The sequence below is a fragment of the Phalacrocorax carbo genome, chromosome 22 (genome assembly GCF_963921805.1).
Source record: "Phalacrocorax carbo chromosome 22, bPhaCar2.1, whole genome shotgun sequence".
Taxonomy (NCBI): Eukaryota; Metazoa; Chordata; class Aves; order Suliformes; family Phalacrocoracidae; genus Phalacrocorax; species Phalacrocorax carbo.
Genome location: NC_087534.1, coordinates 7004300 through 7148478, shown reverse-complemented (window position 1 = coordinate 7148478; position 144179 = coordinate 7004300). Strand labels below are relative to the sequence as shown.

Sequence of the window (144179 nt, the reverse complement as noted above, 5' to 3'; positions counted from 1 at the left end):
ATTTCATGCAAAAAGAAGAAAAGGAGCAGGCAGAAGGGCTGTAACAGCAGGTCCGTTTCTCACTGAGTGTGTGACTGGAGAGATGAAGATGTACGAGGTGGCCAGCACCCACCCTCCTGCCCACCGTCTTCGAACAGGAGATGAAGACAACTACCATTGCATCCTTATATTCTCGGTGGGGAGATGGACCCTTCTGGACTCACCCAGGCAATATGCCGTCCACAGAGAAATACCAAAATTAGGCTTCTAGGCTCATTTTCTGCAGAGTCTCTAAGACAATGGCCTCTCCACTGACTGACACAGTTACTTTAGACCATCTGTGTCTTCTGACCATCCCTGGGGCAAGGCATGCAAAATTTCTGGAGGGTAGCACTTGAATAAGACACCTAAATTAGGCAAACATTGTACAGCTCCAAGTAACTTTGCAGTTCAGGTCCTGTGTGACTTGTTCAAAATCACCGGGGTGTGAGATCAGCACTGACCACAGCTCCGACATTAGTTGCCTTCCTCTTATGCACAGGACCAGGAGATATCTCGCATTTACCTCCTTAATGCCTTGCAAAGCAGTGGCTACAGCAGTGCTGCCAGGATGGACCTGTTGTTCTTTATATCACCAGTTTTAATCCCAGCCGTGTTCTTAAGGATCAAAAACCGTTCACATCTGCCTGCTGCTCTGGAATCAGGGCATCTCAGCCTGGTCTGCCTGCCACCATTGCAGCGCACGTTGGGGCCGTCACAGGCTGGTCGTACATCTTCAGCTGAGCTTTCCTGCCCCAGTCAAAGCCACGACAAAGAGCTTGGTAAAACACATGGGCAGAAAGATGCCAGACCTTTGTCGTACCTGACACAATACCCAGCCTGAGCCTTGCACTGGCAACTCCAGAGGTCCCACGGAGGACAGTGTGTGGGTCAGACTCAGGTGGGGCTGTTCATTCTTACATCTCAAACATTCATTTATTACCAACCAACTGCAGAAAGCTATTATACAATATTTATTATTTATACAGCAATTAAAATGCTGCCTTGCACAAAATATGCAGATACTTAAAATGTGTCTCCTTTTTTTTGACATTGGAGAAACTTTTCAGCGTTTAGTTAATGCGCAGCTCGTTGTTGGGGTTAGCTCACTGCTGGCCACCTGTGCCAAGGGGCTTGCGAAGTCTGACCAGCAAAGGGAGCTCCAAAATCAGAGGGAAATGATCTTCTCCCATGCCAGCTTCTGGCTGAGCCAGAGGATTTGGGGGTCTTGATAACAGGTGGAGGGACAGAGAGGCCAGATGCTGATTTTAGCAACACTAGCATGGCCTTGGTTCAGCAGTTCGCCTGGAGGTAACCGAGCTGTGAATCCGGCCCTCGACGTGCATGACACCGGGCAGCGGAGGCTGCACTGGAGGCTGTGGCTGAGAGTGACTGACTCAGATGGCAACAGGTTGGCAGTCCTTCAAAGAGGCTTTCTTTGTCTTCTTTGTGGGAGGTGTAAATGAATTGAATGGAGACGCTGAAGGCTTTCCCTTGCCAGTTATTAGCAATCTCACTTCTATATATAGTTTCTGCCTAACTTACTCTGGGTGAGCAAGCAGAGTGGCATGTGAGTTATCGCTCATGTCACGTTCGCCTCTCTTGATTACATGCATTTTGTTTGCTTGCTCTATCGTGGTGATGTAAGGCAGGCTAAAAGAGGCTGCAACACCACATGGCTGCAACGTGTCGGAGCTACGGGCTCCAGTCTCCAGCTGGGAGCTACCTGAAGCGCTGGCACTCCAGGGTATCACAGCCTCAGGACAGGGAGCAGAGCTCCAGGCAATCCTCCACGGAAAGCTGGGCAGTTTCTGAGCTGTTTCACCATCTGCCTGACTCAGCAGGGCTTCACATGCAAGAAGAGAAGCGGTGGGAGACTAGGAATATTGCGCTAGAGGAAGCAGTGATACTTCTTCCTGTGCAAAAGCCAATCAATCAGAGGTTTTTCAGAAGTTTAGTTAATTTTCCTGTTCTTTTTAATTTCTCTGCATTCTGGACTGGCTCCAGAATCAACATGACAAAGGCTGTTCAAATAACATCATCGAGCTCACCAGATCCCAGCTCTCTCAGGGGAGGCTGGAATGAAATATCCTGTGCACAGAGCCTGCTTACACTAACCCAGTATAAACATGCCTACTTTGTACAGATTAGCAATATCTATTTTCCCTCAAAGCAGCTTCATTCCCTCAATGAAGCAGCCCTCGGATGAAGGTACTTTCTTCCTGTGCTTTTTGAGGGCTAGCAAGTGCAGCAGCATCTGGAGCTTCACACCAGTGAGCAGGGATGAGTCAAAGAAGTTTAATTAGAGATAGTGAATCTGGGCCCAGTGCCCCATTCCTTCTTCCCTGCCTCAATTAGGAGACACTACCAGGCAGCCTGGGGGCTGATCCTTCTCTGGGTCATCTGTGCCAAGGCAAAATGACTGCAAAGCACTCCCATGCTGAGTTGAGACTACCAGGTCCCCGTTACACACCCCATTTACAACACTCGTTTGCACTCACAAAGTCGCAGGGATGCTGGTGTAAAAGGGCTGTGGATGTTAATTAGCAGCCTCTGGTGGCGTCATTCTCTGTAGGTCTGGGAGCCGCTTTCCCCAACCAGTTGTCCCATGGGTGAGCGAAGGTGTGCCACCATTTGCACAGAGGCAAAGCCAGCCGTGTCCCTGCTGTGATCGCTCTCTGCAGATCCTGTGTGGACGCTCTGCTGTGTACGTGGTCTCCCCATGGGACCAGACATAGGCAGCTGGTGCCAAGCGGGGCCCCTCCACCATGGTCCCAGCTAAGCCCCGGTGCCAGATGCTGAGCATGCCAACAGTTCACAACATTAGCAGGACCCCCGGGCAAGATTATGTGCATGCGGGCCAACACCGAGCCCCTTCGAGTGCTGGGGGTGGGGGGGTGTTGGCAGAATCAATTAAAATTCTTGGATCGCCACCAACGTCTTCGACTCTGTTTGGGCCAAATTCCCAAAGGGGCCCCTTCACTGCTTCCATGCTGGCTGTGGCCAACGTCTCTTGAGAACAGACTGGTCCAAGTTGGAATATGTTTTAGATAAACAGTGTGTCAGGTTATGGCATGTGCCCAACAGCCGGAGCCAGCCTCAAATGCAAACCCGACCCGCGAGCCCAGCTCTCCTGGAGAGACGAGAGACGACAGTGGACTATGGCGATGGCTGTGGGCCCACCATGGATGGAGTCCATAATCCCAAAAGAAACCTCACCAGCCAGGATATTTTTCCTTAGCTTGTGGCAAGCAAAGGAAAATTGGTCCTACTGACCAGCTGCTCCTGGGTGCAATTTGAAGAACATGTGGGATAATTTCAGGTGATGACCTTTTAAGACACTGCTGGGCTGTCCCAAAGCAGTGGTGGTGATAGGTTGATGGTGTCTCAACACCTGCAGTACGTGGCAGTGCTCCCCTGTCTGCACCAGTCCATGGTGTTACCATTAGCCTCATCAAGAAGGGGAACTCACTTGGAATAAATTAAACAACTGCTCTTTTCTTCCCCTACAAGAGAAACATGAGCAGGAATTGGTGGAGTGGAGTCACAGGCTGATCCAATGAATAAATGCGGAGCGTTTTCGCAGTGAAGCTCCTCCAGGCTTCACTGAATTTGCTGAATTACAGCAAATCAGAGAGACTGCTAGCAGCCAAAAGTACAGAGACAAAAGCCAGAGCCAACCTAAATGTTTCCAAGCCCAACTTGGGAATCCAAACCTCCAACTGGGTTTGAGATTCAAAGAAGCCTTTTTCTCTCTCTCCCTTGCATGGGGCCATCCAGGGTAGGAGGCAGAACAGTGAAATGCCACAGAGGAGACAACTCATGTTGACCTGGAACAACCCTCCAAAGCATTATCAAGCTACCTCGTGGGCAACCCCTGTTGCGACACGGCCGTACCTTGGGTCTGACGCTGCAGGCGGGCATTCCTGGGTGAGGTAATGATGCCGACGTAGTCTTTTTCGGATATCCTGATGATGAGTGTGCAAATAACATTAGGGAGATAGCTGGGTATCTACCACACTGTCAGCTTCTCAGGGCTTTACTCAGCTCTTTCTCAGACAAGTCATTTGTGAGTGGTGATTTGAGTAAGGAATGAGTAAATGTGATTAATGCTCTCTAGGACTGACACTGGGACAGAGAGACTCACTGGACCCGCAAAAGGTAGCAGAGCTAACACGAGTCTGACAGCCCCACCTTTATAATTTTATTTTAAAAGAAAATATAAATTTAGGGTCAATTTTCAACAATAGTTTTTGAAAAACTGACCATTATTTCTAGTTTTTAAGGCTTCAGTCAATCAGACTATAAGCACAAAGAAGGGGTGGAAGGGGAAGCACCTTTTTTGCCAACTCTTACCTCTCAGCAGCCAGAATGTATCAGCCATCTACCACACTTCTAGAGTGGGAAGAATAATTCATGCGAGCACTTATTCTTCTATATATTTTTAAAATATCAGAAATTATACTTTATATATACGTGTGTGTATATATACATGTGTATATATATGTGTGTGCCTCTGAGTGTGGGATATATATGCTATACATACATGTATATATGCCATGTCTGTGTGTATGTACATATATTTAAAAATATGTACATACAGTCCTACATTGTACTGTAACATACAGGACATTGACTACAATGTCCTACATTCTCTTCAGTATACAAGCATACTGTAGCACAAACATAAATGGTTTTCAAGCCTCAGGATTTTCCAGCAAATGAAGCCTTTCCCCACTGCTCTATAAGATTTTGTTTCAAGAAAATATTTCATTACATTCCTAGTGCAGGTGACCTGATTAGGTGGTCACTGAGATGCAGAGAGCATCACCAATCGTTGGTCTGCGGACTGATGCCTGGAAGCTGCATCCCCTGCATCACTCCTCCAGCATTTCTTTGAAGGAGCATCCTCCAGCTTCTCTGTACGAGCCAGCAGAGAACTCCACAGCCGCCAGACTCAGGCATTGGTGTCAGACCAGCTGCTGGGTGAGGCGTGAGAAGGGCTGGAAGGATGCACACGGTAAAGGGAGAAGAGAGGAGTCCAGAGAAATCCTGACCATAGTTTATGTGGCCTCCGAAGGTCTACATTCCCTGCAGCTTTAAACCTGTCCCTCAGCAGAGCACTGGCCCCTTCCAATGCCAGGCCCTTTATTGTTGGTCTCCCCATGTCTCTGCTATCGGTCTCTATCGCTCATGTCCCCCTTCCAGACTCATGATTTCCAAACAGGTATTCTCAGTGCAGCCCAGCATCTCCCAGGACTCATGGGGACCTCCAAGGACACCATTTGGCCATAAAGGCACTTGAGAGGTTTTCACAGTAACTCCCCCCCACCCACTGCCTCCATGGTGGAATAACCATGAGCTCAAGGATCAGGCTTGCTCTGTGCAAGGCTCTTGGGCTTGAAGGAGAGGCAGGCAGAGCGGGGCATAGACATGCTGCAAGGAGCCAACTTCTCCCCTGCGTTTCATGTGGAGTGCCACCAACGCGGAACGTCCCTTGGAGAAACCCATGTACATGCCTTGGGGAGGCACCCACATGTGCCTGTGCTTGCAGTGACACACTTTGTGTTTTCAAAGGAATGCAAATGTGCAATTAAACAAGTGCATGCACACACACACTCATGCACGCCTTCCCTCTGTCACACGTATCAGATACACAGAGATGCACATACATGTGCAGAACAGGTTTAGAGATGATGTAGTCATTTCTGTAGGGTCTCTCACAAGGAGATCTAGATCTTACAATACTTATTCACCCTGCAGTACCACTGACTTACAGGGCCCTTTAAATACAAGTGAAAACATGCGTTATTTGCCTTGTGGAGCTTCCACTCTAAATCAAGATTGATAGTTTGCCAGAAACAATGCAGACATTATGCAAGGAAGGGAGATGCAAAAGCACAACTGGAAAGAAGCTCTTGCGAGAGTGTGCGATAGGGAAAATTTGCATTAATTAGTCTGTTCTCTCCTCTTGGACATGCAGCAAACCTGTGCACAACGCTGTGGTTTTTTTTTTTTTTTTAAGGAAACACAGTTTTTTGAAGGAACTATGGATGATAAACCAAAATCCCACTAGATGGCACTGGGTGGACATGCATAATTCACCTCCCAAATCAGACGGAGCCCTCTGCCAGACGTGAGCCGGCTGCGGGCTTGCCGCAGAGCTCGGGGGCCTGGCGCGGCTGATGCAGCGCAAGGAGCTGGTGCCCCGCACGCCCCGCCAGCATGGCCCGCACACCCGCGCTCCCTGCCCAAGCCGTGTTCCCGTCTCCGACCCGACATCATGGCACGTTTGCCTCTGTGTCAATCGTCTGGGGGATCTGCTTCTCCTTACGTAGCTAAGGGCGCTACGATTTGTGCTTTGTGGGTGGGAAACTGAGCCCAGAGGCGAGGAAGTGATTTGCTGAAATGAAGGGGGGAAGCGTGCTGGGGAGAGAAGCCCTGAAACCGCAGCTCCTGCCTCCCTGCTCTAGTAAGGGGGCTTCAGCCAGCCAGGAAGGATGGCATCTCAGCCGTCTCCCCTGTAGCATAATCCACATCAAACAGCCTGGCGTTAGGGCAACAGCAATCTTGCTTTTACCCTTCAATCGATAGCTCACACCAGGGGAGCTGCCCTATGATGCGGCTGTAGGACAGAGAGAGTGGAAAGGGGGACCTTCCTCCTCCTCTCCCCCTTGCCCATGGAGTCGCAACCTGCCTCCCTAGCTGAGGTGACCCACGTGGGGCACTTGGCCAGAGGAAGACCAGGCTGGGTGCAGTTGCTGCCCAGCCCGGTTGCTGCTGGTCTAAAGGGACCTGGGCAGGGTCCTGGTATGCTTGGGGAATATAATTATTGATGACGAAAGGGTCTGGGGGCTTTCTGGCTCCATAGCATAGTGCCATGGCTGTGAACGGGGCAGACGGGAGAGCCAGACCCACCAGGGAAACCTGCTGCACACTGTGAAGTTGTGGTTTGGACTAGAGTAAAATCTAGCCCAAAATAAAACCCAAAACCCAGTTCTTTCTTCCATCTGGCCTCAAACCCTTTATTTCCGTGTGTGTGCCAGGCTCAGGGATGCCTGCAGAAGAAGCTGAGCCCAGGAAGGTCTTTTCTTCTCCAGGGTGATGCTCTTCATCATGGGCCCTGCTCCCAGCCCCACTCCTGAGGCATGGGGACACCTCCAGGCAGCCCTGCTCTGTGTGCCACCCCCGGGGGGGGGGGATAACAGTGATTCTGGCTCCTTCATGAGCAGCACAAACACAAAATGCTCATTTGAGCGAATGGCTGCTTGGCAGCAGGACTGTAAGTTGCAAGGCTTGACTGACAGCTTCCCGAGGCAATTTAATTAAAGAGACGAGAGTGCTCGAGAAAAATCATTAATTTCTCTTAAAGAGAAATCTTTGCCGAACACACCTGCCCGATGCGGGGCTGCGAGGAGCGGGGCTGCGCTCCAGCAGTAATTGGCATGAGCACCCACACCTGTGCTAATCCAATCTTTTCATGTTCCATTCCTGCAAGCTCATTTTAACACCATCTGTCAGCAATCCGATCCCCTCTTATCACCACCGTAAGACCATCCAGCCATTAGACAGGCAGCGATGACGGGGCCGGAGGGTGCATGCAGCCACCTCTGCACAGGCTGCAAACCCTGCCGAGCCTTCGAGGAATCGTTGTGCCTGGGAAAGCAGCAACTGGCCCCCCTTGGAGACGACAAGGGCTCCAGTGCCATCACCACTGCTCTGCAGAAACAAGGGAAAGTATCTCCAGTACTGCAAGGGGTGGACGGGACACTGGTGGCACGGGGGATGGCCATGACTGCTTTGATTTTAGCTGTTCTGCATGCAGGGCTGGTGGGAAAATAGGATTTATTGCTAAGGTGATGCTGCTCAAGGGTTGGCTGAAGGTGAGAGCAGGGACGCTGGTGGGCCAGGTACCTTGCAGGGTTTGGGACTGAGGGGCCAAGAGCTATAGAGGGTGATTGGGTAGGACTGTGACCGTCTTTAGTCAAGCAAGGAGGAGAATGAAGAGAATGAAGGAAGCCTGTGGCAGGGCTCCAGACCTGGGTGGTTCCCAGCCTGAGAAACCCAAGCACAGATTACTTTCGCCCGAGTGCCACGGCAGCCTGGAGACACGACACATTGTCACAGGAAACCACCCACTGCGTCTAGAATGACTGAAACCTGGACAGCATGGTCAGGCTGCTGCTGGGGGGTGGTGTGTGGGGAACCAGCTGAGACGTTCGCCTGGCTTCTCTCAGTGGCTGTGCCGCTGAAACCACCACCACGGCTGCCACGGCCTGGCAGGACTGATCCAGGCACAGCTACAGCCGAGAGCCCAACGAAAGCAAAGGGACCGGCTAGGGGAGCAGCAGCCCAAACTGCAGAGGTCCCAGCAGTGAGCCGTGGGTCCCCAGGCAGACTCCCAAACAGCACAGGTGATCTCCCCCAGAAAGGCTGCCCAGGCTTAGTTAAATAGCCACTAATACCTCGATCATCTGCGGTATTCTTGTTGCAATCATCTTAAATGGTACCCTTGCTGCTCCTGCGGCTCGAACCTCTTGCGCTGCCTTGCCCTGTCATCGCAGAGCTGTGTGTCCCACTGCCCAGGTGGCTGCTGAACCTGCAGCCCCCCCTTGCTCACCTCCCAGCCCATCGCTCTCAGAGAGCAATGCAGATGGATGTCTCCAGTGTGGATAGATGGTGACAACATCCTTCATGGGCCAGGAGAGCTGGCAGGTGGTGCTGGTCCCTGGAGCAAGGCAGGGTGCTGCCACCGCAGGGTTCGCAGTGATGTAGCTGACAAACCTGTGTGCACCCTGACCCAGAGCTAAACCAGATGCATATTGATCTGTTTTCGCATGCAGAGCTGTCACACGTAGCTCCTTACAGCCACACATCAGCCTTGGTCTCTGCAGTCAAATGCACACCCCAACAGCTCCGGCTGGGTGCACACCCCGACCTGGGTACACTTGCAGGTACCCTGCAATTAACACTCCTCTGCACCCCCCGAAAAGGTGGGGATCTGTGCCAGCAAGTAAAGGATGTCCATTAGCCCCTTCCCTTCCCCTTCAGCCCCAGCTTGGCCCCTGGGCCATGCCTGCTGCCAGCCCTCCCCGGAGGCACACACAGAGCTGGAGGGGTTCGGCTGTGGCATTTGACACTTTGCTCCATAGTTTTGCTGCCCATTGGTGAAAAGCAGAGGGTCGAGAAAAGAATCAGCTCTGTGCCCATTCCCACTGCAGGCCAGGGCTTGGGGAGCTCTTTCTTAGGATGTTCTGGACTTACAAAGCACTGCTTATGAACCTTGGTGTCATCATGGTGCCTACAGACCCCGGTGGGGTGCACGGCCCCTAACCAGCGCAGTTCATCACCCTGCCATCGTGGCCTCCAGACCGCAGGTGTTAGTCCCAGGCGCCTCTGGCTCAAGCACAGCTCAGGGCTGGCGTGGCAAGACCAGAACCAGCCTCGCAGTGTGTGCCACGTGCCCAAGTGAGGGCTGAGCCTGGCCCTCTCCAGACTGTCACCTTTATCCCCGTGCAGACATAACGCCAGCAGCTGAGCCCTGCGCACCCCTCCAGGCCGATGCAGCTCATCGGTGCCTCTCCCCTTCAGCTCTGTGCAGAGGGGGCTGTGACTGAAGCTTCTGTTTGCTTCTGGAGCCCCAGGCACGGGCCCCTTGATGCGCCCTAGGAGCAGCGAGGGCTTGCACTGCTACCTAGCTTTGCCCAGCCCTGTGGCCTGGAGCCCAGACAGGTCCCTGCCTGCCCACCTCTAAAATCAAGGTCTGGATGTAATTTTTGCTGGTTTCGGTTATCAGCAGCCCAAAATGGGAAATGCAGCCCCTTTTCATTGTGCACTGCAGTCAAGAAGATGGAGCAGCGTTTTTGCCTTGGATGTTCTCAGAGCTGTCTTTTGGGAATAGCTCATGGGCCAGGAATGTGGCTTTTCGGAGCACAAGCTAGGATCACTGCTATTTTCTCACTTAAAAACAGAGGAGAATAGATCAAATGTTCATTAGCAGCAGGGGAACCTGCTGCAGGTTTATTAGGATTTTCCCCTTCTGCAGAACTGCCTGATTAATGGACAGGTGACGAAACACTAATACTTTAGGCACTGGCAAAGAGCACAGCCAGTGCCCACAGGATGAATAAGTCATGGGGGGGGTGGGGGGGTGGGGGAAGGATGGTGTAAGTACAGAAAAGAAGGATGTGAGTTTGCCAAAAGAGATGATGAATCCCAGGCAGCATCCCTTGTTCTGCCAGTGGCTAACAGTAAGATACTAGCACAGTCACATTGCTGGCTCGGTTCTTTATCTGTAAAGTGACCTAACCTCTGAGCTAGTTTAGGCTGTAATAAAAAGGCTAGCGGCTGGTGCGAGCTCTCACTGGTATCACAGCAACAGCAAGAACATTTCAGAGCAAGCTCGGTTTAGCCGCAGCCTCTGGGGTTCTGGGGAACAGCTCTTTAATGTCTGCAAATGTGCTTTGAAACGCAGGGATGAGAAATGTGGAAGGGGAAGAACGGCAGTTATTACGAACACGGCGGATTGTGCTTCAAGCGTATCTGAATGCAACAGCTCAGAGGAATCGTGCCTGAAGGGTACCTCAGTGAGACAGCTCGGCTCGGATTTCTCCTGACTGATAGAGCTGAGAAACAGCCAGGCAGACCCGGTGAGCTGCACAACCTAAAGGATGCTTCAGGTGGGATGAAGCCAGCAAAAAAGCAAACAGGCAATTCCTGATGATCCAGCAGTGCAGAAGCTGTCAGGGCAATGCAAGGGCAGAAAGACCTCTTATTTATGCTGCTTGCTGGGCAGGTGGAGGTTAAGAACCATCATGTGCTCTGGGCTCCCTCCCTCACACCCAGAGCTGCCTGCATGTCCCTGGAACGATTCCAGAAGCTTCCATCCCTGATCATCCCCCAGCAAAATGTCCTCTAGACCTCTAAAAGTCACCCTCTGGGATTAATGCCTCAGCCTTGCTGGAAGGCAGAGGGGGTTTTGTAGCCATAATTTTAACCCACAGGAAGAGACTGGGCTAGGAGAAGGTCATTGCTCCCTCGTGCACACCCCTGGAAGGGAAGGCAGACCCCAGAAATGAGCCACGCTGCCTGGAGGGGAAGCGTTTTGCCATCCTCAGGTGCCCTTTAGCTCGATCTGGGGGAGCAGCGCATCCTCCCTGCGTGGTCAGCCGTGTTTAACGCCTCGCCAGGCCGCGTGATACAAATCCACAGGAGAAGATCCAGTGCTCCCATTCTTCCAGTTCAGCAGCTGCTGGCACGTTTTGGAAACGGAGGCTGTCTGACGACGCTCAGCGCTCCAGATCTCTTGTTTGCCAATGCCATAAAGAGCTTAAAATGTTATAATGGGACCTCTGGTGTCCACCAAAGCGGTTCATAGGAGAGACTGTAGGGTTTCACAGTTTCTTCTCCTTCCTGAAGCAGTACCCCTGGGTTATTGCACTTATTAAATTAGGAGCTGTAAAGCAACTGAGTAAATAATAAATTGCTAGAAGGAACTAAAAAAAATGCCACCCATTTCAGTTATTAGTCCGGATGAGTGAATTAGGTGTTGAAACAGCAGCTTTGAAGTTTGACTCATTAAATCACACACCAATTCAGCACTTATTAGGTCTCCAGTCAGATATATAAAAGCACCGGGAAGATAGGTTTGCTGTTAGCAATGGCCATTACTTTTTCTGCTGTGAGCAGCCTGCCAGTCTCATGCTGTTTGCTGGGTTGTGAGAGAAGAATTTAAAGCACCAGCTCCTGGTGCTGCGTGAGAGTTCGGGAATTGTGGGGCTTGTTTCTGAAGAAGTTCAGAAAGTGGGTGATAACAGCACAGGCATTCACAAAGAGTCAGGAGGGCAGAAAATGAGCTGGGAGGAGACTTTCTGGTCTGTCTGTGTGTCCCAGAGGATCAACCTGTAGACATTGCAGTCTTTACCTCAAGAAGTCAGGCTCTTCCTGACATGGAGCCACACTTCGGAGGCTTCCCCCATACTTCATTCCATGCCTCCCTCCTGGATGTCCTCTCCCCTGTGCATCTCTTATGTACCTTCCCCGTAACCCCTCGCTTGCCTCCTGCCAGCTGGCACCGAGTGATGGGCCAGCAGCCTGGATGCTCACGTGCCACCACTGCTCAGCCACCAGCTGGGCGATACATGCCCCAGGCCAAGAGGCGCTGGTGTAGGGCTTGTCAAAAAATATGGGAAGACTTTCCTTGAGCACAATGCTTCCTTAAAACACTGCCTGATTTTTACATATCCTGACTTTTTTAACAAATTTGCATGCTAATGTGTTACAGAGATCTTAAAATTGGAGATCTCCTCTCCTGGAGCTTACTGTTCGGACATGGTGCTGTTGGCACTCCCTGCTGAAAAGTCCTAAGTGAACTCTTCAAAGTTATGAGGTTAAAAGAACAATACATTTTGTACTCTCCATATTTGCCTTATGTTAGGAAATATAAGGTCATGATTTCCAGCTTCTTTTCACAGACACAATATTTCAAAACCTACTTTTAAAGTGAAAACTTGAATTCTCGGTTAATAACCTGATTCCAGGAGCAAAAAGCTGTAAGTGAAATATGTTGCAGGACTGAACAATTCAGAGCTAGCAATGGCACACGTGTGCCTGGGAATTCCCAGTGATCACACATTTATAGGACCAAAGTTTTAACCAAATGTTCAGGCTATAAACCCAACCCTCTCTCTGGGAGTTTAGTATATCATCTCCTAACCCAAATATTTCATCTGGAACGTAGGTCTTTTTGTAGCATTGAAGCGACTGGGCATATCTGTGGGCTAAGCTGCCTTTCAGCTGGCAGCTAAAATGGGGAAAGACCTTCTGAGATAAATAACATGCAGAATACGCTCTCACCCACAGCTGCCTCTTGCTGAAACCACGTCCTTACTTCTGTAGCCGATCTGTAATTTGAGGAAGAATAAAGCTGACTCATCTCACAGGCTTTTTGTGAGGTTTAAAGTGTTTGCTGGTTACCTCTTCAAGGGTGTGACATACGGGCAAGTTACTTGTGTCCTTTCAAGCCTGCGGCACGGAGAGGGCAGCAGCAGTAGGATGTGGTTGACCCACAGACCCCCAGGCTCCTGAGCAGAGGGGTGCAGGAGCAATGTCTGGCTGCTCTTGCCTTCACCGTAGCTTCTGGGCACCTGAAAGGCCTTAAACCATTCCTCACACATTAATGTACACACTTAGGTTTGTAGGATAATTTGGGTTGGAAGGGAGTTGAGAGCAGGGTCAGCTAGGTGGTCAAGCCATGTTACACTGGGATTTAGCTAGTCTGGCCTTGAAAACTTTCCTTATGCTCCCTTTAGAAAAGTCAGGGCCACATTCCTAAGGGATGTGACCAGCTCTCACAGGAGGGCAGTGACAGAGTCATGAATTTCACGTGGGTGTTAATTCCTCTTGGCAAGCACACTGGAGCCACAGTTCCAAGTTTCCCTCTATAACCTAGAGGATACGGTTGTTTGCATCTTTCTATTGATGAAAGCCAAGGTTTTCACTTAATCACCTGGGTCCAGGAGCTGTGGTTTTACAAAGAAGTGTACTTTATGAGATACTTGATTAAAATGATGAACACCCTGACAGCTTCCTGCATTTCTTGATTTTATGCCAACCCCCTTTTGGGCAGCAGAGGGTGTGAGGGGGCACTGGTGACTCCAGCAGGACACAAAGTTTGTTTTTAGATGATTTTTTTATTTGTCTTGCTAACAGTCCAGGAAACGCCTGTAAGAAGAATGAAGTCATGCCTCTCCTGCCAGTGTTACCCACCAGTGATCTGCTGCAATAATTAGCAGAATCTCTTATACTGGGCATGATTTTCCCAGTTTTTGCCCACTGCACAGGTCCCACCAGCCACATGCACGATGCTGGCAGGGTTTACGCCACCAGCACGCAGCATTGCAGGCAAGCCCCGACCCTCCTCGTGCACAGCGGTGTCACGAGCTGTGGGAGAAGGCACAAAGCCCAACCCCTCCTGATGCCCCGTGGTGGCTGCACCTCTGGGGGGGGGTCCTCCATCCCTGCACAGTGCATGCTAACCCCATGCCTCTGCCTGACCCCTTGCTGGCTAAGACCTTCTCCACTGCCATCCCTTTTCCTTCCCTTCCTCCCCGTTCCGCTCTGCGCACAGCAGCCTCCTCCCGTTGTCATAACAACAAGCATCAGCCCGTGGCAGCCATGCCAGCCCTTCCAGCAAAAACACCTCCTCATGGGAGAAAGCACTGGCTCCTGGCTCCAAACCATCTGGCTTCGGTGGGGACATGGCTGAGCTCCCCCCAAGCAGAGGGATGGGGGGCTGCCTCACCCCACCCACACATTTTACCTCGGGTCATGCTCCCCAGCGTGGTGTTGGACACACAGGCACACGTAACGAGCTGCCTCTGGGCCGGTGTCTGCAGCACAGCCTCATCTCACGGGTCGGCTTGCTGCCACTGCCTCTGTGCCTGCCTGCATCCTTCCCTCTGTCTGTCCAGGACGTAGCAAAGGGATGTGGGGCAGAGCAGGAAGGGCCGTGTCCTTGCCCAGCACCCCATGGCGAGGCAGCGTGTACACCTGCAGTGCACATCTGTAACCTGCCCCAGCAATCCCTGCTGCACATCAGCTCGCCGGAGCCCTGACATCCCTGGAGCAGGGTCCCCTGACCCTCTCAGCCCTGGGGTCTCCTCTCCTCCCTGTATGACACAGCCCCAGTATGTAGCACCCTGAGGCACGGGCAGGATCAAACAAGACCAGCTCAGTGCAGATTAAGGAGTCCCATAGGCTCCCTGTGGCTTAGGACGTGCTTCTCCAAGGGGGACCAGGACCACAGGCACAGCCAGAGCCGCACCTGAGTGCCTCAGGGGCACTGGGTATCCCTCCTAACTTATGGAAAATCAATCAAATCCAAGGCCTCGAAGGCATTTCTCCTTCCAGAAGCCTGTGGTCATCAACAGATTAAAGCCACTCAAGACTGGCCTGTTCAGAGCAAGGGGATGCTGCTACACTCAGAGGTATGTAGGAAACAGAGCACCAAGATAAAGCAATGAAGATCTGAGGTTTACCTACTCCTTATTGATTCCTCACAAGCTTTGGATGAGCTCCATTCAACCCGGACCCTCTGTGCCAGGACTGAAGACCAACACCCCCCTTATGGCTCTCAGCCTCTCTCTCCCAGCTCTTTTCCGGCACGCTCTGCCAGCTCCACCCCTCAGGAGTGTGCACAGCCCTTCACTGATGCTGGCGTGGAAAAGCAAAACCAGAAACCAACCGAAAGCTTGCTGGCAAGGCTGGAGCTCGGTGCGGGTAGCTGCTCATCCCCACCTCCACCCCGTCTCGGTTTCAGTCCTGCTGCATCTCCCTGGAGGCGTTACTTCATCCCATCCCCAGTCCTCTCTCTGCTATTCCTCCCATGCCAACAGCTCCCTTTGGTGCAGCTCTGTGCAAGGCTGTGGAGTGACTGAAAGCAAGTAAACTGATTTTTTTTTTTGTTAAAGCCATCCAGCTGATGCTCTACATGAGCTCACCAGCTCTTCCCAGTAGCGATGCTGGGCCACAGCTTCCAACAAGGTATAGCTAAAACCCACCCCTTGGCTGCATAATCTGGCTCCTTCTTCACACAGAAGCCCTATGAGAGGTCAGGAGCCAAGATTTCTGAAGGTGTTTTTATGCTTGTGATGCACATAAAGGCCTGGTTATGACAGGAATTCATCTTCCCAGGTTCTCAAGTCAAGCTCCCGAGCTGCTGGGAGGCTGAGGCTGAACCTGGGGAGAAGGAAAGACCATTTCACCAGGGGGCTCAGGCGTTTCAAAAGAACACCAGAAATTTCAGCCTCCCAAAGAGAGGCACTGGTTTGAACTTCCTACAGTGTTGTCACAACCTTCCCTCCTTCACACGGCAATCGGCAACTGCATTCCCCTGGGGGTAACCAGTCTGTAACATCATCCAAAGGCTTCTTAATATTTTGATACTACGTTTGGCTTCCCAGGGGAGGAAATGTCTGGTCTCTGTGTCTAGAAAACAAAGACTCTTTAGGGGGAAGGAATTTCTTGGGACACCTGATTAATTGGAGCCACTCTGGAGATTCATGTAAACCAAATTGGTTCCAGGTTTGGGAGATTAGCGGGGTTTAGCTGCAGCATTCTCCAGACAGCTCTGGCTGCCTTTAAAGCGTCTCTGTTTTTAGAGCATTGGAGAAACTATTTTTTTTAAAGGAAAAATGATTCCTCCATTCAGTGGCTTAAGCACACACCGGAGAGGCTGGCAGCCTATCTGGAACAAACGTCACCATCCCGCAGCCTCCAGCCAATACTCCTCACCTTCAGCCACCATAAAGGAAAATACAAGGTGTTACTCGGGTAGTAAAGTACTGGATTGTCCCCAAGCCCTGACTCTCACACATCTCCCTAGGCCCACGGAGGCTCTTTGGATGCACAGACTGAAATGCTGGATCCGATGCTACTGCACCTAACAGAGTCTTGGAGCAAGGACACCAGCAAGAGTGGGAACCCCTGGAGCAGAGGGGTGCAGGGCACAGCACCCACCACCCAAAGCTTTCTAAGCCGTTACAGCATGGGAGAACCCTGGAGGAGATATCACCCAAGGCTGTGCATCTTTAGGCCCTGATATTGCAGATGCTTTAACCACCAGACTTTTCTCATAGCCTTACGAGAAAGCCACAATTGCTGCCTGCAGTTGGGGAAACTGAGGCACAGAGCAGGGACCTGCTTCCCGAGCTGAGTGCTGGGAACTGCTACCCTCCATCCTCCCCAGTGAGTGGTGAATAAACGAAGGAGCAGTAATCACTGCAAAGCCAGCCAGTTCTGGGAGAGGAGGAAGGTAGAGGTTCACAGCCCTGCCACCAACACCTCTCCCTCCTCCTCATCCAGAAATGTGGCTTTTGAGAAACTAACAAGACACCAGATGAGCTTCCCCACCCCTTCCCTCACCTCTCCCCCCCAGCACAGCCGCCGTGCTCAGAAACCAGGGCCGGAGGTGCCAAGTCTTCAGGCTTTGGGCTCTGATGGGACCTCAGGGAGCAGCTGGTTCTGCTGGCTGATGCAGCCCCAGCTTCACGGTCATGGATAGAAATCACACAGAGATTTCCTTCCTTGACCTATTTTGCAAAGCCTCCCTCCACCAGCCCCCCTGCTTCAGTCTCTGAACCCATCTGCAAGTGTCCATCAAAGGCTGTTCCGGCTGCTGGAGGCGATGGGGTGAAGACGAGCAGGTGGGAAGTTGCCCAGGAGGGTTTACTGAGGCATAAAGGGAACGGAAGGGCTGAAGGCAGCCCGCTTCATTGTAAGGACAATTAGCGAGGGAATTACAGGCTTTCCTCTTTTTTTTTCTTTTCTTTTTTTTTTTTTTTCTTTTCTAACGGTCACGTTCATTTCAGGAGCAGAGCTGGCAGCGGACCAGCCTCAGCAGGCCTGCCTCCTGAGATGCGGTGCTTGCTGTACTGAGGCTTGCGTTAGCGGGAGGGCATGGTCGGGAAGGTCGGGGTTCGCCGGGGTGCAGCAAAGCCCCGAGCTGCTCCCAGCAGGCAGGGTGAACAGGCAAAAGAGGATGAGGAGGGGAGCAGACTCACTCCCTGCTCCAAAATACCCTCTTTTGGGTTGCTTTTCCCCCTGCAGCAGGGATGCCCCAGGCAGCAGAGCAGGCAGCACCCTGGCAGCGGAGTGGAGGGAGCGCGGCTGGGGCTTGCAAAGCCTCTCCTAATCTCGCTGGCTATGAGCTGGGCTTGGAGCGCAGCCTCGCTGCATCAGGCCCTCCGTGTGTTTAACTTGGCAAGGACACGCTGGGGAGAAATGCCCAGACGTGCCCTGGAGGGGGAAGGACGCTCTGAGGGATATGACAGCAAGGAAAGCAGCCGTCTCGGCTCGCTGGCAGGGCGTGCAGCTTCCCCCGGCTGCGGAGAGCCCGGCAAGACCCCCCCAGCGCGTGGGGCCACTGCGGGATGCTGTGCAGCGTCCCAGGTTTTGAGGAAGAAAGGACATCTCTTAAAAAAAAAATCAAGCCCAGTGATGCTTCCTGCAGGCGGACTCTGATCAGTGCACTGAGTTCCGCCCGGCCTCTGCAGAGCCCCATGGGAGCATCCCCCACCTCGCTCTATTTCACTGCCCCTGCACTGCAAGGAGAAAACACTGAAAAAACCCTGTTCGTGGCGTTTCTGTAACGGCAGCACTTTATGTGCGACCGGGGTGTTTCGGCGGCGGTGGCCTGGGGGGGGTGGCGGCAGCTCGACACCGGTTTATCCGAATTTGCCTCCGTCGCTTTACAACCCCAGTCCCTGCGGGGGCTAAAGAAAATGAAAATTAAAGACTGCCAGTCATGCAAGTAGTAATATGTTGGGACTTTAAAATTTATTCCAACATGCTATTTTTTTAAAAATACGCTCAGACTGAGCAGACAATCTGAGCTGTAGTAAAGGCAATATTATACTTGTAAAAACTTCTCATTCACAGTACAGATGTCATTTACAATAAGGGTCACAAACATCAAATACTGAGTATTTTTTTCTCCTTTTTTTTGTTTTGTTTTTTCAAGGTTTTTGGGTTTTTTTTTTTGTTTTTTTTTTTTACATCAGACTGTGCTTTTACCTGCATTTTTTTTTTTTTTTGCACTGATTTAACCATACAGACATTGCAAGATGCAAGTGTAGAAACTGGAGTTAAAATAAAATTACAGGCAAAACTACCAAATTACATTGTACGCTGTACATATTTACAGTACCTTTTTTGGAATGTATTGCCATTTTAAGAACATATAGAAACTTTCTACAGACTATTCCACTTACAGAATACATACACCTTTTAGAAAAAAAGGCAAATATTTATCTTACATGAGACCATGTATATTAAATTTGCGTACACATTATTATTATTTTTTTTACATTACATTTACTAAAGTGATCGTAAGTGCCATCATATCTCAGTAATGAAAACAGATTGGTTTATGCCATCAGGACTGATTTTTTTACTTTTTTTTAAAATTTTTTGTAAATCATTTACAATATGGTTTTATCTGTAAATACTGTGCAATAGATGGAAATATTACAAAAAATCAAAGAAAAAGAAAAGCACATGATGAAACCGAGTCAGCAAGAGAAAAACAATTGCAAGAACAGCAGAAAAGGGCTAGATCAAATTGTCCAGGATGTTGCATGAAAATTGGAATAATTTTAATGGCTTCTGTGTGACCAATTCTATTGCTTGTTCAGGTGCTGTTTCTGTGGATTTAAAGCAAAAACCAGGTAAAAGAGAAAGCCGGCTTAAGGGAAAACCAACCCTCTTGCAGATTTGATTTTGGGTTTTTTGGTGGAAGAGAGAGAAGACCAAGGGGTAAGAGGCGAGCTGCGCCCGGCTTCGCGCCGGCTGCCTGCGGGTGGGGATGGCCCGGCCCTGCCTGCGGGCACGTCCCGCGGCGCCCAGCCCCGGGGCTCCGCGCGCCCGCACCGACCCCAGCAAACCCCGGCGCCCTTGACGGGGCTTTCGGGGCCGGCGGGCGGCTTCGGCGGCGAGCCTGAGCCCTGGCCGAGGAGTGTAACTTTTATAGAGACCAGGGTTGAAAATGTCACCCCTTAGGAGCAGGTGATGAAAAACATTTCCCAGTCATAAGCTGTAAAGTCACAGCTACTTCATCATTACTTTTAAGAGTTTCCTGCTGCAGTTCCTGGGTATCCAGCCAACAACCTGTGAATAATTAGAGCTGACAGAGATCTGCTTCAAGGCACGGGGCTGTTTTGGGGAGCCAACCGCCCCCTCTCCTCCTCCCATGGTCTGCTCAGTCCTGCAAAGCACCGAGCTCTGTAGCCTTGATAAAAGAAGCTAAATTCATGCTTAAGCACAAAGAAGTTACTGAAACTCCAGAAATGCTTAAGCTTAAGCCAACGTACAAGTGCTTTATTAGCTCTGGATATAAAGCTTGGTACTTAACACGACTGCTTCAAGGAGCTATTTAAGAGCACGGGCCAAGTCCTCCGCGCAGAATTTCTCGGATGCCAGAGCATCCATCTGCCATTGACTACCTGCGTTCATGGGAGCTACGCAAACAGCTCATCGGAGAAGGAAATATCAGAGCAGGGCTTTGGCTGATTAACTAGCGACATAACAAAGAGGAGCAGCCAGTCTCTGGAGGCCATGTGCCTTCACGGACTATAAATTTAAGAGCCTCTGCCTTAAGAAAAGCAGGAGATTTTATTTCTACCTGCTGATGGAAAGGAAGGGCTGGGCTTTGGTTTTTAATTTGCCTGTTTGCATTATTAGTACATTCTCTTGCAAATAATGCTGCTAATGGCTCTGCAAAGCATCCGTACAGATACAAACTGAGCCAGCCCTGGCGGAAGGTAAATTAGGATTTATCACCCCTGTTTTGCAGAGAGAACAGACACCCAGAGAGATATTAAGAGCTGTGACCTGCAGACAGCTCTCCCCACGCGCGACACCGGGAAGCCAGCGGGTACCCCAGAGAGGAGAGGCAGCCGCCGGTGACGGCTGGGGCCTCAGCCCCGCTGCGAATAACGCGCAACTCTGAAAACGTGGGGAGCTGCGCCGCGGTGCTCCTTGGCTGAGCACGAGGCAGAGGGGAGACACGTTTGCACAAGGTCGCACTACGATTTCACAGCAGGGCTGGGGCAGCCCCTTGGGGACGCCCACCCTGCCCGCAGACAGAGATGCTGGTGCCGGCGCGGAGGAGGACACCCTTCCCGCGGAGCTCTGAGCTGTCAGTGTGATAATTAGCCCTTTTTTTTTTTTTTTTTGATCCTTTTTGCCTATCCAATAGGCCATATTGTGCCCATTAGGTATAGCATGAAGCACCATTTCACCCCAGCCAGAGCCCCCCATGCTGTGCCCGCAGCCGCTTGCCGAGAAGCCGAACCGGGTCGAGACTCGGCACAGCCTTGGGGTTTTTTTGCCCATCTCCTGAGTTTTCAGCGGTCCCCGCATGCACCGGCTCGGTGGCTGCCGGGAGGTGGGTACGGGATCTGAGCAGGGCATGACCCGGCAGGCACCCCACTCCTCTCCCCGCGTGTTTTTGGCCGCAGGCAAAGGCATCCGGACGGTGGCGCGTCCCGCCGCCCCACGCAGCGCTGGCTGCCAGCCCGGGTGCTCTGCACTGAGATGCAGAAAGCTTCAGCTCATCTTGAGCTGCTGGAAAAGGTTTACAAAATAATAATAATAATAATAATGATAATGATAATAAAATAAACCACAACAACAAAAGCAAGAAACCAATGTAATGACTTCTGGGTTTTGTTGGGATTTCCTTTTTTTCCTCTGTCCAGAAACGACAGAGGGAGAAAAAAAAAAAAACCCCAATGCAACGTACCAACAGGTCAAGGATTAAAATACAGTTACAGAAAGAAGCCAAGCAAATTTGATCTAGCCCAAAGCTCATGTCAAATGCACCTAATGAAACCGGGACGCTGAGTGCACAACTGCTGCATTCTTTATCTTTATGTACAATTTCATTATATATATATTGAAAAAAATTAAATACAAAAAGCTACCTTGGAATAATGTTAAGAGCGTGACAAGGGCAAGGGGGGGAAAGGGGGCTGAAGCCAGGAAAGTCGGAACCGTCGCTAGGTTTGGCGGATGGTTTCAGGGTTGCTCACACCAACCCTGGCCGAGCAGCCCTCTCCGAGTCACCTTGATATTAAGCATACGCCTAAAGCCTGAGTAGGATTTAGGCTGGAGCTTAAGAGTTTCACGGAAGGGAGCTGCTATGCTGAACTGAACTCCCGGCGCCGGCTCCTGCCATGGGAGCTGGCTGGGTTTGAAAGCAGGACCAGCTTCCAGGCTTGGGGCCAAAGAGGGGGAGATGAGAAAAAGGGAAACTTGATAAAAGTGCTAATTAGGGTATAAATGGGTTCTGGAGGCTGTTTTGGTCAGTGTCACAGCCTTAATGTTATTTCCATGATATCTTCCTTTGTACTTAATTCCCTTTACAAGCAAAGCAAAAAAAAAACAAAAAAAAAAGCACAGAAGATTATTAAAAAATTTATATTATTTGCCCGTGAAAGGGGAACAGTTCATAGCTCATCAAGTCTGGCAAGGAAATATGTTCTCATTCAGGGTTTTATTTGATTTCTTTTAATTTTTTTAAATATTTTTTTTTCGTTTTTTAAAAAGTGTATTACGTACCCGATAAACTGGAACAGCTCTGAAAGAAGAAAGAACTGGTCCACTGGTTAAATATTTATATCTTTTTTTTGTTGTTGTTAAAATAAAAAAAAAAAGGAGGTTTGTACAGATTCCATAGACCAGAAAACCTTCTGAAGTAGTAAAGAGCCTGCTGTCTGCTAGGGCAAACACGTATCGAACATTTGTATTTTAAAAAGTGTGTTAATGTGACAGAGAGGAATGGCTCCTCGGGTCTCTCTGTATTTGGTATCGTATCTGTTGGCAGTAGAGGCCATCGCTCCGCTACGGATGGTCACAGTTAAAAATTTGCTCTGGAAAAAGTTACCGTGTCTGGATAACAAGCTGATTGCGAACATTAACCGCTCCGCATCGTGACTTTTTTCTTCCAAAACACCAAAAAAGGGCCCGTCTGCACAATAAGGACTACGTTTACGACGTTCCGCTTAAATAAATAAATAAAATTAAAATAAGACACAGAGTCACTCGCGAGTTAGAGCTGCAGGCGTGCAAACGAGCGGAGCACAAACTACTCCTGCATCCCCAGAGCTCAACGAAGCCAAACCAGCCGGGACCGAGCAGGGACGGGATGGAGGGAGCTCGTCCGCAACTAAAAGATCACGGAGGAAAAATGGTTGCAGGGCTGAGTTTGCTTCCACCTTTAAGCGAAGGGAGGGCGTTTACAGAGGGCTTCCGAACCCCAGAAAAGAGGGGCTGTCAGGCACAGGCACGACTTTGCCGGGGCGGCGCGGGGGGCGGCGCGGAGCGGCCGTGCACGCGGGGCGCGGGCGCGGGATGGAAGGATTAAAGCAAGCAGGAGGCCGGCTCGTCCAGCGAGAGACGCCATTCCTGGCACTGGGTCTACTTTCGATACATTCCTATGTTCTTGCAGTTAAATCTCTGAAGAAAAACCTTTTTTTTTTTTTTTTTTTTTTGTCCCTTTTTATAAAAGTGCTTTGATGGGTTCTGCAGGAGGGAGGGATGCTCAAGATTCGTTTTCTCTTTTGAGTGACAATTTCTCTCACCGCGAAGGAACCTCCCCCTACGCAAGGAAGTGCTAGTTTCATTTACAAGTTCAGGGTAAACACGTTTTTTAAATGTAAAGCAGTCTCAACTGTTTAAAGCACAACCGTAGGCAATCAGAGGGATGCAAGAAAAAAAAACCAAGCACTTTGCGAGAATTAAATAAAGCATGTAATAAATACGAATCATAAACTTCTGTACACAGGAGCAAGGGTTTGGTTTTTGTTTTTAATCATTTAATCAATATAAAAAAGTTTTTCTGTTTTGTTTTTGTTTTCAGTGCATCTTCTTCCTCTTAAAATGCTTAACCCTTTCCTTTCTGCATCTCTCAGGCCCATAATAACGCACACCTAAATGGCAAAAAAGACAAGGTCTAACAAACCCCTTTCCAAAAAACTCTAAAAAAATATTCACAGCCTCAAACATTTTTGTACATTTCAAGCAACAAAAGGTATAGAAAAAGGCACAAGTAACTGCATACATGTGGAGATAATACCAGACTGGGACAAAGAAAACCAGGAATCTTCCATGGGTTTGGTCATTCACTAGAGTGCTTCTTATAGCGACAATTATACTAAAGGAAATAGTGTTGAAAATGTCTGTTGATTTTACATAGGAAGCCTAAAGGTGGAACAGATGGTGGAGGCCTAAGTACTTCCTGTGTTTTCATCCACCTTGTTTTGAGTTTGACCTAAATCTGCGTGCTCTAGGTGTGGACTGCTCTTCCTGGAGCTTCCCCCTTGGCGGCTGGGCTCTCCGGAGAGGTTTCTCCTCCGGACGGAGAACGGCTGGGCGTGCGAATGGCTCGATGAGGGCTCTGAGAGGCAGCCGGTGCTGCTGCTTCGGTCCAACGGCTGGGAGGGGAGATCTGAGATGAAAGTGCAGGATGATTCAAAAGAAGTGCTCGAGCTGCCAGATTGCTTCTTGCCCGTTTTTTTCAAGGGTGCTTCCCCGCTTGTCGAAGGCTTTGGAGAGTGCTCGTCTGTTGTGCTGGGGCTGGCTGGGGATGCCGAGCAGCCTGCCTGCTCCGCGTGGCTGGACTCAGCGAACATTTTTACCCTGTATTCCTCCTGGTCTGTCTTTTGCTGAAGCTCACTAGTCCTCATTTTCTCTTCTAAGTAACCACTGCTCATAAGCTCTGGGGACAGCGTGTATTTAGAAACCTTTGCAACCGGGGAGACGGATGCTGAAGACGGCTCCCGCGGGACCTGCGGTTCCTCGTCCCTCTCGGGAGCCCGGCTGAACTCCGCGAAGCCGCTGCTGCCAGAGGCAAAGTATCCCGCTTGCAGGGACATGACTGAACTGGGCACCAAGCTGGGATGGGTGCTTGGCCTTGCCTGGACCATCTGGATGCCCCCAATGGGAATCATAGGATATGGGGTCCTTGTGAGCTGCTGCGAATGCAACGGGAGATGGCTGAAGACATTCTCCTCCCCTCGGCTGGGAGTGTGGACATGTATTTCATGAGGTGCCTGCAAGGGCCTGGGGCAGACGGGCTGCGTGACGCCAGGTGAGCGTGTTGGGCTTCGTGGTTCTATCTTCTGCACCGGAGAGGGAAAAGAAACAGCTGAATCAGTGCAACGTACAAGTTACAGCATTCGCATCATTAATGCTCACTATAAGGATTGATTTTGTTAACATTTTATTCTAATTTGAGGGAGATCAATCAGCCGAGGAAGATTTGGACCCCCAAAACTTTAAGGTGAGGAACAACACAACCCACAGCATTTGCCTTCTGGGTACAGATATGCCCACGGCCTGTTGGGGCACAGATCCAGGGCTCTGTTTCAGGCTTTGAACATTATAAAATCATAGCATGGTTTGGGCTGGAAGGGACCTTTAGAAGCCACCCAGCCCAACCCCCTGCAGTGAGCAGGGACAGCTTCACCTAGACCAGGTCACTCAGAGCCCCGTCCAACCTGACCTTGGATGTTTCCAGGGATGGGGCATCGACCACCTCTCTGGGCAACCTGGGCCAGGGTTTCACCACCCTCATCATAAAAAATTTCTTCCTTATATCTAGTCTGAATCTCCCCTCCTTTAGTTTAAAGCCATTACCCATTGCCCTGTTATCAGAGTTGCCTCTGAAACCCTGGCGGAGGGTTCCAATGGTTCCTGCCATCTGAGCCGCTTTGGATCCCCTCCAGTTCATGGGGTTTCTGAGAACTCAGAATGATGATATTTTTATTGTACTTTCTTAAAGCAGGGTTACATCCTTACAGCTGCTAATTGCAAGGATGTTTCGGACCAAGTGAGAGATAGCATTAACTGTCATTTGACGCAAAGCACACCCATCTGTGTGGTCCCCACCACCACCCTCACGGTGTGGTCTGTAGAAATCAAGGGTTAAGACCCTACCATTTTACCTTTTCCTCTTTCTCTCTCGGTGCTTCACATAGTTTCCTAATGTACATCATGGAGAGATATGTGGCTAAACAGAAATGGATTAATTAGTGATGCGGTTATAACTAAAGCCCTAAACAGGACTCCCAAGAAGAGGAAGCAACAGAAACTGAAATCAACTTTCCATTAAGATGGGGTTAGCTATAACATTTGAGGATTCACTGGAGGGCATACTCCTCTGCAGGATTATGGAGAATTGCCTGACCCTGCGAGCTGGATCTGTATGAGGAGGCGACAGAGGAAAGCAGCAAAAGAGACCAGAAGAGAGAGAAAGCAAGAGCCACTGAAGATAGCGTGTATGTGATCAGCAGTTACAAGCCCAAACACTTGCTAAGTCTCACTCATCCACATGAATCCTTGGAAGAATCACTATAGGGATGCTGGAAACCCCCAAAGAAATCATCCCAATGGTTCAACAGCCACCAGAAGAAGAGACTACCCGCTGCAAGAGCCGGTGGGAAGAGAGACGGTCACGACCAGGCCTGATGCAAAGACTTGGCAGAAAGCCTTTCACTGAAGCTAAGCTAAGATCATCTCCAAGTTCCTAAGCAATGCATAGGGCACCAGTTTTGAGCACAGAGCTCTGTTTGGGGTCTGATAAATCTACCTCTGATCTTTCTGTCTCTTGTAGCCTTACCAGGAAGGTAATTTTGCAGTGAAAGACCAGCTGTCCATCTCTCTCATAAATGGAAAGTTTCCTGTTCAGGTCTTTGTTGTTGCATTGGAGGCACAGGAGAAAAACAGCACTTTGGGTGTGAGCTTGGGTGCATAAAAGGAGCAGGAAAATGGAGCAAAAAGGTATGTATGTGAGAGCGTAAGTTAAAAGGTGCGAATGGGCAGATAAGCAGGGGTGTACAATATTGTCTCCTACTGTGGACTAGGGAGCTTAGGGGATTAGCTACAAGTAGTGGCAGTGGGCAGTTTTCCTGACAGAGATGCTTTAACATTGAAGGACCGGGGGTTCCACAGCCTTGAGATTCACCACAAGAAGTTAATTGACAGGAAAGGGAAATAGCATTAGAGTAAGCAGAAGTCTGGACCTAAAGCAAAGGGTAGTCTCTGAGAAGGCAAGACAAACACTCATAGTGGCACGGCAGAAGGAAGGCAGCACCAAAAGACAGTACGTTGTCACAGACGTGGAAGAAACGCACACTGGGCAGCGTGGCTTTTCTGGAGAAGACCTGGGTCAGCATCTGCCGTGACAGGTTCTCCAGGGTTGTATAAAGGCCTCTCTCTTCCCAGTGCAGTCCCTAAGGGCTCGAGTCTCTCCTCACACCAGTTTCACAGCAGAGCAACTCCAGCAACTGAACGTCATGTTCATCAGCATAAATTACAGGAGAGCCAGGCACTTCAGTAGAAATGGGAAACGTTCCACCAAACCCGACGTCTAATTTGCCTGTAACAGTGGGAGGAACATGCAATTTTCCTTTACCCATAGGATTTGATATGTCCAGCAGAGAGATTAAATAATTTTCTGGACCCAGTGGGAAACACTTCTCTGTGCTGAAGAGAGAAGCGAGATGAAATCAGAGGTGTCCAAACAAACATTTCTCAGCAGTTAATCTAACAGAGTTGGCTGCATATGCACATAGCCCAGGAGTCAGCAATAGGGTGTTATAGCTAGTTCAGACCTGGTTCAGGCCACTGACCAGTAGAATGGTCACAGCTTCACCCCAGCTGGTGAAATCTCATAAGTGAGTATGAAATTCTTGGGGGAAAAAAGGTCTCTTAGTGACAACTAGTCATTATTAAACGATCATCTTTACTGCTTGTCTCAGCAGGAGACTGGTTGGGTCAGGAGTGCAAATAATACCCTGGAGAAGGGACACCTTTATTTCTCTTCAACTGAGATGGGCAGGACCAAACCAGGTGCAAAACCCATTGCTGTCCACTGTCACTTTCCTCTGGGTTGCCGGTGACATCAGTCACAGTTAGAGTCACTAACTGCATTGCAACCCTCACTAAAAAACATATCAGAGAATGTACTGCAGGGACTAGAAGGCAAGAGGGTCTTGAACTTACCAGCTTGGACTCGTAGAGCTGTACGTTTTTGCCAAAGAACCTGTGAGGTAGAGGCATCGAAGATAATATCCCATGCTGGGCTTGATATGAGCTTTGAACTTTGTCATCTACTGCTGATTTGCTAGTACCAGGCAAGTCCTCCTTCCCGGGGGATGGATACCTAGGCGACTCTGAACAGCCTGGAGGCAAGACTTTTTTCAGCGATAAATATCTGACTGATGACATCTCTCTGCTTGGCGATGAGTGCCTCACAGGGGAGACTTCTCCTTCTGGTGGAAGGTACGTTCTTGGGGACATCTCTCTTCTGGGGGAAAGATGCCTGCTGGGCGACAGCTCAAGTCTTGGTGACACACATCTCAGTGGAGATGCCTCCCTCCTGGGAGAGACGCGCTGGCAAGGAGACAACCCTCTCCCTGGAGACAGGCACCTTAGAGAAGACAGTTCTCCAGTTGGTGAAAACCGTTTCGGTGAAGTTTCATTTTTGGTTAATAGGTGCTTCCTCGCTAGCATTGGTCTGCTGCTGCCACCACCTCTGCCGGAGTCCTGGTTCGGAGACCACCTTTTTCTTGGGGAGGTGTCTTTTGGGGTTGACAGGTCCATAGCTAAGGACATCTGTGGCCTTGTGACAGACTCTCTTTCAGCAGAAGCCAATTGTTCAGTAGAGGTCAAAGCTGGTCTGTGGAGACTCAAAAAGCTGTGGCACACAGCAATGTCACTGCTGTCTGCTGACCACTTTGTTTCCAGCCCTGAGGAGGAGGCCTGCTGGCCTTCACCTACTTTTTGGCTGCTGGAAACAGTTTCTTGGGCTAAGGACAATGCTATTTCGGTGCCTTCCTCTTGAGAACACGGTGAGCCACCTGAAGAGTGCATCGGGAGGGTGGTATGTTTGCCTTCCGGCAATTTTAAAGGTGGCTCATCTTGGCTCTCCTCTTCCTCCTCATCTTCTTCATCTTCATTGTCATCATCATCGTCAGATTCCTCTAGGTCTGAAAACTGGTGTTCCTCAATTGGCTCAGATCCCTCCCGTCCCTCAGAGTCCTGGAATAGGTCTTCACTGGTTCCTGAAGGGAACAAACACACAACAAAGAGTGTAAAACACATATACAGGGACTATTTTGTGCTAAATCTGCTCAGAAGTTCTAAGGGCACAAGAGGAGAGAGGCCTCTGCTATTTCCTAGATCTGATCATCTCATGCTTTGAAGCCTGCGGTCCTATCCTCTGTGCCAGCTCCACTCCTGATGATGCCAGTAGATCCCAGTGGATCCCACCACTGGGATCTCCCACTCTACCCTAATTTGGGTTCCAGCCATTGCTCCGTCAACACACGCAGCCATCGGTCCCTGCTTCTGCTTCACACCTTCACGCACCCTGCCCGCCTTCCTCTAGAAAAGCAAAAAAAGGCACTTAATAGATGAGAACAGCAGCACCATCACCCTTCGGTGGGCTTTTTATGACTATTTGTTGCAACAGTGCCTACAAAATATCTACAGCTGCCAAAGTATGGGGAAGTTACTGGGATGACTGCTCCCATCCTCCACATGCTGGGGCTTTTCCTGCGTAGATTATGTGACGGTTAAAAATCAGCAAGACTGGACATTTTTAAAAAAGTAAACAACAGGGTTGAAACCACCTCTGTGGATTTTCCCTTATTGTGATAAATTCCAGCTATGATGCAGAAGCTTCTTTGTGGCAAAGCCTTTTTTTTGTCTATCTGCGGAAGGCATTGCACAGGGATGCTTTGTTAATAAAAGCTTGTAAACCATGAGGAATATACAGAAAGCAAATTCTAAAGGATTTGAAGTATATCTGCAGGTAAAAATACAGCATCTCTCTTCTACTTTTCGAGCCAGCAGAAGCTTTCCGAGATCAGTACCAAGCCCCCAAGCAGATTCCTGCCAGCTCACCCGCCGCTCTGCTCTGCACTGAGAAAAACCTGCATTTCCCCACGTCAGACGTGCAGGGATCCTGGCTGAAAGGCGCGCTCAGCCCCAGGAGGTCCATCGGGAGCAGCCACTGGATGTCACTGCAGCTCAACAAAATTGCACTGTCAGAAGGCTTTCCTGCAAGTCCCCACTGCTCTGGAGGGGCTAATAAAATACCAGTTTCTCGAACGCCCTTTGTGCCAAGCACCAAGACGATGGGTGCAGAGCTGCCGGGACACGCTTGGTGGTCCCCAGCATTGAAGGAGAGTGCCTGGATGCCGCTTTGACACCTGCATGAGGCCGGGTAACTAATTGCAGCACTGCTGGCGCCTTTTCCTCGTCAGTTCAGCCTAGGACACCGTTCCTCCTCTGATGAACACTGAAACGGTTTTCCATTTAGAGCTGCCATCTGTCAGCAGGCTGAGCTGGAGGGGAAATCAAACGGCGCTAACGCTGAGGCTGGACCACACCTGCCTGCAGCAGGCAAGGTGGTTTTCAGAAGGGGATGCGGCCACACAGTGAGAAGTCACTGTGATCTATGCATTAAAAAGTCTAATTTGGTTTACTTTGAATAGCAGGGCCTTGCTAGTAAATGCTGATGAAGTATTTGGCATTACCAGTGAAATAAGACATGTATTTTACCACGGCTGATTATCCATCCAAGAGTCAGCCTGAAATGCATCGCATTTGCTCCCCACCCATTTCAAAGGTATCAGCAAGACCTGCTGCGGAGCCCATGCAGCATCGAGTCGAAGTCAGCAGTGCTCTACCAAGAGGCTGACTTGTGTTGTGAAACGCGTGTATAATGATGGCGTTTGCTGGACCCAGGATCCAGTGGTGGCTTGTCTGCAAATTCCCAAAGGAACTGAGTTCAGAACAAGTATTAGTCCAAATGACCGGTTCTCCAAGTTGCAGGGTGAACTGTGCATATTTCTTGCTTGGAAAAGGAATGCATTTCACTACCAGAGCTATGAGCTAGTCCCTGTCTCTCGTTTGGGGGTTTAACGTCTATGGTCTCCAAGATGGACAGGCAGCTACAGCCTCAGCCTCCACGCCTGGCTCTGAGGCCTTGTCCTGCGTGGTCTCCTTTTTTGGCCCCAGTCCCACAACAGGCAGGCGCGGGCCAGGAGAGAGAGCAAGGTCAGAAGTATGGACTGAGGGAAAAGTGAAGCCAGCTCCGCACTGGGGAGCTGTTTGCTTTTGCCACTGAGGGAAACATTTCAGTGAGCCCTGGGAGAGCCGAAAGGGAATTTGCTTTGGCCGCCTAACACGCTCCTTGCAGGCAGAAAGGGAGCGCAGACCTGAGCCCTGGCTTCTCGCAGCTGAAATGCGTTTTGCTGAGCTAATGGGCAGAGAAAGGGCAAGTCAGGAAAAGACCGAGAGGGAGGGAGAGACGGAGGAAGGAAGGAGAGAAGGAGCCAGTTAAAATGTGCCCTGTCGACAGCTTTGTCTGAGGGTTGCGTTTCATTACACGTGTGTTATTCTAAGGTTATGCTCCCAAACTGGTGCAATCACACCGAGCAAAATCAATGCAGGAGTCAAGAATTATACTCCAGTCTCCTTTTATAGTAACACCACTTACTTTCTCCTGCCTTTTAAATAGAAATAAAACCAATCAAATGAAATATAACTCTAGTTTAAAATAATCCAGGGAGTTTTAGGAACTGCTGCTCCCTCCCCACCTGCCCCCAGAGGAAAGCACAGCCATCTTCCTGCACTGGTTTGTGTCACATGGAAATAGCCTTTTTTTAATTATTATTAAAATAGTCCTTGCTAGGCTCTGTTCTGAGCCTCATTGCAAAGAAGGGAGCAGACACTCTGTGGTTACACATGGGAAGGCTCTTTGCAATCCACTGCTGGGAGAACAGGGGATGAGTGATACCGCTGCGATCTCTGATTTCTCATGCACCTTCCTGCCATTTTTACATTATCTCCTCATTCAGCCAAATAAACCCAACCATTACAGTACAAAATATGATTTTCTTCTTGGCCGCCTTATTTAGTATTTACTCGTCATTTGTGAGCAATGGGCCTCCTTCCTCAAGAGGCAGAACATCTGAAATTTCAGCAGAGGTCCAATGTTAGCTTTCACCAGGTGAAAAAGAAGCTGGGAGGAAAGAAAGGAAATGTCCTCTGATACCACACCTTCCCATTTTCACCTTTCTGCATTCCTTCCTGGCAGACCATCCCCTTTACACAAACACAAATGGTCTTCATTAATAGAAGGAAATGAGGACTGTATATTTTTTGTAATTCTAAAATTACACGGCTTGCTTGCATAACGCAATAAAGTCCAGACAGCGCAACACATTCCAGGGAGCAGCCGAACAGCCAACAGCAACAACGGGTGAGGAGTCCCTTCCGAAAGCTAATGGGCTCCTGTCCTCTGCAGCCCAGGTAGGGCCCTTCCTTGCTGGGCTTAGCAGGTGTCCAACCACCGTGTGCTCGGCCACAAGTAGTCAGGGACTGACGATTTAATGGTGGCCAAAACCAAAGTCCCCCAGCTGATGGTCCCATCCCTTCTGCTGAGTGCTCTCCTGGCTGACCTGGGGGTGCAAGGCAGACCTTTCCTGGGCTTTTGTTTAGCCCTACTCTTTCCATGAGGCCAAATGCTGGGACCAGCTCAGCCTCATCGCCTGCCAGACAGCTGTTTTTGCAAGCAGAGTGCTCCCGTCAGTTTACAGCCTGGACGGGCTTCCACACTGCTCGCAGAACACGCTGCTGGGTGTGCTATGATTAACCCTGTATGAGCTCGGGGATGAATGACTGAAGGAAATTATGAACGAAAGCATTCTCCTGGACTGGTGAAGCGAGCCCTTGCAGTTCTGTCCCCAGAAGCCTGCAATTACAAGTAACATAAATAGGGCTTCTGATTTGCAGGTTTTCAAAAGTGACACTCAATTAATATGATTCATTAGTTCTAATTGACTATAATGGAAAGGTTTAAAATAACAGTTGTTCTTTTCAGAGTCATGCAACCAACATTTCAGGAGCCACATTCCTCTTTCCCTATCTAGCTTTGATCTGCAGAGGCATCACCGACGGGTGGTACAACAGCAGGGAGAGATTTCTGGAGACCCTCCGCTAATCGACTCTTTTCAGTGCGTTCCCAGGCTGAGGGAGTTCTCAGCAATCCCCGCAGGAGCAGCCTCCTGCTGCTCACACCACACCAACACTGTTCCCTTGAGGTGGCTACTGCAAAATCCCCGACTAGGATTTCTTTTGGCCATGCCTTCCTTTGGAAAGGCCACAGCCAAGTACAGCACGTCTCTGCCTGATCGCAAGGTTGCTCTGAAGAGCTGGAGAAAAGCCAAGAGTTCAAGCAGATTTAAAAGGAAGAAAGCCATCCCTTGGGGCAGACGGCACGCTGTCGGCCACGTCAGATATCCTTAGCCTTTGTTAGATGCTTATTCTGCGTGGCCTGGGAGAGCCCTTTGACCAGCCCTGTACCTGTCAGCAATGGCACTGTGAAAAGGAGCACGGGTAATGCCATAGGGGTCTGTCTTTCTCCCACATCCTCGTCCCCTGACCACGCTGGGGCAGCCCCCATCCCGTGACTATACCTGGCCCGAACCAGACCCCAAGCCTGAAGGGGCATGATACCACTGCACTGGGGGATCACTGGGCTTCGGGACTGGTTAACCAGTGGGACTTCTCAGAAATCTCCTACAGGTTCTCTGCTAGCAAGCTGAGCTGTGGGTCTGTTCAGGTCAAGGACAGTCACATGAGCCCTCCAAGCCACATTTGTCCCAGGACAGTGACACAAGCCCTCCAGCCCCATCAGGTCATTCTGCATTTGCACCTCTGTGCCTCCAAAAGAGGGTGGCCACATCCAGCCTCCCCTGCAGGAATGGTCCAAGGGCCATGCTAATTCCCAGACTATGCTCAGCATTTTTTTGGAAGTGTGGTGGATGGACTGAACCGCAGATGTCTTGTTGATTGCTCCTGCAGCTTAGGCTGAGATGATGGCATGCCAGTACCTGCAAGTGTCCCCTGCACAGTTTAATTAACCAGTGTGGAGATACCCCAAGGATACAGCACACTGCGGGGGACAGCATTTCTGAGTTTTTTGAGTTAAGTCTCAAAAACTGAGACTTAAAGCACCTCGGAGGGTCCCAGCAGCCAGGGCTGCCCGGCGGGCGCAGCCTCCCCAGCCCTGTGAACCACCTGCGCTGCAAGACCCCTCTGCGGCACGAAAGGCTGCAGCCTGCAGCAGCGCAGACCCCGTTCCCACCACAGGCTACACAGCGAAACACGCTTAGTGATTTTTAATTACCTATGAAGCAGGAAGCGCACGACACTGCCCGTGTCCCGGGAACCAGCCCCTTTCCTAATAAAGCCTCTGATGGACTTGACCTCGGCAGGGGAGCGGGGTGATAAGCGCTGTTTGTTGTTCCTGCCGAGTTAACATTCCCTGGCTCACAGCGCGGTCTCCAGAACTTGCTCAGCTGATCTTCGCTTTACAAAAATAACCGTGGCGCCATGTGTTTTATGAAGTTCTTTTTAACCCATTGTCAACAAACCCTTGCGGGCTGTGGCAGAATGAATCCCAGGGACGGGGGAATCAAAATTGTTTGGGGTGAGACGGGGGGGTGAAACAGGAAACAGAAAAGAAATGCTAAAGACAGCCACAAGAGCTGCTTTCATACTGGGATTTCTGGGGTGGCAGCCAGGAAGGGTCAATGGTGTCACAACCAGCCTGCAACACAACGCAAACAGAAAACACCACCCTGCTCTGTGGCACTAAGAGTTTTAGGCAGGAATAAACACACTGAGACACGGACAGACCTGTGCCCCCAGAACCTTCCCTCCGTCACTGGTGTGTGCAGTGTTTCCTATAAACGCAAACAACCTGCTGAACTCAAATGCAGATGATGCAAAATTTCACCAGGACTTGAGATCTGCTACCCCTAAGGCGTCTTCCCTATCGTTCCTGCGCCGCGGCTCCAGCCCTGAATACTCAGGGTCTTGCTAAAGGAAACAGAATAACAGTCATAAAAACATCTAACTGTTCCCTGGAGACACATAACCTAACCCTTCACAGCTGTCAGAGCACAGCCTCCAATAATTTGGGTAAAAAATCATTTTCTAGCTCAAACAGATAAGTACACAGGAGAATTCCCCATGTTCCTTCATCTCCCAGCTTGGAGATCTTTCTCACCTTTCCCTCAACATTTCTGATGGAGACGGGAGTGCTTATGGTCACCACACTCCCGCCTGATGCTGCCCAGCCTCCCGGGAGGAGATCTGCTTCTCGGGATGACTTCAGGGAAATTCAGCTGCAGATACTATAAACCAGGGCGGAAATTACTAACTAAGAGAGTCATGCATCCTTCTCGAAGAACAGACAGACTCCTGAATTTACAGAGCCTTGGACAGACTTTGTGTGTGTGTGTTTGTGCATAAGCAGATGAAAGAAATTAGCAGGGGAGTCAGGGTAAATGTGTCTTCTTGTAAAGCACTCAGAATAATGCCATTAAATGTCATAGCACCATGTTATTTTAGTTTTGCTGGTTCTTTCCCTACTGAGGAATATCCTAGATTGTTTTCTGACCTGGGTGATTGACCTTCACCCTACACATGGAAAAGACCCATGAGGGATGAGGGAGGCAGCTGCCCCCGTGCTGCTCACACCCCATCCCGGTGCGCTGAGCTCCCCCGCAGTGGTGCAGGGTCCCGGCTGGGCCTGCCTGCAGAGGTGGGAGCAGCTCATGTGTGCACCAGTCCCTCCAGACGCAGCCCAGGTTTGCACTGGTGCCTCGGAGTCTCCTGGGGTCAGCCAAATACAGTAAGATGGGCAGCTCCCTAGAATACGATCCTGATGGAAAAGTCATCCTCCGGAGGCCTTTCAGGAGGAAGGTATCCCCTGAATCATCAGTTCTCCTGTACAGCTGGAGCGCATCCCCTCTGCACCACAGCCTGCACGGGCCATGCACCAAGGGTCACCCCTGCGCTCACGATCAGCACTTCAGCGCCAGTAAAATACGCTGTCAGATCATAACCAAGGATGCCAGGACCGATTTTTCTCCTTCACCCACCAGCCTGTGCATGCAGTGGAGGTTCACAGCCTCATGCAATGCATCCTCGGGGGTGCATCTCTTCCAGAGCACAGCAGTCGGGTTCCTGAACTCCCTGCTAGATTCCCCGGAAAAAATAAGAAGCACCTTCTCACGCCACGGATCCACCGCTTATTATTATGGATATAGCCCACATGCAGAGTGCTGGGCTGAACGCAGGATGCTCCCTACCCATCTGTTTCTTCTCTCCTCTGTCTTCAGCCAGCCAAAATACTTCAGACAAAGATGAACAACCCCAGCAGGGAGACACGGGCTCACAGACTGTCCCACGGATGCAGCCTCCCAGGATGGCCCCGTAACCCACCCCATGCAAGCAGAAATCCCCCCTTGGGTGCTGGAAGGAGCCTGGGGTGAACAAAACTGTTCCACATCTTTGAAAGGATGATTGGTGGAGCACATCTGCCTGAATGGACACTGTTCTTTCTTAGCAGCAATAGCAGGTTTATAATGTGAAAGATTTTACCTTCTTCGGCTTCCAGATCCACCAGTGAAGATACCAACACGCCCATCTCCTGACATTTTTTGCTGTGGGCCTTTGACTTCATATGTTTAGTCAGATTCCCTGAAAAGAAGCAGAAAACATATTTTGGTCAATATGGCTCTTTTTTTTCTTTTTGCTTTTTTTCTTTTTTTCTTTTGTGAGCTCAGCAGTAACAAGTTAATGGTTTGGCTCTGAACCGGACGAAGGCAGCCTCTGACTCTCCCCAAACCAACATCCATTGCAAATACTCCATGACTCAAGCGTAGTTCTCCCTTTTGTTCCTTTTGCTGCTGTACTGGGGTGGAAGACGAGGTGCTGGCAGGGTTGTGTGACTTTTCGGGTGTTGTGCAACCTGAAAAAACTGTTGGGGTACGCATTTGGGTCTGGGGGGAAGAAAAGCCCTGCATTGCTTTCAGCTGTAATGGTGCAGGAAAGAACAATGGTGGGAAAGTAGGGAAGAGAAACACATCATCCCAGCACCCAGGGTCACCTGTGAGGGGCTCCTCAGCACCACGGGTCAGCCTGGTACTACCAAAATGAGGGCTCGAGGTGCCAGCAACAGGGAAAACCCTACAGTCGCCCTCTCCCACAGCAGGATGGCTCAGACGCTCTGGCATGCACCAAAATGCCAAGCAAAAGTTCTCATCTCCCTGGAGCAGGAGGAGTCACGGGCACCCTCTGAAGCCTTGTGCACCAGGGTCTGGCAGCACCGGGAAAACCTGCTGAGCACTAACGGGGCTTCCCTGGGGCTGGGGAGGAAAGAGCAGCCCCTGCAAGGGGGGGTCTGGGATGTGGGGGCGTGGGATACTGCTCTGGGACCGTGTGATGGGATAAGTCGTGGCCCTGCTGGCCACACAGGGCACCTCTCGAATTCTAACTCCCAAATTACAGGCAGGTTAATTAGACAGTTATTAACCCTTCTTATACCAAGGGAAACACTGAACAAAGGGGAACCTTTGCTGAGGGGGAAAAGGTAAGAAAAAGAAAGGGTAGGAGAAATAGAAAATGTCACATTTTTCCCTTTCCTCTCCCACACCTCCTTATGGGCTGAGCTGATGATGAGAAGAAACCTGGGCCCTTGCTGAAGCTCTACCACGGGCTGTTCAACCTCCTAGCACAGCCCAGGAGCCGGCTGAGCACTCCAAATTCACTGCAGCAATATGACGTGCCATCGGTCTTCCTGCTAGCTAACACTTGAGAGTAATGCTGAACAGGAGGCTTGTTTCTCTCACAAAAAAAAAAAAAAAAAAAAAAAAAGAAAAGAAGAAAAGAAGAAACGAATTCTCACACTTTATTATACCCTTCAGCTGAGGACTGAGGTCCCTCCGCTTACATCCTGTAATCCACGGAGTCCCCCGGCCCCTGAGCTGGGTGGGAGCATAGAGGGCCTCTATCAACCTCTCCTCCTGCTGCTCCAGATAGTATAAATAAATAAGCAACTATTCATTGGAGCAAAGAATTACCCGTGATGCCCTCACATCTCAGAAGAGTGCCATAACCATCCAGCTACCAAGACAGTTTCTCTTTAGCCCATGAATTATTTATTTACCCCATTTTATATGAAATGGAATAGCTCCAACAGGAAAGACCAAGAGAGACAAAGGCTGACTATATATCCTTGTGTACCTGGCACCCATCTAGCATGTGGATTCAAAGGATATTGAATAATTTAAATGCAACAAAACAGCTCCAATAAGAGAGATTTATTATTTTAAAACTTCATGCCTAAATAGCCTTAGCCCCATGGTTAGGACACTCAGGTATGAGGATGAGGCCAGCCTGGCTCAGGTCCTTGCTCCAAATGACACCTCTCTCTCCCCACTTGGACCAGGAGTTTTGTTGTGGACCCAAAGACACCCAGTCAGACAAGGGCACGCTCTCCCGGACACCTCTGGCTCCAGTGAATCACCATTGTTTTAAAGTGAAAAACTCTTTCACCAAAAAGCATCCAACGAGTCCAAATCGTGGCCTCATGAAACTGGAATTTAATTTTGGCCCTAACTAGCAAAAAGACAAACTGACTCAGTCTGTCGAAATCAAACCCTGCTGCTGCTGCCTGTCCATCATGGCACATCACATCTTGGCTGGCAAAAATGACCCGTCTTTGCTCAGTTACCACAGCACATTCCCTAACTAGCTTCCCTCCAATGATGATAAACACAGAAAACAAGCCCAAGTAAATGCCTGGTGTGAGCAGGGGGTTGTTGGTCTGTGGCACCTCAGCTGTGATCCCCATGGGGGGAAGGGTGAGGGGGGACACCAGGCGTTTTGGTGCTACCACATCCCTGAAACAAGCCCAGAAATTCGCTGTGCTGCATGCGTCTGGCTTTGCCTCAACCGGGAGGGCTTAACATTAATTACTCAGGGGCGGGGGCTGTTGCATGCAGTGTTTTGGGCAAGGCCACAGCCACCCTGTACTCTGGTCCTCAGAGGCACAGAGCGGCCACCTTGGCCACTTCAGACGTCGAAAGGGTGGTTCCACGCCCAGGCCCTCCCCGCTGCCGTAGCTCCGGCGCTGCTGGCAGCAAGCTCGCTCTCCCTTTTGCCGCTGCAGGAGCTGGGCAGGCACGGGGACCCCCCTGCAGCTCTCCGCCCATCACTTCGTCGCACCTCTGCTTTGACTCAGCTCCACCCTGAGCAACACTTCGGGGTGACAAGCTCCGCCAGAAGCCATCAGTGTCACTTCCTTTTTGCATTTTCTTTCACTGGAGGCGACTGTCCTTGTGCAAGGCAATGCCATGGCTGCTTCTCCTCCTTCCCCGCCCAGGCTGCCTGCACAGCCGTGAGCAGGAAGGCGCTGCACAGGCAAAGGCAAGAGCTCCTGTGTGAATGAGGTGGTGCAAAACACCAAAGGACAAATTTGTAGCAAGCGTTGCTTTCTTTCCCCTTCTACTTCATTCTGCTCCACTTCCCATCTTCCTCTGTTCTCATCCGGTTAGATAAGGTAATACCCGCACGCGCTGATGGACAAGATAAGCCTGCAAAGCTCTCGGTGCAAATTCCCCTGGTGCACGGTCTCTCCATGCACAGCGCCCTGCACGCACACCAAGAAGAAATTCCAACAAAATAGGGATGCTGCTATCCTTTTAGGGAAGGGCAACTCAGGGGCTGGATTCTCATCTGACCCGAGTTCACATCATTTTAAGGAAGTTAAAAGCTCGAGGCTTATTTACACCAGCTGAGAAGCTGAGTTATCATCTTGGGAACAATTTGGAGGACAATGATATTTATCTTATCAGGGTTCTTCTTACAGTTTGTGTTTTTAGACCCCTTAATTAATGCTGGCAAGATTAAATGCTAAAGTCCTTCGGCAAACTTCCAGTAAAATCAACACCACTTTGGCTAAGTAAAAGCTGGATATGAATTGTAAAACGAAGGACTCACAGCTACTTGTTGCCTTACAGAGTTCTGGCTTCCAATAAAAAAAACAACCCCAAACCCACATAACATTGCTTCCTTGGAAACAGTGGAAAAAACATATCTGAAGGAGCAAGAGAGAAGCTAGCAGGCAGGGAAGCTGGATTTAAATAGCAGAACAGTTGTATTGAATCCTAAGCAGGTAAGTGGCCCTCGCTAAGGATTGTTTACCAAAAAGCGCCCAGAAATAAACTGGCTATATTTAAATAAATTCAGGAATCAGTGGAAATTGTGGCCCCACCCCAGCTGTTGCTGCATTGGAGGAGTAGATGCAGTATCAGCACAGCTCTCATTACGCCTGCTCATAACTATGTATTACCGGCTGCTTAAGCTCTTCTGATGTTGTGGGCTCTTATTCTAGACTTAAAGCAGCTTAAATACTTGTGTTGTTTTGAGGAAGCCAAACCTCTAGTGTTCCAAAAGCTCTTAAAGCAGCTTAATAGGGACTAGAAGTGATTTCCCAGTTAAATTTAAAAAGGGAAAATAGTTCTTCAGAATATCCATTACCATATTTTAAAGGTGGTGGAGTTCAAGCAAAATGTAGGGAACAGAAACATTAAGATTCCTGGAAAAATTATCCTGTATGTATTGGGCTCACACCGTGCTATTTCTCCTATTAAATGCAAACAATTCAACAAAAACAACAACAAAAGAAACCCCAGTGAATGACCAACTGCATGATCTCAGCATCCAAGGCGACATTGTGATACAAACATTGAAAGCTTTCCAGGGCTTAAGTACTTTCATATTCCTCTTTTAAAATAACATTCAAGCAGAGAAACAGCTACTCTATGACTAGCCGGCTTCCATTTTGCTGTGAGACGCACTCGCACGCGGAGAAGCAGCCACAGACCAGTACTTTTCATCCCAGATAACCCTTGAAATAGGTTTTATGTGTGACTTAAGTAATGCACAGGCCTTGATTTAGGTCTTGGCATGGAGACAATGTCCCCAAGTTAGACTCTATGAGAAGAAAAGCTTTAATTTATATAATTTATTGGGCAAAAGATTTCAATTTTTAAAATTTTTATTATCTTTTATACTTATTGACTTAAAGATTAAAGGAGGGAATTTGAACATCTAGCCTGCCTGCCCATATTGATACAAACCATAAAATATTAGCCATCACCTGGATCTAGCCTATCAGCTTGCATTAACCAAAAACTAATCTTCCAGAAAGGTAACCAGGCTGGATTTGCAGATTTCAAAATACAGAGAATTAGCATATTTCCCATTGAGGCTTGTGCTGAGACTTAATAGCTGCACTGTTTAAAAAAATAACAACTAATATTTCACTTGAATTTGCCAGTCTTTTACTTCCAGCCCTCATTCCTTTTTTTATTTTTTACCTTTCCCTGCTAAGTTAAAGAGCCCTTTTGCTCACAGTGTTTCATCTCCTGTCTGGACCACTGCACCATTTTCTGTTCCCAGCAACAAGTCTCACGCCACAATGCATAAGGGAGCAGGCGGCAAATTCCTGAGTACCACCGTCCTCACCCCACCAGAGGTTTGTGGCATCCTGAGGAGCCGGGGGACCAAAGCCTCCTCCCAGCAGTGGCTCCTCAGGGACGCTCGGACCCTTCCCCTCTTCCCAGCCGCGAAGGAAGGGTCCCAGCACACACAGCGTGCAGGGACATTTTGCAAATCTATGTATCAATCTGCCCTGCTATAACAGCAGTTAATTCTTTTGGAGCTTTCCGCCAGTTGGACCTGCTCTGTAGTTTCCAGAGGAGGCTTAGCAGAGCGCTGAGTCTGCTAGAGCAGTAATAATAATAAACTGTGCAGCCATAACCTTGCCTTTAAGGGCTGAGGGGGTAATGCATTTAATATATTAACCTGTTCAATAACCTCAGTGCCTGTCATGTGCTGATTTAAAGGAACTGCAAACTAATTTATTAAAGGAAGACTATGGCTGAGGACACGAAGAAGTCTGGTGTCTGGAAACTGTGAGTGGACTAGACTATCAAATGGGCATCTTCAGCCAACAGGCACTGATGTCCTTTACACAAGCATCTTTTAAATTAATACGAAGCTCCTTGTCCCTTCTGACCTCCCAGCAAAGGCAGCAGGATCGACACAGCGAGCTGCTCCATACACTTCGTCCAGAAATTTTAAGAAATCTTAAGTAATCAGGACGTGAGAGTCTGATGTGCTTCTGAACGAGACCAGAGAATAGGTGTGGAAAGGGATAATGTCTGCACAGGAGGGGAACTGATGTGCCAACACTGACCCGCATCCCCAGTCACCCAAGAGAAGGAGTGAAGAAAGGGGCTGCGACTCCCCCAGGGGCCCGGGGATGGGTGACAAGGGAAGGCTGGTGGTCCCCGCGTCCCCTCTGGGAAGGTGGTCAAGGGAAAAGCCTCCCCGACCTTCCTGAAAGGGAAAATTGTTAGACTGAAACTTTTTCTTCATTTCCTTCCTGGTAAGAAAACAATGAAGAAGCTGCTTAACTTCTTTTAAACAACCTCTTGGAGGCCACAGTAACAAACCTCTTAGGAGAGCGCTACTTCGGAGGAGGTAGCGACACCTCATTAGAGAGACACGTTTATATCTGGTCCAGAAACGTAAAATCAAATAAATCTTTACAAACCAACTTTCCAAGACTGCTGTTTCCATCAGCTAAGTGAGCACACAAAAATTGCATGGATTTGCTTTAAAATAATAATAAAAATATTTCCCTGCAGTTCTGTAACCCAAAGGAACAGCTTCGCCTACAGCAACAGAAATGCACAAAAAGCAGACGAGCAGCATAATCAGTGAAAAGAGGAAAATACTTAAAGCTCTTTCACTTGCAAAACTTTTCCCAGTTCTTGGAACACAGATATGGATTTTCTGGGGTCGGGATTGGAGGGGAGAAGGTACATTTTAACCAGATAAAGATCCTCATTAAAAATAATAATAAAAAAAAGGTTTAACTGCTTCCAGCCTACTTGAGAGTTTAGAGCATTAGATCATGCTGGAGAGATCTACCACAGCCAACATGAAGACAGCTCCACAGATATCCCCCTTGAGTTTACGCTGAAGGCTAAAATTAACTTTGGAAAGCTGATTTCTAAAAGAGCTTCAACTCAGCTTATATTTTTGCAAGTGCAGTCCGGCAGCGAGAGCTCCAGCTTCTCCATTCTGCAATTAACCGTGGTTGCAAAACTGCCCACCAGGAAGGAGGATTCTAATGAATCAGGGCACAAACAAACTTATTCTAGACGTCTGCAAAATAAGCTGTGAAACGTCCAGTTCTGCAAACCTCCTGGACCTCTGGTTCACGCTCCCTCACCAACAGCAACAATTCTCTAACTGGACTTTAACTGATGATTTTATCAGCACACAAGGCTGATCTTTTTCTCACTCTCCAATAACTCTTCCAAAGATCCTTGTGTCTCCATCAGCAAAGCAAACAGCATTTACCCAAGTGCTGTAAAGTTACATGGAGTATAAGCGTGCCCGCGGGACACAGCCAAGGCTCTGACTGTCAGCCCCTGCCACCAAGAGCCATTTTCATGCAATTCCAAGTTACCATCATGCAACTAATTGTCCTGAAATTACTGATCCGGGGAAGTTCTGCCCCCTCATGCATCCATCGGCAAATGGATAGTTTTGCATTCAAATCCCAGCTTGGGTTTTTTTTCTGAAGGAAGCATTTCCATGCTGCCTTCCTCATGCAAGTCTCCCGCAAAGCTAAAGAAGGGAAGTCCCTTGGAGGCAAGTGTCTCTTTGTAACGTGCAATCGGCACAGCCAGTGCTGACAGCTTGTGTGCTTCAAGGGAGCAGAGATGAAGAGCAGAGCAGCTAGAGAGATGGCGAAAAGGACGGTTTGATTGCAGCATCCTGGATAAAAGCCTAAGAGAAGCATGGTGGAAAGCAAGGTGAAGTGACGGAAGAGTCTGAATGGATTCACCTCTCAAAGGAAAACCTCAGAACAAAGTAACAAAAGCAAGAGGGCAAAAGAAAGAAAATGAATCAGAAATAGGTCCAGGCTGGGAGGGAGAGAAAGAACCGTCGCTTGGATGTGCTGCGTGTGTCTGATGAGAATTTGGCCTCACATTCGGTATCACTTCCCCATGCTCCCATATGCCTAGTGATTACCAACATGTTGTTACCCAGAAATCATCCACCAGCTTTACCAGCAAAGCCATCAGGTCCAGGCACTGCCCACCCTGAATCATCCGGTGTCTGGGTCACTTGTCTAGCATGGACATGCCCTCCATCGGCACTTCTGGGTAAGCACGCATGCCGCGGCCCACACAGCACCCAAGTGCCTCCTCCCCACCCACGCTGTGCCGCTTCCTTGGGTTGCCCTGTTTTGGGGGGTTGATGCTCTTCTTAAGTAAATACCTCTCCCAGCTGTGTCAGCTTCTGAGATTTGCAATGATGGAGCTACAGGCAGTGGACATTTCATAGCTGTGGTCAAACTATGATCAAGAAACTGAACTCGACATCTTTATTGCAAGACTTGCTGCAACCAAAGATGGAGGGGAGATTTGTCAAACCCATGGTGCCAGACTCTTATGAGAAGTTAAAGGGACCTGGGCACCTCTCGCACTTTTAAGACCTTCACCCACAGTCTCTTGGAAGAGACTTTTTTTTTTGCATGTGGTTCTGGATGTTCCTGATCGAGTTCTTTCACACACCCACTGGGGCAATGATGAAGGTCACTTGCAAAGAACATCTGGTGGTAGTGAGACTGTGGATCGTTAATGACTGGATGTCCTGGAATGGAGGTCTTTAGAGAAAAAGTCTATTCATATGATATAGGAAATGTTGAAGCTACATGCAACTGCGAAGGATGAAAATGTGCAGAGCAAACAGATCTTGAGAGCACCAGCATAAAAAGCCACCTGAAGACTGTCTCCATGTGCTCGGTCAGGGATGCTTGCCAGTACCCAGGAGCTCCTGCTCTCATTCTAGGGTGGTTTTGATTATAAATCTCTGCCAGTGAGGCTGTATTTCAGGATCATTCCCTTTAAGAAGCACAAATAGGATGGCGCAGATGCTCTTCTGCAGGCTGGCTCGTGCAGCCAGCGCTCTCCACCGCAACACGCATCAGCCTAACGCAGGACTGGTCCTCTTCTGAAAAGTTCAGCCAATTAAGGACTCCCTCATCCCCCTCCCTCCAACTCCTGGGTGTTTCAGACCCTGGGAAGGCTTTCCATTCCCCTTCGCCAGCGCCCCCAAGAAGGCTTGTAAGTCAATATACTAAGCAGAGGAGCTAGGAGCTGACTGTCTCTTACCTTTGGTTTTAAAAGCAAAGTTACAGTACTTGCAGACATATGGCCTGACGTCTGTGTGCGTGCGAATGTGTTTCTTCAGCATGCTGGGTTTCTTGCAGCGAATTCCACACTCCTCACATACATACTTCCCTCTTCCACGGCCTCGCACATACACATACTCTTCGTTTGATTTGTACCTATGAGCAACAGGTGTCATGATAAAAAAAAAAAAAAAAGAAGATTCCCACCTCAAAAGTAGTCACAACTTTCCTGGATTAATTCAGCATGTTATTGACACCACCAGTCTCATTTACCATTTGCTAGCTCTGGGTAATTAGGGTAAATTCAAAATATCTTCGAAAGCTTTCTCCCAGATGCCTACTTCCTCTTCTGGAATATGCTTTTATGTCCTGCATCTGCTTCTCTGTACAAACAAATAGCCCAAAGCCTGAGATTAGCCACAGGGCCACCCAAATGTCCTGATTTTCCCCATCCTCAAACACAAACTGAAGCACTCATAATGGTCTGGATAAAACATGTCACAGTCCAGCCTGGCTGCCTGAATTGTCTCTCTGTCAGTCTATGGTGTGTTTTAAAACACGCACAGTCTGTCGCTGTACTATGCAAAGTACCGAGAAAATACTTCTTAGCTAAACCTCTTGTGATAAAACCTTTCCCACCCATTGGGACAACAGCAAAAGCCATCCGAGAAGACTGTGATGCCACACTGCAAGTTGTGGTCCCTGCAGAGACTCCTGCTAGAATGAGACACCCAGAATGGACACACAAAGAAAACATCCATTTTTTAAATATATTGTGCTAACACTAAATGTAAACACAGCAGACTCCAGGCTGGTTTGTCTTTGGCACAATACATGACTTAGGTTTACCCAAGAGAATGAGATTGGTCATCCTTCCCTCACGTTGTATATTCATTTATTTTCTGTCCATGCATTAGTGCATAGGAAAGGCTACATGATGTGGGTTTGAAAAATATTTGTAAGACTAAGACAAATCATTTAGCTTCCTGCCGTTTAGCAAACGGAGTCTGTAATTTCCTGTACTTGCAGCACAAGGAGAATAAGGTAATACGAAATTGGTCCCCTCAGATTTTTAAGAGGCCAAAGTTTTGAAGCGTGGTATTTCTTGCAACTCATTTTTCTATCCAGTACAAATTATGTCTGGTCTTCAGAAATCTCCAAACATCCACCTTTGAAAATCAGGCCTTCTAAAGCATCTTAACAGGGCATCCAATGATACACAACATCAGTCACCTTTTAGTACCTCCCCAATAAAGCCTATTCCAAACCAGAATGGCGAAGAGAAACAGCAGCCAGAGTGAAAAGACACTGAATAGAAACAGCAGCACTAGGATTAGCCTGAGCACTTAATAAGTGAAGGTACAGTAAATCCTAAAAAACCTATGTATTTGTAATGAAAAAAAAAAATTTAAAAAAAATTAAAACTGAGTAAAAAATACACAATGATCATGAATCCAGCCATGAAGTGATAGGATGATAATGGCATGGTCTGCACAGGATGCATCCAAGAAAATACATCCCAGTTACCCACAAGTGTGGATTTAAAAGCTAGTGAGTCACACTGCGCGAACCCCCGATCCAGGGGGACCCAGGCAGAGGGCACGGGGCCTTGGCTCCGCTTTGGTTCATTCACTTTAGGAAGTGTACAGGTACTTTCAGTTCCATGTGGGTGTTTGGGGGACACACCACACACAAAATTCAGAACAATCTTTGTGGGTGCCACCTGGTAGATGTGAGTTTTAGACTAAACCCTTCCTTTCCTCCCATGCCCCAGTCTCTGCCGCAAGGTCTGATCTGTAAGGGGCAGGCTGAGCCACTGCTTTGCCTCATAGGAGAGATGTGAGCAGATGCTTAAATGATGAGCTGCTCATGCATTAAGGTGATGGGGTCACAGATCTTCTATGCAGGTTCAGACACAGACTAAAGAGAGAGAAAAATGGGTGCCTAGATAGTCCCAGTCTAGCCTGAAATACCAGTAGCAGCATCAGCATAACCATGTCTTGGTGTCCAACAGCTACATGTGAGGGAACAGCTTGTACTTCTGTCCTTCAGCATCAGCAGAAGTTCTCCAGACCATAACCAGAGCCATTTGGTAGCCCAGATACTCTAATCTGTCTCCTGTAACTGAACCCACAGCAATGCCATCTACTCCATGCCTTCCCCCCCGCAAAAAAAAACCCCAACTCAACACCAACACCCTTCATCACAAGGTTCTTATTACTTGGCCAGAGGGGACTGAGCTGGTGTCTGAAGAGCACACGCTGACTGCCGGCCTCCACCCCAGTATGGCCAGCTATCCCCATTTACCCGTACAGACACCATGGTACAGATAATTAATTGTTAGTGATGGCCAACGTCCCATCTTCATTCAGGCAGGGACTTAATGCTAAAGCAGCAAAAAGAGCAAAAGGAACCCAGGAATCTCCATGTCCCTTCTTTTCAAATCTGTATTTGAGGCTTCCTTCTCGCCCTCCTTTCTTTCTGTCACTATGCTGGTAATCACCTTGCCATTTAAAAAATGAAATCGCTCCTTTATCAGCCTTGTACTTGCACTACCCTTAATTACACTCTCACATGGAAATCTCTAAGCAAGTCCTTTGTGTCCAACAGTCTCTTCGCCAGCTTCATTAAAGCTATCAGGGATGGCTTTTCCTGGATGAAAAGGGACACGTGATTTAATCTGAAATTAGACATTGCAGTTTATCTGACGCTCTGTGAGACTGAGCCATCCTTCAACATGGATATTGTTCTACAGCTCCCTGAGACGATGTGTGAAACATACAGGGAGAGGAAAGAAACAGAAAAAGAAAGGTAACCTAAGCAAATACCAAACCAAACGCAGAAGAAAGCAAGGGAGGGGATACTGCCATAACATAGAGAAGGCTGCTGCAAATGCCATCTGTCTACACTGAAGGCTCTAATACGTTTATGGAGATAATTACTTCAATATGACATTGGTTTCTCTGTGGGTCTAATACGCTCATATGATTTGCATCAGAAAGAGAAATCAATGACAGCTCACTTCACGTGAAGGTTTACCCCGGACAAAGGACTTTCCTGCTCGGTAATGTTTGCTGTAACCAGAGCTCTCTAATATCCACAGTTGGAGCTTGTGTCAGCAAATCTGGGCTTCTCTTCCAGAGCACTGAGGAATTCCTAATCCTGTAGTTAGCAACATACACCTCCTACAGTGTCACAGATCCCACCGAATACCAAGATGATTTGAAGCCCACAGGTCTAATCGGCCATTATGAACGGGGAGACGAATTTCAGGAATAGTTCTTTCAGACACATAGAAAGGTAAAAAAACAGTTATTTGATGCATTTTTGAACAGTTATTTGCTGTATTCTGCTAGCAAATGCACACCTATTGAATTTTGTGCAACCACTTCTAACATTTCTCAGAGCAAGGGGAGCTGGCCCAGCCCTGGCAGCATCAGTTCTACCGTAGGCAGCACCAGATTCCGAGACCTGATGGCCCCAAAACAGGCCATCGCTGTCAGGAGTCACAAGAAACCCAACAATGGGACAACATGAACCTGGAGAAAGCTTTGTCTCAGCTCTTTCCCTTTAACTTAGTCGAAACCTAAAACCATGAAGCATTTATTCCTTTGCAGGCTTTAGGAGGCTTAGTTCTTAATGTAACAAAGGTAACAAATATCTGACTACCCGCTTTAGCCACAGACGCTTCTTTTATTTTTTTCTCTCAGTGCTGTGAGCCACTTCCAAGATCTCCATGTGGCTGAAAACCACACAATAAAACCTTGGAGAGCAGAGGGGGAAGGAAGTTTGGTGGTTCACAGGCAGGAAGGGAGAGCAGGTTTCTGGGGGACTCATTGCTTCACTATGAGACACAGTTGGGCTGAGTCACCCCTCCTCTCCTGCTTTCTACAGCTGCCAGGAGTTTACCTTGCCCTGCAGAGTCTTTGCTGATGTGACCTTGCTGATGTGACTCCTGCACAGCCTCAGCACAGCAGCTGCGCTTATTATTTGCAAGTCACATGTAGGCAGCCTGATTTTGTGAACATCCAGAATCTGAAGCTCGGTAATGCGTTATGGTGAAGAACGCCCCTGGTTAGCTTTACAGCAGCTGAACAAGTATTTCTTCAACTGGTTTTGACATTTGTTAAACTCACTTGTTTGCTTTTTGGATTTCTGGTACGTAGTAACAGGAATCGGATATCTGATCCCTTTCCTGAGCCACTGCATTTAGTTCACAGTCAAGTGAACTGAGTAGCTCCAGTTGTTGCCTTCAGTGTAAGTCTTCTGGTTTTATTGATGGCACATTTTATCTGTCATCAGGCTGCCCACTCCTCTGGCTTGGCTAAATTCTTCACAAGTTCCTGACAGTCTGCCCTGGTATTAACTAATCTAAGTTATGATTTATGCCACCTGCAAAATTTCCCAGATTGCTGATAAATATGTAACTATTATAATATTATAATGCCAGTAATTGCTAGGAGGTTTACTGCCTTCCTCACAGCTCCCTACTAAATGATTGGACCACTTCTTCCACGGTGACACCTGCAACACCCGCACTGAAACTGCGCGTACAGCAGAAGTCCTCAGCCTTACCCACTGCCTACCCTAGGGAAACATGGGGCACGAGACCCTACAAGACTGCAGCCTGTGTTAAGGATCACCACACGCAGAGGCCAGACAGTTGAAATCTCCCTTAACTCAAGCCAAGCTACAGCAGAACAAACAGAAGGATTTCTTTACAAAATCCAGACCAGACAATGTCATTTCCAGGTTTCTAAAAGCATCATAAAACCTTCTAGTATCCCAATTTACCAGACAGGGCTATTGCACCAAGACAAACAACGAACTTCCGAAGAATGATACAGCAAGACAGAGAAAGAGCTGGGTATGGATATGGGAGGACCTGGCACAGAAATCCGCTCTTCCAGGTCTGAAGTAATGGATCTTTTGCAAACAGTACTTGCCAGCCTCCAGCGAAACTGCAGAAAACTCCTGCCTGGGCTGAGTGAGACGCCACCACACAGACTGGACATACCCAAAGAAGCCTGGTATGAAGGTGTTACTATGAGCATCATCTTGCCTTTGAATTAGGTACCAGCAGCTCAAGTAAGATCTAACGCTGGAAGAATTACACTATCCAAGGTGGCCACCTCTCAGCAGCAATCCTAGGGCTCCTTCTGCCTGGTAGAACATTGGCGCAAGGACTATCTTCTGCCGCAGGCGTAAGACAGTGCCTAAAGCAGTGGGACTCTCATTTTGAGTGGACTCTAATTCAGATAACAAATCAGGATCGATCCAAAGACAAGTAGCTGGCCTGGACTTGCGGGGAATCTCACAGAGGCTGAGCGGTATTAAATCTTCCCTTAATCAGCAACACATGCTGCTGCATGGGAGGAGTGGCTGGGCAGCCACTGCTCCCGTCGCCACATGCTGCAATGCCTCCAGCGCATGGGGCTTTGGCTGATGCAGGGGAGCTGGATGGATGTGCCCTATCATGAGCCCTCCCTCTTATGGCTGATAGCAGACAGCTTATTAAAATATTACAAACACAGCTCCCTCTCAGCACCGCTGCTATGATCAGCTTCCTCACACATTTCAGGCCGGTGGCTGCTTGTGGCTGCAGGATGGAAGTGCAGAGAGGCATCGTGACAAGCTTGCCAGCCACAGACATTTGGTGTCTGATTTGAAAACCTGCAGCTTTGATTACGTCTCTTCTGCCTAAGGATCAACAAGAAACACATGGAGAAACAGCACACCTCATCCCTGAGTTTCTGTGGCCATTCCAAGTTAGTTCATAGAATCAGAGAATTATTTAGATTGGAAAAGACCTTTGAGACAATCAAGTCCAACTGTTAACCCAGCACTGCCAAGCCCCATCCACACATCTTTTAAGTATGGGGGGACTCCATGTGGTGACTCCCCCACCTCTCTGGGCAGCCTGTGCCAGTGCTTGACAACTGTTTTGGTGAAGAAATTTTCCCCAATATCCAATCTGAACCTCCCCTGGCGCAGCTTGAGGCCGTTCCCTCTCACCTGTCACTGGTGACTTGGGAGCAGAGACCGACCCCCCCTCACTCCAGCCCCTCTCAGGCAGCTGCAGAGAGCGAGAAGGGCTCCCCTCAGCCCCCCCTTCTCCAGGCTAAACCCCACCAGCCCCCTCAGCCGCCCCCCAGCACACTTGTGCTCCAGACCCTGCCCCAGCCCCGCTGCCCTTCTCTGGACACGCTCCAGCCCCTCCAGGCCCTTCTTGTCCCGAGGGGCCCAAACCTGAGCCCAGCACTCGAGGTGGGGCCTCCCCAGGGCCGAGCACAGGGGCCCCATCCCTGCCCGGCCCCTGCTGGCCACACCAGGGCTGACACAAGCCCGGGGGCTGGTGGCCTCCTTGGCCACCCGGGCACTGCTGGCTCATGCCCAGCCGGCTGTCAGCCAGCACCCCCAGGGCCTTCTCCGCCGGGCACTTCCCAGCCCCTCTGCCCCAGGCCTGGGGCGCTGCCTGGGGTTGGTGTGACCCAAGGGCAGGACCCGGCACTGGGCCTTGTTAAACCTCACACAACTGGCCTCGGCCCATGGATCCAGCCTGTCCAGGTGCCTCTGCAGAGCCCTCCTGCCCTCGAGCAGATCGACACTCCCGCCCAACTTGGTGTTTTCTGCAAGCTTACTGAGGGCACACTCAATCCCCTCACTTAGATCATTGGTAAAGATATTAAACAGAACGGACCCCAACACCGAGCCCTGGGGACACCGCTTGTGACTGGCCACCAGCTGGGTTTAACTCCATTCACTACAGCTCCTTGGGTCTGGCCATCCCAACAGCTTTTTATCCAGCAAAGGGTACACCCGTCTGAGCCATGAGCAGCCAGTTTCTCCAGAGGAATGCTGTGGGAAATGGTGACAAAGACCTTACTAAAGTCCAGGTAGATAACATCCACAGCTTTTCCCTCAACCACAAAGCAGGTCACCTTGTCATAGAAGGAGATCAGGTTAGTCAAGCAGGACCCATGCTGACTGGGCCTGATGTCCTTGCTGTCCTGTACTGGCTGGCCATGTGATGGCACCTAAGATGATCCGTTCCATAACCTTCCCTGGCACCAAGCTCAGGCTGACAGGCCTGTAGTTCCCTGGATCCTCCTTCCAGCCCTTCTTGTAGATAAGAGTCACATTTGCTAACCTCAGCAGGGACCTCCCCAGTTAGCCAGGACAGCTGATAGGGGATTGAAAGTGGCTTGGTGAGCGCTTCTGCCAGCTCCCTCAGTACCCTTGATAGATCCCATTTGACCCCATAGATTTTGTGTTTAAGTGGTGCAGCAGGTCATTAACCATTTCCCCTTGGATTATGGGGGTTTTAACCTGCTCCCTGTCCGTGTCTTCCAGCTGAGGGGGCTGGGTACCCGGAGAACAACTAGTCTTACTAGTAAAGACTGAGGCAAAGTAGGCATTCAGTACCTGACTTTGTCACTACATTTCCCCCGACATCCAGTAAGGATGGAGATTCTCCTTAGCCCTCCTTTTGTTTTTAATGTATTTATAGAAACATTTTTTCTTATCTTTTACAGCAGTAGCCAGATTAAGTTCTAGTTGGACTTTGGCCCTTCTAATTTTCTTGCTGCATAACCTCACGACATCCCTGTAGTCCTCCTGACTTGCCTGCCCCTTCTTCCAAAGTTCATAACCTCTCCTTTTTTGTCCTGAGTTCCAGCCAAAGCTCTCTGTTCACCCAGGAAGGTCTTCCCCACTGGCTTGTCTTTCAGCACATGGGGACGGCCTGCTCCTGAGGCTTGGAGATTTCCTTCTTGAAGAATGCCCAGGCTTCCTGCACCCCTTTGCCCTTCAGCACTGCCTCCCAAGTGACTCTGTCAACCTGCCTCCTAAACAGGCTAAAGTCTGCCCTCCAGAAGACCAAGGGACCAGTTCTGCTGACCCCTCCTCCTTACTTCTCAAAGAATCAAAACCTATCATTTCATGATTGCATACGATCGCATATTCATATATATGCAGGAGAAAACTAAAATCTAAATACTCACATGTTCCTTTGAGAAAAGGTGACACTTGATGGCTTCCATAGTTTGCATTTTTTAAATAAAATAAGGTGTGGGTAATGTGGTTGGTTTATGGAGAACAAGGATTGCCAAGAGACTGCATGGACTGGCAGGTAAAGCAATAGATGAGGAAGAAAGTGACCAAAATGAAGGACCAAAATGAGACACCTTCAGATGCAGAACAGGGTAGCTGGACTAGCTGAGAGTCATTGCCATCTGCAGCTACTACAAGTCTATAAAAGGAAACACAGCTGGTACTCAGCTATGAATTTCCCATATTTTGGGATAATCTTCCTTTCCAACCCAGCAGACATGGCCTAAATTCACATTGTTGCTGACTACTAACACTAAAGGAGGAAAACTTACAGATTTACCCACACTATCATCCACGTGAACTAAACAAATACATTTAGGAGTGTTGCTTAGATTTCAGAGCCAGGTCCCAAGTGTGATTCAGGTCTTTGCAGAGGAAGTACCCACTAGATCAAGCAAACCAAAGCCAGGATTTACTGCTTTCTCTTCATGGACCACTTGCAGTTGGGACTAACAGCTGCAGAAGTGTCCCTGGACTCTGAAAGTCACTCTGGTGAGATCATGAGCCCACCTGTGTAGAAAAAGGCATGGTGTAAATAAACATGGCTGTGGGCTTCTCCTATCCATCCTCCCCAGCCCGGGTTGTCAGTGTGGCCTGGGGGACCTGCTGAAAGTGAGGGACTTGTCAGGAGGACAAGAAGACATTCCTCAATTTTTGCAAGTGCTCTGGACAATGGCCTGGCAGTGTGACAGCCCGCCAGCATTGGCACCAAAGGGCAGGTCTTGCCATGCTTTCCCATTGAAACGGACGTTACATCTCTGCATAAAGTGAGCAGGATCACATTCTGTCATGAGTAGCTGTGGGGCAGTGCATTAAAACTCGCCTGTATTTATTTTTTATGTCGAGTTGACAGTGAGGATCATCTCTAAAACCAAGCCCTTTGTGAAGGTGCCATGCCAAGGCCAAAGAGGAACTTTTGTTCCAAGCCCAGAGCTGCTTTCCAGGCCCTAGGCTCTGTAAAACTTCTCATGACCAAGCAATGAATATTGGTAGAAATACATAGGTCAGTAACTAATTTTTGTAGATTTAATTTTACTATATAAAGTGGGAACCTCTTCACAAACACACTTGTGAGATCTCCCTCTCTGTGTTACCAGTTCTGGACCTTCTGACGTTTCATATTTACGTCCCATCCGTGTACAGAGCAGCACACCAACTATTTGTCACTTTGCAGGAAATATCTTTATGAAATAGCTGGAAAGCATTGAAGAAGAATGCATTATTAGCAGATAGAAACCCCTTTTGCCTATGCCAGGAGAGGTACCTGTCAAGGACAACCTGTTGCTGTTTTTAAAATCTACTATAATTGACTAATCTTGCTTGGACAACTGAACAGGTAAAGTTGTATGAGCACCAAATATTGTTATTTCTATACCAAGTCATATCAAAAGCAGATCATACTTTTTTCAAAGAAACCCTTGAAAGCATTTTGCACAGGAACATGTCTAGCCTCACCAAAGTGCAGCACCTCAAAGGGGAAGGCGTTGCTTATGATCATCGAGTCTGTTTAGGCAAAAAGAGGTGAAGATCAAAGAACCATCGAGTTTCTTGCATGTAAGCTGCCTCTGTGCTGTGTGCCATGAGGTTAGCCATTGACTGGAGGACAGGCACACTGGTCATACAGACACTAGCACACGTATAGCACAGGACAGCATGTCTGCTTGCATGGGAACCAGTACTCCTTGGTAGTGCTGGTGCCCCACAGAGCAAGAGGTCCCTTGGCTTGCCAGCAGCGCTGATCACCACGACTGCAAAATGCACATCAATTCAGCAAGAAACTCTAAAGGCAACTTCAGGAATAAATGCATCCCGCTCCTTTCCTCTCTGTGGGAATCTAAGCATAGATAGGAGGAGGAGGAATTGTATGGCACTGCAAAAAAATAAAATGATCATGCAGGACAGCTCAGGCCTAAGTTACCCTTTCTGCTTTTTATAATATCCCTGGCAGGTCCTCACAGCTCAGATTTCACCTAAGGCAATTTTCCACATTTCTTTGAATGGGAAACAATAAAGTGGGTGTATCCCCACAGTGTGCTCCTTGTGATCACAGCTCTGTCAGCACGACCTCGGTGGCACTGGGGCTGCATGGGACATGCCAGCTGCTTCAGAAGTGATGCTAGCACCATGGGTGGTCAAGGCACTGTCCAAAAGCAGATCAGTGATTCGCTGGCCTGCCTACAAAAAATGAGCACTGCCAGAGCCCATATATCATTGAAAAAAGCCACAGGAGTTGCTTCCTATAGCACTGCCCTGTGACAAGGCAGCCGGACCACCAGGACGTGAGGAGGTCGGCGTAGAAACATCAAGTCAAAGGAAATCTCTCTTGACATGATCACATCTGGGATGCTGTGTCCAGGTTTTTCCATTTCAAGATTCAAATGGTGCAAGCAAACCAGAAAAAATGGGAGGGAAACAACAACTCTGGGGAAGGGGATGAATGCAAAGATGAATTTAGGAGGGAAGCACACGAAAAGAGAAAGATTCAAACATCATACTGAACCCTAGACAGTAAAAGGTTTAGGGACAGGCTAATGATCTGGAAAGATGTACATGATGGTCAGGGGGGAGAGCCATTTATTATTGACAGTTATCCTAAGAACTCCAGGGTGAAACTAAGAAGTGGAAACTTTAAGCCAAATATGAAAAAAGATGGGTAATGTCTTCAAGTAGGTTCACCCTGCACAGAACCGTGGCATGGATTTAAGCAGTGTAATGCCTCCTGCATGTCCAGCTTCTAAAGCACTTTTCTCTGGACACAGCTTCTTGCTGTAAATCCACTGGAAGAGCTGACAAAAATGTTGACGTCTCTGTAACACACAGAGAGATGTCTCCAGAGGTAGACAGAGTGAAAGCACTACAGAAAATCTGCATAAACAACCCAAATCCACACAAGAAGCTTTTACTAGCATAAAAACACAGGCCAGAGAAAGACTTTTAATGGCATTTCTCCATCAGCAAAAGCAAATCCTTTTGCCAGCAGAGCTTATTTTGATTGAAGAAGTGTTGTGGGCTACAGGGACAAGAGGATCTGCGACTGCATGAGCTGGTCTGCACGAGGGAAACTGCTCCACAAACAGCTGTATCCGATCCCTGGTCCTCAAGCTGGCCCTCGAGCAGTGTGGTATGGCCAAGACAGACCATGGGACTTCCGTCAGTTAAATTAATCCAGCAGAGAGCAAGCACAATACCAGCAAACCGGTTGTATATGCATGTAAAACTGCAAAAGCAGGACAGTTTTATATTACTTCTCCAAACGTTATGCTTGAGCGAAAGCTTGATTCAATTTTGGTTTGTGGCATCAGACCTCTTCTAGTCCATTAGAAATAAAATTACAGTTAGAGTCATTATGGCTCTATCTGCTCTTATACAAATTCATCCTCTCCACTCTTTAATCATTTAATTGTCATTGCAAACCACTATAAAAACATATCTATTTCAGAAAAAAGTCAACATAAATACTACTATACTGCTTTATACAAGCTGAAGACCTGGGTTTGATTCCTAATATGCAATTAGAGATGTAACAGGATTGAAAAAAATGAAAACGCATTTACTGCCAGGTGAAAGTATTTCAGTGGAAGGTGTGTGCGTCGCCCCTGCCAGGTGGTCAGCTTTGGCCACCTAAGCATGAAGAGCTGTGGTACTGTATTGATTGTGTGCACAGGCTAATTAGTCTCTTCTGGGCTTTCTTTCCATTAAATCCAATTGCAAGAGCAGAGAGGTAATGCCAAACCTTCCGCAGCCTCCCAATTCTTGTTCAATGATTGTGCCACGTGTCTTTATCCTCAGAAGATGCCACTCAAAAGCCAGTTACTGCAGGGCACATGCAACCTAAACACCTCATCCCACCACCACAGTGGCAAAAACAGGAAAGACAAAAGAAAGCAAGTTGCTGCTGCGGTGTTTTGCAGTGACAGGGACATGATGGCAGCCTCACAAAACATCACAACTGCCTTCCAACCTGTACGTGCCCATTTCCAAAGGTTTCCCTATATGCTATTAGAATAAATTAATGGATTGCTAATGCGAGGCTGGGGTTTTTCCCCATCGCTAGTCAGACAGGCTAGGTCATGATACAAAAGTCGGCACAGGTAAGCACACACGCTGTTCCCAGGGCACTGCTCGAGCACCACATTTCCCTCCTGAAGGTCAAATACAAATAGAATAAAATAACAGATTAAAAAAACCCAAAACCCTACGCCACAAACTCATACAGCTGATTCATAAAGTATTCATTGAGAAAGTCTAGCATGGAAATCCCCATAGATGACCTGTCTCAATCCCATTTCTTCCTCCTCCGCCCCATCAGAATTGATTAAACAATTTCCGGAGAATTCGACTCCGTCTGACTCAAGTGACTCTCATCTGACACAGATACTTCATGTTCACAAAGCAGCTCTTTTTGCAACCATTTTTCTAAGTGTTAGGCATGATTCTGGGTGCCATCACTGTTTTAATTACAGGCTGCCGTCTTGCCCCTCTCTTGCTTGTCACGTCAAGGAGGAAGGACTGTTTTATTTATTTAGTGCTTTATTTCCCAGCACTAACTGCACTCCCTGCAGTACCTGCATTTTTGGAGACATGTTAGGGTCTGTAACACTTGTTAGTCTTAAACAGATCATCAAATCCTTGAAGAAACTGTTTTGGATTGAGGTCAGTTACAACTCAAGAATTATTTCAAACTCTACTGAGGATGTTGAACGGAAATATCCGATGTAAGAAGCAAGTGCCTACATCAGTATATTCTGCCCAGTACCCTTGTTACATGGTCCTTAGCAACAGGATCTATCCCCCCCCCTCTATTTTGAAGCTGCTACCGACATACTCTAGAGTTTATCTTAACAGTTACAAACATTCAAACAAATTTTCGTTACAAGGATTTGGCTTCTGAGATGCATAAACATCAGTGTGTTTTGTTGAGGTGTTTCTGTGTGCCTGTATAAAGAACCACTCATTTTTGACAAAAGCATGCTTTTAGGATACACGTGACACCTTGTCGTTCAGGTTGGGTACCATCACATTATATCTACCTCCACATTTATTTCAAGCAGCTTTTTCTCTACACCATTTACTGAAAGGTTGATGCTATTAATTAGCATTTTTTTACATTTGATGACTTTTTCATTTAAGAAGCAGAATTTTCAGTGGCCCAGCAGAAATCCAGTCCTTTCCAAAGTCAAGTCCATGCCTTGCAGTAATCTTGATTTGAGCTGGTTGTTACTTCATGGGTAAATACTACCAATACTTCAGTCTCTAATTAGTCCATTTATTAATTACTGAAATGCACACACTACAGAAATGAGTGGTTCAGTGATGTAACAGTCAGTGGAGTCTCTCAATAGCCATTTTCTGGCAAAAAAAATCTGCTTTCTGGAGTGACACTTTCCTGTGACTCGAAGTTCATTCCATTTGTGGATGAATTTTCTCTGGCTTTCAACCCCCTCCTGGGCCGACTGGGATATAGAGGATGCTCTGCACCTCTGGGCCTGATGCATGGGCTGGTCCAGAAGATTTAAATTTTGAGAATTTCTTCCTCAAGCCTCCTGGACACAGCTGTCTCCTCCTCGAGCTCTCTGCGTGGTGCCTGTCCATTCTGAGGAGTTCATGGTGCTCTGCTTGCTCCATTTTTGACCCAGGTTTAGTTTTTGCCGATGCCATGTCATTAAGATGCAGCACAGGGATGTGCTGTTATCAGACTGGCCCCGGTTACCTAACACGAGTCAAGGTGAAAGAGCTTAACATTCCTGCCATGGGCCAAGGTGGGTAACCACTGACTCCAGAGACTACGTTACAGAAATGCATTTTCTCTTCTGCCACCACATCTGACACAAACCTTCTTGTTCTCCAGCCTATTAGAAATGAATAAATATCCCATTTACAACTTACACCTCAAAGGAGCACACCGGTGGGTGTTAGGGACAGGTATGGAAAAAAAATTACCACTGCCCCTGCATGTTCTCCATCTCTACATTGTTTAGGTTTAAATCATTAAAAAGTGGAATTTCATCATTTCACTTGAGAAACAAACTCAGCTGACACTTAACGGAAGTCTGGGTTGGAAATTTTTTCTAATATTCTGTCCAAAATTATATTTACATTGTTTCATCCAGTTATTGCTTAATCTTCTGCAAGTAATTCCTCTGCCTTTAGAGATCACTGACCCACAAATGGAGCTGTCCCATCCACAGTCACTGGAATTACTGGCAGGCAGGAAAAAAAAGAACCATCTACTGGCTTTTACAATAAATCTGTAGCATAGCAGCCGATTTTGTAAGGTATTTAACACAGAAAACGTATTTTATGCTCAGCCTGAATGCTAATTGCTGTTGTGGTGAGACTTATAAAGCTCATACCTAATGAGGCTGGTTGTTTCTTTGTCAAAAAAAAAAAAAAAAAAGGCAAAACTCATGCTGCACATTTTTAGACTAAAACACTGTTGTGTTAAAAAAGCCAATTTTCTGCACGTAATGAGAAACAGTAATTAAGACGAACACAACACAAGGGAAATTTAACTGGGTTGTTCTGCTACTGCTTTCGAGTGAGGCACTCTGAGACTGGTTCCTGTGTCCCATTCCTTGTGTGATCATTTACTGCAGTGGGGGTATGAAGTGGGGTACAGCGCTGCCAGATCTGAAGGGTGCATTTGAAAAGGACTTTATGCTTCACTAAGTGGGACAAGAATCAGCGAAGAAACTGAGACCGAGATCAACAACATCCACTGTTAATTCAGGGTGCCTAAATTTATTTCACACACTAGAAATAACCTGCTTGCTAACATTACTGGAGAGCTGAAACATGGACAAACCAAGTAAATGGCAAAGATCTCAGTAATAACAAGACACACTCAGGAGTTAAACAGACCAAACTTATAGAATCATAGAATCATTAAGGTTGGAAAAGAACTCTAGGATCATCAAGTCCAACCCCCAACCCAACACCCCCAGGCCACCTAAACCATGGCCCCAAGTGCCGCATCTACATGTCTTTTAAATACCCCCAGGGATGGTGACTCCCCCACCTCTCTGGGCAGCCTGTGCCAGTACTTGACAACTGTTTTGGTGAAGAAATTTTCCCCAATATCCAATCTGAACCTCCCCTGACGCAGCTTGAGGCCGTTCCCTCTCACCTGTCACTGGTGACTTGGGAGCAGAGACCAGCCCCCCCCTCACTCCAGCCCCTCTCAGGCAGCTGCAGAGAGCGAGAAGGGCTCCCCTCAGCCCCCTCTTCTCCAGGCTAAACCCCCCCAGCCCCCCCAGCCGCCCCCCAGCACACTTGTGCTCCAGACCCTGCCCCAGCCCCGCTGCCCTTCTCTGGACACGCTCCAGCCCCTCCAGGCCCTTCTTGTCCCGAGGGGCCCAAACCTGAGCCCAGCATTCGAGGTGGGGCCTCCCCAGGGCCGAGCACAGGGGCCCCATCCCTGCCCGGCTCCTGCTGGCCACACCAGGGCTGACACAAGCCCGGGGGCTGGTGGCCTCCTTGGCCACCCGGGCACTGCTGGCTCATGCCCAGCCGGCTGTCAGCCAGCACCCCCAGGGCCTTCTCCGCCGGGCACTTCCCAGCCCCTCTGCCCCGGGCCTGGGGCGCTGCCTGGGGTTGGTGTGACCCAAGGGCAGGGCCCGGCACTGGGCCTTGTTAAACCTCACACAACTGGCCTCGGCCCATGGATCCAGCCTGTCCAGGTGCCTCTGCAGAGCCCTCCTGCCCTCCAGCAGATCGACACTCAGGCCTCACTTGGTGTTGTCTGCAAGCTTACTGAGGGCACTTATGCATCTGTAGCTTTTCCGTTCTAAGTTCAAACCTGTCACCGAAATTATGCCAGAGATGATTTTATCCAGACCAGTGAGGTGAACACAGCCTGAACCAGCATTTCCGCACCAGTGCAATGGACTGGCCGTGGCTGTTTGCCCGTGCTGCTGGAGCTGTGTGCAACTAAGTCTATCAGCCCTACCCCAAACTGGACTGATTTCACCACTTCAGACTTTAGGAACTTCTGTACTGGGTTTCATTTCGCAGCTTAGGCGTGCCTCGGATGCTAACTGCTGTTATCAAGTCAGTACACTGATCTTGCCTCAGGACTAAACTGTCTTGACTCCATGCCTTATGCACTATTTCTAATTTCAGTATATATTACAAATAAATAATATCAGTATAAATAAATCATAAAATAAAATAAAATATATTTGCACTTACAGTAGCAAATTCCATTAATTAGAAATTAGAAATACTACATACAAATTTGTCCACTTAACCATACATCTAACGGTTGGACTACAACTTAGATGGTGATCTTTTAGATTTTGTTTTTAATACTGACAAGCTTTGGAAGAGATGCGGTATGACATTTCCAAAATCTTATTATTTTTTAACATCAATAAACACATTTTATTATGAATATTTCTAATCATTCAAATGGGCCTTTTGGCACTCATTAGAGTAAATGAGACATGAACTGCAGTCAGAGCTACAGGACCTGGTGTTTCAATAGCATTAGCAACTTGAAGACACTTCCACTGGCCAAGTGCCGCTCTTGCTTGCCAGCATCCTTGGTGCTGATGGCAATGGACGTCCTGTCTTACAGCATCCTTCTGTTTCCTTATTGTTTGGCCAGGCCACCTACTTAAATTCCCTGAGTACTCCAAGTGAAAGAAAGGAATTTTCAGCCATACTTATTTGAGTAAAACTTATAAAGTATTTCACAAGATGAAGAGAAGGTATTTTCTGGTGCAGCTGACTCACTCCAGCAAATTTCAAAAGCTCCCTGCAAGCAGTGGAGACGCTACCCTTTTCTCTCAGAGAAGGTTGCAACGTGAGGGGTCACTGGTTACTTCCAGCTTCCCTTTAGTGGCAGCCAACTTTAGTAATGCTAATCATGTTGTTATGAAGATATGCACAGACAGAATAAGAAGGACGGATTCCTCTATACAAATGATCCACAAAAATGGCTCAGACTAACCCCATTCACTGACGGATGTCTGCTTTGCCACATCTGTTTTCCTCCTGTTGTCTCATGGGGCTTCAGCCCATCCTCCTAACATGTAAGCTTATCTCTGAAAGACTTTCTGAAAGCCTTCAGCAAGCATGCTTTTACAGTGGCCTCCTACATCTTCATTCCCACTGCTCGGTCAGCGATAGACTTTGGGAGCATCGCAGGAGGAATCCGTAAGAACAACAGGAACGGCAAAAGAAAAGAAAACTTCCTCTCGAGTTCCTCCGCCTCCGCCATTACACACCGGAGAAGTTCTCCCTGGGGAACACAGCCTCCCTCTCTAGTTTGTATGAAGAGGCTACAGCACTCAGCTCTTGGTGTATGGGGGCTTGGGAGGGGGTGCTGTTCAGGAACTGTTTTTATCCCCATCCTTTTGTTACTTAGCAATAGAAACCCAAACACTTCTCCTCCAAGTGTAGAAGGCTTCCAGCAGCTTCAGCAAGAACCCTGCAGGGAGTATTGAATTTCATTCACTTCTTCACCAGCGACATGAATATCCATCCATAAACTGTTGGCACAATAAAAACTGAATGTCTAAGACTGCCTGCCATTAACAATAACGCAAACCCCATCCAAGTGGTGGCCTGGTTACACTGTGAAATAACAGGAGGTGCCTTGATTTCAAAGAATCTTGGATGTGAACCTGATATCCTGCACATTGTGGAATAACTTCTTCAAGACAAAAGCTTGATTTCCAAATGTCTTCACAAGACAGCCCAGACAACCCTATCACCAATCCCATGCAAAGCTCCAGCAGAAGCCACGGAGCTGGTTGGAAGCAGCAGGGTGTTTCTGCGGGAGAAACGGTCTCCTTTGGAGTCTCAAGTCCTCAGAAAGACTCAGGCGAGAAGGCACTTTGGATGGGACTGGCATCATCAGCCGAGTCCTTCAAGGTTTCTTGCAATGTGCGTTTCCCTGGGCTAACCCGTGGTTGACCTTAAGATGTCTGAGCCCCTCTTCTTGCTAGCAGGACCCTGGGGGGTTTCCTGCCAGCTGCCTCTTCCGAGTTACGCGCCTTGGCTCTGCCGACTGCTGGCTGCTGGGAGGCGGCGGGGAATAGACCGGTTCCACCGAGTCTGACACTTCCCTAAGTGAGGTACAACTCCCCAGTGAAAGTTCTTAATAAGTAATAACAATAAATAATAATAATAGACTAGATTTATTTCTATAATATTGAAGCCAAAAAGCCTCTGGCTATATTGAAATGTAATAAACAAAAGCAAGCCCAGCTGCCTGGTCCCTTTTCTCCCCAAACTATACAAAAGCATAGTAAAGACAATCTGAGAACCACTAGTAACAAAAACACTCAGTAAATATCACTTTCTCATCTGTTCTTGCCCTTATCACCACTGGGTATTGATGGTTGATGAATTTCTCATCTCCAGATACAAATACCACTGACAAAATGCCCAAAGCCACTTAGGTTATTATGACATCTCACAATCCCAGAGGACCTTCTGGACTGGGCTTAGATTATTACGTACAAGTAGACCATCATGTCAACCCTCATTCTGCTCTACAGGACCTAGGGGTTGTAATTATTAATGAAATTCCGTACATTATTCTGGTAGATAGAGAATTGCTTCAAGGAAACGCGAGCCTCAGGCTCGTCCCAGGCCTTTACCCATCCTTCAAACTGGATCTGAGACAAACCAATTTGGAAGAATTGATTCAATTATTTCTCATTTCCTGTGCTTCCTGTCTCCCACCAAGGCCAAGCAAGGAAATGAGGACTAATCCCACGGAGGCCTGAGATACCATCAGTCCAACTGGACAGCAGAAACCCCAGGAAGTGTGTGAGAAAGTATTTTCCTATCAAATTTCAGACCAATTCTAGACAGGTAAGAGATTTCAGATGAGCTGGAGTGAAGTGTCTTGACCCTCAGGCACTCATCTGGACTAGTGGGATGAGAAGATTTTAGCCTCTACTCATCTCGAACAATGACGAGGAATCAGCGACCCGCAGGTGTTGTGAAACACCTGGCAAGAGGCAGCAAGTCATCAGTCCTGCTGAATCGATGAACACTGGGATGCTCTTCTAGTGTTTCTACAGCCAAAATAACAGGCCCCAGTCCAAGCTGCCCTCAAGCCAGCGTGAGGGCCTGGGCGCGGGCTGTAGGTAGGGTCGAGTGGAGGCTTGCTTCAGACGGCGTGATCTGGGTCCACGCATCGTAAATGAGTCGCTGACCAAGCGATTGAATTCTTGCCAGCTAGGAAGCTTGCTCCTCCAGCCCAGGCACTCTGAAAGGAGTTTGGTCACTACTATTCCCACATCTGTACAAAATCACACATCCCTAAGGACCATCCTCTGTCAGCCAGAAGTTTTGAAGCCAAACTTCAGCAAAGTTTCAACCGCTCCGTGGCTTTCCAGGGCCACTCACCACAGGGCGAGGAGTGCCTCTGACAGTGTCCCTTCCCATCTCACTGCTCCTCCCTGGGGCATCTTCAGAGGCAGAATTTCTGACTTCAGCAACTGAAAAAAGTTAGTGATTTTCCTCTTCTGCTATTTCTGCAAAAACCAAGACAGCCCAGAGAGAGGGAGCTGGATCCTGTTCTCTCTTGCACATAATCAACACAATGATTTAGGCAGGTCCAATCACACAGGCAGAGCAATTGAAGGAAACGGGGCAGCACAAGGGTAACTAGGGGTAGAGCCTTCATTTCCCATGATGATGTGTGAGGAGGTGAGCAGAGCCAAAGTTGTGCTTGCAGGACCTACAGTTCAAAACCCTCATCTTTTAACTTGGAACTGAAGCACGTTAGATACCACAATTATTGAGGAAAAAATCTGGAAAAGCCATAATGTTATTTTTCCCAGTCATTTTTCTGCAACTGAGCTTAAAAAAAAAAGGGGGAAGGGGAAGAAAAACCCCAAACCACCTCTTTTAGGCATCTGCTTTTAGCTGGTGCATTAGATAATTGCTGTGCAGAAGTTGTACAATGATAATGTGTATAATGATTATAATAAAAAAATATGAATATGCCAAGAGCATAGTTTTCTGTAGCTCACGCGGTATCTGTGCAAGCCCTAAGTAAGTTCTTCTAGAAGTCCCTATATATTCTTCAGCCATGGACAGTCTCATTTACATCCTGCTAGTTTTAGAAACCATTTCTACAGATACAGTTTTACAACTCCAGATAACAGATCTATGACACGCGAATGTTTTCCTAAGCCCCAGCAGCACAGCGGTTCTCACGGGACCATCACTCAGCACAAACGGCCGATGCAGGTCTCACTGCTCCGGCGGGGAGCCCCCACTTTTCAGGGATGCAATGCACCCCCCTGCATTCCTGCAAGGGCCGCGGGACCGCGCTGGTCGGTCTGTTCCCAGACGTTATGCCACGCTTGTGGGTGAGATCAGAGACACAAGCAGCAAATCAGCTGGGAAATGAGTAAGGCAGGGATGCAGTCCCTCAGCTGCCGGCACGGAGGCACACCGGCAGCATGGATTTCTCTCCAAAGAATGTGGCGCTGGTGGGAGGAGGAGACCGGCTCCCAAGTCACAGATGGAAAATGCCATGGGTCTGGCCACCTCCCCTGTGGGTTGAAAGGGACTGTGAAATAATCCCTCCTTGGAAAGTTTCCCATGGAAATCTCACAGAGATAACACAGGGAGAAAACGTGCCGATGTCTGTGTGTGTAAATGGCAGATCATAAGGTTTGGGGGAGGGGGACAGTGTTTAAACAGGATGAAAAATATGTTTAAAAAGAGCTCCCTGAGAGCCCCGAGGTCTGCTGATGGCATTGAAGGGCTTTCACTTGGAGCATCCAGCTCAACATTCAGCCCAAAGCAACAGTGGCTGAAAGCTGTCACTGCACAGCAGTTTTCTGCTAGCTCATGAGAGAAAGAAGCTGGTAATTGCAGCTGAACTCCTCTGGATCGTGTCTCTGCACTGCAGCCTGGCTGCTCTCCTTAGCTTCCCTCATGTGTCAGAACAAGTCTTCTTCAGCCCTGCCAGCCCCCCTTCTGCACGCAGTGTCCTTGTTCCCCAGTGCTGCAGGTCCAGTGCGTTGCACGCATAAGAGAGGAAAATTTTCCAAGACAGGAACCCTATTATTTGTCTTAACATGGTGCCTACACATCCACTATGCAACCACTGCCCACAGAATAAAAAAATCTGCTGTGTACCCCATAGAGTCCCTGCTCCCAGGATGTATGAAGACACAGCAGATGGACACTGGTGGATAATACAGGAAAACAACAGGACAGCACAGGACAGTGTGATGTGCTGGGGTGTCCTGGCACAGCAGCCTAAACGTTGCCATCGTTTCTGTAGATACCTCAGAGCAAAGGTGAGTTGAAGGAGGAAAAAGGTTGGCAGGTGTTTTCAGAGAGCTCTTTCCAGCAGGGAAGAAAGGTTTGGACACATTGTGCATGGGAAGTGGAGAGCGTTCTCACCATTCAGCGGCAGGAGATGACAGTTTGGTAACAAAAAAGAAACAGGCAGGGTGGAGCTGAGCTGTGGGGAGCCTTGTCAGAGACACCAGCTTCTGTCTGATGTGATAGGGAGTGAGCAGACGGTGGGAGAGGATGCAAAGAGGGCTCTATGGGGACAAAGCACTAGGGAAATAACTTCTTCCTTCCATTTTCCAAAACGGACTGAAGCAGTCCCGGATTGCCACTGTTAGCATGCAGAGGAGTCAGAAGAGCATCTCTTCTATATACAGACAAGAAATGCTGTATTCGAGAGCTGCATGTGAAGAGCTGGTAAATGCAAACACAGCCTGAAGGTAGCAGGGAAAAGCCCCGCATGGAGAGAGCTTCCCCAGATAACAGTGGGAAGGTGCTGTTGTTGAATGCAATCATGCCAAGGTGCTGAGGATGGAGTACTTGCAGGACAGCATGGTTTTTTCCAGGTTAAACTTGGGCTGATGTTTACTTAGGGCAGGTTTCCCCTCATTTCCCCTCAGTCACCTCCAAGCTGCCTACCCAGGACAAATTAGTCATGCAGACAGGAAAGCTTCATAGGCCTGAATGCTCTGGTGGCATCATCCCATTTACAGCTGCTGCTTTTGCACATGTTCATCAGAGAAGAAAAAAGTCAGGCTGCATCACCAGCGCTGCCTTTCCGCAGAGGGGTGGGTTACGCGACAACAAGGCCAAGCAGCTCAGAGCCCGCTCCCGATGCTGGAGAAGCTGTTGCTCACCTGGCAGAAAGGCTGGGGTGCAGGGAGTCAGAGTAACCCCCAAGGAACAGGGAAGAGACCTCTGGTCCCTCCTTTAAGATTAGCTGCCACCTGGAAGTGGATCTTGACGAGCACATGGTTTATTGCAGACAAGACCCAACCTACTCAGAGGGTGTCATGCCCAGAGGAGTAAAGGCCATTCTTCATGTATTTCAGGAAACCCCTTTCTGCACTAACATTTCAGGATATTTCCCTTTAAAACAAAAAGATTGAAACAGCACATAAATCCTGCCCAGAACTCTTTCTCTATGTATTTTGCGTGTGTGCAAAGGAGTCTATCAAATGTACAGTATATCACGCTCAGTTTTGCTGAGACCAAAACATATGCATTTTTATCTCCAGAAAGTTAAAACATGAGCCAGCCTTGCTTATCTTACGATTGTGTCACTTTTCTCAAGCCAGGGAGGGACACACAGGCTTCTGGGGTTCTCTCGTGTGCACATATTTGTATGGGACGTGCGGGCTTGCTTCCAGATAAGACTCTGCTGGAAGATGTGCTGCTGTCTGAAGACAAGGTGACACTAAACCCTGCAAGAATCTGAGGTGACTCCTCCTCAAAACCGCTCGCCTTCCCCTCTCTTAGATAAACGTTGAGTGGCAGGATGCCACCCAACAACGACCAGCGCTCGTGGGATCACCATCCAGCTGGGAGTTCCCTTGCTGGGGCGATCTGCAGAGGAACTTGAAGCCATCTGATCCCAGGCACAGTTCATGAACCCACTGCTCCAGATGTGACCCCAGCTGCTGGAGGCTTCGGTGGTTCTGGAGACACGTCTCACACTTCTTAAGAGACAGCAGGAAGGCTGCAGAGACGGTGTACGCAAAAATAACTGGCTGCCGTTACTGCTGACACATCCTCTGCTCTCCAGCATTTCTGGGATGTGCAGGGAAAGGAGGACCGTGAAGTCCCCTTCTGAAGGAGTGGGAGGGAGGCAGAGTTAGAAGCTATTTTAACTTTCTGCTCTTCACTGCAAGAAATAAAAACCTCCCTCAGCTTCAGCAGAGAGACCCAAGTGTGCTTTACGCCGAGGTGCCCTGGAGGGTTGCGGTGCTGCCCAACAGCGATGCAGGGCCAGGAATTACCATGACTTTCTCTGCGGGTTAAGTCGAGCTGCAGATTGCAAATGTTCACAGTACAGGACTGGCATCTCCCAGAGCTCTTCTATTTTCATAGGCTGCTGCCACCTGCAAGTACCCTTTGCAGTGTATTAGCGCTTTCTTAATTTACCATCACAGTTAATAGTGCAACGATGCCACAGGGCCAAAGTATTCCTTCTTGGATGCTGCGAGTGAGCTCATACACTGACATCCACATCAAGGTCCAATCTGCACAGGCACAAATACCTACGGTTGTTAGTGACTACAATGAGCTCTGCCCATCACTCAGCACCTCGGAAGACCAAGCCCTTCTTTGAGTGATGAGCTCAGCTTTCAGTTCAAGAAATTTAACCCAAGATTCAACACGTGAAGAGCTGAGTTAAGAATAAATTATTATTATTAATGATACTTTGCAGCAAAACTAGCATGTTTCAGCTCTAAAACACAAAGCTATTGGCAACCTGAGCAAATAGACTAATTATCCTTTATTTGTACTGTGACCCTACATTCCCATATACACAGGAGATCTCACTACGGTTCCCAGCTTTATACCGCTTTAGGAAAGAAGGAAAATATCCACGAACCAAGGCAATAACAGAGCCATGCAAAAAAATACTTTCCCCCCCTGCCTTGTACACTGCCTGAGAACGCACATGCCAAACGTTACTCGGCCTTTTTGAATTCGTATGAAAAGCTGATCAATCCTTAGCCTGAACTCGCCAAGGCTCTCTTCCATGTACTGCATTCCTCTAGCAGCACTACACCCCATGACACCTGGCGCAGGGACCCCCTGCAGTCCAGCATCCCTCCCCAGTGGCCAACTCCGAGCACCTTACAGCCTCCCGGTCTCTCACCCCACAGCAGCTCTCCTGCCAAGCAGAGGGATGTATTTTTAGTAATGAATGTCTTTGCTCAGCTCATGTTTGGGAAAGATTCTTATTCTATCAAAACCAGCTTGCAGGCACAGGCTGCTCTGGCACACTTCAGACCAGTGCTTCGCAGACAACTCCAATCTCTTTGGTCTTGTAAGGGGACTGAAATCCACAGAGTTGAATCTCAGATGAGCAGCGTAAGTGCTCAGCCTCTCGCAACCTTGAAAACCACATAATTCTGCCATCAAATAGTTTGTTTAAATAAGAATGGCAAGAAATTCACAAACATTGAAAACCACTGATTTAACTGCTGATCTAAAACATCTGCAAGAAATATTTGCTCTTTGAAAGCGCCGCTACTGTGCTGTTAACCCAACCAAGAGTTACACAAACCAGTTCAATCATGGCCGGGGTCTACAAGAAGCCAAAGCACCCAACAAACAGAAAGGTTTGTAAAAACCTGGCTACAGACACCTGATTTTTTTCCCCCCCATGTTTGACATATGAATCCCTGAATAAAGTTTAGGGACAAGAGCGCCCAAGCGTTCAGAAACACATGAACTTCCAAGAAACCGAACCACCGTGCGCAGATGTCAGGTTAGCCAAGACCCTGTCAGAAATCTCCCCATGGAGTACCCCTGCTTCCAATTTATAAAAAGTCTTGTGATTCTTCAGTCTTATCTCTACACCAGCACAAGCGGCAAAACAGAGCAGCAAAAATATCTTATTAGGTCACATTGCCTTTTATCTGAGGTCCTACACACAAAGCAGCATGCAGTTCCAGCCAGTCTGGTTTCATACTTTTCAACACATAGGCACGAATTTCTCATGTGGTTCTAAAGAGGGACGCGCATCCCGCCCTCCCTTTTCACTCAGTTGGTTCTGTGTAACTGCCTGAGCAGCAGCAGCTCCTTCAAGACAAGGAAATTACTTTAAACGCTTACAGGGAGTAGTCACAGCTTTTCCCCACCTCTCCATCCTGGAGCAACTGAGCTGGGCTGACAGCCGCCTTCTAGCAATTCATGATCCAGAAATCACGGGACTCAGATTGGGCACAGGTTTGGGATGCATCTGCCTGCACCACGTCCCTAGTGAGCTCTTCCTCAGAAAAAGACTAAAACTAAAAAGCAAGTAAACAGTCTTTATCATAAAAAAACTGGAAGCATAACTTTTAAATAGTGAAAAGCAACTTGGGAAGATGGAATATATATATAAAAAAATAAATTATACGCAGCCCTGCCCACCACGTCCTCGCAGTTGGATCCTTGCCTCCAGCAACTCTCTGGCTTTCTGAGCAGCAGGCGGCTCTGCCCATTCCCTCTGGTCCCTCTGGTCTTCTTTCCATCTGCTCCTGCCACGTCCCACAGCCTCTCTAACCTCTCCCCCCTCGAGCAAGCCCAGCGGCATCCCATGAGGAGCGATGATCTCACCTTCCTTCCACGGCATTGCACCTCCCTCAGTTGCGCAGATGAACGATGATATTCATAACCATCAGAGATGCAGTTACATCATGGGCTATATCAGGACAAAGCACGCGAGCTAAGCTGCTCTCCTTCCAGCAACAAACCGGGAAGAATTGGAAAATCTTTCTTAAATGTAGAGTCTGGCTCTCACAGTCCCACTACTTAAGGATGTAACAGGCTTTACTCGGTTCTTACAAGCATTCTTACCATCAGTATGACCTGTGTGCCCCCTTCCAAATCATGTGAAAGATGAACTTTTCCAAAAGTGAAATTTGGAATCCACACTGGGAGCAGGGAGTGCTTAATTCCCAGTCTCAGGAACAGACCCAGTCGGTAGATGGATTTCATGGGGTTCATGCTCTTAAATGCATGTCACTTTCTGAAGATACGGTTTAGGTACACTTTACTCTTGGACCTCTATCACTTCCATCGTGCAGAATGTTCCCAAGAATTTCATATCCCATCTGCCATCACTGGGATTCTCTGGTAGTTTATATTAAAGAGAATTGAAAACCAACTACTACATTTAGGAAGAGTTTTAAAAAAAAATCCCAAAACAACAAACCACCAAACAGGAATCAGATTAACATCTGCCTTGAGACCAGCCCCGTCTCCTCAAAAGCAAAGTTTTCATCATTAGAAAGGGACAGAAAAGGAAATCTCAGAAAGCCAGTTCAGAATCTCAGAGTCATCTTCCTGCCATTCGCTTAGTGCAATAGGCAGTTAGGTCTGGGTCTGTCTATTTGAACATCAGGTTTCTGATTGATTGCACAGTACTTGGAATCTATTAAAGGGCTTCTATAAATTACCTTTCTGCATCAGACAGGCTGCCTAGATATGCAGATGTTAAGAACTGGCTAATCCTAAATAAACCTGGTAAAAACGTTTGCCTTCTCAAATTTTCCACTGAATTAATTGTAGAGATTGTGTCACTGAATCAATAAAGTGAAAACCCTGTAATCTTGATGTTTGCCACGAGCTCATAAATAGCCTGCTAACACGGAGAGCTTATTATTCCAGACATTTGGCCCACATCAAACAGCCGCTTAGAATAAGACATTGTGTCATGCCTGTGAATCCGAGATGCAGGAGAACAGCCCAGGTGATCACGGACTTACTTCAGGACTTCACAGGGATTCTTTCACATTATCATTTTCAACCCTCTGACAAAAGAAAGTGTCCAGCTTGCCTTTTATTGAACTGCAAATAAATGCTTCCTCCTATGAAACCGGGGGCATAGACAACCTTGGAAACGCACGCAGAGGAGGGCTATTAACTCGGTACCTGCATGGAGCCATTCCTATGCGTATGTCATTTTCCCTACCCTGAGGTCACCTCTGACCCTCATCCTCTCTTCCTCTTGACTTCTTTGCTAGCACCATCTCATACCATTTTTTCTGTCCATTCCACACCCTCCCTCTTTGTTGTGAGAGCTCAGATGTCCCAGCCCGACCCTCTCTAGTTTGGGTAACTGCAATCTCTTACCTTCTAACCAATTTCTACCTGTCTCCATCCCTGTTCAGCTGTCAAAATTATCTGTCTGGTGAAATCACAGTCTTCCTTTCCACTGGCTTCCCCTTACCTGTGTGATCAAGGCACTGTGAAATCCTTTCGTGTGTTCTTTCCTTTGCTTTTGGGTATCACGGCTTCTCCCATCTCTCCTGCACAGCTCTGCTCTGCCAACAGCCCTGGACCTGGAACACCTGCTGGCACTTTTTGCACCAAATGCTATTTGTCCATTTTGCTTCTGTATCCAACGTGCGCTAGCAAGCTCACAGGCTACATCCCCAGACTCTCCCCACCTGGGCTGGCAGGGTCACCTTCCCCACGTTCATCTTCTCCCTGTCTCAGACCCCTACACTTTGTGCCCTCCCTATAGAGCAGGACTCCGAGCAGCGCCCGCAGCCATGAGCACACCCCAGTCTCGGCAGTGAGACAAAGCTGCACATAAGTCCAGGAAAGAGGCAACGCTGCAGACTTGTGGAATGGTCTAACCAGCCCCAAGGAGACACATGAGGTCTAAAAATGAAACATCCACTACCGCCACCCTCAATTTTGCCCCCGTTTTTGCTAAGGGATAACTGAGATGGGGAGAGGCAAGGTGGTGGCCAGCATCCCACGTCTCTGGCAGGGTATGGAAGAGATTCCCCAAGCGAGGCAGTGGTCTCTTCCTGCCTCTTTGCTTGCAGTGACCTGAACTCATCTTTCCACTGTAGGAAGGATAATTGTGCTCTGTGCCACCCCAGGAACCCGCTTGCTTGTTGGTCTCAGAGCCTGCAGAAGAGGGACTGCTTCTATTTAGCTATCTGGACTGATCCTGTGATCTGCAAGGTGTTATAAGCAAAGTAATTGCTAGAACAAAAACAATTATTAGTAGATTTTTAATTCGTTTAGTGCTACAACAGTGACAAGCCTGGCAGCTGAAGCACTCTTCGTTCCCCAAATAAGATACAGCACAATGCCAGCAAGGCAGGTTTGCCCTAGCCAGGTACGCCAGGCACCTGTGCAATGCATCAAAGGCATTTTCTTGCTTGATACTGTTTATTAAGTCTGTCTTTTTCATTATTTGAGCTGAAAGCAAATGAGAATTCTTGCCTTTGTGTAACACAGAGAAGATAAAAGTCATCGTGAGTGGAATAAGAGGCTCAGAAAACCGTCTTGGGAATGCTGGGCTCAGGAAGAGCAGCGTCTTCCAGCCAAGGAGCAGACTCAGCCTCTGCCCCACCGTAACCATGTCACACTGGGGAAGCCCATGGGCTGGCTGGCTGTTTACAGGGATCTTTACTTAGGAGGAAAGGAAGCCCTGCAGAAAGCTGAGCAGCCCACACAAGGTCAGAGAGGAAACTGGAAATAACATTTTTCAATAATTGGCTGTGGGAAATAGCATCAAGCTGCATTATGAGCCAGCAGGACGTGTCAAGAAAGCGGGCTGGCTGTACAGGCAAAAATAATTTAGGAAAAATAATAAAGAAAACCAGACAACAACGTAGACTAAATCCTTCTGTGTTTGTCAGGTTTCCTGGGAAAACAGGAATAAGCTGCAGAATGAACCCAATTTGTCAAGTGAAGTGAGGGGATATTCAGGACAGGAAACATTAACAATTCCCACTGAGGAATATTAAGACATTTTAAAGGCAGACTATAACCAAGCTTAGCAGTAGGTGAGTTTGTGTGTCCCCTCTCACAAACAAGGAAATTGAAGTGTAGAGAGAAGAATGACTTATCCGAGAGTCACGGTGAGTCACGAGTATCCCCAAGTCACACTTATCTGCTCTAACCACCACCATTCGCTGTCGCCGGGATGTGTTCGGGGGGCCAGGGAACACTTTGTGCAGGAACCGCTCAGCACAAACGCAGCTGGTATTGAAGGAAAGCCTTCCCCAGTGCTCCGAGCTGCAGGCACATGGGGACATCCTGCATTTCGGAGCCAAAGTGGAGGTGGTGCAGGGATGGCTGGTCATCAACGCGTGATGAGCACGGGGTCCAGGCACTGCAAATATTGTTTCATCTGGCTGTATCAGGGCTAGGGTGATAACTGAGGGTGGGGCCGCGCTTCGCTGAGCAAAACATACGCAGGATTTAACGGGGGTTTTTTGGTACCTGCATCCATAAGGGGAAACCAAAAGGAGGTAGCAAAGCATAGGTTGACTGTGAATGATGCTGATTCGCATTGCGCGGACCCTTGAGAAAAGTTCAGGGGAGGTACCAACTCACAGGCCGCAGGTACTCTCATCGAAGCAAGGAAAATAAAAGCTGCTTCAAGCCCTGAGCTCTGTCCCAAAGACACAACATTTGGGATCTTGCTTGAAGCTCCAGTAGTGGTTATACAACCACCCAACAGAAATTAATAACCTGTTTTAAAGTTAATAACCTGAGGTTACTTCTATATTATACAAGGTTACTTATACAAGAGCTCTTGGCACACAGCACCATCTGCTGAGTGGCAGGTGCGGGAACTGGCACTCTTACAGAGCCATCCCACACTTTCCCTCCGAAAGGAAAGCTGTCAGCTCTCCCAGACACACCGGCTCTTATCTAACACATCTCAGCAGCGGCTCGATGCAAGCAGACAGGCTGAGGCGGCCGAAGTCAGAGTCAGGCAAGTTACACCTTTGCTTTGCCGCTCTGTGCACTGACTCCACCCGCAAACTTCGTACTTTCCTCCTCTTCTGTGCACGGTCTCCTGCCGTCCACCTTGCGGCTCCCAATGCAAGAAAAGATTGCCTGAACAGACCACTGAAAAGAACTGATTTTTCAGTTTGGCTACTCCCCGAGTTACTAGGGGGAAATATATATATATTTTTTTTTAATTAAACCCAAATTAAAAAGAAAAATCAAAATTTTCATGAAGACCTATTATGGGGAGAAAAAAAGTATTTGCTTCAAGTCTAATTGAACCTTTTCTTTCTAGTAGCTTTTAAGTATATTTTAATGTAAGAATGCAGTGATTTTCAAAGCAAAAGGCACATATTCCTTTCATTTTGCAAATATTTTTTCTCTAGTTGCTATTTTTCTTTGCTGCTATTCCTGAATGTATCTTTCAAGCATCCTGCAAACCTGTCTCTTCAAACAATTTCTCCTTTCATCTTGTCAGCATCGGTGAAATTCACAAATCCGTCCTCCCTTAAATTGCCACCCTGTGCCTTGTCTCCTTTGGATTGTTAGCTTTTTAAGTAGAAAATGTGCTTTGCTTGTGCTATGAAAAAAAAAAAAAGAAAGAGAGAGTGTAAATGTATGGTGCTCAAAAGAGACCTTATGTTCTTTTAACGGGCATGAGAAATGAGGCTTGTCCTTCCCCCGTGCGGAGGCCGGTGCTGGGCGCAGCCCCGGTACCCACGGGCACGGGTCCTGGCGAGGGTGAGCACCACGACCCCTTGGGCTATCCCCAACCCCACGGGGATGGGTCACCAGAAAGCCGACCTCTCAGAGGGAAGTGGAGACTGGCTGCTGTGGTGAGTATTCCTGGAGAGCTGCCAGCATCTGACACGACATCTCTTTTTTCATATGAGCGTTAATGAAATCAGGGTATGCTCTTCCCTTTTCCCAGCATCCCCAACACAAGCTGGTTAATTGTTTTCAGATCTGCCTAGGCAAGAGGGATGTCCCTGGTAGGCTCAAAGCCAGCAGCAGGAAAGCTCTCCTCTCCATTTGTAAAGTCCTATCTGAAAAAGAAACAAAATATTCTGCATATAAGAAACCCTTTTGGTTTTTTTTAAAGTCCCTTACAGAAGCAGGATAAACACCTGTGCACAAGCTGATGCTGGAAGCTTTAAAATCGTGTTTGAGAGAGTAGCTTGACACATGCAGGGCCCGGTTGTCAGAAGGGCTGTGCAGCCACAGGGCTGCCCGAAGGGAGCACAGCAATGCCCGTTCAGCTCTTCTCAAGACAGGGAAAATCCAGCCACCAAACCCCACAAGATACTGAAACTAACTCCGGTCAGTCTGGCACCACTAGCGCCAACAGAGAAGTTTTAACACCAATCTCCCCCTTCCGTGCAAAGCAGACAGTCTCAGGAAAACCCCTTTCATTTAAGAACGCAAAATACAGGAATTCATCGCTTACATCTAGGAACAGAATACGGAGTAAAATATTGCTATTTGACTCCAGCCCTGCTTTGCAGAGATGCAGACGCATCTGAGGCACTGCCCCGAGGCTGTGAAGTGGGTTCACCTCCAGGGCTCAAGCAGGTTTGCAGGTAAGCGAAGGAGCATCAGCTGCTGGCTCACTCTGGTGCTCATGGCAGCTGGATGTGCTACAGACCCGAGCTTGCTCGGGGTCCTCCTTTGCTACTAACACGAGCGCTCAAGTTAGCGTCTTTGTGATAAATGACTCCTTTCAAAATAAACATGGTGAATTCTTAGAACTCCTCTAAGCAGCAGAGGAAATCCCCTGAACGAACCGGGTCTGATGCAGGGGTTTGGAGTTACATGCTGAGAAACTTTGCTTGTTTAACAGAGGATTCCTCTAGGGTAATAAAACTCTCGCATTGCTGTGCCAGGGATTTTCCATTAGGTGTGTGTCAGCAGGTGGTGGGAGCTGCAGTTTCTGCGGCCGGTCATAGAAGTGCAGTGAGATCACCCCAGAGAAGCCGACCACAGATCCCAGTGAGTCCACAACGGCAAGAACTGGGAAGAGAGGTGGGGGAAGGGCGGTTTGCATACAAACTCAAAGGGTTTTGGGTTTTTTTCTTTTCCTTATGCATCCACTAATTAGCAGTCATGTTCAAGTCTGATAAAAGAGTCCCAAGGCTTCTCCGTTTTCCTTCAACCCAGGGGAAGGTCTCCCACTAGACAGGCTAAGCGAGGCAGAGGCACAGCTCCATTGTCTTCCTGCTTGCCTGAATCCCATGAGCAGCCCCGCAGCATGGAGACAATGGGCAGCGAAACACAGCGGCCTTTAGCCCTCCAGCCCTGGGGCTCGCTAGGGGATGGAGTGGTCAAGCCTCGTGCAATCCCCTCGCTATTTGTACTGTACTAGGCAGAAGCGGCTTCACCCAGGCTCAAGGGAGCAGTGATTTAAGGTGGAGGTTCAGGACCCCAGTTCACAAGATCCCATGGCTGGTGAACTTGCAACTCTCTTGTTACTTATTGGTGAGGACAAAGAGCAAAGGACTTGGATTCGTATCGGAGTCAGACCAAACCGATGACCAGAGCAGCCTGGGTCACAACAGCACCATGAGCATCTCTCTTGAAGTCAGAAGATACACTACATTACATCACCACGGGTTCTTCTTGCTCATGTGTGGAGTTGTACACATGGGATGGTGTGAACGGGAGGTGTTTTTAAGGTGTGAATGCAAGGATACTTGAGTCTCAAAACATAAGATTGCAGCCATAAGCCTTTTTCCCCGAAGAGGGAAAAAATTGCAAAGGTTTCCAAAGAAAGCCTTCCTTTTGACATGGTTTACATTTTACATGACACTGGTTTGGGGATGTCAGTTAACGTTAGTGGTCTTTAACCGTCTGTATCTTGGTATTGCTTTTCCTACTAGTTGCAATCAACTAGTGCAATAAACCAATGATGGGACCCATAAAAGCACAGAGAGTTTGGCTATGAAATGGAAGAACATACATTGACTGCCACTACCCCACTACTATCATATTTCATCATGGTAATGCTAATGCAGAGTAAACAGGCAACATTTCCCTGGCGAGACCATGACATCACCACAGACCTCACTCTTAAATCAGGTCAATACCAATCTACTGTTTCGTGATGTAAGATTTCAGAATGGGCCCGGTGTCTCCAAAGTTTCAGAGCGGATTGATGAAGGTGACGCAGAGCCACCAAGGAACCACGGCACTTCTGCTGAAGCAGTGCTGGCCAGCTTGACCTTCAAAGATCATTTTCACTGCTCAAAATCACCACAATATCCTTCAGGCCAAGTCCAGTGGATATATTTATGAGCTCCTTCAGGAGTACGAACAGTGACCTGGCTGCTTAATGGAATGGCTCTCCCAAATACAACCTAACGAGACTGTGCAGCGTCCAGCCTGTGCGTGGGGTGTTAAACAACTCCCACCTCCTTTGCAGCCAAGTGCATGGGGTGTGCCCGCGGGGCAGGGGGTGGGCACCGGTTGCAATGGGGGTATAGCCAGTCTTATGAAATTTCAGGACTGCAAGTAAAAACCCACTGGTGAAATTACATAGGGATTGCTCTTGAGACTTGCTCTCTAAGAGGAATTTGTTCTTTAAACAGGAGCCTAACAGAAAACTCTCTACATCCCGTCTACAGTTATCTGCGGAGAAGTCAAGGCAAAACCATGCACATCCCTCCTGTGGTCCCCAAGAAACCAGAGGCACAATACAAAGGGACTACAGGTCCTCTCCTTTACAGGACACCAAGGGAGGTAGATGCTGAGGTAACTCGACAGGAGCTGAACACCTCCACCTCCCACATCCTCTTGACAGCTCCAGTGGCTGCTACTCCACATCCTGAGATGGCACCACAGGGGCCAACTGACATCCTTCATGGAAAGAGTGATGACAGAAGAAACTGAGCCCAAACACCCGCCATGCGTGACATTACTAAGCCTTGCGCCTAAACCCAGGTATGAAGGTACCTCAAGACTCAAGAGATCTGCGAGCTGCTGTTTCCAAAACACTTCCCAGTGGATAAACACAGGCAACCAACCACTTTCATAGCTAGGGAGGAGACATCTTCAAATGAGACAGACTTTGCAAGGGCAGCCAAGCTGCCCCACATGCTCCAAGAGCCTCTGGCGAGTTCATCAGTTCGTTACTTAAAAATGGGCAGTGGGTATGATGAAAGTATGAAATCTGGCTTTTCTGGTCCTTCTCTGAAAGCCAAGGAATATGATTCTAGCCCGCAGGCTGGACAGCAGCAGGGCAAGTAGCAGAGCTGGTCCTGGCAGTGCTATGATGAATGTAGCAATGGGAAGAAGGCAGCTATGGGATTGGGGAAGCCAGAAGACTGTACAGAGGGAAAAGCAAGTGTTGAAAATGGCAGTGAGAGAGGCAAGAGCTCTAAAGAAATAAAAACAGAGGGGAAGGAGGAGCTAAAAGAGCTGCAACAAGTTCACCTTTTGTGGGAACACTTGAATTTCTTTATAATCTCCCTCCTTGGTTGAGGAAACAAAGCACAGGATGGCTCCAAAAGATTTGAACCCAACTGCATCCCCCCGGAAGGATGGGTCTAGCCAGCAGCAGACCATGTGAAACCAATAAATAAGGGGTAAAATAAGACAAGGAGGAAATTTTTTTTGAGGGGAGGGGAAGACAGTGAAATAACATCTTGAGAATGGATGCGCTTTTCGTAAAACATTTTCAAGAGGTGGCCAGGAAAGGGATCTGATCCTTTTAGTATCTTGCACAAAGCACTAGGCACCCGCGGATTCATCTGCAGACTTGTTCCTTCACTGCAAAAAAATATCCTCGCAGACACAAGCTGCTGAGGCTGAACAATTCAACCTCAGAAACCTTGAGGGAACTAGGCACGGACCACCAGGTATGCACCGAGCACCTGGGGAGAGCAGCCTGTCCCGCCTGACCTCTTAGCAGTGTGTATGCCATGTAATTTAGATACAAAACTTATTTCTGTGACCTGGTGCGTTACATTACTGCCTGTGCTTGGCATTAAACAGCTACTATATTCTGTCTCACATCCAGAAGGACGGCTGCCTTAAGACAGTGCTACAGGAACTTTAAAATAAAACATAGCATACGTTCAGGATGACTAATACGTTCCCTGATGCCGGCTTACACGGAACATGTTGGAAAAGTTGCTTTATTTTGTGTCTGTCATTTAGAAAATGTGACTCCGCATCCGTTGTGCTGGGCTCGGGGATGCAGACAGCCTCCCCACGTGAGCGCAGGGACGCGGAGACGCGGCTCGTTTCGGTGGGGGCAGTCGGGGAGCAGCCGGCACCCAGCACCCCCGCGTCTCGCCCCAAAAAACCTGCATGGAGCTGTGCTGCAAGGGGCAGGGTGATTTTCATTCATGTTAATGCTGAGCCTCTTTAATCATATCTAGGAAGGAGTCCAAGAGTCCCCCTGAAATGGCCACAGCTCTAGGACAACCTGGTCGAGGGGAATGGAGGCTTGTCATGGGCTTTGAGGCAATAAAACCCAGTGCTCAGTTAGTCCAATGGGTCCCATCTGCTACAGAAGGGTGAGGGTAACATGCCAAACCCATCGTATTTCTCAGTCTGCTGCTTTCCTGCCCTTCCCTGTCTTCCTCCCTAAATCACTTCAGGTCATAACCATTACGGGTTGCCACTACTGTAGCTCTCCGCATTCACTGCTCGCTTCCAACACGTATCTGGGCTCATAGTGCCTATGTCTGGGTGAGAGGTGAGTTGCCCTGAACAAACAAGCAGGTTTCCTTTCCCAAAGCCCTATTTTACTCTTTTGGTTAGCTGGTTTGATCATCTGCTAATGAAATATTTTTAAATGAAAGCAAACTTCAACCAGTAACAGCAGAAAACCGCAACCACTGACTAATTAAAGCCTTTTTCTAACACACAAAAAACAAGACCACCCAATAGCAACAGGAGAACTGACGAACCCTGTTACATCTCTTTGGCCCCCTCTGCAACACACCGGAAGGATGATCTTGAAGTATGAACTTTAATTGTATCCCACAGACGTGCTACTTATTAGCTGATTTTTTATTTTTGAAAAGATAAACAGTAGTATTAGACCAGTGCTGAATTACTGAAGAGTACTCTGAATTACCTGGAGCCGAGAATTAAGATATACATCAAATTTAGGTCTTGCATCCATTCTGGTTTGAGCTACTTTGGGTGGGTGGGATTCAAATCATATAAATGCAATCCTTCTTTTCTCCCCCACCCAAAACCCAAGCATCAGAAGAGATCTCCCCTCCTTATCATGGTAACAATCATTAGGAACATTATTTTCAGGAGAAGTCTCTGGAAAGATACAGAAGATATGGAATACACCCCCATCACATCAGAGACAGCTACAGGACGTGGTTGTGCTCTTCAGCCATCTTCACTCAACCACCCGCTCAGCAAAGAGACCGAGGTGCTTGCTAACTTGAAGACAACCCAAAAAAGGAAAAATTAATGCAGTCTGGAGTATCGCCTGATCTCAAGGGCCGGGTTTTTACAGTTGCTGTGAAAAGTAAGCTGAAATCCAACTATAACTGGCCTTCCTCTGCTCAACTCCACGTGGCACCTTCACTGACTTGCCATCATTGTCATCAGTAACGCCTATACAATGTGACAGAGAGAGAGAAATAAAACGAGACACTTACCCTCCTTCAAAGATCTTGATCCTGACTGGCTCCCCTCTTTTGGTTACAAGAGCCTCTTCTTCCGATTTTCCTCTTTTATCGTCTTCCTTCTCAGCTCTAGTTATATCTTTTCGACCTTCATTAGAAAGGAGCGAAGGCAAATGAACCTATCTCCCCAAAAGAGCAAAACAATCATTGATTACATACAAAATCACTCTAAGACAGACACAGACCAAAGAGCCTTAGAAAGAGCCTGTCTACTGTGCGTTTACCGCACATGCTGACAACTAAGTGCAGTAATTAGGGCATCCTCTTAACAAACAGGGCCTCTGCTTCTGGATTTTGTGCCCTGCTGGTTACAATATATTTACATTGCTTTCTTACAAGATTTTAAATTACCCCCTGCATATGGTGGTGGCTCAATATTATCCAGCTATTGCCGACTGGAAAACTGAGGCATAAAGAGAGGTATCTTGGCTGGGGTCATTCTGGGAATGTGGTGGAGCCATGGGTCTCTGTTCCCAAATCCACTGCCCTGTCCTTGGATATAGATATACCTCTATCTGAGGTATACATCTACAAAGGTCTAGAGAGGAGGCATCTGTAGAATTAACATATTTAACCTCAACCTCTGTGTTTCCCCCACATACACACACATTCGCACAGATTTGGACTTTAACCATCTAAACTTGATACAAATCACTTGTCAGTCAAAGCTCTCGAGTGATTTCCTTTCACCGAAACCCTGTTGCCAAGGGCACAGTACAGAGAAAGCCACAAAACCAATGGGAGAAAATAATCCTCAACCTCCCCACATGTTCCCAGGGTGAAATTTGCCTTTTCACTGCTAAACTTGCCACCCCTTGTTTAGACCCAGGTTTAAGTCATGCACTGACATCTCTTCTAGTGTATTTAATGTGATTTGTTACGGCAAATGGCCCTAAATATTAAAGCTGCCCCTTTAGCTCTGTACGATGCAAGGGGAGCTCCCCACACCAGGAATGAAATCTTGGGATGTTGCCCCCCTACGACCCATCAGTAAAATAACAGGTCTCCAAAGTTCCAGAAGAGGAAAGCGGACTGCCTTTAACCCAGGTTACTTTTTACACAAATGCAAGAATATCTTTGAAGTTCAGTTGCATTACCCATATCCTCAGTTTATGTATAATTTATGGGAAACTACTAAAAGCATTTGAGAGACGAGGGTTATTAGAGGGATTTTGGCCTGAAGGTAGCCAACGAACTGGCAGAGGTGTAAAGCAGAGCCGGTCACCCTTGACTCTTTACAGTTGCTCAAAGAGTGGCAGCTCTCAAGGGTGATTCATCTACCCTTCCTTAGACACTTATCTTAAGGGGGGAATGAATCACCCAAGAGGTGCCTCTTTGTCTCCCATGGTTATACAGGAAGCCAAGAGCGACCAGCTCAAACTGAAACACATAAAATTCAGTGGGATGTAACCCAGCCTCCACAGCAGCATTCCGCCGGTACGACCGTCAGATCTACAGCAGGAGGAGGGATGGACTCACTAAAAAGCAGTTTTGCCAAACATTTCAAATTTGTCCGGTAATTTCAGGAGCTCAGCTCTGAGCATTAAGTGCACCTGGGACTGCTCTCTGCCCCCCGGGCCAGCTCGCACAGACTAGCCCGTATCCACACCATCAGACCCACATGCCCTTCCTAGATGCCTCCTGGGAATGGTCCCTGTCCTGTCCTAGCTCCCTAAACGTGCCCAGGAACTGCCTGGGAGAGGGCTATCGGCCCAGGCCAGAGCTGCGCCAGGAACCGTTTTAACAATTTAACAGCAGAGGTGGTCTCGAGCTGGTGTCTCTGGGCATGGAGATGTCTGTGCTTGGAAGAAATCAATGGCAGGAGACACATTGAGCACCTTCAAAAATTAAACCTTGGCCATTACTACTTCACCTCCTGATATGAGCTGCATGCTCGTGACGATGCTCGTGATAACCTTCCCAGTTCAGTTCCTTATTTACTGAGGAATACAAAACAATTGACTTTCTAGATGTAGCATGAGGTTTATTTATTGCAACTTTTGAAAGCACAAAACACAGACAGATGAAAGGCACCAGAGAGAGCCAAAATCATACAGTCACTACTATCCCCTTTTACAATCTTGTTTAATTTACAAAGTGTGCAAGCCCGATACAGTGTAAGTAGCCACCCCTACATGCACGCTGGAGCCTACGGTCACTTCAGAACTGATCTGCTGGTAATTTAAAAAACAAGCCAAGTACGTGGACAGCAGGTACAGTACTGCTGCTTGCTGGTAGCTTGCTGCACACAGAACCGTACAAAATATTCGAGCTGTTTTACATTTTCTGTCGTGTTGACTAACAGCTTAGGGTTACATAAAGAAGAAAATATTTAAGGGAAAGAGCCAGAGCAGAGTTAACTGAAGATTGAACTTTCAACCTTTGATTGATGTTACACAGCTCCTGTTAACCGCATCTTCCTGAGTAACCAGCAACGATCCTTCCTAATCTGTGCCAGTCGTGTATTTTTAAAAACTAAACCGTGGATTTCACTCCCGTTGATCATCTAATCAAAAATTATTTCTCTGCTTTGCATAAGGGTGATTTATCTCCTTTGAAATTAATGCAATTTCTGCAAACCCCACTCCTTTAAGCTGCAGGTATTAATATTAGATTTAGGCTACACCATTTCCTGGGTGAATTTTCAGGACAAACTCTCACTTTTGCAAATTGTACCATGAAAACCTTAACTTTCACCACCTGTCAGCGTATGGAGTTTCGTTTAAAAGGTTTTTGAGTCTTTTGAGCAAATGCGTGTAGTGAAATACGTATTTTGATGACTAAGAACTGAACCATTCCTGTCGAGAGCTTAACCTTTAACTTCAGGGTATGAGGGTCTTGTATTTCTGAAACACACGCTTGGTGTGCATTTTAGCACCGTGTCAAAGAGCAAAGCTCAGAGGAGCACAGGCACTTCCATTAGAGAATGAAATCAAGGATGGTACGACACTTTCAGATAAAATCCTTTGAAAAAGACTGCATAAATATCAAGCATTACTGTGGTTATTGCATGGCACAGGTAATTATCTGCCTCTATGTCCATAGAAATTCTGTCTTTTGGATTTCTGCAGAAGAATGATGGAAATGCTGAATAGAAATAAAGATTTATTGAATCAAAGTGACTCTACTGTGTATTTTAAGACATATTTATAAGCAGCAGCTGCAGCAGCGATTATGAGAAATTTAATATTCAGAGTTCATTTCATGATACAGAAATAAAATGAATAATCCATCAATATAAATTGACTTGAGATGAATATCAAATTGCAAAATCCTTAAAGCAATTCTGTTTGTTAGTCTACATGAACACGATCTGGATTAAAGGGACCTGTATAGTTCAGCATTAACCAAGAGGGAGAAAGTCTGGCCTCAAAACAAGATACAAAACACTAGGCAGCCACCAGAAGTGCCGTAAAGACATGTGTGCCCACATGGCCAATGCCTCTGGTGAGCTCTGCCCCTGTGGAGGCATGTGCCTTGCTCTCCTTAGCTCTAAAGTCCGGTATAAGATATCCTTAAGTACCTGGAAAAGCAGGCAGACGGCTAAGGACAGTCCCTACGTGGACTAAACGACACGGGTGTTTCAACAAGACTGCACGTCTACCCTACTGAGGCACGTCTATAAATGTCACTGCATGCCTTTACGCTTCTTTGGGGGCCTAAATACACTTGCAAATCTCCCTTTGGTATTTTTAAATACTTTTAAGCATGCCTCTCCATGTTCATTAATGTAAGATCAGTAGATGCACAACCAGACAGAATCCCATTTCCCCAAGGTAATCCTTTTTCATTTGTAACATGCAAAATGTAGGGAATTATAACAGCATTTATGGGAAAAAGAAAAAAAAAAGTTGTAAAGCTATTCGAAATATCAAGACAAATGCAAATCAAGTCTAATCCTTTGTGCTTGAGCAGTGGCAGTTCATGGTGCGGTGGCGATTCCTACATGCTCTTTTGATTACAAGGCAAGTAGAAACTGGAGAAAAGCAATATGGCACATTGCCTTGCGGCAGGCTTGCCTTTTTTGGTTTGGTTTTTTTTTCCCCCCCTGCATTACAGTGGGCTTTAGCTTCTTCATTCTAAAAGTTTCACTGAGAACAAGTGCTTACCAAACTGAGAGAGGGCTGAATAAACTCCTATTAAACTAAGAATAGCAATTCCCCGTCCCTCGTCCCCCTCTTCCCATGTATCCAACTGGATGAGGAGAAATATATAGGATTGCATTACCTCTGTCATTTTTGGCTTCCTGGAGCTGGACGGGACAAGCCTGCCTGCCTCGGGACGTGGAGCAGTAGCCATGGTGTAGGTTTCCTTGCTCACCTTCTGCTTGGACCTCAGGAGGGACAGGGCTGCTTTAGTGGATATACCCGGAAGGTTAGGGTTATACAAGCTAATACACCAGCTGGCATACACTGAAGATCGTCGATCAACTTGCTGGATATGATTTGGCTTTATGTAGTTTAAATAGCACCAACTGACATTAGTGGTTGTGTGGAGACTGGGGAACTGAAGTACCTTCTTCGTATCTGTACCTTCTCGAGACTTCATTGCACTATGAGTGACCTCGGACAGAGGTGCAGGGCTTGGAGGGTTTGGTGGAGACTGCTCCACCAGTTCTTTGGAGTCTTCTTTCTTCACAGGTTGCAAAGGTGCCTTGCTGAGGAACTGCTTACCAGCTGGCTGCTTATACTCTTCCAGTGCCTCAAAACTTGGAGAACCTGAATGGGATACAGCCTGCTGCAAAGTACTTGGGATTTCCTTTGGCTCTGACTGCTCTAAGGGCAAACTAGGTGACGTTTCAACCTCGACCCTGCCTTGACTTTCTGCAAGAAAGTGAGATTTATCCTGCTTTTTTCCTTCTTCTATTGCACTGGGTGGCTTCACCACTTCCAACTTCTCTTCTGCTTCAGACACTTCCTCCTCTTTCACTCTCTTCTGCTGTTGTGTTTCCATTGTCAGCTCCAAGCTACCAGCTGGAGAGAGCATTCTTTTGCTTCCACCGACTGTTGATGGGCCTCCTTCGAGCCCGAGGATGCTGTCTGATGGGGAGGTGAGTGGCATATAGCCTTTTCGTTCTGGTAAAGGTAAGGGCACTGTCAGATACGGGCTCTGGAAAATGCTTCTTTGATCCTCTGTGATCATTTGTGCCAGATCGAAGCCTAGTCCGTGAACATCGGCACTACAGACCAAGGTACTCTTGGGTTGGCAATCATCGAATTTTGGGAGAATGATAGAAGAGGAACTGCACTGGGACTGGGTGACCAGAATCTGGGACAGTGTTGTGTACATCGCACTCCCATAGGACGGCATATTTGTCTGTATGCGAACGGGGACAACAAGCGACACCATTGGGTCTGACCGCGTAGGAACAACGAGCTGAGATGTAGATACGGACACTGAAGGACTTGTTGTGCAGGTCAAAGGATGCAACCTACTGTCTGAGCCATATTCTGTGCATGGGGAAAGACTGGAGGTTCCTGCTGCTGGGAATAAACTGGATTTGATCTGTGGTAAATGTCCACCAGCCTCACCTGGCAACTGGAGAGCAAACTGAGACTGAAGAGGCAGAAAAAAGGCCGAAGGGATTGGTGAGGAGCCAGGGTAATGCACCGGCAGGAATGAAGGGTGCTGCCTGAACGGCACCTCGGCAGGGTGAGACATTAAGGGAGGAGCGATGTGAAGCGGGCCCGGGTGGATGAGCGTTTGCGGCAGAGGCAGCGGTGGGGTCTGAAATATGGAAGGAGGAATCTGAGGCATGGTGAACTGAGCAGAGAGGATGTCAGACATAGTGTGTGCGGCGAAGAGCTCTGCAGACTGCCCTGGCTGTGGCAGGAGATGCTGGTAGGGAAAGATAGAAACCTGCGGGGACATGAACTGCTTTTCATGCAGCGTTAGCTGAGGTACAGGATGATGAAACACTTGCAGAGCCTCTGTGTAGGGCTGGGTATAGGCTGGCTCAGGGCTGTCTTTTGGCTGACTCTTTTCACTTGGGTAAGTGCCATGAGAGGGCAAAGGGGACGAAGAGGTTGGCTGATGGGGCAAACTTGTCGAAGGAGATTTACTTGAAGAAGGAATTGGATCCTCTGTCTCTGGCCGGCCTGCTGGTGCCGAGTCTGGCTCGTGCTCGGGGTGCCTAGTGAGGGACGCCTGCCTCACTAGGAAGCACTTCCTTCTCTCCTGTGGAGCCGCAGAGGCTGAGGGGCCGGGGGTTGAGGCAGGAGTGGATGACAAGCTCCCGTAGTCAAATGATTTACTGCGGGTCTCTGACATCTGGGAAGGATGTGACACATTCGGTGTCTGCTCAGAAGCAGATCTCCGCATTTCCCTGGAATGATGATGGTGGCTTGGTACCATCAACATATGTGAACCAATGCCAGGAGCCTTTGGGTGGGATTCAGAGGGCTGGCTGCTCGACTCAGGCTTGCTGTGATCCTCACGATCAAACGAGACAGAGTGGCTGGAGCCATGGGACATGCTGCTTTCCTGACTTGGGCTTCGGGTGAGAGAGACTGACTCAAAACTGGACTCTCCAGAGGACTGGGCCATTTCTGCCAGCCGCAGCCTCTTCTTTTTTGGTGGGAGTTTCTCTGCAGGCAGCTGAGAAAGGGTTTGGCTCCTCTGAGGCCACTGAAATTCCTCTGTTTTCTCTGGCTCTTTAGGAGGAGGCTCTGGCTCCGTTTCTGGTCTGTCAGGCTCTTCCGTGACCAGAATCTCTGGGACCTGGATGTTGGGCTGGCGCACCAGCTTGGGCTGCAGGGAGTGAGGCGGTCGGCTGTGCTGGGGTGTTTGCTGAGACGAGTACTGTGACAAGGGTTTCTCTTCTTCCAAGCTGCTCGCCTGCTCGATAGAGTCAGACTTCTCGAAGGAACTCGTATGCTGGATGACAGAGATCTCTTTTGAGGTTGTTCTTCTCTCTTTGCCCTCTGCACTTGAAGCCGGCTTGGCACTCCTGGAATGAAAGCTGGCACTGACCTCAGAAGGTGCAGATTTACCTGGATCTGCTGGTGACTTAATGGATTCACGGGTTAAGTTTAAAGCGACATCTGATGATGCCGGGTTTGCAAACTGAGTCCCTGGTCCAGTACTGGAGGAGGGAGTGTCGGACATCTCGAAAGCTGGGGGCTCCTCATCATCACCGAGACTCTTTTCCTTTCGTCTTTTTCGGAGCGGGGTGAGCTCCAAACTGCTCCCTAGCTTGTAATGCATCATCTGGGGCCACGTGTCAGGATCCGCAACACTTTTCTCAGTCTCTGAAGAGGTATGGGAAGTGGAAGAGCGAGGCTTTGAGAGCTGCAGTTCTGAACAGTAGTATTTCTTATGGGCTTCATAATTGTCCCTTTTCTTGTACCGAGCACCGCATACGTTACACTCATACATGAACCCTTTAACTTTCGGGCCCTTCCTTGACTTTTTGGTAAGATCACTTTCCTTGGTTTCAGGCTCCTCGGGAGGTTTGGAAACAATGTCTTTGTTCGCAGAGCTAACCTCCTCTGAGACGTATTCTACTCCCAAAGGTAGCTCAATAGCTGGTTGTCTTTTTAGCGTTCGAGGATGGGAAGAAAATGCTTGACTGCGGCTTAAGACTTCAGGCTCCATGATGTGATCATCAAATGAATAGCTACCTCTAAAGGTATGTGGGGAGCTTATAGTGCATGCAGCAGAAGGCATTGAGTGGCTTCTTAGGAGAGGCACTGTCTCTGTGGCACTGTGGGATTGCTGAAGTGACAATAATGATTGTTCGGGCTTAATTTTTTCACCGTGGGGTGTCAACACTTTCGATGCATCCAACTGGCTACTGGAACCAGACTTGATATCAAACTGAAACGGTTCTCTGTATATGCCAGACTTTGGAGATTCAATGCTGCTACGTCTAGATAAAGAGCTTCTTCTAGGCTTAACACTATCTATTTCACTGGTATCTACAACAGCTTCATTAATTGTAATTAGCTTAGTGATGTGTTCAATAACCTGTGTTCTAGGCACAGATAATGGTACCATACTAGGTTTCTCTTCGGTAGACAGGTGCGGAAACCCCTGGGTTGTGTTTGCAGCTAACGCTGCAGTCCTTTGCCCAATTCTACCACATTTCCCAAAAATAATCTCTGCATAAGATTTTGCATTAGTATTTGGTGGGCTGATCTGCTGCTCTGCACTTTCTGATCTTGAGAAGTAGCCTGACTCAGTACTCCCTTTGCTCCCAGGGCTCAGGAAAGCTTGTTCATCTATGACCTTCTTCCGTTCGCTTAGGCGGAGTGCAAGCTTCTGCTTTATAGTATGGGTATCTTCAGATTTATGGCTCAGAGCATGGTCTGACGACGGCTCCACAAACTGGGTGCTGTCCTCAAGGGACTGAGACATACTGGAATGAGACAATGAACACCGGTCGTGGCTGGAGCCTTGGCTTCCTCCACTCAGCAAGCTACCGGACAACAGGGTGTGCTTCTGCCTGGGTGAGAGCTCTACCGAATGGCCCGACATCGCACCCGTTTCCTCCTCCGAATCTGTGCTTTCTCCTTCTGTTGGCTCTTCGAAGTCCTCCCCGCCAATCCTTTCCATTTCCAAGCTCGATGGATACATCTCCGCTCCGATCCCTGAGGCCAGCCCAGCTTTTATTCGATGAGCATGAGATTTCCTATGTTTATACAAATTGCTCTTAGTCTTAAAAGAAAAGCCACATGGAATGCAAGGGTATGGCCTCTCACCTGTGTGTGACCTGATATGTTTTTGGAGCACACTTGGCTTCGCACAAGGCCTGCTGCAATACTGGCAAATATATTTGCCTGGCTTCTGAGGTTTCTTTTCCTTCTTGTGCACTTCCTCAGCTTGTTTTAAGGAAACCTGCGACGGGCGAGGGATATAGACCTTTTGAACGGATGGCATGTCCTCTCCAGGAATGATCGGTGAGTGGGAAGGTAAGAGCTGGCCGTGGTGGGAGTGAAGCCCGGGTGATGAAAAGGAGCCGGAGGGACCTGGTCTTACTGGATCAACTAGCTGCCATGTGGGACCTTCAAGGACATGCTCTGGTTTCCCAGGAGACATAAATGCTGGTGACAGTGCGTGCTGCTGAAGCTGCGAAACGTGGGGAGGATGTTCAAAAGAGGAAGGCTTAGGTTGCTTCTGATGTCCAGTCTTCTCCTGAGGCTCCTCTCTTGGAATCGGCAAAGAACCAGAAAAGTGCTGCTGCGGTATGATATCTCGAAGAGGGGTTCCTTGCGAAGAAGCGGAGCTGCCCTGGTACGTAGCTGCGGGTGAAATACTGGCTTGGAAAGCCTCTCCTTTGGGAAGCCTCTTTCTTGGACTTTCCTCAGCCTTTTTTGTGCTCTTCTGGCTTTGTTCAGGATCCATGACCTTAAAAGGGTCTTTGAATGCTATTTCGGGAAGGTTTTGGCAGGCTTCATTTACAAATAATAAAGGTCTCTTCTGTAGATTCCCTGTTTTGCCTGCATTTGCTATGAAGCTGGAGCCGCCAGGAGATGGTTGTTGATTTAAGATTTTACTAAAGTGTCACTGGTTGCTATTTGATTCAAAAAAAAAAAATGTTTCAAGGTCAATAAAGTTCACATTGGTAACACATGACAAACTACTTCAAAGAGAGAAAACTTTCCAAAACTTTTAGTCCAAATATTTTCCTTGTGAACTTGGTTAAGGCTTTAAACCTTGCCATTTTATTTCAGTTGACAGTGGCAAGCCTTCAAAGTCAAGATGCAACCCACAATGTGTCTCTTGTTTGTTATGCAAACCTTTGAAAACTTGAGACTTTAGTGCTCATCTCATAATGATCTTTCTTTCCTGTGCAAGGAAAATAACACTGAACGGTGTATGTCCTCCTGTGTCTTCCTTCTGTTCCACTTTTGAGTTCAAAAGCCTTGGAAAAGTATTCCCCACATTTCTGTAATTACATCCAAAAGAAAACAAACAGAAAAAAATTACTTCAGGATTTGTATTTAAGTAACTAAATGCTGCTACTTTTATAGAGAGTGACAGTAAATATTTTGCACAAAAGAAATTCAGAGTAACTGTTTGAATGTCTACCATTCATGAGACACTGCTTTTAATGGTAATATAAGCATAAATTGTACTAAGTCAAACCTCAGGGACTCATGCTTAGCTTAATGCACGCACAACCTGGCTCTGTAGCAGTAACCCAAGACAGTAACTTGAAACGCAGACAGTTTTGAAAAATGTATTAAAATGGTTTCAAACTTGAATTCCTTCTAATCTCCTGCACACATTTATGGTTTTACAATTTTTATAATTATATTCCTCTTCCAAACGGACTACACAGTAGAGCTGGCTAAATACAAAGCACTGCTTAATGCAGCACATACATTCACCGATTAATAAAAAGCAAATCTTTTCTGCATAAAATCTGCGCTTAAGCTTGCAATGATTTTCAGTGCCATTTACAACAATAGCAGGTGAAGAGAAAGCGCACACACTCTTTTACTGAAATGTTGCCTCTTTAATTTCCTGCCTTTTGCTACCAAACAATGGTGCCAATCCAGCTCCTGTGGCATGCACACGCTTCATACAGGCGGGATGTCAAAATTAGCTGTCTGTAAGGGGAACCCTTCTTACAATGAATTTGAACGGGAGGCTCTATTAAACGTACCACCCTTGTCAACCAACACAGCTATCAATGAGACGCCTGGGGAGGAAATACTCCGATTCTACTGAAATAAGACGGCATCACCACGAGATGAAATAGAAAATGGGTGGCGTATTCCTAAGGAAAATAAGGATGGTGTTTTGTAAGTGAAGCAAATTGATACATGTAATTTACAACAAGAAAAGAAATATCTTCCTTCTTTACAAAGCTATTACCTGCCTCAGGGTGCAGTGCCTTGCTATGACAGAATTGCATTTGTTTAATTATGGGAAATTGCTCAAAGCCCTGCTGCTTTGATCCTGCCCCATGCAGGGGGAGGGCGCGTGGATGGGGCTGAAGTGTAAACCCGGCAAAACAGGGAAGCACAGGGGACTGAGGTTTTAGCTGCACAATGGCCCAACTTCATCTTGAGGATCACCAGTGAAGAGCCAGCAGAAGAGATTGGTTGTGTCCCACATGAAGACCCCCAAGGATTACCCACTCCTTATTCATCCCTACAACCCTGTGGATGCTCCACGTTCAATAAGAAAAGAGAGACGTGGAGTGTAAAGTAATTCAGTTTAATTCAGCAGAGTCTAAAGATATGATAACACCCTACGACACATCATGACCAACCAGACTTTACAAAAGTGGTTAAAAACTGGCTCTTCTTTGGACAGGACTGATTTCACCTAACCTTAGATGGCCAAAAGTCAGTGTTCAAGCCCTTAGACATACCTCCCTATACTATCACTGAGAGAGGCTGGTGCCGATGAGGGACCCAAGGTGGGCAATGCATCCCACAGTAAGGTCTTAGTTCAGTGAGACTGATTGCCCTGAGATGTCATCTCTTATTGATTGAATTAGTGGCTTACTTGGCCAGCTGTGAGATCTACATCTCAGGAAAAAGTACAGAAAATCAATCTTATCCTTAAACTTCACCTTCCTTTTCCCCAAATATAGGTTCTGCTCCCCTCCAGCATGAGCTTTGCATCTTCCCAGGGCCTGCAGAGCACTTGCCCCAACTCGCTAAGAAAGGTGCTTCATGTTTACGGGCTCATTGCTATGAGGAGCAATTAATTACATTTTGAAACCCCTTTTTAGAGAGTGCTGGCTCCTTGATGCTGACTAACGCTAACTGTGGTCTGGGCTAGACCTAGAGCACTGTACTTACAGTACAGGACTTACTCAAGATCAAAGACAGTGGTTGAGCTGATTTATCACATTGATTTTTGCCCAAGATGCTGTTCTTTGCCCCACTCGTGACACAGAGAGCACATTAGCTTGGTAGAAATTGATTTAAGCAGAGACTTTTCCAGCAAGTGCAAAATGAACACCGCCTCCCACAAGCTCAGGCACTCACATTTAAGAACTGCCAACTCAAGAATGCCTGAAAAACATTTTAGTACCGTATTTTCTCCTATAGCCTCGATATTCACTCCTAAGTTTATAATAATTAGGGTTGTGAGGAAGCTTCCTGAGATGATTCAATATCATCCCAAATGTTCAAGCCATCCTCAGCCTTCTCTGATGAACACATGGCCCCCAGCTGATTTTGTTTAGGAACGCTGCACAAGAATTAACATTTAAAGAATTGGTCAACAAACAAGCACACCTGCTGCCGAAAGCAGCGAGCACAGCCATTCTGGGACAATCTGGCTACTTCCTACATCTTTTTTCCATTACTGGAAATGGCCCCTGGAATGGCAATGGCAAAAGATAATGCTCCTAGTTGGATGCAGTTACTCCAGATTGATTCCCCTCCAGGGAAAATTTAGCAGTGCAAAATAAAATCACAAAAAAAAATGAAGTCCACCCAGCTATAAATTGCAGGGGGGCTTCTCCCCTATGAACTAAGAGACATGGAAGAGGAAGGGAATGAGAGCTTCCAAAAAGCTGGTTGCAGATGCCTAACGCTGCTCTGCCCAGCTCAGATATAACCTAGAGTAGCGAAGGAGCGTCTCACGGCACCCCATCAGGTAAGAGATGCTGCTCCCGCTGCTCTCTTCCTTGCCTGATGCATCCCTCCAGCCAGCAGAGACGAGGGGGCTGGTGTGGGTCAGCCCTCCGCAGAGCTCCTCTCCTCACACGGTTTCCTACTGGCTCCTTCTGGAAATGCAATGGGACATACGTGGGTGGGAAAACCTACTCTTTTTTATCTCCCCCTTATCTGTCCAGTTTCTATTCCCTTTACCACGGTCAAAAACCTATCTTGAGACTTCAGCCTTTTAACATGCATTCCACTTTCCCAATTCTCCCATTTTTTTCTCAGAAAAGGCGCATCTTTTGCTTTTACTTTCGTCTCCTCCTCCTCATGACCTTCTCTCTGTCATGTGTTATGCCTTTACTATTTTTACTTATCACTTTCACTTAGCGTGTATCTGTACTGCGCTCTCTGCAGAGCCACAGAACGGCAGCTAACGCACAGCAAGGCCGGTCGTGGCGTTGGCACGACGTCAGCAAACCTTTAAGAAAAGTCACATGGATTTTATGGCACATGGCTTCCAGCTGCTAACATTGCAAGTCTGTGGCCAAATCCAAAGTACAGGCACTAAAACTGGGGATTCCAGCTATTATTTCTATTCAAGCATCATTTCTTAAGGTTTTACTTGAAATGCAATGGAGCGAACGTGAACAGAAATGCCTGGTTCATTCGCAATGGCGGAAACAAAGACTGCCACCCTGATGAAAGAAATCAATGGCAAAATTCCTGATTTTAATGGGGCCAGAATTTTACCCTAAAGCCTGAGATAAAATGCTTAGAAATGCCCTTTTAGAAAGTCACAATTGTTGGTATTTTTAATTACCTTATTACAGCTGAAAGGAATTCCTGCAAAGAGGCCCAAGCGCACAGTCTCTCCCAATCCTAAACCTCACCAAGTCCTCCTAAAGTGTTTGGGGAAGAACTAGCTAGTCTCAAGCCTTAGGCCGGACCCTCTGTGCCTGGGACTCTCACCAGGTATATGCAGCCGTGCACCCAAACAAGCTCTTTAGCACCAGATTTGGGTTTGCGGCTCCCCGTAAGTGGGAAGAGAAAGGCTGCAGGCTGCGCCCGACACCTGAGCTCCAGGCGGGAGCATCACTGCAGCGACGTTTAAAGGCATCAGGCCTTTCTCTACATTGTGGTTGGCCCCCAGACACCTTCCTTTCAAGTGCCTTGTGGAAAACTGCAGTGCCTGGCTTTCTGGCGCTTGCCTTTTGTTTTGAGGATGCTGAAACATCTCGTTACAGTGGATCCTTAAAACCCTGTTGGTGGCAAAACTCTGCTGTTTGCAGTCCTCAGGCAGATGGAAGAATTTTCTCTGCTGTTTGGTCCCGTCCCAGCCGTATTGAGATCCAGTTTGATTAGCGGGAGGCTATTACAACTCTGCCTTTTCTATACCATTCCAACCATAACAGCATTTTCTTCTATACACCAAATTTTAGCCTCTTTTAAGGACGCCGGGCGTATGTGAGAATGCCTGGTGTGCTACTAGAAGACCTGCCCATTTACTCTTCATGATAACTTTTAAGCCATTTGGCCAATTTTAACCAAATTTAACCAGTGACCAACATATTTGAGATACGTTAAATGTGTTTTTAAATCTTACAAGTTTTGTGAAAGTGAGTGTACTAGGCAAAACACAAGTTCTGATTTCTGCTTTGCTGAGGGACAGGTACAGCTCCCTTCTCGCTGGCAGCCACCAAAACGTCTTGTCTATGGAAAAGCCACATTCAGCATTTACCCCTTTGTAATCTACAGGTAGATCAACCTGGAAAGACACACCTGTGGGGAAACAGATCCCTTTTTTCAGTAGTTCACGATGTTCCTCAGTTCCTACAAAAAAGCTGCAAGTCCACGCTTTTTAAAAGCAGATGAGGTGATGGGTGAAGCACAGGGTGGTGGGGCATCCTGCTACCTGGAGATCATGGCCTTTGCCACTAGCTCCCAGCTGTAGCTTTGAACGAAAGGGCAGATGCTGTCTTAGAAATTCGAAGTGATTTATGGCTGAGAGGGATTTACAGTGCAAACAATGGGCAGCAGTACCAGATCTCCTGTCATTACTGCTTATAACAGGCTCAGTCATATAAAATGCTAGCGCAGCACTGGGAGGACTCACCAGGCAGAAGTTTCTCAAATATATTGAAGAAAAAGCAAGGTAAACCAGCCAAACAGAAAAGCAAGTGCTGTTCCCAGGTTGAGCCCACTGCAAAGGGCAGTGCACGCATCCGGGGTAAGTCACTAGGGAAGAAACAGAGGTTACTTACAGTGGACTTGGTAGTCTGCAATTTTGACGGTGTGTCTCTTTTGTTTGCCCACAATTTAATTCAGTCTGTAAAAGAAACAGCGCGTTGGAATCGTAATGCGTGTATGTTAAAATGCCACCTCAGCAGTGAGCACCGGGGACTTACATCAGGGGCCCTGATGGAGAGGATTGCTTGGTAACCGGAACCGTACACAAACTCAGCCCCGACAGCTGGAGAAGCCCTTGGTGACTGCGTTCGCCTCCTTCAGCACATTTACCCTGATGGTGACGTGCATGCTTGTAGGAAACACATCACCATGGGGTAGTCCTCCTCCTGGACGAGGCTGTGCAGCGCAGGCAAGGCAAAAGCTCCACACCCTGGTAGGGGTTTCAGGTCTGCTCAGATATTGAGTATTCAGATCAGCACGCAGGTGCTGCAGCCCTTCCTCCAAAGCTTGCATTTAGTCCTGAGTTTTGCATTTAGGCCACCTTTAGTTTGAAGTAAACCATTCGGTTCCTCCAGTTTTAAGTGAACCGTTCAGTTCCTCACTGTGCACTTACCTTCCACAAAGCTCTGGGCACGACAGAACTGATCTGCACGTGGGCCAGGCTTAGATAAAGGAAAGCGACATTCCAAATGAAGATCTACTTTCAAAAATGCCCGAGCATGGACCGTGCTCTGAGTATACTTTATGTGCAAAGAAAAGGACATTTCCTTCACAGAGAGCAAGCATTGCAGTTCCGGAGGAGAATGCATGGTTCCTCCAAGCTGATGTCCCCATCACAGGCCCTGTGCCCAGCGGCACCTCTGCAACCCACTCTGCAGCGGAGGGCTTTGAACCTGCCACCAGAGCCCAGCTCAGAGGATACCACGGTCAGGACTAAACACCTCTCTCTTCCATTCCTACGTGGTCGCAGTGTTTCTGAACCACTGAAGGAACAAAGGGTGGCAGCACCTATTTCTTACTAAAGCACCTCCAGAACACAATCCTGACTGCACAGAAACCCTGTTTTTCTTACAAGCAGTTTAAGGTCTCTCAGGTTTTGTGATGAGTTTATGAAAGCTTCAAGGGGGTTCATGTTCAGAGGCAATAACTCCTTCCACAATTGGATGCTGCAGGACAATCTCTGACTTTACGGCTCATGTGCCTAAATATTCCCAAAGTTTTGAGCTTCATTCCTGCCTTCAGCCCCAGCTTGATGCCACCTTGCCTTTTTATCGTACTGTGTCCAATTCTGGCCTGCACCTTCCTTATCAGCCCGACCTCGTGCTACCACAGTCCTGATCATGCCAGACAAATCTCCACCTCCCCCTCCTCTTCCTCCCCCTGGAAACCCAGTGCTGCAAGCCCCAGTGCCACCTCCTTATGCCAAAACCAGCCTTGTAAAGATGGGGTCGCAGTGGGAAGCCACCCCACCAGCCCACCTCTCCAGACAGCAGAACCCCCATGCGTGTGCCAGGACATCCCGATGGACACTGCACCTCTGTGCCCAGACAGCAGTTCTGTCCAGGCAGGTAGGGACACACAAACATCTAAAGAAGAATGAGTTTGGAAACTAAATGCTTTGGCAAGTAGCTTTCTTCCACCTGGGGAGTGTGCCCAAACACAGGCATGAGAAAAAGGTAATTTTTCACCATTTAGGTTTTCATTCCACTTTGCCATCCAGGCTCCCAGAAGCCTTAAGTTCAGGAAGAACAAAGCAGCGGATGGATGACACTTCAGTGCCTCAACGCAGCCCTTTCTCCTCCCAGATCCCAAGCTCAAAGTGGAAACAGGTTTGGTGAAGTGTCATAAACTCCATTTAAACCTTGCAGCCACCACAAACCCTGGCACAAGGCGCACTCGTTCGGCTGGGAAGAGGGCTGAACTACCACCTCCCTTGGGGCCATGTCTCCTAAAATCCAGCCAAGCCTCGCACAACAACTCAAACCACTTAATTCCTGTTGGCATCCGAAGCCAGCTGGTGCCTCCATGCTGTGTTATGAACAGCGCATCCATAAGAGGAGAGGTGCCCCCTGCACCGCCGTGAGGCACGTGGTGATGAAATGCAAGACTTGACTTTCCTGCCCCTCGGGCAGCTGGATCCCACACCCCATGTCCCATCGCCAGCGTGGTGTATTTTGTCTTTCCGGATAGATCTGGCCCGCCCTGCAGCCAGAGGCACAGCGGTCACGGGGCAGAGAGGAGAAACCAATGGGACGGTCACCCTGCAGCTCTGTGTGACGGTGGAGAGAGGAGCACACCGTGGGTCCTGCGCCCACCTTCAGCCGAGTGCTCCGAGTTGTGCTCTGTGGGCGAAGAGCGGGAGCTGGACAGTCTCATTGCTGGACTTCGTGCACCAAGAGACCACGGGGTCGCACAGGTATTACTCGCTCACATCCAGGACCGACAAAGGGTTTGGACCCAGCGATCAGCTATTTCCACAAGCTGCTATTTATCCATCTGTGAGTCCCAGCGATGTGCTCAGTGTCACATACCACAGAGAATTAGCCACCAGCAGCTTGCACAGAGAGAGGAGGGAGGGTATCCGCTCAGAGGCGGCGTGAGATGGATGTGAGCAAAGCAGCGCCGATGCACATGGGCACCACTGCAGGAAGGGATGTACAGCAGCAGTTAATGCGGGTGGGCTCTGCAAAAGCTCCTAACGTCCCCTCGCACGTCTCTAGTCCGCACTGCATCATCATGCAATGTGGGGAATGGAGCTGGGGCGGGGTCTGGAGCACAAGTGTGCTGGGGGGCGGCTGAGGGGGCTGGGGGGGGTTTAGCCTGGAGAAGGGGAGGCTGAGGGGAGCCCTTCTCGCTCTCTGCAGCTGCCTGAAAGGCGGGTGTAGCGAGGTGGGGGTCAGACTCTTTTCCCTAGTAACAAGCGATAGGACAGTGTCAGTGATAGGTTAACAGTTGGACTCGATGATCTCAAGGGTCTTTTCCAACATTAACGATTCTATGATTCTATGATGAGAGGGAACGGCCCCAAGCTGCATCAGGGGAGGTTTGGATGGGATATAAGGAGAAATGTCCTCACTGCCAGAGGGGTCAGGCCCCGGCACAGGCTGCCCAGAGAGGTGGGGGAGTCACCGTCCCTGGGGGGGTTCAAACAATGCGTAGACCCGGCACTTCAGGGCATGGTTTAGGAGGCCTGGGCGTGTTGGGCTGGGGTTTGGACTTGATGGTCCAAGAGGTCTTTTCCAACCTTAATGATTCTGTGTTTCTATGGTCATGTCCATAGCACCAGCTCTGGACAGCCAGTCCTTAGGCCACCCCCCAAGTAAGAAATTCCCTAAACCACTGCCAACAATGGTGTCATGTCTATTATAAGAGCAGTTTCGAACTGAAGAGGGTAAGAAGCTGCGGGGCTTTTCAATCCTCCTCCCCTTTTCCCCAAGGAGCCATGAACAAGCGGCACTCCTCTTTCCTCTCCAAAATCTGCTTCTGCTGGAGAAAGGAGGGCTCTGTTATAACGGGAACTGAAGTTCTTCCGAGCAGGCGTGTGGGGCCAGTGTGGGGTAAGCACAGGGTCAAGGGGACCCCAGCTGACACCCAGCTCACCTTCCCCCACGCTCTGGGTCAGATGCTGCTTCCCTAAGGGGGTACAGCTGATTGAAAAAGTAGCGCCAGAAAGAAAAAAGCACATCCTCCGTTGCTCAGAGCGATGCTTGGGATTGGCAGAAGGCTGCTCCCTATGTGCTCCCAGGCTTCATGGTAAAAGGACTGTATCCATATGAAGCGTGAATATCGCTCAGGCGGTCCGTGTCCACCCGCAGCCCCCTCCCCTCTAACCCTAGTCCTAGCTGGCGCCCCACTCCGTACGTACCCCGCTCCCAGCCCGCTGGCAGAGCAGGGCAAGGAGGCGGTGGGAAAGGCAAGGCAGGGAGGGGAAGGGTCGAGAGCCACGGAGGGAAGGCTGCGGGCACGGAAGGGCTGCCCCGCGGTGCCAGTGAGGGTGGCGTTACGGTTACAGAGGTACGGGGTGGGTGGCTCTCCCGGGGAAGCTCCCGCCACGGCGCAGGCCAGCAGGAGGGGCGGCGCAGCGGGACGTGCTCCCCGGTGGAAGCCGCTTGCTCGACACGTCTGAGCTTCACCGCTGCCTGGCCAGCTCGGCGCACCCAACCCCTGCCCGGCCGAAATGCACCTGCCAGACCGCCCTTCTATCCAGGCGCAGAGGCACAGAGCAAGATTTATGCTTCCTCAGTGGCAGCTGATTGTTAGAAAATAAATAATTTTTTTAATAAAACATGTTTGTTTGTTTTTTTTTTCTTTTAGGAAGAAGCAGCTTTTTGTTTTAAAGCTACAAACTCAGGCATCTACCAACATGAATCGCGCGTTTGATTCGTAAACCAGTTTCACACATGCAACGTCTGCCGGGTTGCTGTGGACTTGCCGAGGGGAGAAGGCGATCCAGTGCTAAACTCAAGTGACTTGGGTTCAATTCCCACTTCGGTTACACATTTCCTGTGTGAAACTGCGCAAGCCGTATCATCTACGGTCCACGTTAGTCCCCATGTCTAAAACGGGCATACTTCCTTATTTCACAGATGTGTTGTGAGTCATCCATTAATGCCTGTGAGGCCCTCGGATACTACGGGAAGGGAGAGACCCATAGAGATAAACAGGGATCCATATAACTCGAAACAGACTGGAAGACATCCAGGCAACTTTCTCTGCTCATTAAAAAGTCCAGGATGGAATGCTGTGCTTATTAACTTTTACTTATACCCCGCGTCTCAGCAACTTCCCCTCTCACCTTTCCAGGCAGCGAAGGGCACCGGTACCTGCACCAGGAGGAAAGCAGACGAACGAAAGCAGCTCTGCGTTCTGCCAGCAAGGCACGCACGAAGGGTTAATCTATTTTCATAACTTAAAACAGTTTTTCCAGAAAAGCATCTGAGTCCCAACAGAGTAATTATTGCAAAATCTGCATATTTTAGACCTAAATATTCCCAGAAATATCACTATTGAAACTAGAAGGAAAAAAAGCAGCAAGCCCCGTGCAGCCTGGCGAGCATCACCACCAGAGACGGAGCGAGGCTCTCCGCCCCACAAACCCAGATACGGCAAGGAGCAGCTGAGCGCTCCCTTCCTCCTGGGCACGCTCGCAGAACTCAGAAGGCACAGCAGCTTCATCCTACCTTAGTGGCCAACACTCAGCTCTGCCCCATCCAACGCAAACCTTTGGTACAGTTTTAAGGCAGACTTAGCCCTTGCACAAGGCTCGTACGTGCTGCCCGGACCAGCTCCCGGCTGCTCCGTTTCCATCATTAAGCACAACTGGGATCTGAAGCCAGGCTCCTGCAGACAGGAAGGACATGCCAATATACCACTCCTATTCCAGAGGGTTGTTGGGTTTTAATTTTTTTTACATTTGCAATGAAACTAATCCTGTTTTCTTGCAAACAAAACTCAAGCTCTCTCACAATGTTTAAGGTGACCCTCAAGAACCAGTCAACACTTGTGCCTGTGAAGAGGGATTCTGTGCATCACCGTTGCGTCTCCTCCAGAGGACTGTAAAAATCTCTGCTGCTTTCACTTCTCACACACTCACTGGTGCAAGAAAGTCATTAGTAAACTAATATTATGAAACTACTGCTGCGTAATGATTCTTTCAAAATTCATCCGAATTGAACACTCCGGACCTGCCAAACCAAGTGTGGGAAGCCGGCGATTGGCGAGTTGGTGATTCTTTCCAAGGTAATGTGTCTTGCACACAGCTAAAGCGGTAATTGCCTTTCCCCAATAATACGTTCCCCCTGCTGAGACTTATGGTTAAACTCATGTATTGAGAAACCTTCCAAAATGTTTCTACATAGTTTCAAACCACAGGAGTGGGGAAAAAAAAAGCCAGAAGGGGACAACTACAGTTCAGATGGAGTTTATGATTTCTACTCAATTTCATAATTGCAGGGTGAATCAGTGGGGAATGAGGTTTTAGTCAGTACCACAGTCCCTGGTCTCATGGCCAGCAGGCTTTATAGAGATCAGCTGAAAATAGTTTCCCTTGACCCTCCCCTGACTTATCGATGAAGGCTCAGCGGCGGCGGCCTTGCCTTCCTTCCCTGGATGCTCACAGCCACGTCTGGACAGTCTGGCCGAGCGCAGGAGTCGCTGCACGCTGGCTGCTCGCTTCTCCATTGGCCTCGTGCAAAAGCCAACCGGTCGGTGGATAGCGGGGATCTAACGCAAAACCTGGGCAGACGTAGGGAGCGGCCCAGGTTATTTTGCTGTGCGAGAAGCCGAATCTTGCCTCAAGATGAAGCTCGCCCTTCTGCAGAGAGCCGAGACACTGACATGGAGCGAGCTCCCTCCACACCACTGGCCCTCAGGGTCAGAAGATTGATCCCAGCTCCCTTTATTTACTGGTGTAAGAGTATCCTCTGTTGCTCCAAAGTTGGAGGGCGGAGGTTTGTATCTGCAGCTAGTCACTACCCCGCTTCTCCTGCCCTGAGGAACTGACTCCTCTCCCTGTCTGGTGAACTCAAGGGTCGGGACGGAGCAGAAGGAAGTGCGCTACGGGAAGTTGAACAAAGACAGATGAACCATGGTAGAGGTCAGGCTGCCAAAATGTGAAGAAACGGGTAACGGGCCAACTTTCAGACATCACGTCAGTGCTGCCTCATAGCATGGGGCTCCACTTTGGACAGGTCAGTAAGTAGGCGCTGGGACGAGGAGGGGGTCCCAGCCGGACCCACTGCACCCTTGTAGCCAGGCTGGTCTACAGCCCTGCAGCAAGTCAGAGCACAGGTCATGAAGTTGCCATTTTGCATGCGTGGGAGTCTGGGCTCGCTGCACACATCTTGTCAAGCCCTATGCAAATATATACCAGCCCCAGAACCCAGCCACGCTGCAGGCAGAGGGCATCATCTGTATCTGAGAACCAAAATTAGTATCGCAGTAACCCAGCAGTGATTTTAGCAGTCAGTGCAAAAAAAAAAGGACCCCAAATCATCTACCAAAATGGGAACAAATTCATCCCAGCACTTTCCATACCCTGCAGCGATACGCAGCAAGTCCTAGGTCCTGGCTCCTACTCACACATCTGGACTGTGCTGTCCATAAGGGACCAGATTTGGAACCTCTACTCTCACTGACTTCAGGAGGACAATTAATGGTGTAAGGGGTTACCCAGCAGGCAAGGCTGCAGCTACATAATTTAGATGGTCAGCTAATCACTACGTAAAACAGGGCTGTACAGAACTGAATGACGGAAAGTGCCAGCAGCAGCAAGGAAGTCATGACTGTGTGTAATAATGAGTTTAATTCTTGTTCCCTGCAGAGTATTCTCCAGTGTTTTATGTACACAGATTTTACCACCCATGATTTAGACCCCAAGCCAGACTATATAACTCCTATATGGTTTTGCTTTTGTAACACAGAGGAAAACTCTGTGAAAAGATTTCTACTGTGCTCTTTTGAGATTGGAGCTAGTAATAACTCGTTTAGCCTTCCCCAGCTCTCCACAGCAGGGGTAACGCCAGGCACAAGTCTGCATGTCCTAGCTACTTGCATGATGCTCACCAGCTGAATTAATATAATTTCCTTTCCAGTTTATTTTGGATTTCATGGCCTTCCTGAGAGCGGCATTCCCCTCAGGCTTCACTAAAGGAAAAAAAAAAAGAGAAAAAGAAAAAGCAACAAGTGTCATGGGCTTGTTTAACTCAGCCTCTGGTTTTCTGACAGTTGATTATGGTGGGAGTTAAAGCCATTCCACGAGAAGGAAAATGAGACATTTTGGTGTATTTCATAAAGATAAGGAGAGAGGGCTGCTTGTGGCTGATTACAGAGGTGACCAGAAGCGAAGGCCTGACGGAGCGTTCAGGCAGCGAGGTGCTGCCTTGACCAAGCGCGAGCGTGGGCTGCACGTGGAGCCCTGCCCCACGGAGGACTCGTCCTCCTGCCACCCTCCAGACAAGCCTGCCCTGAGCATGTCCTTGCAGGACACAGACAGGTCGGTGGTGCTGCCTGCAGGGCTCAGCACGTTTGTAGGACTGAACAAAACCAAATCAGGAACTTGAAGACAATGAAAACAATAAAAAAGAAACTTTTAGCGTGCAAATCCCATCTCTGCACCTTGATAACTTTACTCTGTGAGCTATTACATAAACTGCTTTTTTGTCACATTAACAATAAAGCAGAAGCAATTAAGGAAAATGCAAAAAAACCTTAGCAAAATAAAATTAAAACAGGCTCCAAGATTATTGCATAACCTCACTAAAATGACAAAGAGATCTTTCAAGTTGACATCACAAAAAGCTTCCAGTTTGCTTTGAATACAAGAAGAAGAAAAGCAACAGAAAATGTCTCTGTACAGACAGTATTTCTCACTGGGAGCGGAGGTCGCCAGTGGCTGCGAGCTGCGTTATCGTTTAGCCCTGTGCAGCATTACAGTCCACGCCCACAGTAAGGCTCCCTCTCTTTATTCAGGCATAGCAAAATGGGGCAGTGAAGCTCCTGAAGGCATCTGCACCTTTGTGCGTATCTACACACACATCATACTGTGTGACAACGCGCAACACTCAAGCAGCTCAATGCTTTAATTGACAAAACAGAAATAACTGCTAAGGTTTCATCAGTTTTCGTTCGCCATCCTTTCAATGCCATCACACACGTACACCCAGACTAATGCCCTTTTCTCCAATGACCTAATTATTTTTTTTCCTGATGAATTCAATAATTTTCTGCCCTTTGGATACACATTAGGTCTGAAAACCCGGGTATTCTTTAAGCAACGCGCTCACGAGATGGTAGATCTGGGCTGCAAACAGTGCCTTGTAAGTGCAGAGTCCTCCAGCCTGCAGGGTGAGCAGCTCAAAGGTGGCAAACAGAGACCCTGACCACAGAATCATAGAATCATTAAGGTTGGAAAAGACCTCTAGGATCATCAAGTCCAACCACCAGCCCAACACTGCCATGTCTCCTAAACCATGCCCTGAAGTGCCACGTCTAGACATCCTTTGAATAGAAAACACCTGATCTAACACCTGAAGACAACACAATGATCCGCCTCATGATCCAGCCACCTCCACCCACCCTCACCCTCACCGCACACGCATTTGCAAGGCCCTGCAGACAGAAGGGCATCTTTCCGTCGGCTCCTGCAAGCCCTTGCTGTCAGCAGATGAAGATGCTCTGACAGCCGCTACTGGCTGACACACGGGAAACAAACCAGAAGCCAGCCGAGCGGGAAGCGGGAGCAGCTACTGCCCGAGCCCAGGCTCTGCAGTTGGCAGATGTAGCATCGCTCATCCTGTCTGGATGGCGCAGAGGGGGATCTCCAGTGGGTGGCAGGTTCATTTCTGTAAATTACTACTGACAGCCCAACTCCGGTGACCATACTTTGTTTTGGCTCGCCCATGCAGTTACTTTTTTTCCCTTTAATGTTATTTGGTTTATACTTTAAAAAAAAATCAAAAAATATCTATGGGGTTTTGTCATTTCCCTCTCTGAGAAAACAAAGTAAATTTACAGGGTTTTAGCAAACTCTTGGAACGCGCTGAGGGCTGCGTCCTGCCAGAGTTTAAATGCCAGTCATTGGTAAAGGTGAGAGGCGTTTGAAAGGCAGCCAGGAAAATCTGGAGTATCACATTTGACATGTACAATACTGAAATAAGCCAAAAGCATGCAGGCCACAACCTCCAGAGCTCCTCGCAGAGACAACTGACTGGCCTGCTCACCACAGCATTCCCCCACAGCTTCAGCAAAACTAACACATGCTCAGCAGAAAGTTTCCACAGAAAACATGAAAAGCTTCGCCCTCTCAGCTGGCTGATTTTTTTCTGTCCCCTCGAGCAAAGAAAGAGGGATCGAGGCTGATGAAGTACCCCTGCCGTAAAGCTTGCCATTGCCCTGGCTTTAGAAAACAAGGTGCTGACACAGGACCAAAGCTGAGGCACTCGTTGCTGAACCAATCCCGCAGTCGTGCCTTGCTAAGCCATGGTCCCAGGGAGCTGTGAGCGCACAAGGGAGGAGAGACAAGAAAAGCACTGATCTTACGCGAAGGGAGCAGAAAGGAGTCCCTTTTGCCCAATAAACTGCAATATCAAGACGTGCGGGAAAGGACCTCTCTGTCCTTAACTCTAGCCCTCACCCTTTGGAAGAACCCAAACACCAAACCCACCATAAAATAGAGCAAATGCACAGGCACGCTGCACACCCGCACGAAGCTCCCGGCGATGGGAAGCAGGCAGCAGCAGGCAACCCCCCACCGCCACCCGGCTTCGGTGGAGGTTGTGTGCTGCTGCCTCCAGCAAAAGGACTGAGTTATAACCTGGTGAGCGCAAGAGCCAGGCAGAGCCAAAGGATCCGAGTTTTGCACTGCAGGGTCTTGCCATCGCTTTCCTAACGCCGGCAGGAGCTCTGTCGGAGCGGACCCATTTCTCATGGCACCCAGAAGTCACGCTACTTCCATGCTACCCAGGGTGCAGCTTGCCCAGAAGGTCAGAGCCAGAAGAAAGCAGCTTCCTTCTCCACGCAGCAAAAAGCAAGCTTATATTTCTTCGCCTCTCTTCCCCACATCACGTCGTGCCGGGTGGGTAATCCCTGCTTCTGTGAAAAGCTTTCATCACTGCAGGTCCTGACCTCACCAGATCTCGCTGGCTACATCAGGATCTGGAAGATGTTGGTATTTTGCTAGGAGGTCTGCAGGGAAATCCAGGTGGAGATTCAGCAGACGGCTGCTGCACCCACGAGGAGCAGCTACATCAGTGCCCCGAGGCTGGGAGCCTGATGGAAGCTTGTGATTGAAATCTGAGGACCGATCATTAAAGATCCCATAAGCCCTTCTGAGCAACCACAGCCTGAAATTCCCACACTGTGGGACAGGAGGTTTTTCTTTCCTTCCTGCCCTGCAGGACCGTGCGGGGCTGCGGCGCGCTCTCTCCCAGCTGCCCGCTCTCCAGGCACAGCATTCCAGCGTCGGAAGAGATGCATTGAGTTAACCAAGTTCTTAAGTGCTCTAATATCCAGTAAGGATAGAAGATACTACAGAAATACATTATTCATTCTCTGAATTAGGGGGATGCAAAACTGGGGTGTAGATGGGGGAACTACTGCATCTGTCTGCAGCCCCTGACAAGAAAAAAATCAGTAGGGAGCTCTTCCAAAGTGGTGTGTACCTTTCTGGACACAGCATCAATACACAACGCTGTATTATACCAGTCTGTATCTTATTTAACCAACCACAAAGAGGAGATGCTGAAAGATTTCTGTCTAAGTGACAGTGAAAAAAACAAACAAACAAACAAAACAAAACAAAAAAAAACCTGGAGTCTCAGTGGAAATAATTCAACAAGGAAACTTCCCCCACTGATTCAGGACCAAAGACAATGGGGTTTTTCCTATCCTCGATGAAAAGAAAGCCAGAAAGAGAAGAAAATGGTCCTTTTATTCCCTACAGGCAAAAACAGAGCTTCTGATGCTATCACCAGGCTGGCAACCTCCTATTTACAGAAACAGCCTTGACTCTTTGGGAGCATACATAGAAATTCATTTATATTTTGTCACATAACAGAAATGGTAAAAAAAAAATAAATTAGAAATCCCTATTACACACACTCAGCAAGTGCCTGCCTGTCCCTGATGCCACCCGTATCTTGACAAGCTTCCTCGATAAAGACTTTGCTGCGTTTTCATTACGTGGCAGGGGAATTGGTAGAAGATTCAGTTTAATTAACACAACTTTTCTCAAGATAAATATTTTCTCAGACAACGCAGAGCTGCTGAAACGCCGTGCATCGGCAGCCGGGCAGATGGAAGCAGATCTACCAGCGAACCCAGAACCAGCTGCAATAGATAGTGCAGCTCCTTCAACTTCCTCTCCCCAGCAACGTGCCTCAGACCCCACTTCTAAGGGATAATACATATACTGCAGATGCCTGCCCACACACACACGCGCGTACAGCAGTGATTCCAAGTTACAAGCTACACAGCTCTTTGTAAAGAGCTACGAAGGGTGTGAAGACGCGTCACCATTGGAAGATCCTGGTGTTCCTCACCCCAACGGCTTGGAGGTGCAGAGGGGACAGCAGGTTTTAGAGCTCTCACACTGCCTGTAAAGGCCAAGCCAAGTCACAAAAAGCAGAAATAATTTTAGATCAAGATATACATTTGTTTAACAGGAAAGAAAGAAAAAACATGACTGACTTCGGAGGGAATGTTGTTAGCTTTGTAGGAAGAAAAGAATCAAGTCTGGACAGTGTTTGCTTCCTTGTCATCACAAGGTCCACAAAACTCCCTTGTATGCACATACAAAAATCCACCTTATGCCAGGGAAATGAAGCGGCGTTTAATGAGAACCAGAATGTGTTTTGGTTAATTTCCAGGTGATTGGCCTCTTATTAACAGATATTCTTGTAGATGAATGCAAATATTTACGTTGGGACCCCATCGGCTGTGTGTCCATTCCTGTTTTTCCCTCATAAACCTGTTCCTCCGGAATCCGCAGCACCAGCACAGCACATTCACTGGGGGAACGAGAGAAAACCCAGAGCGGGATTTTCCATGTCTTCGCCACCCCAGACAGGATCTCCTCCACACCAGAGAGTCTCCACACTTTTAGATCTGATTGGATTAAAGTATCAATCAAAAATTCCCCATCCCCAACTCCCACACAGGGGTGCACCCAGACCAAATATTCACCCTAGCATCTGCTGCTCCCAAGGGACTGCAGTGGCTCTGTTGGAGAGCCGAGGCGGTTTTGGATGGAGACGCTGCTCTCCACTTTGGTGGGACAAATTTACTGAGCATACAGCAATGCAGCAGGACAAAGAACAATTCTTTACCGAAATGAAGACATGGAGACTTCTGCCTGTGCCTGAGATGTAACAGGCATTCCTCATTTTAAAAACTAATTTAAAACCCAAGAAGCCTGGTGCTACCTTGCCCTTTCCTTGCCCTGAGTCTCCAGGCTGCTTCAGACAATGGCACCTCCTCACATTTTCCTTCCCTTTATCTCTGCAAAGGTTTGAGAGCTCCAAACAGGAACACACCTCAGGATGCAGACCTCATACAAAGCCATACGAGTCCATCACACCAGCTAGTCCGACAGCTCTTGTCCATGCATGGACTTGAAGGACAATCAGGAGGATCCATCCCAGAAGAACCTGCTTATCCTGGTTTCAGCTGGGATAGAGATAATTTTCTTCATAGTAGGTAGTATGGGGCTGTGTTTTGGATCTGAGCTGAAAACAGTGTTGGTAATGCAGGGATGTTTTAGTTGTTGCTGAGCAGGGCTTACACCGGTCAAGGGCTTTTCCAGCTTCCCGTGCTCTGCCGGGGGCACAAGGAGCTGGGAGGGGACACGGCCAGGACAGTGACCCCAGCCACCCCAGGGCTGTCCCACAGCACACGGCCTCATGCCCAGCACACGGAGCCGGGGAGGAGGAGGAAGGGGGGACGCTGGCAGGGATGGCGTTTCCCTGCCCCAGGCACCGTTAGGCGGGATGGAGCCCTGCTGCCCTGGGGATGGCTGAGCCCCGCCTGCCTGTGGGGAGGGGTGAAGGGACGCCTGGGCTTGCTCTGCCCGTGTGTGCGCGGCTTCTGCTTTCCCGGTTACGCTGTCTTGATCGCGACCCATGGGTTTCCTCACTTTAACTCTTCTGATTCTCCCCCAACGGAGGCAGGGAGTGAGCGGGGGGGGGGGGGGGGGGTGGCGAGTTGCCGGCTGGGGCTAAACCACAGCACTGCTGTACGAGACCTCCAGCCTCATCCCCCTCCCAGTCAGCTGTGCAAACCCAGCTGAACTTCACAGCATGGGAAGGGCCTTGGTGATCTTTGGCTGGGGCCACCTGAATACATCAAAGGAAGAGCTCATATGTGATATTTCTCTATGCTACTTCCACCTGTTTACCTTCGTAAGGCAGTTACTTGGACTACCTGGTATTCCTGAGAAGCAACTCAATTTTTGTCACTTTTGTTAGTGTTTAATTGGCCACTGAAATCTGTCCGGTGACGGTACCTGCAGATGGAGCTGGGGAATTGAGGCGTGACATTGAGAGTCACCATTTTTGACAAAAGCGGACAGGAAGCTACAGAACTTACCCCAAATCAAAGGGATCTTATATATGGTCTAAACTTCTGGCAATATTGCATCAGAAACTGTATATGCTGCTGTCACATCCACAGACCAGATAAATTATCGGAACACATCAAAGCCATAAGCAAAATGATATCTTAATGTAGATCAGGAGAACGAGACCACTGCAGTGACACAAAACTCCACTTTCTAATCCTAACAGACTTACGGAATTTGCTTCTAATAACTAATGAATTAAGAATCGGCCAATTATGTGTACATTTATTTTTATGCTTCTAATGAAATAAAGTGTGAGCTTCTGTTTGATTAGAAATGAGCTCACGCTGGTGACCAGAGACACCGTTAAAATATCTTTGGGCACTTCACAACTAAGCTCATGAGGGCTCTGAGTTGGAATGGCATTAAGGAGATTATATGGAGCTCAAATGTTAAAGATTTCAAGGCAAATAAATGTTTTTCAAAGCTTGGTCCCACATCCCTAGCAAAGAAGGTGGCTGTATCCCTGTGCATAGTCATCCAGGAAGTCTGAGATTGTATTCCTTCTGCTTAGCACAGGGCTCAAGAGAAACTAGTTAGGCTTCAAAATGTTTATTTAGTGATACTTTTAAAAGAATTCAAATGTCTTTGGCAAGAAAAAACGGACAAAGCTTTTCATTAACACTTCCAACCTGATTTTTTCTTTTAAAGCAGGCTACCTTTTTCTAAGAAATTAAAGTAACAGATCTTAAACCTGCAGAGAACCTGGATCCAGAAATACTCGTGTGCCTCAGCTACTGATCCAAAAAGCCTCCTGCTTTGCAAAGCCTCGGGAGGAAGAATGCTTCAAAAAACCTCACCTAAGATGAGATCTCTAACCGATTAAACAGCTAAGAGAACACACAGAAAAAATGTCATTATTTTAATGCAAGCAAGAAATTCTTTGGTCAAAGATCACAACTAGGCACACATCTGAACTTTAGATTAAATGGCTACTTAAAAAAAAACCACTTAAAGTCACCAAGTTGACATCTGTTGGCAAAATGGTCCTTCAGGCAGCGCTCAGCTCTTCTCCTGACTATGCTGTAGCAGCATGAGAAATAACGAGAGACGTTTATGAGACTACTGACACCTGAAGTTTTGTTCAGATGCTTCGGTTAGATCTAGAAATCCTCATGTTTGGATTCGCAGCGGGCTCCCCCGGCGTACCCCAGCGTAGCAACCATTTTTTGCAACATCCCATCTACAAAGCACAGCGCAAAACCTCTAACCGCAACTCTTTATTTAAAGGGCTACTGAAAAGGAGCCATGACTACCTCCACCTTCACGCAAAGACTGCTTCGATTCTTCATTGCAAGCTATTTTTTCTGGGTCCACAACAGAGAACTCCCTGTTAAAACACTGTACCAGAGCACCAAATGTTGTAACAAGACTGCTGTCCCTGCCTTCACCTCAACGCGCTAAACAATGTTTGTAGATGAGGCAAGTCTGAAAATGCCTACAGCCTCTTTAAGAAAGGTTAAGAAAAATATATTAAAAAAAACACAACTATTAAGGGGCCAGCATTCCTGCTTTATGCCTGAGCATTAGCAGGCAAAAAAAAAAAATAATAAAAGAATAGCTACAGGCCTTAACAGGAATGAAGCAGACCTTCATTTACCGGTGTAGGTCTGTTTTATGGCTGCTGTCTCTGCAGACACTACTTTAGGCAGCAGAGAAGAGGCTGTCTTTTGTCTGCCCGGCAGCTGAACAGGACAGTTATGTCAGTACAAGTATAAAACAGTGGGGGACAGGTTCAAAAAAGGTGTTGGGCAACGTCTCTGCATGCCCCTGAACAGACGGCTCCAGTCACATCTTGTTAAGGAGGGGAAATCGGAGATCTCTCGTTAATGTAATGAACAGCGAGGCCAGGTCTGGAGGAAGAGTTCATGTCTTTAAATAGACCGGTTGACATAGTCGGAAACACCCAGACGAGCTTTCAGCCACACCAGCCCAGTTGCAAGTCAATAATGCTACAACTTTTGCAAGTGCAAGTCATTAAAAGAAATGAGCGGCTCTCGCGGCGCCGGGGTGGGAAAATGAGGTGCAGCCCGAGAACAGCCCCCTGCGGCACGGTCTGAAAGGGTGGGTAGCTGCTAGATCTATTCTCTGCCGCTTGGCAAGTTGGTCTGCAAGATCAGTAATTCTCTCTGCACATTTCCTTTCGGTTGCAATCGCCAGCCCTGGGTGCACGGGGTGTGCCCCGCAGCGGGGGGCAGGATGTGGTCCCACGCCTCCTGTGCACGCTGGCTTACCGGTGCGCAACATACAGCACCCCAGTCACAGCCCAGCACCCTCAGGGCTCAGAAACCCTGCAGAAAAACACGGCATGAAGGTTTAGATTTCCCCCAAACCACTCCACCACCTCGGTAGCTGGCCACAAGGTGCCCCAGGAGTCCCACTCCTCCACTTCCAGGCTGCAGCTAGCGAAGAGCACCTCCACGCACACCTCGGCGCGCTCGCCTCGTCGCCCGTGGCTCCTCCATCGCGCAGGGCTGCAGACCAGAAGGTGGTGCTGCAAGAATGGTGTAGACACAACTGCCTGACCTGAGCTGGGGTGGAAGATGCTGAATCATTCTTTGGGCTTCACAAAGCCCCACCGCCTACCAGACCTGCCCACCCAAAACCAACAGGGTCCAAAGCTGAAGGAACCCAAGCAATTAATTGGCCATCTGGGTAGGAGCGCTCTTCTGAGGAACCTGAAATTACAACCTTGGTTTTCTGCTTTGCAAAATTTTCCTCTTTTAGTCTTTTGCATTCATTCATGAGCAACAGGACTGTGGGGGAGGAGAGCCATAAATATGGCCCTGCTCTTGTTGCAAAGAGAGGATGCTTGGGCAGACAAGTAGCCATCTGACCACACACCCAAAAAGAGAGAAACATGCCCTTCTTTTAATTATTTATTTCTCCTAAAAGTCCGTTTGGAAGATAATGTTCCTTCCCATGGCAAAAGTAAGTAGCGTTCTTACAACCAAGCCTGGATTTTAAGAGAAGGGTCTGAAAAATAAAAGAAAATAACATCCAAAAAAAGAGGGAAGTTCAAGCCTGGATGCCAAAGTGTTAAATTAAAAATGCAGTAACTGCATGATAATTGCACAAGAGCTGGTTTGTTTTCACAGTGAGCTTCTGTACAGCTCACAAACCAAATGCTATGACCTGCAGGGGCTCCATGGGCTATTCCGTGATGCCAAGTCCTAACAGCAATGAACTGGTGTGCAGTTAGTCCAGCATTTGTCTTGGGAATTCTTATTCTTAGCCCTAGACTGAACAGCAAACAACATTCATGCTCACATTTATGGGGCACTACAGATAGACAGTTTCAGGGGAACTATTATACTGTAGTCAAAGCCCTTGATTTGTTGGAATAAGCATTTCCAGGAATTAAAAGGTTGATTTTCAAAACGTGATGCCACCATCTCGCATGGACTTCAGAGATCCTCATCTGTTAAGACCAGAAGACAGAACAGTAAATGCTAAAGCCTTACTAAACGCACGCTGCAGAACCTCTCAGACATTTCTGCATCAAGCTCATTACTTGCATTTGAGCTTCAGTATCTCTTATGGAAAGAGAAAACAGTCTTGATATAAAGACTACAAATGGTGGTAGAAGCAGCAGTTCTCAGTTAAGATGTTCCAGTGACCGATTTCTTCTCTGCTAAGATTCTGTTCCTTTTTTCTAGGCTTACTTTGTCTAGCTTCATTACCCAAGCCCTGCATCTATAAAATTAAATAGCAGATAATTTTTTTTTGTAGTTTTTTTGCTCTTCAGGGAGAAATACCCTGACTATCACAAGCCAAGAACTGATCTTTGTGGGCCCTTCCTGAAACCAGCCATATATGTTGTAATCCCCACCTACAATTACTACTTGAGATCTATTTGGGGTAAGAGAAACATATTTTAAATTTTAGACCTTACACAAACCAAAACACAGAGAATTCTTGGAAACATGCTTCTTTTCAATCAGCCTTCTATACATCTTACACAAACTTTCTAACTGCAACTGGTTTTGCGGTCGGCAGAGGCTGACTGTGACACTGTGGAATGGCTTTTGATGAGCAGCAATGGTCAGGAGCCAGAAACCATCATATTTTTCTCTGGTCATGGAGACCCTACGGTGCTGAAGGTCAAAGGGAAAAAAGAGGGATACTTCTATTCTTTGCAGACTAGCTGACATTCCAGTGCCCGCATCTGGCTATCCGCCAACGGCAGAATTCATATTATTTTTTTTCTGTAGCACAAAGATTTTTAAAATGTTATTCTTAAATACTGCAAACAGGAAAAAAAAATTATTCTTTTTTTCTTAGCAACTGAAGGCCTTAATAATCACAGAGTGAGCAGTGCCCAAGACTCGAAGTTCAACGCAACGCAACCATCAGCCCCTGCAGTCTCCCTATTAGCTCCCCAGCGCACAGCTTGAGGACAGGGTACGCGGGCTGTTGTTTTTAAAGCTATGTTCCAGTTACTTAAAGCAACAATAAATCTGCAGGGCTATTATAGCAATTTAAAAAGTAAACCTAACAGGGAAGCAAATTTGGTAGCTGCTCCATCTGGCCGGCAGATTGAACGAAGCCGAGTCGCACTCGCTATTTTAGGAGGGACTCAGAGCAAGGTCAGCCATGAAGACCAGCTCCGGAGCCACTTCCCCCCAGCAGCATGGAGGAACTGGTTTACTAGAAGACACTGTATAAATATTTTGCTGAGCTGCAAAAGCAGGAAGCTTCCCCGGCCCAGGGCTGACATGTGTCATGATGAGTTCCCAGGCACAATGCTCAATGAATGCCATTATACGAAAGGGTGTTTATTTCACATCGCAAAGCGGTTGCCAGAACACACAATCACGCGTCTTACCCGACAGCCCTGCAGGCTGCCACAGAGAAACTCCTCTCCGAAAGAGAATGAGACAATTATGTTGGGATTAACTCTTTGGCAGCGGCAGTGGGACTTCCCCCGGTCCCTGCTCTGCTTCGACCCCTGACCAAGCAGCACTGGGGGCACAAACGTTACTGTTGACATCCCCCCACATCCCCGTGAGCTAATTAAAACTCTTAATTTCAGTGCAGACAGGTGAGATCAGGGCTTTTCCCACTTCTTCACTGGTTTCATTATCTTGCCCACTCACGGGCTTTGATGCTCTGCAGATGATCTCGTTCCCTCCACCACGAGGCAACACAAGGAACAAACTTCTCTGAACGAGCCGCGCTGTAGTTCTGGGCAGATCTAATCAACAGTTGAAGGGGTTTTATTTCCCCGGGGTATTTCGTTTTCACTCCAATTGCCATTTTCTTAATGAAGACAAATGAAGGAAACACCAGGTTAAAAAGCGTCTATCCTTGCAAGTAAAAACAACACGCCTCCGCTCAGCCTCAGCAAAGGTCCTGCCTTGCACGATTTTGCCTTGACAACAATTCTGATTTTCTGTAACTGATTTTGCACTGGGGTGGCTGCTGTCTTTGAGGCAGCCGTTGCTGAAATGCAGAGTACATAAGATCAGAATTAGGCTTAACTGGACCCTCTGCTCCTATCCCTACTGCCAGTTTGAAACTTAACAAATTTATTAAGCAGCGTGTTTTATCCCAGGATCCCAAGTCCAACCCAAGCAAATCCTAGACAGCCTCACAAAAAATAGAAATGCATTATTCCTGTATTACACCGAAACACAGGATCCTAGAGATGTATTACCTGACAAGCCGTTATCAGAGCTGAGCCCAGACGTCCTGTTTTGCATCCTTTTATCACGATAACCTTGCCTTTTTCCATTCTAAAGAACCACGCTGTAAACAAGCAATGATATTTTCCTCCCACTTCCCATGCAGCAATCTTTCCCTTCAGCTGTGTGGTGGAGCCTCATCACTTCTTCCAGAAGGGCAAGAGGATCACTGTCTACTTGACTGCAACGTGCTGCCGGTCAATGCCACCATAGAAAGCTCTAGGAAGCAAGAGATCTTGAGGGTGCCGTGAAGCTCTGAAAGGCATATTCATATGAGAAGGAGCGGAGGTGGAAGATTACAGACTAGCATCCAATCCTCTGACACCGAGAGGGCTTTGACCTCAGAGAGAACAGAATCTGACTGTGGGTTTATGTACATCATCATACAACCTTTCATTTCCGTGATCCACTTTCCTGTTGTTTAGCACTGAGATACGCACACCTCCACATGGCCAGGACTTTTTGGCCATCTGTGATACGCAAGGATACCAGTACAGTCATCGTTTTAAGTAGTAACTCTCTTCTGTGTCTTCGCCATGAAGTATTAACATTCTGTATTACATTTGCACCACAGCAGATGTCCGGAGGAGAAGAAAAGTCATGTCTGCAACTTCTGTGGGACACAATCTTCTCTTGTGTGCACCAAGTTTGGTACGATGTCACCCGGAAACATGACTGAGCATCTTGGGCTAACAGGATTTCTTCAGCATGTGTTTCCCTTTGCCAAGGTGTACCAGCAAGAGGACAGGATGCACTGGCTGGTTCTGGGAGGAGGAAGGAGCCAAGTACAACCTGGCTTCTAGCAGGGAGCTTGTTAGCGCTGCCCAAGAGTGGGGTAAAGGTGACCTTACATCTTCCACGATCCTAGATCATTCGCGAGAATACCCTACAGGAAATGGCACTTTCTCTTTTATCCCCTGAAGCTGTTAGGCCCACAGTGACAAATCCATGGCCACTGTGTCACCTACTGCACATGAGACCTGCTGACACAGACCACAACCAGAGACAGCCAAGCCTACTGCTGCTCTGCTCCAAATCTACAAGAGCAAATAACGGCATCGCCTTCAGCATGGCGATTATCTGTTCAGTATTGCTGTGCCAAAGCTGGTAGGCTGGAGATCACAGCGCTCAAGGTATTTGGCCTTCCAAAGACACCTGAATTCAAGACAACCACCTTAAGATCCTGCCACTCTCATGGACATAGAAGAACCACCATTATTGCAGTCATTTGAATAGTCTACTCACGAGACTTAAGCCATTTCTGCTCCCTTCAGTTCTTCCTATTCTTTCTCCTTCTTTCGTATTTGCCCCTAAATCATTTCCAAGTGTGCACTAACTCCAGGGGGTGACACATCTTGGCATCGGACAAGAGGCCAAAGGTTTTCTTTGTGAGCTGCTCACACGGTTGGCTGGGCAAGGGTGACCATGAAGTAGCTCAGCAAAGAAGACTTGTTCTTCTTAACCTTGAAAAGAACAAACCTGTCCCGTGTGCTTGGATCTACAGCAAGGAAGCTATTCCCCCCGGGATCCTGAGATACGCGGTGGCAGTGCGAGAAGGCAGTCATCTTCGTGTCTCTAGATACTTCTGCAATGGCTTCTCCCACTCACCCAATATCTCTAGCTCTTCTATTTCTTCCCTGTACCTCTGAGCACATGCAACAAGTTTTAAATCTCCACCTTATTTCCCAGAGGAATAATCTCTTTCCTCATTACTTCCGCTAGTCATTTTTTCTCATTCGATGTGACAATGTCATCAACCCTCCAAAGCACCGTGGGACACTGTCCACATACTGAATGTGGTGTATTAGCTACCGGACACCTCCAGGAGGAAGAGCTTGTTCAGTGTTTAAGGTGACACTTCAGCCTTAGGGGAAAAGCCAGCAGCCATAGAGCTAATCAAAAAAGTCCTCGTGGCTGCACAGACCTTCCTGTACTATCAGCAACTCACCTACGCTGTTTCACCCCAGGGTAAAACTACTAAAGCTCATCTTCTTTCTATGAATCATCCTAAGAAAACAGCCCCAATTAAAATATCAAACATTGCTGCCACGACACCAACTTGTGCGGGAATTTATTTTTAGAAGCAGCTTGAAATAGAGTGTGTGTTACCTTGCTAAAAAACATCACCTCTCTATTTTGGTAAAGGATGCCATCAGAGCAGTGATACACACTCATGTGCAGACAGGCACTTCACACCCTGCACCAGGACTTCGGCACCCCACCAAGCTGAGAGAAAACACTGAAAAAAAGGAGGGAAGGAAGTCCAAAATTGGTCTGAACGCCTCAATGCCAATGTAATAAGATGCCAGGACTTAAAGGGAGGAATGTAAAAGGATGAACAAAGAAGATTTTGGAAATAACAGCATATTTCCCACTAAAAAGTGAAAAGACAAAGCTGTGTGTAACTTTGGGGAAGGGTTTTGGTTTCTGATGGCCAACCCTGGGTCCGAAACGGACTCAGATGCAACATAGACTCCTGATTTGAACCGCCATTGCTGCTGTGAAACCAGGCCTCAGTGCAAAGGCCTGAGGACATACCCGGATCTGGCACCTCCAGTACACCCTTCTGCACCAGTAAAGTCATGGAAAAGGAAAGGAAAAGAGCCCTTGGCAGCAGCGTGCATCCCTGCACCAACAGCATGGGGTGCCCTTGCCCCGAGACAGGCTCCAGCTGTCTCCTGACACAAGGGCTCGAGAGGACATCACATCCTCAGGCCTCCACCTAAAACCATTGCGGGTAATAAAATCTCTGCCAGGAGCCAATACTCCTCCACAGACCACGCTGTGTCCACTCTACACCTCCTTGTGCTCTTTGCCCTTCCGCAAAAGCTCACAGGAAACTTGTCAATGAAGACGTCGTTGAATCCCAGCAAGATCAAACGCGAAGGATACCCCTCAGATACAACAGAGGTTCAAGGTACTGTCAAACCAAGCAAGAAAAGAAAAGCTGATTTAAAACAAGAGGGAAAACAGTAGTCGCACGAGATTTGAAAGTGATGAGGAAAAGGCTCTGCGGAGAAGGCTCCGCCAGGGCACGCGGCTGCTGCTTGTGGCCCTGGACATCAAACCCTCCCATTTAACCAATGAAGGTGTACAGTAACGGTCACAGCATCCACAGCTATTTCCACAGGGAAAACCTTCTGGTCTTTCAGACTTGTAAAACTCAAAGTCATATTTTTATTGAAGCTTTCCAACGAATAAAGATGAAATGAGAATAGAGGGATGAGTCTGATGGCAACTTACCTCATTTGACAGATACAGTTCCGCAACCTTCGCTACACGCGGATACGTACGGGCAAGCACATATGCAGTGCCAAACAGTTTTGTTTTGTGAAAATCTGAACAGCTTTTCAGAAATGGAAAACAGTAAGAGAATGAAGCAGTAAAAAAAAAGTGATGGAAAAAGTCAGTGGCATATGCAAGTAAGAAAAGATACGGCTTTTGGTGAGACACACCAGTGGAAAATTACAGAAGGATTGTTCCAGAGGGAAAAAGCCACGTGTGGGATGGGGCAAGGATGCTACGCAGACGGGGGTTCTGGCCGTTCCGGAAGATCAGGAGCAAAACTAGGCTGTGCCAGAGGGGAGATTTGGTACAATTCTCAAGAAAGAAGCTGCAAGAAGAGAAGAGACCTGTTTGAAGGCATTAGCACGGGGGTAGCTGGGCCACCTACAGACGGGCAGTACGGAAAAGGTGACAGGAGATGGATTTACTGACAACACAAGATGTAAGAGGAGATGGAGAACTTATGGCTGGCTCTAAACGCTGGCTGCAATATAATTCTCCCTAAAAGCCCAGCCAGCCAGAGATTTATACATCGCACCGTGTGAAACAAGTCAAAAATATTACTAAAACTCAAGGGTTTTAAACAAAACTCCTTAGACGTGTTTTTATTTCACATAAATAAAAGCTAGACACCTAAATTAATCCTAATTAATCTGATTAGGGTTATTGCAGTGGTAAGAATAATTTACTGGTACTGTAAGCATTTTTCCCCCCTCTCTCCAAAAAGAATTCCCTTTGTGCCCCTGCTTTTACCACCACAATACTAGATAGCACATCCAAAGAGAATTCCATTATGGTGGGGAGAGATTTCATCCACTCAGTGAAATGCAATGAAGAAATACAAAATCATTCACATTATGTACTCTCTACAGGGATATTTAAGGCTTTTCCTCCCAAAGTAAATCAGTTTTATGTAGTTAAAGTCCTTGAAAATATCAAATGGTGAGTCTTTGTTCACAGAACTTAATTTTTTCTCACATTCTTGTAACTTTGGGAAGGTCATACTGGTCACAGAGGAGATGAGAATCAGCATTTCTCATCCAGGCTCACCCTATGAGCCTAACACAATACTGGCCGCCTGTGCCTCAGTTTCCCCCCTTGCAACATGGGAATAGTATTTCTGGCCTATGACACAGGTGCTGGAAATCCTAACTCACGATGGCATCTGTGAGATCTGAGGTGAAACGGAAGTAGAAATTATTTTTCCTGTTTAAGCTTAAATTTCCAGAAGGAGCAGATGTCACAAAGCAGACAAGGTTGAAACGGGAAGCTATTCTGACAAGCACGTACACATTTAGGTGCAGCTAACAACAAAACCCAGCTTTATACTCCTCCTGAGAGAGTGACAAGAACCTCATTCTCATCTGCGTTCTCTTGCAGCCAGTTCCCTTTGGGGTCCATCCACTGTTTGTGTTTCATTTCTTATTTGTTAAACACCAACAGTTACAGGGACATAAACAGTGGCTCTCCACTATATTTTCGGTCTCCGCAGGCAGCACCTGGGTCTGTCCCTTTGCATTATAAATATAAGCTTGGTCTATAAAGCTTCATTTGTCAGACCCCATGGAAATCCATAAATCCTGGAATATTACACCCTTCGCCATCTCCACCAAAATGAAGCTCTGTGACAGTCCACAGAGACAGAAACTCAGTGTTTGAGCCAGAGGGCAAAAGTCCAAGCAAAGGACGTGGAGCCCCTCCTCAGACACATACCTGCTGCCATCCGCAGCAGGCCCGATGCGCCCTCCCCATCGCCCACAGCTGCCTCCTCGGTGCATTCGCCTGCCTTCCCTCTGGGTCTCAGCCCCAAACACTCCTTAATAAACGAGTGTTTGCAAAAGGGCAGCTACAAGGTGTGAGCGGAAGGTGGGTTTCGAGAACGAAGGAGAAAACTGTAACAAATACGTGGGAAAAAGCTGACTTGCTGATTTTCTGAGAAAGCATGGCTTCTACTCTTTCAGACTCCTGCCCCTGCACGTAACCGGTCTTGTTCAAGCACCAATATGGCAAATACACTTATTTCTCATTAAAAATCCTCAAAGGGGCTGATAAAATCTCTTGCCCTGGGACACAAATCTCATCGTCCCAGGGAGCTGCATTCCCTTTCGTACCCCACGCAAGGCGAACGCGGCCTCGCAGGATGCTCTCAGGGCGCGCGCCGCCAAGGGGAACGACGTATCGGGGGGTGTCCACGGTGCCCTAGCTCTAGCACAGTTTGGTATCTTTATAATTGATTTGAATGATGGAACAGAGTATGCTTACTAAAATTGCTGCTGATACCAGGTGGGACAGGCTGCAAGTACTTCAGAGGCCAGGATTAGGATTCAAAATGATCTTGATAAATTGTAGAAATGGTCTGGAAAAAAAAAAAAGAGAAAAAGAAAAAGACAATTCAGGAATGATGGGTGAAAAGTGCTCAGACAGGAATAATCAATGACACGGTCACAAGGGAAATAAATATCGGTCACAAAGGTTATTCCTTTTGGAAAAGGATCTCAGGGTTACCACGGATCACAGACTGAACAGGGGCCGAACACAGTCACGTTGCCACAATAAAACCAAACGCCACACTGCGAATCGCAGGGAGCTGTACTGCTCACCCGCTACACGAAGGGAACTTTTCATTTATGTAGCACTAGTGAAGTTCTGATATTGGACACTGCTTTTCAGCAAAGTCGTAAGGAAGGTCCCAATGCAGACAGCAAGAATGATCAGAGATCACAAAAACACGGACTGGAAAATCAGTGAATAAACCATCACATTCATCTGGACTAAAGATGACAGGGAGGCATCACGATGGTCGTCAAACACAGCAAGAGGGCCACAACAGACAGGAATAAACTCTCGTCTCGTCAACAGTAGCACAAGATGCCATAGTCTTAAACTGCACCAAGGAACGCAGGTTGGACACTAGGAAGGGTTTCCGGACTAAGGAAAGAAAAGCTCCGAGATGGAAATTCAGGGACAGCTGTGGGTTCTCCAGCATTTGGATCAGAGAAGTTAAGGCGCTGTCCCTCAGGAAGAGGTGCGGAGGGGGTGGCTGTGACTTGAAGTCTTCATTTTCTTTGTTTCAAAGGGTGAAAAAAAAAAACCTTAGGAAGCAACCCAACCACTGCCCAGCTGAACCTGCATATCCCTGCTGTTAGTTAATTAACTACATGAGCTGAGGCGATGGCCCCGTCCACCGCACGATCCACACAGGCAGCCCGTCTTCCCCCGCTGCTGCCTACCTATGCAGGCCAGCTAGGGGAAAGAAGTATTATTATATCAGTCTGTGGAGAAGAAACAGAGACTTGAAGGGACCAAGTCACACGCCAGTGTCACACAGAGCATCTGCCACAATAAAAGAAGAGCCCTGGCTGGTGGCGCAATCTCAAAATGATTCTTCTACTTAGGGAAATATTAAAGTCTATTCAACAGAGGTCTCGCTTAAATATTTGCAAATGTCCTGCTTGTGGCAGTACTTAATAGGATCTCAAAGCAGTTTTATTTTTGAACAAATCTGCCTTCCCACATGGCACGGGAAATATTCATTTGCAGGTGAAAGATTGCAACATAAATGCTCAGAGCACTAATTTCTCATTAGAAGTAACCTGCACGGAATAACGATGGCACTGGAGGGCAGGAGTTTGATGGCTGATGACTGAAAGCAAATATTTTTAGCAATTTTCATTGAGTGCAAAAATAGCTTTATAATAAGCCACTCTCCCAGTCTGGCAGGTTGCTGACAGCCGCAGCGGAGGCTGCAACAGGCACCTCACCTGGGCTGGCATCGAGGGGCAGGGGGACAGTTTGGTCCAGCCTCGCCACCAAGCCCATCTTCCCCATGCACACCCAGTGAGCAGGCGGTGCTGGTCCCTGCAGAAATCCTCACCAATGATCTCAAGAGAACAAGAGGGGCTCGTTGAAGCCACTGCTACCCCCCAGCATCATGAAGCCCTCGCTGCCATGTGGCTGTAGGTTAGCTAGGGAAATTCAGTGGCAGATCAGGCATTACAGGTGTTTTTAACAGAAGTGAATTTTCATTTTAATAGGTAAGTATTAAAAAAAAAAAAAAAAGAAAAAAAGAAAGAGAGTGTTTCAGAAGCCCACAGTGACGCCAGCCAGTGCAAAACCGCCCTGACTTCAGCAGAGTCTTACTGTTGCTTCACTCCTCTGCCACTGAGGCTTCTCCAGGGCATCTCTAATCACAAAGAGCAGCTGAAATGCCAAAGGGACTAAATGCTGGCCTTGGCGCCTTGCTGATGCATGAACATCGAAACAGACCTGCTTTCACACTGTCTTTGACAAGCTGAAGCTCCAGCCCTTACCCCAGTTCAGTTCGGGAGCATCCTATGAAATCGCAGGCAAACTTCTACCGATAAGCTACATCGGTCGTAACTGGGAGGCATCTGCCCCTTCTGGGTTTTGAACAAAGAATATCAAATTAAAAGCGGGGGGGGGGGGGGAAGCAGCAGTCCAGGCACTTGACATAAAGTAGCTGTTATCGCCCTCTCTAACAAGGCTGCATGCTTTCTGCCTCCAGGCAATGACTCTGTGAAAGTAGTTTGAACAGGAGTTAAAAACTCGCATCCCAGCGCAGAGGTATGCCGGGCAGCTCACTGCTCCCATCACCCTCTCCAGGCAGGGAAGGGCCTTGCTGCTTCTCCTCTCTTGTCGAATAAAAGCTGGCAAAACCGTTTAGTTGAAAAAAATCTCCATTTCGGGTTGAAAACAACTTTGTAAATCACACAACTAGTCTGGCATGGAGACGGCTAGCAAGTCTCCTCTGAAATGACTCTGAACAGGGCGATAACATACCCTTCAGCTCTGCTTTCTGACGAAGTAGTGGGTTTCTGCAGGGCTGCTGGCAGGATTTCATCCCGTCTGCCCCCACCAGTGCTGCATCCCAAGCAGAATTGCAGGACAAGATAGAGTCAGTTAACCGGGCAGCTGAAAGCAACCAGGGTCTTGATTCAGCAGCTGAGAACAGGTACTAGCAAAGCTGCGCTTCTCAGGAGGCAACACAGCACTGAGGAACTAAATTTCGGTAGTGGCTATTCACTCGCTAAGAAGAAAAAAAAAAAAAATCTCCACTATTTATGTGCTATTTCACCCTGCTGACGGGAAAGAACTGGAAAGGGCCATTGCTTCTGAGCTTAATTACATCCGATGCTTCTAAGGGTGAGGGAAAAGAGTACTTCATGAGCCAAAACCAAAAAAGTTAATATATTATACTGCAGCATCTTCAAAGCTTTCTCTCCCCACACCCTGAAGTGTGAAATCAGAGATTGGTTGTTTTTTTTCTCAGTAATGCTTTTTGCTCATTTCCTGCCTGGCCTCATACTCTTATAACAATGAATCAGGATTAATTAACATCACTATCAAGATTAAGATCGTGCCTAACCAGGACTTTCTTGTCATCTTCTAAGGAATTAAACCAAAGCCCACACGCTGATGGAGGGACCGCACTGCCAGATGGGGCTTACTCCGTCCACCCAAGGGGAGCCCGTGCTTCCAGGTGAAACCAGCCCGCCACTTCGCACAACCCTCTTGCTGTGGGGAAACTCAGAGCATCTCCCCAACTGGTTCTTTGTTTTCCTTGCACCTCTTCTAAACCTACCGTCATCGGTTATTTTCACATTTCCAAGCAGGAAGCAAGAAGCCAGAAGCTGTGATCTGAGTTGAGCGAGGCACGATTTTAGTGTAAGATGCTGAAAGCTGCAAACAAGTATAAAGAGGGAAAACAAGCCCAGCAGTCTACGGTGCTCTGAAATCGGTGGTTAGCAGCAGAAAAGGAAATTTATCTGGATTCTCCTCCAAATATCCACCTCTGACCTTATCAGGCTCCGTATTCTCATAAGGTCGCTCACTATCAATTAAATTATGAACTCCCAGGCAGCTTTTCGTAAGACCAAGGAGACCAGAAGGTCTTGTCGTTCTCATCTTCTGGGTGTTCGCTGGGCAGGCTACTGCAAGTTCAACCCATGAGTTTCAGCAAAAAGGTGCCATGAAAGGGTGGGATGCAATGCCATTAGTCACCTCCCGGCAGGGGACAGGACGTGCCTCCTCAGACAGGCAGCGCAGACCTCTCCAGCCTGGCAGGGATCCACGGAGCTGTCTCTCCAGCCCCGGCTACGCAGTGGGCAGCTGCAGCATCACAAGCACATTAATGTCTTTACTCGGGGACCCTCAGGAGGTCTGCAGCCTCCCCCCCCCCCAAGTTTTGTATACATATTCTAAGCACAATGTTCTCAAAAGAAATCTGCTGTCAAGCATGACATAGCGTCTACTGCAGTTTCTACAGCTATTCATTCATCTTTCCCACAACCATATCAACAGCGTATCAAGAACAACAGAAAAATTATTCAAGTGGCACATTTCTGGTGCTCGCTGGTTTTATTTTACGTCAGTATGGTATTTTAAAAGTTTTTCAAGATGTTAAAAAGCATGACTTTTTCCTTTAGAAATCATTAAGAGAAGCAAAGGGGCTACGGGGAAGTGTTAGGCATTTTAACTTTTTCACACTTCTGCAGAGTAAAAGTACTCTGCCGAACTGAAGGAAGTGGAGTGAGGCTATGAACTGAGATTGAACAAGCAGCTTGAAAGGCTTAAGTTTAGGATGCAATCAGTTATAGAATAGAGTGCAAAAAAGAAAACAGACTCTCTTTGCAGAACACTGGCCTCCATCTCTGAGCAGAAAGCACCATATAGGCAGTTATTTCAGTAAAAAATAAGATGGCCAAACATATGTACTAATGACTCATGAAGCTAAAAATCTTCGCTTAATCTTCCCAGCAGTGCGCAGTGAAAAACTGCACTTTCCAGCCTCCAAAAGATGAATATCCAGGGTCCTCCCAAAAGCGAACAACAGGAAAGCTCACACCACCCTTCCCACCCCACCACCAGCAAGGGGCAAGATCACACCTCCCGTGGTTCCCTGCAGCAGTCTGTGCAGTCACCCCGCGGTCCAGAGCAGAAACCAGAACCTTCTGGGGGTTTTAAGTCTTTCGCAGCCCGATAAAGCCACCCCACGACAAGGCGAGCTCTATTTGCCACAGCATGGCCAGCAGAAGCACATCTTCGCACAGCACATGCTGCAACGCCGCGGTATTTTCACCTCACTGGTCAAGAAGCTCCCACACATCAGCAATTTCTGTGCTGCTACTCACTTTCTTCAACATTCTCATCTGAACAACAACATAAAACTAACCTTGAGCCCAGCATCCAAGACTAACTGTAATTTTTAAATCCCACTCATGTCACGGACCCAATTTGTACGAAGCGCAGCTGGGGGTTTTTGCTTTATGAAAGAAAAAAAAAAAGCAGCAATTATCTTCTGTGCACAGAAGTTCTGCTGTACTTTTGCTGGATGACACACCGAAGAACCACAACTGCAAGCCCAAAGGAGACAAACGGCTGATGCAAACGGAAAACAATGCAGCAAAAGGAAGTCATTCTGTAAGGCAATTACTTTGTTCTTTCAGGGGCTTTTTGGGGTATCTTCTTTCCATAGAAAGTTTCCACTACACTTATTTAAATGAAACTCGTGTGTATTTTTGTCCTCAAGCCTATAAGGCTCCTCCTATAGCAGGAGCCCTGCTGAAAATCAGTAAAACAGAATATAATTGTGCCCAGGTCCTGATTCTTTGGTCAGAAACATAGAGAAAGCACAAAGAATGCCCCAAACCAATCAGTGAGTCACTTTCTTAAACTAAAACCCAGAAAGACCTCAAGATATCGTTTAGCAAAGCCACTGGAGATGTTTTAGCGGGGACACAACTCTCTGCAAGAATGTGAAAATCCAGAGTCCAAAGGTACCTGCACAGGCACGTACATCGTCACGGGCTGGGGCAAAGCAGCGACAGGGAAGGGTTGAATGAACATTAGGAAATCCCTCCACCAAGAGTCACCCCATCACTTGAAACTTCTCAAGGCTGGACAAACATCCCCACCTTATTAGGTTGGAAACACTCCTTTCCAGGACGTGGGTTTTCAATGTCATCACCTCCACGTGGGGCTCCAGCAGACTCGGACATGGGGGAGAACAACACTGTGCAAGAGGAGCGCAGCCTGGGCCAGAGCTGCAAACCTCAGCCCGAGCCTCGGGGTGATTTTGGGACGTCTGTGCCGCTCTCCGGCGTACGGCCGGCCTTCCCCCGAGCGTGCAGATGGCTGAATATTAAAGCAGCTTTTGCTTCCTGGCACTGTGCAGCAATGCAGTGGCACGAACACGGCATATAAAAGACCATTTCTGCAGAAGATTTACAATCTGCCTTTAAACCCTCTAAAGGGGTTAAATAACGCGTCGAGCACAGGTTTCTTGTGGAAAAATGACTCACAGGAAGGATGGCAACAATGCACTGCTATAAAATATTAAACATAATAGGTCTCTCTGCCCTGGACTGAAAGAATAAAAAACAAGGTAAGTGGACCTGTGTTTTTCTCCTGGTTCTCAAAGTCACTAATGGCCCTCTGGGTCTGCGAGCAGATGTCAACAGCACACTGCAGGTACCGCAATTTACTCACTGCAAATTATTGCCTGGCATTTAATTAAAATTTTATTGCAGCGATTCCCATCAGCTCTCTCCACAGCACCAAATGGAAGGGACTGAAGAGAAAAGTGGATCTTCTCGAGCAAATGAGCCCAGTTCATCAATAAAATACTGGAGCTCTGAAAGGGGAAAAGAAAGTGTGTGGTAAGAGGTTTGGTTATCTGACGCTTTTTCCCTGCGCGGGGGCCCCGCGGCGCTGTTCCCGGCACTGACGCCTCATCTGAACCAGCCTGAAATCAGCTCTGGGACGAGTCCAGCGCATGGATCGCGTTTTCCTGCTCGGACTCGCCAGGGATCACACAGCATCCCTTTAGGAACGGGGGCCGGAAGAACCGGGCTCCACAGTTCACTTGTCCAGCTCGGGAGGAAAACACTTTTACTACAAAAAGCTCCGTATTTGCTGTTTCATTTCCCATGCCACAGACCTTTTAGGAACGTTCCCAACCTGGTGGGAGCATCCATCCACCTGACGGAGACTCCTCAATGATTTGTGGGGTTTTTTTGCCCTAAAACAATGAATGACCATCCTTGCTCCCATTACAGCAGTGGGAGGCATGAGGGAGCTGGAGGGACAGACGTACCTAGTGCTTCTAGCGGCCGAAGCAGAGGGACCGGGTCTGCTCGGTCCCGGGATGCTGCTCCGTGCACTCCACCGTGCCCAGACCTTGCGCAGTTTCAGGGATGATGGGAGCACAAGATCACCTTTTTTCCTGTCCTGAACATTTTTCTGGTGGCTTCTATAAACGCCAGTAACGATAAGCACGAGCGTGGGAGACTCGACAGCTCTGGGGCATGAGCTCCCATCTATCCCAGAGGTCCTGGAAATGGTCAGGTGTGCAGAGGCCCCATAAGTGCCATTGGTTGTAAGGGAAGAAGAAAATCCCATGAGTACCTCATGAGATATCTCCTTCTGGGTCACAGTGATCCCGAATCCATGAGCAAAGCAACGCAGCCAAGGAAGGAAACAAGTCCCATCCATGAAAGTTGATGCTCGACAGCACCGGATTATCCTAAACCTCGGTGTCCTTCTGCCAGTTGAGGCCGCCTTTGACCCTTCAAGGGAGTGGGGAAAAGCCAAGAAAAACAAGTTAAAGCATCCTCAGCTTCTCAGGCATTTAGAAAAACTGCCCTCCTGAGAGCTGCAGATATCCGCTGGAAGCCCTGAAGCACAAGACCCAAGGAAAGCAGAATTTGCATGCCGAGCTGGGAGCGATAGGGGATGCTAAGAAAAACAATCGCAATCCCTCTGTGCCCGCAGCCGGAGGAAAGAGAGGCTTATGCACACACACGCTCCAGGGCCAGGCCAGATTAACGCCGTCGTCTGCCCTGCAGCTCACAGCACTGGGGAGAACGCAGCTCTTCAGGCTAAGGGTCTCTGAAGACTTGCAATGCCCAGGGCAAGAGCAGACATTAGTTCCTCTCCAGAGTCTCAGGGGTTAATACAGGCACAGCTGAGCTGCAAAGCTCCCCCTCTAAAGATACCTGTCGATGCTTTACCTCCCTGTGCAACTACTCTGGGAAGTCAGAGGAGACAGAGCTAGAATGATGGATGCAAAATTAAAAGCTCAATAAATAATTAATCGCTGAGGTCATCAAATTGTACGAATCTGTCCGTCTCGCTCGCCGCTCTCCTGTTAATCAGAGGAGTCTCTGTTTCAATGGCGGGTGAAGCGGTCCTGGAAGATCTGTAATTTCTGCACACCGCTACTATGAAGCTTGTACTGGGTGCCATATAAATCAATAGTAATAAATCATTTGCTGAATGCTAGAAAGACTTTAAGAGTGTTAAGCAAACAGAATGCCTCCAGAGATCCCAAAACAGAGCGAGAAGCCAGTTTGAGTAACTTATTAAGGTAATTATGAAAATGCAAAACATCAAATATGTATAGCATAGGCAAAACCTCCTTTCCTCTTTCCGGTATCAGCCTCTCCACAGATGGCAATGAAAAAGAGCACTCTGAAGTACCACAGAGAAAATACATGGCACACATGAAAGATAGCAAACCCACCTCGCCACCGTAACCCTTTCTCTTCCCCTTGCCTACGCACTACCTCCCTCTGAGTTTGGCCTTCGACAGTAAGCTCCTTCGAGCTGGGACCACACAGCCAGTTTTCCCGAGACGTGCAATTTCTAGTATGGGATGGTGTTATTCTGGTTACAAAGGAGTGGCTAACAACAATGAACACGAAAGCCCGGCACAAAAGAAGTTTATGCCATGGTTGGTGTGTTGCAAAGCTTGTTGCACCCTCCAGTGACCGGTTGCTGAGCAAGGTGAGCTGATGTGTTACCGCGTGGCAGGTCCTCGCGCTCCCACCAGCAGCGACGGAATAATCCAGTCTCTGGGCTGGGTGAGACCAGCTGCTTGACAAGGAATAATGACACTTCCCCCAACCCGCCAGGATGTGAAGCACTAACAGAGAAATATTCAGTTTATTTCTACATCTAAGGAGGAATTGGGGAAATTTAACAGCTCAAACTGTGGTTTAGTGAGGGTTAATAGCTGAAGTTTGCACAAAATGCCAGTGCTTCACAGCCTCATGCAGGCGCTCGGGAGCTCTCTGCTTTGTGCTGCACCTACAAAACGAGTTTTAAAAGTTCTCTGGAGGTTTCTTCCCAATTTGTGAACAGTGTAGTTACTGCATCCACGCAGAAATGCCATGTTATCTGTGAGAAATGCCGTGCTGCTTGGCTAAGCACAGCCGGTGCACACTCTCTCTTACTGCTACATGAGAGAAGACTGGCCAGCACTGACGGTGAGCCGGCAGGCCGGGACGAGCATCCTTTGTCCCATGTCTTTGGGCATGGGACAGCAACAGCCTTGGGTCCACGGGCTGCGTGGCGTGGGAAGCACATCTCCCGCTGCACGCCATCCCCTCCCTGCAACTCCATACGGGATGCTTTTCTCCCCAGACCCTGCCCGCACATCAGACGGGCCTCACCGCACACAAAGGAGCAGCACAGAAACTCCCGTGCATGCGGAGCCAGGGAGCGCTCCCAGCCCAGGATCCCGGCTGGAGGCGGCTCCTCCAGCCGCGGCGGGTCCGGGGGCTCTCCCCACCCGCAGTCCTCCTTCCCTCCCTCCCTCCCTCCCTCCCTCCCGCGCCGTGGCACACAGGAGATGCTCCTGCATCTGGGCACCATGGCACATCTGGCGGCATCCCAAATCCAGCCTCAGCCACGCAGCGAAGCCACGCTGGTCTGCTCTAACAGCCATTTGTGGCCACGGGAGGGTAGGACACCTGTAACGGATCTAAAAAAACCCCATTGCCACAAATTACATGAATCTGTAACTTCTCATATTTCTTTAAGACAGGGCCCGGACCATCCCAACTATCTTCAAACTGTTTTCCTCTTCAAATTAAAATCTGATTTTTATTTTATTGCCCTGAAACACATACAACACAGCACCAGAGTCCAAACACCAAACTGCCCTTTGCCAGCGTACAGGGTGCTTTTTTCTGCCATTTCACTGAAGCTGTTTCTTGACTCCATTAGAAGCACAGCCAGTAAAAATCTCCTGAAAACACTGTTCCCAATTAAAGTGAGCCCTTATGAAACCAGTATCACAGCCACTTGCTTAATATATTTCTCCCTAGAAGAACTTACAGTGTTTCCTTGATGAACCCCCAAGCATAACAGTTTCCACAGTGATTACAGAAAAAACAGTGGTGCCAGAAATAACACTGTTAAATGGAAAACATCCCCTGCGCTCACTCTCACACACGCACACACCCATCGAGCACAAACGGGCTCCAGGGACGATTCCTCACGGTGACAGCCCAAGCGCCGAGTCGCCACCCTGGCGCAAATGCAGACAGAGGTGGAAATTGAGTCAAAATACCACTTTTTAAGTCGGTGTCTTAGTGACGGCACATGGGCAGGTACCCCCTTACACACAGGAACGCGACAGCACACCCCTGAATAGGGATATAACCTGGGACCGTATTCCTAGAGCAGCTTCCCAAGGACAATATTCACAATATTTTGCCTAGCAAGGCGGGACAAAATGACCACTCCCCGGTGTGTCCTGCCTTGCGAACAGCGATTTTAGTTCTGACACAGACCTGGTGCAAAAGCAGGAAAGAAAAGTATCAGAGCTTCTCTAAACCACCCCACCTCGGCAATCACGTTCATTCAGTTATTTGAGGTCTAAGGCATGCAAAGCTGCAGTTCCCATTCCTGTGAAACTGTGTGTGTGTTTTCGGGGCGCTGCCCTGCTCCTCTCCCCCGCCGCGGGCGGCCGGCCGGAGGCTGCGGGAGCGCCGTGCCCACCACTGCGGGGACCGGACCGACACACCGGCTCTGACCTTCCTCGTCCATTTACCGAAACGGAGAGGCGGCCTTCAGCAAACACCTTTCCAGAGCTTTTTTCTGCAACAAGTGCCCTCAGCAGCTTCAAACTCTACCGGCTTATTGCTTTCAAGAAAAGAACAAAGTCAACAAAATTAACTTCTTTCTTTTCTTATTGTTTTTTTAAACCCAAACTTTTTGCTCACCACCAGGGCACCAGTTCCTGCCCTCTCCCCACACCCCTCACAAGCATCTTCTCCTGTTTAGCTCTCTGTCCCCATGTCCCTTCGGAGGCCTCACCAGCCAGGAGCCTTGTTTCACCTGGGGGAACTCAACACACTTATCCGTGTAAAAAAGCACCATGTTTATCACCTTGATTTGCATTAGAAATTATTAAAGTACACGACAAACATATTATACACACAGGAAGGTATCACTCCAAATAACTTAAGATAGCAAAAATGGGTTAAAAAAAAAACAAAACCAAAAAAACCCCTAAACAACGATGTCCAGCTTAGATTTATTGTGATGAGTTTTGTGCTTGACACAACTGACACATGCACAACGAGAAGCCTCCCAGGACAGGCCAGACATCCCCGACTGCCAGCGAAGACTTAGCTCCAGTTCCAGGGAAATGAGACTTGAGGATTTCGGTTATATTCACACACCTCATTTCTGCTTTTACACTTGTTTACTTAAAGAAATGTAACTGCTAGTTTAACATTTTAGCATACCATCTCCTATCTTCTGAATAATTCCAAATTCTGATTAATGCAAATATGAACGCAAAGTAGTTTCTGACTTTGCAGCAAATCCCCACAGGTGGACAACAGATCAAAACACGAAGGCAGCAGACCACGTCTACGGCAATGAATTACAGGCAGAATCAAAAAGCAACTGTATTCCACGGAGGCTATAAGGCAACCAGCGCCTCAGCTGGGACTTTCCCTTAACTTCTTTAAAGACCTAAAACCTGCATAATGCATAATAAAACCAACACTGCAGGCTTTTTCTTCAGCAGAAAACCAGCACAGCGCTGCCTTAGGGTTATGAAAAAACTCTTCAGTCTGGCAGTCATGGTTTTAGCCCTCCGCGCAAACGGCGCCATTCAAAGCAGGTTTGCAAAAGCAGCGAGGGTTTGGTTTTAATAAAGGCTCCTTGAATTAAAAAGGATTACCTTAGTAATGATACAAACCACGGCAGTAAACTCATTAGACAGTGAGTCATTACTGTAGGATGCTATCAGACGTGAAGATCCAGCCTGTACGGCTGGCAGGTCTACTCGTACGGTAAAAGGAAGGTCTTAGGCAATTCTTGGATCTCTTTTACCCATTTTGGCAGTTTTTTTGAGTGGCTGCTAGAGCATCGGTGCTAAAAAGCAAGAGCTTCCCCAGCCTAGAGAGCTCATGAAGGGCAACTGGGAATCTTTACCATAATATCTTTTCATAGTTATTTGTAGTCATTCACTGTAGCGTGAAGCCCTTAGAATAGTATTTAAAATAGTATCAATTTACTTTTATTTAGCATTTTTCACACTGGTGGAAAAAACTCTGTGGCGTTTTACAAACTGCTGTGGAGGGAGTGTGGCAATGCTCCTGGGAGGGAGGGAGAATATTTTTAACCCCATTTTACAGAAGTGGGAACTGAGGCACGCACTTTTCCACAGAAGGATGTTGGCCAGAAACACTTCTGAATTCTTGCAGGATAACTTCCAGCAGAGATCCTCACTTCCAGAAGAAACGGACACTTATTCCAAACTACAGTGGTCACACTGTTGTGTCCTGGCCAATTTTCTCACATAAACAGAGCGGTGAAACGGTGGGGAAGAGTGGTTTCTCTTCAGGTTTTGTTAATTTTAGCCTGAGAAAGTCACGAAGGAAATACCTGAGCACTACAGGCAAGTTTGTGGGAGGTAATTAAACACCCAGCTCGACTTCCCTTCCAACTCGGAGAAGCTTCACATTCTTCTGTAGATACCTACAACTCTATTTTTGCACTTGGTTCCAGCCTGACCTCTCATTGCACTGTTTTGTTCCAACGTCAAACACTCCGCATCTTCAAAATGAAAGCATTTTGCTTTCAAACATGACCGAAAGTTTATTTTCCTCTTTAAAACGTCCAAAAGACCCAACGCATTTTCGGTGGGTTCAAATACACACAAGAACACTTTGTCCTGCCTCTGCCAGCCCCGACATTCCCCACAAAAGAAATGTCCCGGTTCAGACCAGCCCTCCAGCTGAGATGCCAAGAGACCTCAGATTTGAGTAGAGAAATCCCTTAGCTGTTTCCACGCTTACAAAGAATCCCTGCTGTGACCAGCTCTTCCAAGAAGAGGAACTCCAGAAGCACCACGCGATGCTCGTCCTCCCGGAGTGTGCAGCCCCTTGAGGAGCAGGCATTCCTTCCACCCTTCCTCGTGCCCAGCTGGCTCCTCGCCCTCAGCTCGTCCGTCTGCAGCTGATATAACCCTGTGCAGCTCTAGTGCCTCGAAGGGGGTTTATCACATTTACAGCCCTGTGGTAATAGGGTGGTGACTGCGAATTACCGGCCCGTTACCAAGTCACAGCTGACCCAGCCCAGCAGCTGCTCTTGTTTTACAGGTGGTGGGTGCCATCCCAGGGCTTTCCGAGACGTGTGAACTTTATAAAACCTTTTTATTTTTAATTTCTATTCAACTCATTTTAGCCCCATCTTCAGTTTTTCTATAGCTTTAGTTTATATTAGTAAATCTCCCCAGAAGGGAACAAACCCAAGAAAACTGAACAAAGGGCAGGAGGGAGCACAGGAAACCCGTGGACAGCTATTTAAAGAGCCAGCGATGCCTCATGGAAAACTCTGAGAGCCATTCCCGTTAGTGACAAACCCGACGCTTTGTCCCCAGGTCACTCGCTGCATCCCTTGGGGTCCTCACTGCCTCACCCTGAACCGCAGGGAATAGGGAGAGGCTTTCCATGCGACACCTTTCCCTGGGCATCTCCGAGCAGCCCGGGGAAGGAGGAACCAGCCAAAAGCCCAGGGTCTTCCTCCTAAACCCCTTGAAAGCTCCGAGAAACTCTCTGAGTTTCACAACCTGTTTTGTGAAACCTTTACCCCACCTCCTAAATAACAACCACTCATTCACCTTCACCAGATGAAACAGCTGGAGACGCCATCGCTTCCAGCGGTGGCACAGACCTCCAAGGCATTCATCCCACAACTTATCTCACTACATTACTTTTGGGGAGCACGTGTCCACTCACACACTTATCTAGTTGGCATTTTACCCCAAAACCATCCCCTCCCCTGAGCCAGGAACACAACCAGCTCTCAACACAGCACTCCTTGGGTCCCTTCATCACCGCTGGCTCATGGTTCATTATGATATTGCCAATAGACGGGGCTATAAAGAGAAGAACCATCCACCTGAAGATGAAGAAGGCCAGTCTGTGTATACCTGAGACTTAAATCTGCCAGTAACTCCTACGAAAAGTGACAGTAGGTAATATCAAACTAACAGTTGAGTCCGTTTTGTACCTTTTGAGTTCCGCAAAGTAGTGAACTGCCCTTCAGGAGCGACCATCTAAGCAATGCAGAAGTTGGATTTCAGTCTGGATGTAGGACCGCAGCACTAAAGACTTCAGGGAACTACTACCCTTAAAACCAGGTTTGCTGGGAAAAGGGCCAGGCTTAATTTTATTGGATTCTCCCGAGGTTTCCCTTCTAAACTGCACCACCCAATGAGGGCTCAGCAAACCTCTCCAGGTCTCAATGCATCCGAGAGCAACATTAGCAGAGAAACCCAAATCCTACATCTGAGTTCCGCTGGATCTAGCCAATTTTTGACACACCTTGCCTTCCTGCTTAAAATCTATAGGTCTAATAGAGAAGCAGAGCAAAATAACTGAAACCCCAAAGTCTCGCAGCGCTGCAAAGCTTCAATAACAGTTTAACGAGCAGGCGACCCTCCGAAGTCCAAGGAAGGAACGAGGGAAGGGCTGGGTACGTGGCACGGGAAAGACAACTTAGGACCTGGAGACGGAGGAGCTGCTGAAACTGAAAACCTCGTTTGCACAAAAGAAAAAGAAAAATCTTTATATTGTCAGTGTATAAAAAGGCTTCCCACAACGCTGAAGATGCTCTGCTCTGAGTTTGTACCAGCGGCTGACCCACCTTCTTGCTCCTGCAGCGATGCCCTACAAGGGCTTTGTGCCTATGTGAGATGATCACAGGCTTCAGGGCAATGAGGAACAAGCAGCCCTTGCTTACAGCAAGTCCCTTTCGGGAAGGCAGGAAAACCTGATCTCACTCACGTTTTCCTCTTAGTTATCCCTGCTTAGAAGTCACCGAGCAGTTCCCAGAAGGAAAGTGCCCCCAAACCAAAATTTCCGTGCAGCTGAAAAAAATAAGGGTTACAAAACTACCACCTAGGTGCATTTAAATGGGTTAGTTACTGTTGTTCTTAGGGAAAACACTTCTCAGAAGATTTCCACGCAGTAAACACTCAGGGACATCTGTGCTCATCTCACTCAGCTCTGCACGGCTGATTTCCTCACCTCACCCTGCTGCACGTGCAACCCCTGTTCACCTTCTCAGAAAGCTCAGAAAAGCGGACAGTAAATGAAAACCAGTATTACAGGAGCTAGTCACAGCCTGGACTTCCTAGGGAGGAAGGGTTGGGCTTGGTTCAGGGCTTTGCAAAGAAAATGAGGCAACCTAGTTGATAAGGAAGATTTATTGCACATTTACTTTCACCAAATGTTTTTTGAATGACTGGATAATCCCCTAGTCCCTTTAACGCAGGCCCTCCCTGACACACAACGCGCCTTTTGATGCTCATTAAAAGGATCACCTTATGCAGGCATGTAATTAGAGCCGGGCAGGATAAAAATCTCCATTCTGATTACTGCGGCGATTACAGAGACGGAGATCCCAGCTGACTGTGCAAAGCCGGCCTGGGAAAGACCATTTTCTTGAATCCAAGTTGTGGCGCAGCGGCAGCACTAATCACAGCTCTCCTCTTGCAAGGTGGTCTCGGCAGAGCCCAGGAGAGGGAGCACCAGTGAGAGATCGGCCGGGATTAACAGGCGAAAGGTGGGAAGAATTCAGCAAGTGTAATGGGCAGAATGGAGAACAGAATAAATACTTCCCTGCATCCCAACTGGCCCTACTGACTGCAGATCCCAGCAGAGCTATAAAGGTCTACTAACAAGCAGCCTTTTTAAAGTCAGGGACAACAGCGTTGAATGTATATGTTAAATAAATTGCTTTCCTTTCCAGAGTTTTTTTTTTTCCTAAGTTTGAACCCCCTTGCCAAGAAACCAAATGCTTTAAAGCGCTTTAGGAACAGCGAGCCTGCCGAAACACTTTTTGCATTCAACATGTGCAGCCAAATGTGGCCAGAAGTTATGACGGCAGAGCTGCTCCGAGCAGAGAGTCAGCAGGAACCTCGGTGATTAGGGGCGACGGAGGAAGCCGGAGGAAAGCCAGCTTTCCTAACGCAGAAGGAGCTACCCGACGTGGCCATGGGACTTTGCCAGTGACGTACGGCAAGGGAGTTCCCAGGAGCCCCTCATTAATGACCTGCCACCCAATCAACAGGATGGCCGCGGTGATTTCCCCAGCTGGGATACACTTCCCCGCTCTCTCTGATTACTGCTAAACCACCCGTGTCAGCAATGCCTTATCCCTGCAGCCCGGGAAAGGCTTCTCAACAGCGCTTTTGTTGTTAACTTCGGAATAAATACTATTTTCGAAACCGTTTCTCCGGGGACTCACCCCACCGGATCCCCTTAGTAGTCCCCCACATCCGATCACGCTCGCACGCGCTGGAAGCTACGCAGGCTGAACACTGCGCTATTCTATGGACGGCTGCTGTGTATTTTTCAAGAGCAAACTCCAAACATTTCTGAGTTTGCTCACGCCCCGCTCCACTCTCTCCCCCGGCTGCAAGAACGTGCTTTTGCTCAGACGGGAGAACCAAACGATCAGAGCCTCTGGTCCTGCCTCTGCTTTTCCTGCCACCCATGCACCTGGGCAGCCGCTCGTGAGGGCGGGGGGAAGCAATCCTGCGAGGGGCCCTTCTTCAGGTGCTAAAAGCGCAGCAGAGGAACTGCGGCGGGACATACAGATGTTTCTGAAATGGATGATGTCCGACACAGAGAAATTAGAAGTGCCCGTTGCGGATTAGGATGAAAACAATCAGTCCCAGGGAATAAGTCCCCTCCCTTTACGCTGCAAGAGCTTCCCAGGAGAGGAGGGGGCTCCTCAAAGGCATTTCTCAGGGGCTGCACCGCACTTCGGCGTGTGTCGAATGTGTCCCAGAGGACACAAAGCCCAGACCTGCTGCAAGCAGTTTGGTGGCAACACATTCATTAATTAATCAACCAGTAAATTCTGGAAGTTTTTTTTCCTTTGATGCACAGTTTACACGAGTCCTCTCCAGATTTTGTTCCTCCTTATCCAAGTGAGGACTGCAGTGAATCCTTCACCCATCCAAAAAGCCCAACAGCAAGCCTTGGAGGCAAAAGGCTTTTTTTCTGAGAAGCAAGTCAGGACAGCACATACCAACCCCCACCATGTCCCACACCGGTATCTCTGCCTCCTCCACTGAAGGACGCTTTTCTAGGAATGAAAGAAATCATTTTTCCAGGACCCCTTCAGTTAGACCTGTCTGCTAAGAAGGGGAAGGCAGGAAGGGGATGGGGACAAGGAGACTCACTGAACGGGCTTTGGAGCCTCTTGACACCTGTGAGCCAAGCGAGAATCACAACATCCAACCCTCCCCCCTCCCTGAATCCCACCTATTCTTACTGGGAAGACGCATTCTGACAGCATTGCAAACGTCTCTCTGCAAGAATTGGAATGAAAAGCTCCTGAAGCACTGAGATTGTGAGAAAAACATGACGGTTCCCATCAAGCACAAACAGCGTCCTAGGGGATCGCTGAAGCCAAATATAACAAGCGAGATGGGAGTTACGCCGAAGAGGCTCTCAGGACATCCAGGCAGAGAAGGTTAAAACTGCCTCTGCGCGCTGACACTAATAATCTTTCAACACCAGGGAAACTAAAAGCCTGTAAGCTACAGGTTATCCTCTAGCAGCAGAGCAGGGTTTGGATTGTATTGCTCACACCATAAATCACCGTGTCAGCTGCCCCAGCCATTTCCACTCATCGGAGTGTAACCGGGTAAAAGTGCCAGGCGCTTTCACCATGGCTGGCCACTTAGTTAAAGAATGGGGGGGGGGGGGAATTAAAATAATGCATGGTGCCTTTTTCCGGAATAAGGATCCACACATTTGCATAGAGCAGCTCAGCGCGTGTCTGCATTTCTGATCACACCTCTGGGTGCATCAAAAGCGTTATTAATTTCCATCGAGGAGGATTAAGAAGCTTAAATCATTAGCACTCATTTACTCAGACTTAATGCATTTTTAAAGCTGCCTCATTTTATGTTGATGTGCAGGTGCTAATCAGCAGCGAGGAACGCTTAAAAGGGATAAAAGAGGCAGAGGGTCAGTCCCAGACGCGGGCCCTCTTTCTCTGCGCCCAGCAGGTTCAGCCTCCCCACCTGCCTGCAGAAACCCAGCGGGTATCGTGAACCCTGGGCTGGGAAAGGCAACCTGCAGGTAGCTCACGCAGGGATTTCACTCGCACATCTTCTCGCCCGCATCACGTGCCGCCCAAGAACAACCCCTCAGCTCCCCACTTGCTTTCCTGTACCAGCGATAAGGAGGAAATCCGTCCCAGACAGACAGACAGACAGCTCACCCCTGCCACACGCTGCAGCCACGGCGAAAGTCCACGGCTCGCAGGACTTTAATTAGAGGTGGCCGCCGATTAAGAGGGGAGCTGCAGTTTATGCCTGTGCCGGTGCAGGCACCCGGGCTGCCTGGCGGCGGATCAAGAGAAACAACCCCTCGGTGTTTACAGTATCCAGTAGCCCGACATCCAGTAACTCCTGGTTACTCATCGCAGTGACCTCATCAGCGAGACATGCCCCCTCTCTTCCAGCGCTCTTAATTACGCCTCATCAGCTTGCTTTTCCCTCTCAGCACTGACCCCGCACCGATACAAGGGCGGGGGGGGGGGAAATCAATCAATCAATCTCTCGATATTAAAGCCCCTCCCCGCCCCCAGCAGCGAGCGCCTGGAGTGAAGCGATCGGATTTGTTACCTGCACATGCCCCCCGCACCGCGGCCGCGGCTCTCCCATGACTCTGCCCGGTGAGAGGCTGGGACCCTGGGGCTCCAGGGGGATCTTCTGCCGGGCTGCAATAGAAAAGGTTAGTTTAAAGCTCCTTATTTGGGCAGTGATGTAAAGGGAAGTTGTTCAGGCAGCGCCACCCCCTTTTTCCATTCACTACACATTGTTTCCTGTTGTCAAGCAGCCGCTGTGGCTTTCGGCAGCACAAGGGAATCCTTCAGCCCCCGGCTCCCTCCGGCCGCTGCCCGGCCCCGCTGCCCGGCCCCGCTGCCCACGCACGGGGAGGGCAATGGGGGGGGCTGGGGGCAGAGCTCATCCAGGCCGGACCCAGGAGCGGGTCGGAGCTGGTCTCCCCCAGCCCCGCCCCAGCTTTTCCCATCACAAAAGCGGCTTCTTGCCTGCGAGAGCCGGGGCCGCCGGAGGGCGGGGGGAGCCCGGTTCTCCCGGGTTTGGGGGGGGGCGGCGGGAGCCCCGGCCCGGCGGAGGGAGCGCTGCCGGCACGGCCCGCCCGCCTCCCTCGCCGCCTTCCTCCCCAACGTCCTCCTCCTCGTCCCCTCCCCATCTGTCCCGGCTTCCCCCCTCCCCCCCACCGGCCGCAGCCTGCCCCGGCGGGACCCCGCACCGCCCCGCACCGCCCGCAGCCCGGCTCCCTCGGGCCGCAGCTGGGGCGCGGGAGGGGGGCACCCGCCGGGGGGTGGGGGAGGATGCTGTCCCGGGGGGGACCGGCCGCATCCCCCCGCGGCGGCGGGGGTGCCCACGCCGGGCCGGGGGCAGGCGTGGGGAGGGTCCGGGGGCAGGCGTTGAGTGGGGGGGGTCCGGGGGCAGCCCGGTCCCGCCGGGGTTTCCAGCGCCGGGAAACTCCGAGCTCAGCCGCCACGTCCCGCCACCGCGCCCCGCACCGCGGGGGAGCCGGGACCCCGCGCCCCTCCAAACTGCCTGACTTATCCCCAAAACGCACCCAGCTGGGGTTGTTTTTTCCTTTTAAATTTTTTTTGTTCTTTTCTTTTTTTGTTTGTTTGTGTTTTTTCCCCTTCTTTTGAGCTGTCCCTGCAGTAACTAACCGAAAGCCGGAGCCCTGGCGCTAGAAGCGGGGACGGAGCGCTCCCTCCCAGGGCCGCCGGCAGGGCGCAAGGGCCGGGCGGGGACCCCGTCCCTCCCCCGCGCCGTGCGGCCCCAGCGCCCCGGGGGTGTTCGTCCCGGCTCCCAGGGGGGGTCCCGGGCCGGGGCGAGGGGAGCTCAGAGGGCGACGCAGCGACATAACCCGCCAGGCAGCAGGGAAGAAGCTTTCAATAAAATAATAATCATAATTTCAGCAGGGCAGCAAGGAAGAAGCTGGCTGGGGATTTTTAGAAGAAAGCAGAAGAGCAGCCTTGCATCGCAGGCTGTGTTTACATTTAAAATATATGTGCATATTCAGCAAAATGTTTCATGCTTCTTCCGTAGTCATTAGAAGTGCTGCTGTAGATAGGGTTTAACTGGCAAAAAATGAGAACTCCTGCCAAGATTACTTAATTTGCTCAGCTCATCAGTATATGCTTGAGAAGCGATTGCCACTGTATGGTGTACCTGGTAAAACATCCCCTGCTGAAAGCAGCTATGCCCCATAGCTGGCACGGCCAGCCTAGCAAAACTGTGTCTCAGCCCTCCTTTTCTAATGCTGGCCACACACACAGGCACACACAAAAAAAAAAGGTTAGTTAAAAAGAAAAAAAAAAAAAAACACCCAACCCCCCCAAAAAACCCCACCGTTACCAAGCCTATGCTTCTGTCTGACTCCAGGCTTTATAAAGTCAGGGTTAAGTCAAAAAAAAGAAGTCACCTAACAATGAAATAACCATGATGTGAAGTGTCTTTAATGGAAAGAATTACCCTGGGAGCCAACGAGAAGCTCAGCAGGGTGTGCTTTGGGGGGTGAACACCGACAGTTGTCGTTTTGCTCAGAAAACAGCGTGTTGCTTTCCAGGAGAGCGATGACTGGAAGCCTGCTATCGAAACACCAGCCTGGCCCGTCGCCAACCAGCCACGGAGCAAACTCCACATAAACTGCATCCCCAAAATGCTTTTGGTGCTAAACCCAAGAAAATACCGAGAATGTAACATATACACTTTCTATAAGCATATTGTTTCCTCAATAGCCCAGTTTCACACCCAATTTCAGCTTCTCTCATTCCGGACAGAAATGAGAATTAAAGCGTGATGTAAAAATGTTTCTTAGGTTTATTTGTTTGATTTTTGCTCCCATGCTGCTACGGTCTTCCCCCCTCTCTCTCAGCCTAAGTCACTTTGGTGCAAGCAGGTGCGGTTGCTTAAGGCCTTTAAGGAATTGTACGGATGCAGTCAGACACTGGATATGCTAACGGGCCCACAAGGACTCTCAAGCAGCACATGTGGAGCGGCCTCACCCCTCCCAAACCTCACTTGATCGACAGTGAAATTGGGTGTGTTTCCCCGTCGAGCGAACTTTCCCATCGGGCTGGCTGCAATTCCAAAGCCGTTCCGTCCCGGCCGCCGGGGTTGCAGCCCCAGCTGCACATCGCTTTGCTCCCGGCCGCGGAGAGCCGACCGCAGCCGGAGCTCTGCACGGCCCAGCTCAGAGGAGCCAAGAGCAGTAAAAGCAGGTTTGTTACTTAAAGGCCAGCTAACGCAGCCTGGGCCGAGCGGGGCGGCTGTGGCAGTAGAAGGGACTGGATATGGTGAGGTATCCGCTTTCTTCATCAAATTGGACTTGAGTATTTGGACGGAAATAAATGAAATACAGCTCACAGGAGCGTGGACGGAAACGCAAGGGCCGCTAATCAGAAGCAAAAGTGGTGTTTCATTTACTCCAGGCCACAGCGGGGGAAAATCAGTTATATCTCGGTTGCGGTGCAGGCGCCTCGGATTCAGCAACAGCCTCACAATGGTTATGATTTTACTATGCCAGACAGACAGATCATCTCCTCCTGACACATCTATGATTTTCCTTCCTTTCTTTGCACATGGGGATGAGCTGAGAACTGGTTGTGAGAAGCACTTATTAAAATATCACCATCCAGTCTGAAAGGGCGAGGGCACCCAGCGTGCCTTTGCGAGGCTTCAGCACCTCTGCTATGATAAACGCTCTCTCCTTGGAAGACACAGCCCTAGGAATTCTCGAAAACAGTAGCAAGGTGTTAATGGTGCTTTTAAAGCGCACCAAACATGGGCACATTTAAGTTTTTGTTAAAAAAAAAAAAAACTAGAGATTTTTTTAAGTTTATTTTTAACCAGCATCCTTGACTCTGCCCATCACACCGAACACCCAAACACCAGCTTCCCAGTTATGGAGGTTGAACTCTGTGCTCCAACACCCAAAAAGGTGATGGCATTTTCTTCGTGGCCGGGTCAAACACGGCCATTCAAGGCGGTGGCTTTTCTGAGGTGGAAGAGTGTGGTTTTGCTTAAATGGGAAAACAAAGGGCCAGGTTCCCCTGAGGCTCCTCTTCCCACTGCAGGGTCAGGAACACATGGGGTTAAGTTCAGGCCACAGTGGTCAGTTGTGTGGAAATCCTTTGTTAGAAATGAGCGCATAGCCAGGAAGGGGACTGTCCTCAGGTTGAGGACGGATACAACAACCACATCTCACTCCCCATTTAAAGGTCAGACTCTTCCTCCCCTCCGTGTTTACACTGCTTACGCTGCCTCCCCATCCTTCGCCCACCCCCGTTCGCCACAGCGTGGCCCAGGGTGCGCAAAAATTACCCGCTGCCTGAAAAGGCCTCTTTGAAACTGTTCCCACCTCTTTTATTTTTGAGCCCTGTTAGTTTTTCCGCCATCCCTGCTGCTGCGCAGGAGTTCCCAGCGCCGCGCTCCTCCTCGGAGCACCCTCCGGTGCTCTGCACGCTTCCAGCTGGTCCCTAACTCAGCCCTCTCTTCCCCGCTGCTAAAATGCATTAACAGAAGCCGAAAGCACAGTCAGGACTTTCAGCTTTTCCATATACGCGACTGCTAGAGCTGCCGGATGAGTAACCGAGCGGGAAAGGAGGCGCTCCCGAAAGAACCCCTTCGCTACAGCCCGGGAATCGGGGGGTTTCCTATCGGTTCTCCCGCTGGTTTGCTATACAACTCTCAGCAAGTCACTTCACCTTTGT

At 48.3% G+C, this 144179-nt stretch overlaps 1 protein-coding gene across 2 annotated transcripts; it reads right to left on the bottom strand.

Moving 5' to 3' along the window:
- Window positions 1–23366: 23366 nt before the first annotated feature.
- On the bottom strand, window positions 23367–140149 carry HIVEP3 (HIVEP zinc finger 3). 2 transcript variants are annotated; one of them, XM_064471201.1, is made up of 9 exons: window positions 140041–140149; window positions 121326–121419; window positions 96053–96117; window positions 85444–91105; window positions 81190–81335; window positions 44709–44884; window positions 36046–36144; window positions 27583–28643; window positions 23367–24698 (listed from the first exon to the last, which is right to left on the bottom strand). In XM_064471201.1, exons 4-9 carry the CDS (start codon window positions 90559–90561, stop codon window positions 23805–23807), a joined length of 7494 nt encoding a protein of 2497 aa, XP_064327271.1. In that variant the 5' UTR covers window positions 90562–91105; window positions 96053–96117; window positions 121326–121419; window positions 140041–140149; the 3' UTR covers window positions 23367–23804. The 2 variants fall into 2 exon arrangements, with proteins under 2 accessions (XP_064327271.1, XP_064327273.1); XM_064471203.1 differs by lacking the exon at window positions 96053–96117.
- Between the last annotated feature and the right edge of the window lie 4030 nt (window positions 140150–144179).

Bases quoted from the DNA above. Each gene is read 5' to 3' on its own strand.
- HIVEP3 (XM_064471201.1), bottom strand. From the start codon at position 90,561: ATGGATCCTGAACAAAGCCAGAAGAGCACAAAAAAGGCTGAGGAAAGT. The intron at 81,336-85,443 runs GTAATGCAATCC...TTGGGGAGATAG, and splicing joins GGAAGCCAAAAATGACAGAG to GTTCATTTGCCTTCGCTCCT. The intron at 44,885-81,189 runs GTAAGTGTCTCG...TGTTGCTCATAG, and splicing joins ATCAAGATCTTTGAAGGAGG to GTACAAATCAAACGAAGAGT.